Genomic DNA, 144,179 nt, shown 5'->3' on the forward strand with positions numbered 1-144,179 from the left:
GATATTAGACTGAAGAAGCATGAGAAAGTTAGTAGCTTCAATTCCAAAAAAATACCACATATTGGTACTTACCTGCTGAAGATCATTTACAGTTTTTATGTCATTCCTAGCCATGATTTTACCAACCAAAAGTCCAAATTTATAAAGAACAAATATGGGTATTAATATTACTTCAGCAGATGGTGTGAAGTTAGCATTTATTTTAATTGAATCTAAATATTTCTCAATGTAGTTGGTGAAGACATGTTTGTGTCCATAAATAAACCTGGCCGAGAAAACAGGTTACATGGTTATTTCATGAACCTTCAAAAGACCATAAAACAAATGCTTGTATTTAGATTAAAAACTAACTTTGATGAATAATTTGTCTGCATTCTGTGTTCCATGTCTCATGTGATCGTGCCTCAATTAGTTATTCACAAAAAGTTCCCTAAATCCATAGAATCTGTGTATTTCACCTCTTAACCAAAGACCCAACCTTTTTCCTTCTGCAGCACACTTTACAAATGTACAGATAGTCACAGCACTCTCAAAAGCGAGCAATGTACTGATGTTGATGTGAGATGTCAACACTGGGGCCTAAATGCTCCTTCAGGGTGTTAATTCAGTGATATGCATTTTAATGACATTTATTTTGTTCTTTGGTTGCTGACGTAGGCAATTCTACCCTGCATATAGTTCACTTTCTTTAGCCTCTTCAGGAGTTTAGTCTATGTAACCTGCTAACAGCATAGCAATCCAGGTTTGTGCCTGGCACACAAAGCTTAGCCAAACCAGCTTAGTTCAGTATACTATGTCCCCCATCTCCACATCTACTGCTATATAGAAACAGCTAGCACAACAAAGTATTTGTGTCATAGGATTGTGAAGGGATTTAAAAAAAAAATTCATGTTATGAAAGAAGGGCTCCAGTTTAAGTTACTTATTAAAATAAAGATGATGAAAATTGAGTTAAATGACTGGTTTCCCATTAATTTCAGATTTTCAACATACTGTAAGAGGTGGTCTTATGGTTTTATTATTGCACATATTGTTAAGAAATCATTGAAATAAATTGAGGATCAAACTGACTGGGGGTAATCTCTTACACTGATTTAACGAACCATTTGGCAGCATAACAGATCTCTCATGTAATCTACTGTATATTTGAATGTCAATCAGAGCATGAAATAATGAAAAATGCATGTTCCATTCAAAATATACATTGTCAGTGCTGGTTGGAATAATATTTGAGAATGATAGTTTTTATAAAAGGGCAAAAATACAAGAAAGCATGTCTAGATATTGGGGGGCTTTAATCAAATAGAGATTGCGCTTGCATTTCAGTATTTCTCAATATTTTAGTCATCCTTTTTCTCTGTAAGCAATTTATTCACATTACATTAGTGTTCAGTAAGCCCCTGGGCTCTTGTGTACTGTATTGTCGTATCATATGACTGTACTGTTCTTTCTTGTGCTATGAGCAGGCCGCTTGTTCTGGACCCAAACAACCCCACTCAATCTGCACATACACAAGAACTGCACTGCTTGGGATGAAGAGCCAGGAAGTGTTCTCTCAGGCCACTGCTGAACGTGGTTCAGGGTTATGGTACCATTTTCCAGTACTTCATAATAATTACAGACCAAATTGCAATACCTTATCTGTGGGTATATTTATTTTATGACAATGACATACTGTATTCAAAAAGACACACACTATAAAGCTTTATTTACAAATATAGACAAAAATGTTAACACTCCATTTACACCTTCCCTTTGAGATTCAGTAAAAAAAAAAGAAAAAAAAAAGTGTTCAGAGGAACAGCAGTGTAGATTCTTTGCAGCCCATTGATTGTTCTAACAAAATATTGTCTTTCAAAAATGTTTATATTACAGATGACAATATGTAGGTGTGATCAAGATAGACGAAAGGTGGTATGTTTCTGTATATTGTGGAAATACGAATGCCAACATGGCAGGACTTGGACAGTTTATTTGGGAAATACCAGTGTGGGCAGTGCCTAATGCAGGATCTCTTTGGAGTAGGATTAGAAACTATTTAGCAGTTGGAGAGAAATCCAAAAGTGATTTATGAAGTGTTCTTTGCCCATAATGCTGTAGTACATGCTGTATTTTGACTGAGACACTGCATTCCTCTGCTGAACAGGAGCACATACATATGGCTGGCTAACCCTGGACACTGCTGGATGGGAAAATAGTTATGTATATCCAGCTGTGAAACATCCCTCAGTATTAGTGGCTAAATGAGCCTCTGCCACTTCACTTCAGCTGATAATGAGCATTCTGGTTAAACTGGCTCCATCATGCTGGAGTAGGCTATACATTGACGGTGGTTAAAGCAAGCCACTCCCCCTTCAGAGTAAAGCACTTTAAGAATGTGAGTTGAGAGGGGCGACCTGAATGCAGACAAAACTGTGATCGTGGAAAAGCCAGTCAGTTCAAGGTTTTGTATGGGATGGCCTCATCTATGTTAGTTAGACTTTACGGGAGTATGTCTGTGGTGTGAATAGCAGTACTAACTCTCTCTTGATCTCTGGTTTTTGTCATGGCTGTAAACAAGGCTGGCATCCAGCTCGACCGGTTGGTCCTCACTCAAGTTCTGTCCTTCATCCTGGGCGTGGTCTGTTTCGGCGTAAACATGGGCGTGGTCAGTCTCAGCGTAAATGTCATCGTGGTCAGTCTCATTGTAAACGTGGTCAGTGTCGGTGTCAACGTGGTCAGTCTCATTATAAACATGGTCAGTGTCGGTGTAATCACGGTCTGACTCGGCCCACCGCGCCTCCTGCGCTCCCCCCTCTTGCTCCTGGCTGTAGGCCTGGCAGAGCGCCAGGCTCAGGATCTCCTTCTTCTCCTTGTAGAAGCGCAGCTCCCTCCCGCTCCTCCGTGCCTCCCCCAGCTCCCTCAGGGCCAGCTGCAGCTCCTGGGAGATCGATCCCGGGCCCTGCCGCTCCCGCACCAGCCAGTCCAGCGCCATGTGGCTCCGCGTGTACTCGTCCAGAGCATGCTGGGAGTAGTACGAGATCACTTCCTGTGTGGAGGGAAGCACAGGGGGATTAGCGCCGAGGCTCTGAACTGTGATGTTTGGCAGCCATTTTGTGATGAAAATCAATAATGTTAGAGAGAGATAGTTATCGTGTAGCTTTATGTGCTTTATGTATTTATTGTACGCTTTATGTATCACTGTGTTTCCAGTGGCTGCAAATTTTCTAAAGACAAAAAGAGCTATTGCCTTTACTCTAGGTTGGAAAGATGACCTCATAAGATTTTCATAGTAATTACACAATGAAAAAGAATTCCTCATTCAAAAATATTTTTACCTGGCGAGAACACTTTCTTTCTCGAAAGACCTTCAGCGTTCCATTCCAGTGCAGAAGCTGGAACACGGTCATTATCTCCTAAACATTAGCAGGGAGAGAGAAATACATGATTTTTGAGTGTAACATATAATCAAGTCAGAGAAAATATATTCCAAACAGCCACATTACTGTATCCAGCAAAAATATTCTGTCATCTGGCTCACTTAATATGAAGCTATATTACACAAAAAAATCAAAGTTGTTTATAACTTTATATATTTGTAATGATTCACCTTGATCCCTGTTGAAATGTAATTTTATAAATTCTATCTTAGTGGAATTTAGCCAAACATTTTAGATTGTCAACACAATGAAATGCACATGTGGATGGACTCCAGCATCTCATCACATTCAGGGAACTGTTATTTTTCAAGATAAGTCCAAGAAACTCGAAAATCTTATCCTGGGGTAGTGTTGTTTGAAGGATGATTTACCTACAATCCAAATCTACTCATGATACTAACATAGCTGCGTAGCAGGTGTCATTTTAAATGACCCTAACACTTCATTAGATTTCCCCACTACAGACTTGGGGGTGTATATTTTGGATGTATTCCATGAACACTGGTTTAGTTTAGACTGAATGTAAATGGTGGGGTATCGGCTGCTCCCTTCCAACTAATTACATATAACTTATTTAAACACAAGTTTAAACCAGAGGGCATTTCACAGCCTGATCCTTACTGTATTACTGTACTGTATTACTGTCTGCTCATGTTCTTCTCAAGCAACAGAGTATGAATGGAGCTGGCCATTACTTTTATGGCAGGAAATGTTGACTATTTGTACAGTGAAATACACTTTTTCCTTTCTTGAATGCACTTTACCCCAAATTGAATAAATTTGGACCTGAACATGAATTTCACATAAGAATATCTTATTATTTAAAAGTGACAAGTTGGTCAAATAATTTTAAATAAGTTATATTCTGAAAGGTAGTTACAGTACAGTTTGTTTCAGATATCAATAACTTATTAATAGCCTACAGTGGATCCATTACATTACAGTCTTATCCAAGGCAAATTACAAGAGCGGAGAGTATCAGTGTTACTGTCAGAAATGCAAAATGCATTGCAGGTGGTGCTATCTTATTCCAGTCAAACAATATTTTTCCCCACAACATGATGATTCTGGAACTCTTATATCTTAATCTTTTGTTAAATTCACGAATAATACAATTGACAATCACAGCTGTAATTAGCTCCTCCTGGTCATTTTCATGGGAATGAAATGTTGGTTAAACTAAAATTCTGACTGTACTGAAGACTAAACTAACACGTGATCATTAACCAGCTGTAGAAACTTCTAGGCTGTATGTATGACGTTGGCAGTAATGTTCCCTTACCTGAAACTCCAGCATGGTTTTTCCTAGGTTGGATTCCAACATAAGGCAGTAGGCACCTATGCTTGTGCTTGGATCCGAGGCGTCGCTTATGCAGCCCTAATACGTGTGAACAAAAAAGAAAAAAACAAATAAACATAAAACATAAATAACTATTAACTTGGCTGACAACCTATAGGCCTAGTTATAGGTCTTGTATTATTCTGTGTACCTTATGTGCCATATAAAGTAATAGGTGGAAAAATGCAAGTCTCAAAAATTGGCAACACATTTTATTATTTGGAGCTGAAGAGTTTATGCCTTATTTTAACCTATTATGGGTGGGTCTGTCATTCTGCACCTCTAACCAGGCTGTGATATTTTAAAGTTCTTGATGAAGTAATGTTTCATAAGAGAGCACTGCACATCGGGCAAATGTTAACATTTCACGGAGACTGAGCAGCACGTAGCTTAACTCCAGCAGAACAATGCAGAATTACTCCCAGTGCCCGGAGGGACATCGCTGTATTTCAAACGAGGCCGAAGTCCCTATTTAAGCTTTCAGAAAAGTTCACCTTCACAAGATAAAGGCTTCTGTCTCCTCGTATGAGTTCGATGTTGTTAAACACTTTGTCAGTGGCCTATACATGTGTATCAGGCGGAACAGAGGGAACAAAGAAATAAAATATGGGGCTTAGACCACACACACGCGCGCACACACAACCCTGTCATCCCAATTACCCCCGGTGACACCTAATAGATAACTGGCATATAAAACTGACAGGGGGAGCTGAACCTTCTCTGTGTGCATCGGCCCTGCTAATTACTGCTGTACACCGCCGTGTGGTGCGGCTCTGGCACAGCTGGGCTCTGAGCGATCGTGCGTCCGCTCTTTGTGCTCCCAGGACCACACTGCTGGATGGGTGGCCTCTGCCCCTCCCTCAGAGGCACTAAATCGCTCTGTACTCTCTGGCCCGCCACCATGTTAACTATTGCGCTCCCAGAACATAAATATGTCTAACCCCGCTGGATGTGAAAAAAATGGAGAAATGTGCTGGACTGTTTCACATGACTGGAATCATATTTTCATATTGTACCCTTATCACTCAAACAAGTGGTTTGTATGAAGTAAAATGCCCAATGTTTGTTATTATAAATTGCAGTTCACCATTTCATTGATGAGAACTGAATTTTTAGTTGTCCAAATTCACCTGGTCTACACCCCCTTCAGTTGTAGTGTAGAAAGCAGATTTGTGAGCAATCACATTAAAAACAACTTGCTGCCTTTCTAGAGATGAACAAACCCAGGAAAGGTGTATGGTTGGTTTTTATGAACCTGTGTTGCTGGTTTGGCCATTTTGGCCTGAAGGATACATTGTATAGTAAGTAGCTTATGAATATTTTACCCAAAAAACAGTTCCTATTTGATATACACTCAGTGAGCACTTTAGTAGGTATTTATTAGACTCCTGCTGCTGTAACCTATCCCCTTACAGCCGGGGTGTCGAACTCCAGTCCTGGAAGGCCGCAGTGTATGCTGGTATTTGTGGTTTCCTTTCAATCAGCAGCCAATTAAGGTCATGAGAACAAGGTGTGTGGACTCTTTATCCAATGAAAGACTCAAGAAATTCTTGCTAAAACATCAAAAACCAGCAGACACTGCAGTCCTCCAGGACTGGAGTTTGACACCCCTGCCTTAGATGTTTGACGCATTGTGTGTTCAGAGATGTTCTTATGCATACCACTGTTGTAATGTGTGGTTATTTGCATTACTGTCACCTTCCGGTCAGCTTGACCCTTCTCTACTGACCTCTCTCATTAACAAGGCATTTTTGTGTTCACAGGTAACAAACAGGTAACCATGTTTACTGGGGCACACACACGCACACAGGTAATTTCGGAGCTCACATACATCACACACACACACACACACACACACACACACACACACAGGTGTGTGAGCTCCAAGTAATTTAGGTAATTTAGGTAATTTAGGTAATTTAGGTAATTTACACACACACAGGTTATTTTGGAGCTCATACACACACACCCACCCACACACACACACACACCCACACACACACACACACACACACACACACACAGGTTATTTTGGAGCACACACACACACACATACACACACACACACACACACACAGGTTATTTTGGAGCACACACACACACACACAGGTTATTCTGGAGCACACACACACACACACACACAGGCACATCAGCAGCTCACACTCGCCGTGGCCGCTGCCTCCTCCAGGCTGTGTGAGATGAACTCAGGGGTGATCTGTCGGGTCGGGAGCTCGTTGAAGAGCGAGTTCATCAGCGCGATCCGGGCCGCGTCCCGCCTGGCCTCCGCCTTGGTGAAACAGCACTGAGGGACAGGTCAAAGGTCAGCAGGACCAGGAGCAGTCATGCATCACATACTTCAGTGTGATTGGTACTTTGTTCTCTGTTGGTTGTGTGAAATTCTCAGGAGCAAATCGAGTTGAATGCAACATAACTGCAATGTTACTGGATTTTTACACTGATATTTCTCCTTTATCCTAAACTGCAACATTTACCACCAATCAAACACAGATTATAGGCGTTGACTTGTCCAAATTAGCATGCATACAATGTAATTAAAAATACTTGCATGCATTCTCAAATACAATATTGCAATGCTGCAGAGAGATGATTACCTTGATATTGGCTATGGAAAAAAATATTAATGAATTAGGTTAAAATGAATTAATCCCTCTAAATTTGAGATGATGTTCTCCTAAATTCTCCCAGATTGTTGTGAGGTCACACTTACTGAACGTCAGTCACACTGCTAGTGGAATGAGTTTATGGAGAGTATAGGTGGCATAAACCACCACGCATAAGCATGTGATTGATGAGCTGCAGGGCTCACATGACGTGTTTTGTTTACCAGCTGGCTGCAGGCTTACAGCTCTGTAACCGTCCCCACGCACGCTCTATTAGGCCAGCTCCAGTTCTGAAGTTAACATCAGCTTTTGGCTTTGTGCTGCTGGTGAAAAGCCAATTGTACAGGTCACAATGGCGCCATTGAAAGCGACTGGCGATCCCAGCGGAACAATACGAGCAGAAAGAAACGGCCGCGGTGGACACGTGGGGAGAATACGGAGGAGGCAGAAAGCAGAAAGCGCTTTGATCGCTGAGGTAAAAACACAAGACATCGCCTTGGCCAAATCATTCTGCCACTGCTGGCGGAAGAAATGAGCCTCACAACGCTAGCCGAGGAACTGAACGTAAGCTTTTTCTGTTCCACCGAGGACAAGGGCCACAGATCAAAGACGGCAGCAACCTTCTGTTCAAACGGCCACTGCTTCTCACAGGCAAACACGCTTGTGCGTGAAAACCTTTGAAGAGGCAGCTGCCACCCCGGAAAATACTTGGAGTTGGTTCTCCTTGTAAACATGCACACTAAACACGAATGTGGAGTAATTGAATTGTGGGACTCCTGTGTTTATGCCCTCATCTCTCGCTCTGTTGAAGTTACAGTACACAGGCCTGGCCCTTGCATTCCCAACGATAAGAAACTCGACAAGAAGTTTGAGGCTTAGACTTGGGCGTAATAATCACATTACAAAACAAGAGCTGCTTTGTGAGTGTGGCATACTTTTGAAACTGGGCTAAATCAAATGAGGCGAAGGTTTGTCTCATGTCAATGGTTAGACACACTGCCCTCTGTAAACGATTAATTTAAGTAGTAAGGGCCACTAACATAAAAGATAAGAATTGCATGTGTGTTATCTGTGTGTCTGTTCAGTTTATATCAAGGGGGCCTGGGGCCTGGCAATAATATTCAATGCATTCAATGTGGCACATTTTACACCCTCCCACCTATGGCTTGTGTCAAACTTGGAAAAAGAAGTGATGAGCTTACTACTGTACTGTGACATCATTTAATAAAGCCTCTTATAGCATATGATTGTCCCAAGTAACTAGCTAGACACAACTAAACCATGGAACCGTAAAACTAATAGCTGATGACAAAAAGAGAATCTTAGGACTGCATGCATCATGTATGCACACACACACACACACACACACACACACACACACACTAACCACACACAGACACACACACTCACTATAACACACACACACTGACACACTCACACACACTCTGTCTAACAAACACACAAAGAAGAAGAAAAAATCTATTCAGGGCTCATCCTGGCCATGTTCAGGATCATTCTGTCTGTACTGAGAGAAGGAGCTGATTTGTGGAGAGTCCTCCTAATTTGACTAATCAGAAGCACATGTAGCCAGTGCTGCTCTCACACACAGCGCTGATCTCTCACACAGTGCTGCTCACACACACAGTGCTGCTCTCACACACAGCACTGTTCTCATACACAGCGCTGCTCTCACACACAGCACTGTTCTCACACACAGTGCTGCTCTCACACACAGTGCTGCTCTCTCACACAGTGCTGCTCTCACACACAGCACTGTTCTCACACAGTGCTGCTCTCACACATAGTGCTGATCTCACACAGTGCTGCTCTCACACACAGTGCTGATCTCACACACAGTGCTGCTCTCTCACACAGTGCTGCTCTCGCACACAGTGCTGCTCTCTCACACAGTGCTGCTCTCACACACAGCACTGTTCTCACACAGTGCTGCTCTCACACAGTGCTGCTCTCACACATAGTGCTGATCTCACACAGTGCTGCTCTCACACATAGTGCTGATCTCACACAGTGCTGCTCTCACACACAGTGCTGCTCTCGCACACAGCGCTGATCTCACACAGCGCTGCTCTCTTTAATTTGTTTCAAAGTTCCCCAGGTTTGTGCTCTTGGTCCATACTTCTAGGTGCCATGACCTCAAATAGCAAAGCAGGGACTAAATTGTGTTTTCATTTAAGGCTCATATATAGGCCTGGGAGCTGATGCCAAGAACTACTGTAAGTGCCAACAGATTAAGCACTTACTCACGCAACGCTGAGTGCCTCCAGCACACGGTCTCCTACGGCCATTAAACCTGACTCATTAAAATGAATCAGTTTTGTACATCTGTGTTTGGATGGAGCAAACCCCAGGAGCATCTCTGCTACTGGGGGACCAGGGTTGCCCACCCCTGGCCTAACGGATGCAGAATAATTACCTGGAAGGTGAATAATTACCTGGAAGTTTCCAAAGCAGCTGCCTCCAGGCAGGGTGACGTAGCAGATGTAGGGGGGGCTGGGGGAGGGGGCGGACTCATACACCACCAAGCTGTCTGATTGGACAATGCCTCTGTGTGCTTGTTTCTGCTCCCAGAAGTAATGCAGCATTGCTACGACGTTGACTGAAAACACACACAGAGAGCACGTCAGGAACAGCACACTGCATTACATCACATTAGATGGATTCCACAGATACTTTTATCCAAAGCGACGGTAAGTGTTTACTGAAGGTCATTCGAACAACTACAGAACCGGTTGGATAAGGTACAAGTCACATAAAGTATCAGTTGTTTACAGCCAGTAAACAAGTCAGTAAGTATGGCATGTGAAACCAGAAGCAGATAGTACTTCCAGTACACAGTGCACAAGCCTCACTTTTTATTCATTTCCCTTCAGCATTTGGAAAAAGTAATTTTTAAAACTGCTGCCCTAAAAAGAGTTCCAGAACATGGGACATGACATTTAACTTTAACCCATGGAAGAATTGTAAAAATCAGTTAAGCAGAGTTTTAAGGGTTAACAGTTCTATAGTCTGGTTTATTGCATTCTGTATTGTCCCTATTACCAGAATGACTTCATATGTAAATCCTCAATCTACACCAAGCGGTCAGAGAAGGACTGCCCATTGAGGAAGACAGAGTGTTCTGGTGCTGAGGGACACTGCACATCTGGAGGATAGCTCCACGGCTCAGGGAAGCTTATGATAATGGTCCAGCCGGGGCGGTCCCTGAGGACAGGAGAGTCTCATAATCAACCTCAGGTGCCCGTTCTACTTATACCCTTCTGACCTAAAATCATGTCTGTGATTTCTTAGGTGGGCGAGACAAACTTCACAATCATTGTGTTTTGCTTTCTGTATTTCAGACAGCTGTGCTTTTGGAAAAATCAGGGATGAAACATATGAAACATTTTAATGATGTAAAAAAAAAGAAAGAAATTGGCAAGCAAATTGATTGTGGGGCTCATTGTCAAGCGGTCATTGATTTTTAATTCAAAGGTATTATAGAACAAAGATAATTCAAGTTAAAATGTAACTGCAATTTAAAAAACGAAAAAACTTCTCTGAACTTTTCAGTTTCAGTTCACACGCATTAAATGGCCGCTTTTCTCTGGATTGACTTCAAATAAGAGACTGAAATTCCACAAGGATATAAAGGTCTTTTTAATCTTTGGATAACCAAACTACACATGCAATTATTCAAACCGAAGTTTCAAAGTGCAAAACATAACAAACCTTCAAGCTCAGCATGACCCACTGCATGATTAAAATAATTAGCAAAATTACCGTATTCATGCAGCAAGGGCTCTTCTTTAATTAGGCCTACCCAGGGACAGCCCGTGAAGGAAGGCTGTTATTATAACTGTCTGAATTTCAAAAGTTACAGTAGCTTCATTTAGTGCACAGAATTAGGCCAAACTGCATGTTGGTTCATAAGCAATTTATGGAGTTAAAATTTTATTTTTTATAACTAGACCTATGAAGTCAGATATGATGTGCGAATATGCTATTTCACCATGACTAGTAATCCAAAGACAATTTTCTTATGATACTTGGCAGAAAATTTTACTTGAGTCATAGTCTGATACATGTCTTTGACAACACGAACTTGCACCTTTTTATTTAATCTTGTTTGACATACACTTGAGATTATTAATACAGCGCAGAAGTGTCCTGATGAAAGAAGATGCCATATAAGGCCACAGAAGCCCCCGTCACAGATGAGCACATGGAGAACACAGGGCCAGTTTGCTCTGCTGTTTATTGAACTGGTCCAGCGCCAAGGCATTTCCCAGAGTTTCTACGCAGTCCATCAACGTTACCCCAGAGAGGAAGTGCCAGGCAGCTAAAATGGCCTGCAATTTGTCTTTGGGGTGTAAGCCCAATTTAGATTTTTGCTGAAACGCTGGTTTCCCCGAGGACCATTATCTTAAAAGAAACAATGTGTTGGTGTAGGAGAGGAGAGGAGGTACACTGTTGGATGGAGTTTGACTGTCTGAAAGTGTGTTCCTTCTGAGCCTGCGGACTGTTTGAAGCGATCTGTCAGCAGTCTCTTCAGGGAACGGCTGCTGTCTGCACTTGTGTCATGCAGAACATTCCAGAAAGACTAGTCAGTTTTCTATGTAATACACTGCATAACATAGACAGACATTGTTATCCTTCGTTTAAAGTATTTGACTTATTTTGTTTATCCAACGTAAAACAATGTAACACTTGTACAATTAGCTGCAAACAGGTCCTTTTCACCTGTTTAATATTCAAGAAAACAACAGCATGCTGAAGAATAGTTTTGCATAAATTTAGTAGTGGCGAACAGTACCAGTTTAATTGAATTGATTTATTGTCTAATGTATTTATATTTTATTTCTTTTTCATGACCACGCTGTTCGTACTGTAAACAGTGTCTTCCATTAACTTCTGTGGAACAAACTGTTCAGCTGCTTTGACTGTAGAATGTATGACAACATAAATGGCTGTGATGTGCTCTGGGATGACTGAATCCTGGCTATGTTAGCAGCTGCTGTGGCTGGTCTGGTGCGGTTATGTGATGATGAATAATTAGCCATAGCGCTGCTCAGAAAGGGAAGGGTTTCAGTCGGTAAGCTTTTCCTCATCTCAATGCGCAGTATAGACCCTAGTTGGCCACTTTGCTTGCATCTCCAAAGCTAGATGGACAGTACCCCAGTGTATTGCCTGGGCAGCTCAACAGGTGGACAATAAAAGCATATGGCTATAATCATTGCACAAAATGTGCTTTCTCGCTATACTTGTTATATGTTCCCATTACAGAGAATGTTGATGCTGAGATGTATTAGGCTTAGATTGCAATTGGGGAATTGGGAAATGAAATAAAGATTGGAACTTTTAGCAGGATTGAAGGAAGGAGTTCACTCTTGGTTAAGTTTAGAAGCTGGGTAGGTGAAGTGCATTCCAATCATATGATTTCAATGTGTCTAATTATTTTCACAGACTGGTTATATTGAATATAATGCATGTCTGGATAAACACACTTCAACATAACTAAACACAAGCACTATGAGATGGAATCCATTTTATATTATTTTAAGGTGACAGGTTCAATAAGTATCTCAGGGTGGTAACAAAGGCTTGTTTTAATATACAGAAGATTCCTTTCTTAATTGTAATGGAAATAAGATTATAACTGGGCACTACCATGTAAATATAGTTTTAAATCAGAGAGAGATTATATTACCTTATTTTAAATAAAAACTGCTATGTTCACGGATCCTATTACCTTGAATTGCACAAATTCAAACATCACAGTGTTTGGAATGGCAGTTATACATCTGACAGCTGCTCCTCTACAGTGCAATACTGGTATCATAAACAGTAAAAGAATCCCATAATTCATTGCACTTGTTCTCTGTTTGCAGTAAAAGTTGGGCATTCCTTTTGCTGCTATATTTTCATGGGTTTTTGTGTAAATATAAAATTAAGACAGTAAACATCAAAGACGTTTGTTTAAAGATTGGAGAACTTTCAATAATTTCCCAGCAGAAACTGGCACAAAAGTGAAGACATGCTCCACAGACACAATGGAGGCTGCCAGTCTGTCAAACAGATCTAAACAAACCCCAAATTATTTTCTGAAGTGTCTGTTCTCTGAATATACTGGACCGGCACATAGATTCGGATTGCTTTGAACACAGTCCTTTACAAATTACCATAATCCAAACAAATACGAATATTCACAGTTGAATATACTGAATTAAGCCTAATTATGAAAAGGTCCATCTCCTTATTTACATAGCACTTGTACAAAACCACACATTTACAGCACACACATAGTGCAAATTAGGCGTGTAAATTAGTGTGTCATTTTTTATCTACTGTGGATGGAAATATTACCGAGAACCAAAATGACTAATTTATGAGAATTGGCAGAGTTGAATTGAAAGTGAAGACAACTACTACTGGCTTGGAGACATGCATATGCAGCAAACAAAATATTTTGGAAGCAATATTGCATAAAATATTTCACCCAAAACAACAATAGAAAGAACTACTTTTGGAAAAACTTCTGCTACTATTTCTAAACCACAGGCACTCCTGTCATTCTACCTTGGTGTGATCTCTGAGTCGTATCATAACTGCTGTGTTTCTGAGTGTAAGTGCAGAGTTTGGGTGAAAGCATGTGCAGCCCATGGAGAGCTCCTGTCTCTGTGTAAGAGGGGTCCCAGGTCGGTGCAGGAGAGGGGGGGGGGGGGGGGTCAGCGCTACTCACCGTCCTTTAGGGCACTGCTGCTGTGGCCATGCTGCAGCAGCTGGGACAGCATCTCCCCCTGAGACCCCCGAGCCCCATCCATCCCAGCAGCCACTGCTCCGGACTCACACGGGCGCTGTCCGCATTCTCAGAGAGACGCTCAGCACTTCACTCCAGCTCCTGCCCAGACCGATCCGGCGTGTGTGAGGCGCTAAGAGCTCTCTCTCTCTCTCTTCTCCACTGCTCTCTTTTCCCTTTTTTCAGCCCCTGTACATCTGCCAATCAGGCGCAGAGGGGCTGGTAACCCCCCCCCCCCGGGGGTCCTCCTCTGTGGCTGCTCCACCTTTGTGTAGCGGCGCGCTAATTAGCCTCGAGGCGGGCTGACATACCCCTCTCCCTCTCCTCCATCTTATTGAGCACACCCACTGATTGCCTAAATCAGCCGCCTAATCCCCACTCAGGAATGTGGCCCTTCCTCGGCCACAGCAGCTGCCAAAGCTCCCGCCCCGACACAAAGAGCCGTGTACTCCCAGAAAAGGGTCATTACAAAGCAGATTCAAAGATTCAAAAAAGTTAGTATGCTGTTTCCCACCTGCTGCGAATACATTTTTTGGGTGGTTAAGACAGAACATTTTCAGGGTCTCAATAGGCCTTATAAAGTAGTTAGTAGTTAAATATATACATTATTTTAAAGAAAACAAACAATTTGCAGAAAGGTCCTGTACGCGAAGGTCTGCAATTTCTCAACTTCTGAAAAAAGGGACTCATTTTGTAAATAACGAGTGCAAATAGTGCAATAACTTTAAAGCTTGTAATGCTTTTATATGATGCCAGATTCACAGATAAATATGTAAATACTCCAAAGAATGTGAAAGGCAGAGGAAAATAACTTTGATTACAGTTAAGCTGTGTCCACTCCATTGCAGCTCTCACATAATTTCTGTGATATCAGGGCCAGCGTTTTGATCCGACGCAGACTAAGGGCCGTGCAGGAGTGGAGATTGATGAAAGGATCCTGTACTTTTGCACAACATCCTTTCCAACACTGACAATTATTTCTTATTTCTTGTTGCTTTATTTCATGTCCAAATCTACTATAAGCCAGAATCCATTTTGAGTCTTTCATCAGCACCAAAATCCAATACTAATTTCACCCTCTGTCTCTCTGGCTGTCTGGAGGAAGCCTGCATTGTGCAGCCCTGCGATTCAGAGTGTGGAAGCTCTGAGAACCTCTTCAATAAAGGCTTATAACCATCATTAAACTGGCCGGCCTGAATGGACATTGTTCCCTGATGAATTAATCCACTTCCTGTCTTAAGGAGCCGCTTATAAAAGTATAATTGCGGGCTGATATATTCATTACCCACAAAGCCCGGACAGACTTAGACTTCCCTTTTTGTCCGTTTGAACTTCATTACTGGCACGATCAATTGTTCATTTTTCAACTGTCACATTCATCAATATTCACGTTAATTTTTTCTTCTTCCCCTCGCTGAATTGCGGTGACTTCATTTTATCGCTCTTTTTCAAATCTTCAAAACCAAAATCAGAACCCCACCCCCCGCCCAAAAAAACCCATCCCAAATTCCTGTGGTCTTTATGGGGAGCGTAGTCAGTCCTTTCACTGGCCGTCCTCATTGTTAGAGGCCTCTGGGAATGGAGACAAGTGCTTTGCATAAGTGACAATCCCCACTCCCTCTCCCCCTGACAATAGCCGCATTGAAGGGAATAAGCTTGCATCCCAAATCAAATAGTTCTATAAGCTCTTCAGAAAAGCGCCGTTCTATAGCCAGACCTTGTGTACGCTGGCAGACCTGCTTCCCAGAGTTGGGCCGGACATTTCAGGAGCGAAGGCGTTAAGTTAGCCATGTCCTGTAAAAAAGGCTTGTTTTCCCGTTCCGCTTTATGTCATTCACATGCAAAAGAGGGATGCAAAAAAAGGAATTTGGGTGGAAAAAAACCCCCAATTCCTTCCTAAAAACCTGCTTGTTATGTAAAAACCTTGGAAAAAAACATAGAGAGAGACCATTGCCGTGGCGGGATCAAAACAAGCCTGGCTCTTGTCCTGTCAATCAATTTCAGCCTGGAGGGTGGGGGATGGAAGGGAACAGAAAACAAACTGGGGAGGGAAAGGGGGGGGGGGGGGGGTTGGAGTGTGTGTGTGTGTGTGCGTGTGTGTGTGCGTGCGTGAGTGTTCGTGCGTGCGTGTGCGTGCGGTGGTACGGAGACTTTGAAGGGACATGTGTATGTTTTCACTGGAGCCTGCCGGCCTGCCTCAACATGAGCAGCGGGCCGGAGTGGAATCGGTCTGCTGAGCAGAGGAAACAAAGTCCAACGTTCCTGTAAACACTAGTCATGAGAACTCCATGTGTCCACTACACACGCAGGGAGAGACACGGCACTGCCTCAGACACACAGAGAACTCCTGTTCTACACATGGCCATGCATATGCACGCTGTTTACATTAAGGGTCGGGCAACCCTGGTTCTGGTCGAGATGGTCCTAGTTCTTGTTCCGTCCAAACCTTGAACTACAGAAATTGATTCATTTTAATTAATCAGGTTTAATAAATGCAGGAGATCATGTGCGTTTCACCATTTGGAATATTCAGCCTCAGAATTTTAATAATCTATAAAACTCTTGTGATCAAGCTCAGTGGGAGCACAAAGGGCATTAGTGCTCCAGGACCAGGGCTGTCTAAGATTTGCATGCTACACTTTGCATCACTGAAGTTATAACAGTGATAAGGTCTCTGAAAAACACTCCAGATCTAATTCCAATTGTCTTCAACTTCAATTATTAAAAATTATTATTAAACTATAGGTATATTATATTATTGTTATTCTGATGAAGCTGGACATAGGGGAGAAATAGAAATCTCTGAAATACTGGCTAGTCCTGAGCCCAGCCAGGATCTGGCTAATTCCTAGACTGAGACATCATAATAAGAAACCCATCCATTTGCAGTTGCAGTACGTAGTATTTCTTAACTTATACATGGTGCATATTTTTTATTGCTCCATATTCCTACATAGCATCATGGTTTAGTCACAATCTTGCAATAGTTACTATGAAGTGTTATTATAAATAAACTTATCTGTAGGTCATCCGGGATTTAGTGGTGTGGCAAATAATCAGCATATTAAATAAATACGAAAACATGGGCCAAGCTTTTGGATAGCTGAAATTCCAATTTGTTCAATCACACAGAATACAGGTCTGTACGTTCAAACTTGTCCATAATCCAACTTGTCACGCTTAACAGTCGCTACAACTCCTGACTTTCTGTAGTGAAGTTGGATTTAACTGCCATTTCCACACCAGGAGGTACCATGCGCCACTCATCTCTGACATTAAACGTGTTTATTTTGGGCTATCGGGACAGATCTGGGATGGGACGGGGGAAGTGTTGATACAAGCTGCCATCTTCCTGTGTAGAGTGCCTTTTGTTTGAGCCAGGAGGCGTTCTAATGTAAACGGAGCATACCAGGTCTGCACAATGCCCTCTTCTGACCCAACTCCCTGCTGGAGGAGGAAGGGGGAACACGGAGAGAAGGAGCCAGGGATGGAGGGAGAAAGGGAGAGAGGAAGGGAGGTGGAGAGGCCATCCTGCTAGAAAAAAGCAGCTCAAGCCAGCTGCTTGATCAGCCATCAGCTCAGACAAACTACCAGCACTAGCTGGTTGACCAGCTCATACCCAGCTAGACCAGCTTATGACCAGCTTGACCAGCTCAATTCTCAAGCTAGCATAGATTTTACAGCAGAGCAGGAGTCCCAAAGTGCAGCAGATTGGAACCTACTCATTCACTTTCTCACTCACTCACTTTCTCCAGTCACATAGCAACATAAACCAGCTCAAAACCAAAAGCTTCCCTATAAGCGGCCATATTGTGTAAACAAGCATAAAGACAGAGACAGACAGGTTCTAGCAGCAAAGGAGTCAGGTGGGCGGGTTCCTGGCCTTAGTGCAGGACCCAGGAGAGATTTGCGTTTTGTTTCCCCTGATGCGAGATGGGGCCAAGCCTATCCCGCTCAATAGACATACAGATTTATACCGCCTGTAGGATCCTGGTATAAAGCTTTAAATACCTGCTACCAGCGGTTTCAAAACAAAGCTTGTGCTGGCCAAACCGTGTTGAGTTGGTCTAACTGGTTGACCAGCTACCAGCTGTTTCTGAACCTAGCTTTAGAGGTTTATTTCAGCAGGGGACAACTTTGACCCCAAACGCTTACACCTTAGTCTTCAGGCCCTCATATTTCAGTTAAAGTGCTGGAGTCGCTCAGGATTTAATGTGAAATCGCACAGCTACATTGTAGCTCACACTACTGTAAAAGAGAACAGAGCAATCCATCTTCAAAGACAGGTTTTTATTTTCTGTTTAGATCTGTGGGGAGAAAAAGAACATGAAGACAAACATAATAGCTATGATCATGTATGTAATAGCAGTTTGTCTTCCTGTTCTGTAGGCATTTTCTGCCAATAAAAAACTTGGCGAATGCGAAATTGCGCTTTCCCGATCTTTTCCAGCTGAACCACCAAGACAGAAAGTCGTGTCTGTCTAACCAGAATAGTTATGAGTAATTACACACACGGTATAACTGCCTGTGAGGCGGTGTTGTGTCTGGAGGTTCACATCATGTACGGCGTGTTTATCACACCATCTGGAGTGAAGAAACAAGCGACAGGAGGATGGAGATGCTCCCCCGTCCATTTCGCCTGAATGAAGGCAAGGGTGTCCCTGAAGATTTTTTATACCGATTTCCTCGAAACTGACTTCCGACTAACTGATGCTGTGGCAATTAAGAATCCTTGACATAACCTCAAGTAGTTTCACAGACAAATACTGCACACCGGACATGTCACTTCACAAAAGCCTGCTCTTGAAACCGAACAGGTTGATTTCATAGGCCTGTATTAATGCAAAGAGTGGTAAACTGCTATAAACTGTATTAATGAAAACTTCACAACACATTGCTTTCAAATGAGCAAAAAAAAAATCTAACCAACGAAAGGAGCCCTCTTCTAAAATTGATGAGTTTATTGATCTTATTGACTTCCACAGAGTGAGATAATGCAGAAAAGCACCATCCTGAAAGTGGCGTGTGAAATGGCTAGCCTGTGCCCATAACAGGCTCCAGAGTGGTGTGTGAAACAGTGTGGGGCTCATTACAATCACTTATTTTTCACCCTCTTCTTTTCCTTGAGTCTAGCTCCACCCATCTGGGGAGGCAGAAAAGATAGCAAGACCAAAAAAATCTAGAAAATGTGAATTATTTGGAATATTGGAATGTCCTTGCTCCTTCAAACATCAGTTTGAAGCAACAATCAATTACAGATGTGGTAGATGCGTGGCAGATGGGGAGAGGTGGACCTACAGGTTGATCATTTATACAACACGCAATCGGGGAAAAATACTTGTTTCCATGAAACTCATGTATCCATGCTGAAGAAAACTTCAGGAACCTCCTAGCTCCTTGAAGGAACAGTTAAGAGAATTTCCATAAAAACAGCAGACGTTGATCGATTTCTTGGTCAAGGAACAAGGAGACAGGAGGTGAAAAATAAGCAATCGGAAAGAGCCCACAGTCTGTGTAGCGGGCTCCGCCTCCTCAGCCCTTGAGTGGCGTGTGAAGCTGCCAATCCCTGCGTCCGTAGCTCAGCCCCAGAAGGAGGCGGCCTCCAGGCTGCTCTTGATGTTGTGGAGGTTGTCCCGCCTGGCCTTCGTCACCAGGTTGGCCTCGCCCTTCTGCAGACGCCGTCTCTGTGCTGACTTCTGCTGCTTACTGAGCTGCCTCTTCACCTTCTGCTTCACCAGCTCCTGAACAAGGACAGACAAACCAGCCAATCGTCAGTCTCCAGATCACCTGACCTGATGAAGGTTTCCTATAATACCTCAATAGCTGTAGCTCGTAAACACAGTGATTCACCCAGTTTTGACCTCAGACACTATCACACAGTGCCTGGAAAGTGAAGCAATAGCTTGTGAGCTTAGTGCCCTGCAATCTGGTGGGTTCTCGTGAGTTTTAGCAGCATTACATCATAGGTTAAAGGTGGAGTTCATTTGAATCCCTGCGGGCAACTGGAGCCATATTTACACAAGATCAGAGTCAGAAGTAGCTGATCATGCATGGACAAGGTACATCCGTCAACTCTCTCACATCAGTGTCAACCTGATCCGGCTCATACTACAGAAAGGTTGTGAACGTGGCAAATACTGATGTGCTTCATCAAAAAACTATTCATTTTAAAATGTACACTGAATTGGAACTTTATATAAACACATTTTTTGGAGAATTGTAAATAAATGGAGAAAATGTCGATGGGTAGGTACAGTCGGGTAGTTAGGTTAGGTTAGAGTAGGAAAAATACTGATGCAAGACAGATTTGAACATATAAATGTTCTGATCAAGTGATCAAAAGGTTTTGCGCTGATTAACTCTTTAAATAAAATTTTTCTGGAAATAGTAAGCATATGGGAAAGTATATCTGGATATGTATTAACTTGCCCTTGAAAAGGCACATTTAGAAATGCAATCCAAAAACTGGTCCCAGAGTTTAATCTTAGTGATTGTGAAACAAATACATGACATAACTGTTATGACAGTGATATCGGTGCCTCCTGGGCATTTTTCCAGAAATAAGGAGAGTAACTCATGAAGGAGAAGCCAAAGCAGGTCATCAGAATGTAGATAAAAAGCTTGAAGCTGGTCCATCAGCAACACTGTACAATCTTTTTATTATTTTTAAAAGAAGAAAATCCCAAGTGCTTTAGGTCTGACGTAGTGTATCCACTCCAAAAGGATATTCATTTCAAATACATTTTTGATTTGGAGCCCACTTAATCATGGGCAAAAAATTATACTGCCAGATATATTGTATTGTAAATGACCTCAGAAAGGGTTAACTTTTGGATCCATTTAGCATAGCTAAGCTGCAGTGGTTTCCTGATCAAACAGTTTGAGCATTTTCAGGATTAACAGTAAACGGTGCGCGATTCACTTCAAAAGATCCTTTGTTGTTTCGCCTCACGAGTCGTAACCTAAAATGCATCATGTGACAGGATGCCTGGCGGTAAAGAGCATACACGATTAGCACAGTTAGCGTTAGCATCCCTCATTCACTTCGGAGCCTCCAGACCACAGCATCTCCCGGCCAGCCGGCAATCAGCGCAACCCAATATCCACTAGGTCAGGGGTCAGAGGTCAGGGGGCAGAGGGCAGGAATAGGGCAGCCCACAAACTGCTTACTTCCTGTCCCCTGAAACGCCTCGACACGTTCCAAACCAATGAGACCACACAGGTCACCCATTTTCCCTCTGTCATGCTTTAATAATGGGACGGGGCAGAGTGCACATTTGGCTATAATCTGTTACCTTATATACTTCCCTCTCCCACACACTACTAGCAACACAAGACTATATGGGTGATGCTATTACAAATGTGCATTAGGCTAAAACACTGTAAAATGCTGTTCCAATGGCTTATAATTTAATGCACAATATTCCTTTTATGAATGACTTCCAGTACAGAAAATGTGATTCTGGTAATTCAAATGTGGAAAACAATTGAGTTGTTCAAAAATTATAAATAAAGTTCTGCAGCAGCACCTTTTCAGACCTTATCAGAGCTAATAGAAAATCATCTTACAGCTTTGTTCAACACTGTTCACAGAAGAACGGTCACCATGACAAAATGAAGTGAGCGGTCTTGTTTGGTCTGTACTGACCGGTGGTATGGTGGAGAAACTGGCCACACTCCCCACAGTTGTTTCACTGGTGGTTCTCCTCCTGTGTTCCTGGATGTGAAGCAGGCTCTCCTGGTCTCTGTGGAGAATCAACATTGTTTTCAAACTGTGGAGCAACATCTACCGGAACCAAGCACTCGCCCAGGCAACAACCGCAACAAACCCGCAACCAACTATAATTAATTATACAACTCCATAATTCCATAAAATTACTCCAAACTCTGGTTACTTGTGGAATCTGAAACAGTCACTGGCCTTGTCACTCCTTAAGACAGTATAAAACTGTCCGTACTACAACAGCAACGGAACATCTGAAACTGACTTTTGGCAGTCTTGAGTTATGTTATGTTACAGCAGTGTCGCTAATGGGGACTCTTGCACAGTACCTGAATGGCTTGAACTCTTTATTGGCAGCGGAGATGTTGAGTAATTCAGGACACCCATCGCCCTCCTCCAGGTCCCTGTCACACACTGGGTAAACACAGGCCTCTGGGCTGAGTGCTTCACTGGCATCGGCCTCTTCCTCTTCATAGACCTCCGATTCTGCCGTTTCCTGGGGTTCCTGGACCTTTGGTTCTTCTGGTTCCTGTGGTTCCTGGGCCTTTTGTTCGTGTGTTTCACAGTCCTCTGATTCTAGTTCTGTTGGATCGGGTTCGAGGTGGCTGTCGGACCGTGCGGTTCCCTGACTGGACCGGTCCCCCTCCCCCACCCTCAGCCCATCCAGCTCTTGCAGAGCGTGCCTGAACTCCTCCATTTCCCCCTCCGACAGGGCGGCCAGCGTGTCTGAGGCCTGGGTGTGGCCTTCATCTTCATCCCCCTCCTCCTCCTCCTCCTCCTCCTCATCCTCAGGGCCAGCTGGGTGTAGGAGCTGGTCGTCCTCCTGCATGACTTTGGTGTAGCCGCTGGCAGAGATCTCTACGTCCAACGAGCACTCTCTCCTACAACACAACGCAACAAGAGCATTCAGAGAACAAACAAACACACCAAATCAACTAAAGAAGTTACAAAAGCACCATCGTCAAAGAGATAATTTGTAATTGCTGCCGTGTGGTACCAGAAGAGGTTTCTTTGTATGAAAACCCATTAAATAATGGGTATTAAAGTCCATTCCTGGACAAAGCCTTGGGAATGAGGTTTGAGGAACATTTAGCCAATCAATGACCAAACAAAAAACAAAACAAAAAAAACACTGGTAGTAAAACAGGGAGACTATGGCCATCCAGGACTGGATTCTGACACCTCAGTCTTAAATGAAATGGGAACAAATTACCTGATGTCTTTAAACGTGGGGTGCAGCTCACTTTCGTAATTGAACCGTCTGCTGAAGAAATCGCGAATGCACTTCACATCTCGGTCAAAATACCTGGAAGAGACCATACCATACACATAGGAACATTTTCAGTCCATGGATCCGCACACCTTTTCAAAGACAGGCTGTTCGATAGACTTGTTACACCTTGCCAGCCAGCGGATGATGGGCTCCTCCGGAGATTTCTTCTCTCCATTGGGGAGTTTTTTATTTTTTATTTACCGCATGTCCTATCTGGAGGCTCAGGGATGGTATTTCCCCTTTTTCTTCCCTTCTGCTACTCTGTAAAGCATCTTTTGTGAAAAGTGCTACTCAAATAAAATGGATTTGAATGGAAGGGCTCTCACCATTCTGCATTCTGATGAGTGGTGGACACCATCTGGGGGAAGTCGATCATGGTGACGTGGTCTTTGTCATCCAGCATGAGGTTGAACTCGTTGAAGTCTCCGTGGATCAGCCCGTGATTGGCCAGTTTCACAATCAGCTCCATGACCTCATTGTACAAAGCAGCAGGATCTTCAATGCTGCGAATCTGACATCTGCAAACACAAAAAGGCCCTTTCAATTAACCATCAGCTTGCCTGTAGCTTAGTGGATAATACATATTATTATTATTATTATTAGGTATTATTTTGTGGCCCAATTGGCACTAAGGCTGCTGGAATTGATTGGAATTATTTAATTGTCTTTGAACATAATGCTGAATCTTGAGTGCATCACCAAGAGTATGGACTGTTAAACCCTATGCAAAAGATGTTTCCGGTCTAAATCTATCAAAACCAAAACCACAAATAATGAAACCTAATCTAGTATGCATATGGTGAGGGCCTTGCTATATTCCATCAAAATGACAGCACCCGCTTTTACAACGCCATGTAATAAAAACACCATCACAAACCGGTAAAAAGACATAATAAAGCAGGTAGGATGCCCCCACTCACAGAGGATATCCATTGATGAGCTCCATGACCACAGCGTGCCTGTTGTAATCCACTGGTTTAGGGACAGGAAACCCTCGGTCATACAGAGCCTGGGATACAGATACAGAAACATGATACTCTCAGCTGCAGCAAATAAAGACCTTCTGCTGAACATAGACACAGAAATCAAGACTTCAGTGCGAATGTGATGCACTGCAATCAAAAATATTACAAAATTGGGAATGAAACCAACGGTACCAAGATCTTAGCTGCGCAAATAAATAGTATTTAAATGCATGAACCCTTAATTGTACCCCCTGCTTAGTCTAATAAACTGCAAGTCAATTATACAAAATTATTTAAATTATTATTTCAAGAACTCCTAATTTTCCAGTGGCCAATCAGGGCACAGCACTCATGCCATTTCCCCAGATTACTATGCCTCACTTCACCATTCCCACACAGCAACAATACCTTCATGTAGGCAAACTCCTTCATTGCAGAGAGGCGTGACAGGTAGAGCCAGGACATCTTGTTTCTGTGCTTGTGGTAATCCCGCTTGTTCTTGAGGTTGCGGAACGACGTCCTTCCCAGTCGGTGAAGCTTCAGAGCAAGCTGCTCTCCTTCTGGATTTGCAACAATGTAGATATCTGACCGGAAGCATAAATCAGTTAGTTACTGCCCAATGCCAAAAATGTCTTTCAACCAAATGATACAACACATTTCTGAGATGTTTGATTTTTTTTTTTTTAATAGTATATAAAGAGTAAACGGCTTAAATTGAATTACAGTACTTACCTGACTCTTTCCCCACACCCATTTGGTTCCCAACAGACGTGAGAACATCTCTTGAAGAAAATGTTTTTAAAGACAGATAATCATAGCCTCCGTAGTTCAGACGATAACCCTGAACGGCTGAAGAAAAAAAAGCAGTCAATTATGTCTTCGACGTAAACAATAAATCATTGTGAAAAGCATCAAATAACTCGAGTGATCCAATCATAATGTTGATCTCTAATTGCATTTCACTTTATACCATCGCATATGCGGAAGCTAACCACCAGCAACAGCTACAACCATACATATGAATGACAGACAATAGAAGCGGTCTAATACATACTTTTTGAGCGTTCATAAACCACCAACTTGTGCTTCACGAGTTCCCTCAGGATCTTATTGCAACCCCCGTGTCTGAGACTCGCAATAGAAGCGATGAGACTCACAGGGACAATTTCATGATTCTTCATGCCCATTTCAACCTGAAAGATATTAAACAGAATATTCCTGATAGGAAAATACCTCATGCTAACAAGAAATTGCCACGAAGTTACAAGCGATTTAGTCAGCAAAACATTGTGCCTCTTGTGAAATATACGCTGCATTAGCTAGCTAGCTAAATATGTCAGACAGCTAGCTAATAGCCTACTTACGGCAGTGAGGACCCGGAAATCATCTCTGTTAAGGTACTTCAAGATTACGACATTTAATTTCCCCATTGTATTAAATAACTTGCAACGTTTTACTTAATATTTTGGTTAATTCAACAGCAAATATAGCCGCAATGGCTACTATACAGCCATTACAAACACACGTGTTAAGCGGAAGAGACATACGTATACGTAATACGCATTACGTTTACGCTATTATGGTGACGTCAGATCCTATTTCAACCATGTGTTATAATTTATCATATCTGACGGTTGAAATTGTTTTGTGGTTTGTGTCACAGTTCTAGAGTCGGTCAGCCATCCACTTTTAAGAAAAACTGTAAATAACAGTTCAATAAAAGTTAATTCCTCAACAATATTATTGAGTTGTCGTGCTTTGTGTGTAATATGCCATTTGATAATTTCAGGAGTTGACACACACAATGTGGCACCCGTTGCATTAGTTAGTTAACTAACGTAAGACAGTATATTACAACTATTATAACATTTTGGCTTTATGGGAGGTGCACTTACAGTATTTGAACAATACTGTATATGTTACAGGTTAACATTTTATGTTTGTTTATTTGCTTTGCTGTAAACTTCGTAACACTCACTCATCAATGTCACATTTAGGAAGAATATATCCCGTAACTATGGCGACAGATATTTTTTAGAAGCTGTGACCTTCAAAGACCGCAGTGAATATTTTTTATTCTCTGCTATGAAACCTTTCTGTACCGGAACTCGTAATTCTCTGAAAAGGTATTCAACAAGCGGAACTTATTACTCAAAGAAAGGGAAATATGCTAGAGAAATCTCCTTGGCTAGCTATATGAAATCAATGTGTATGGCTCATCCGCTCAACTGACAAAAACGTTTGCCACTACATTTGTTTGAAAGAAACGTGTTTGCCTGATAGGGCTGTACATTTTCCAGCTAGTTTGCTAGATGTCATCCAAAAATTCTAACATCAGTTCGTCAAAGGTAAGAAGCAAGGCTGACTACCTTAGTTAGTTAGCTCCGTGAACGCTTTCATTTGTTAAAATGATGTCTTATCGCTGAAGCAGTTCATAGTGATTGTATAACTTGCCGAAGTTAGGCGAACTATGGCTAACCTTACTGCTATTGCAAATCAAGCAATGTCTAGTTTTCTTGCTGGGGCATTCTGTAACTAACGTTACAGTAAATTGCCCATTACTAGCTATAAAGCTACGTAGCTAAGTTACACTGTAACTGCTTAACTAGATTGATAAATAACGTTAACGTTGGACGTCCAATTAACGTCAGTTAGATAACCAGAAAACATCAACCGAGTAGGTATTTAGCACACGTGCACAGTGGTAACTTATCCAGTACATAGCTAATTAACGCTACCTAGTTAGAATTCCAAAATACGTTACACACAATTTGATTGCTAGCTAACCAGAACTGTGTGTTGATGTGGCTAATTAAATAAACAATACGTCTATAAAGTTAGTTAGTTTGCTACCAGTATTGTAGAAAGAGTAACGTTAGAGAGCTAGTGCCACCTACTGTGCCATCCGAGCACAATTTTTAACAAAACACAAATTTTGTGAAAATTTACAAAAACCTGACTGGCAGGTTATTCATAAACAGCCTACAAGTAAAGTTAATTCGTTTGTTAATTAAAGTAAATGCCCTGGAGGTGGGCAATGAGGGCCGTATCTGTTTCTGGTTTTAATGCCAACTTCTGGCCTAATGACTTCATTAGCCACATTTACACCATCTGTAAAGGTGTATGACAGCCGAACAGTTCTTCGTCTCCCACTCGGAAACATTTTACTGTGATCCAATCTATGAGTGAACCAGTATTGCAGCCAATTAGCTCATTTAGCCAGGGTAACGGGTGAAAACAAAAACACACTGGCCTTCCAGTACTAGAATTGCCCACCCCTGCTTGATGGCGACACGGCAGTCCTGCACATTTGAACTTACTTTGCAATGTGTTATAAAAGGTTACACAATTAAGCTGTGTATGCTTTAGTACTTCCCACAAAAGTAAACCATTGCCTAGTACGCAAAAACTACAGTGAGCACAATGGGGTTAAAATGGGATGATGCACTTTGCAATAAAATAGAATAAACAGGCTATACTGTTAAAGACAGTTGACTGAGTAGTAGCTACTGTACAGTAAATGAAGGCATACAACTGCCAAGGTAAAGATGTATTTCATTACCTCCAGAGAGCCAGACAGCACTTTAAGAGTCCACCTAGCAAGACATCCATTCCTATAGCAGGTAGATGGAAAAAATGTGAAAATGTCAGGGGTTGAGGAGGGACGATAAACGAGGGCTCATTTGCTGAACAAAGATGCTGTTGCTCAGGACCGCATACTCTGCATTCCATCTCAGGGGCACATTTATAGCGGCATTAACGCTATGCAAACGCGGTCCGTAACGGTGTTTACCCTCCGCTCTACAGTCACACACAGGCCTCTGTATGGCACCGGAATCTGGCCGTTTGGATTTACTGCGAATCCTGTTCGCTTTCGTGCAGACACGGAAAGAAACCGCTCGTTTTTTATGCGTTCTGAAGAGACGGGCCAGAGACGGCTGTTGATTCTGGTGAAATTCCCCTGCTCATTTATTTTGAGTTATGTGGTCCAGCAATTACCCCTGGGGTGTCCTGATATACCCCAGCCAGGGTGCTTCGCTGAGGAAAGCAAGGCTGTAGCCTACATGCAAGCCACCAACGCAATGGTGCTTATGTTAGCATTTTATCTAGAACAGGGTTGGGCAAGGAGGGCAGTATCTGTTTCTGAATATCAGACCAACTTCTGCTCTTGATTATTTAATTAGCCCAATCAGCCACACGATCTGTCATTTTATCCACGTTTTGTGATATAAATAGCTGCTGATAAATTTCCTTGTCCTGTAGCCTTGTATTGTGGTCTAATTTACGAGTGAATCGGTCATGGTGCATATGGTCAATTAGCTCAATGAGCCAGGATGACTGGTCGCAGCAAAATCCTGCATACTCACCGGCCCTCCAGGACTGGAGTCGCCGAACCCTGATCGAGTCTAACCACAGTCTCAATCTCAGTATGCAATTAAAATGACAATGACTGACATGAAAGGGTGGCTTGAAAGTGTATATTTTTATGCGATGGTGTGGTCAGGTGGAGGCTGCGTATTCGGTGTGATATGTCAGCAGGAATTTGAATGACAGAACGTTTCCTGAGCAACTGGACTGCAGATCTGCCGAAATCTGCGGTTACAGGCGTAATTTAAAATATATTTTCAGGGCTTGAGCAAATACTGGATTATTTTTGCTGGCCTTGTGCTTCCACATGACAGGCTGCCAAAAAGCCCTAATGTGACCCATTACAGTCCTTTTTCACACTGAGAGTAATAGTGGTATCCAGTACAGATCAAACATTTATACACGCTGCACGCTCACATAACAGATGGCCCTGTCTTCCTGCCTTATGCACTTGCTGTTCAGCTGAAAACAGCCTATAGAAATTGTGACGCAGACTTTGTTCGATGTAATGCAGCATGCTTTAGCATTGCCACTTGTGCCACTGTATGTGATATCAGGAATAAAGTGGAATAGAGCTGCCTGATATATTGTATATTTATCATCATCAAGATATGACATTACATTACATTAATGGCATTTGGCAGACGCTCTTATCCACAGTTACGTACAGTTGATTTGACAGGAGACAATCCTCCCCTGGAACACCGCATCACAAAAGACAGAAGTGAGCTGTGCTCACTTCAATATTTATTGATTGAAAATCATATTGTAATTTTAATATTCAACAAATATTGCATGTTTTCCTCATATTGTGCAGCCCTAGAGGAGAGGAGACTAGATCTTGGAGAACAACATTCATTTTATGTATGGCACGGTGGCACAGTGGTTAGCCAGACATACATGATGAAAACAGTCCAGTATTCCTGCCTTGACCACTTCACTGGCCTCAGAGCTCGAGTTGGTCCCCAGGCACTGAATGCTGCTCGTGTGACACACTGGGGTCGAAGAGCAACCCTCTCGGCGCTTAATGATGACCTCACTGCACGGCGTAGGTGGCGTGTGACCAGGGTGCATCGCTCACGAGGAAAGCCTGACTAATCACCCTGGGCAGCAGGGCTAGGCCTCTCACAGCAGCGTGGTGGGGTTTCATCCAGTACTTGCTTGTCATGGTCTTGACTGAAGATTTTGACAATGCTTGTTAATTAGTTGAATCGGGTGTTGTAGTGCTGGGCTAAAAGAAAAAACTGCACCCAAACCAGGCCTTTCTGCCCTAGGTCTTCAGTCTATGGGTGTGGCATGTACAGGACCCATCTTGATGTGCGCACTTCAGATCAGTAGACGCTAAAAGACGGAAGAGGACTTAAAGCTTCAGTAGCACATGTTGCCACAAGGTGGCACTGCAACTCCACCCCAAGGAAAGATCTCAAACTGCCATCATGTGACTGCTAGGTTTGAGCTAAGAAAGACAGTGTTGAAGTGCAGTGTGCGTTTCTGTGGCTCCGTGTGCTTCAGGGGTTTATGTCTGCCGTCTGTGTGGTGTTCACAAACTGCTGTCCTCTTCTACCGGACACATTTTCAAAAAAGAGGACAGGGGTGGACAGGCCTTATGAGCCTAATATTAGCTTATTTGTTTTTTCTTTTTTATATGGAATCAGCAGATCTAACCTAAGTCCTGGACATTTAGTTTGAAATCCCACCTGGACAGATATTTTCCGTCCCAAAGCCCTGCCTGGGGGAAAGAGGATGTCTGCCCGGCCTTGTAGAAGTGTATTATTCCTGCGGAAAGGCCTGAGACCGGCCTGGGATGACTTGTTTGGAAGCACATGACCGGGCGAAGGGATTACAGCTTTCCTGTTACAGACAGCGGAACACAGGGCGTGATTGTGATGAGATGGCTGACCAGGCCACAGCAGTGGCAGTAGCACTGGAGCCTGTGCGGGAATCGTGACTCTGTGTGACTCCGGAAGACTCCGGAAGCACATTCCCCCAGGGAGCGACTGCCAGCCGACACAGAGAGCTTCCCTTCTCCAGCTCTGACATCAGTCGCTGTTGACCAATTATAAAGCAATTAGCTCTTCTTGTAATTTAAAGGGGGTGTGTATTTGTCAGGCCTTCAGACCTGGGTCAAATATGTAATTGTTTGGGATTCAAATACTTTTCTGTGCTCGATTGATGCCTCGATTGATCCATAAACGTAAATAAGTATTGGAATCCGCTGACCTGGCGAAAGTTCCCCTAAAGCACGTGACATCCCCGGAACAGCCAGCACTGAAGCTTAAGAGTAAACAGCGCAGGACCTGGGGTCCCACTAGGCTACGCTCTGGTGCGTTTCGCGGATAGTGTGTGCGCGCTGAATGAGCGTTCTGTTTGTTGTGCTTTCCCCTTTGTGTCGCACATCATTGTGTAACCTACACTGAAACAAAGCTTTCTGTGTGCGCATCGCCGTTCTCCAGCACAAACATTTACCTTTGAAGATTTCAGCTGTGCTCTGGTTTGATGGGCAGTGGATGAACCCTGTCCTTTGCCTCTATCTAATCTCAAACGTAATGCATAAATGGCCATTTCCTGTGGTTTATTTCATTTGAGGATGGCTTGATTGTTGGTGAAAGGTGGAAAACCAAGCATCAGCAGATTAGAGGATGAAACATTGAGTTTCTGTTTAGGTGAGGTATTTTATTTACTTGGCTTTGTGTATAAAAGTGCTTTTCCAGCTGTTTTGCAGCGGAATAACTCTTGAAGTTGGCCTTTAAACACGAGCGAAGGTGTCTGACCTCGCACAACATTCCTGTGCTGAAGTGGACCCCAGCGAACACCGCGGGCTGTTATTTAGACAGCTCCGCCGTTTGTGCTGATGGAGCAGCAGCTTCTGCCTCTCTCTCTCTGTGGGACCCCCTCGCAAACAAAGAGCGCCCCAAAACGAGATGAACCGACCCTCCATCTCATCGAGCTTCACCGCCCGGGAACAAAAGGAGCCAAGCAAACCCCTCTCTCCACCAGCGTGAATATTCCACCCCTCCGCGCCAGAGACCAGGGTTCACTGTCCGGTCACCCGAATCTGTCAGTTTAGCACGTCTAAAGCGGCGGGCAGCACCCCGCTTTCCGCCAGGAGGCCCCAAACATTGCCTGGCTCATTATTCCCGCGGGAAGGTCGCGCCCTGCCCGGCAGACCGGAACTGCGCTCTAATTAAGCGGCGTGTTTTGGCGCTGGAAGTGTCATGTCTGCTAGGCCTCCTGCTGGGAGTGCTGCTGCCCCTGCTCCCCGCTCAGGAGCACACAATGGGAGGACCTGTCCTATCCCAGCGTCCTCCAGGGTCCTCTTGCACCACCACCGCTGCCCCTGCTCCCCACTCAGGAGCACACAATGGGAGGACCTGAACTATCCCAGCGTCCTCCAAGGTAGCCACTGTTGCGGGTTTAAATGAGGGGAACCTTCCTTTATCTGCCGCACCTGGGGGCTGTTTCTTTCAACAGCAAATCTCCACTTTCCTTAATCCCTTTCAGTCTGGATGCTTTGGGTTTAGGCCGGCCCGTTTACGAATTTATTATCCGACAGGCCTTCAGTTCCAGGATGACACGATCAGGAGAAGAAAAGCCTGTCATTTTTCTTTTCTTCACACATCCTCATCTTTCCATTCCTTTGAACTGGTGACTTTGGTGAAGTTCTTAAAATTAGCGAATGATCTGCATACACATGCCCCCTGAAACACGGAAAAAGATATGTCAACTCTGATGAAGTGATGAGGCTCTGATGAAGCTGATGAAATTGCATCACTAAACCTACAGAAGTGGAGGAGTGGGAGTGTGATGGTGCAGAACAAATGTTAATATTGATTTTTTGAATAAAGCCTGTAAGCTTATAGAAAAATTCTTCACACTTGACTTAATCCGAGTCTATTGTTCTGTTCAAATCATTATTACCGTGACTGACAGGTTACTCAGATAGGTTTGAATGCATTTTATATTGTTCCCGAAAACTGTGCCGAGGGAAATGCCAGGTTATTGAAAAAACACAAACGACAGGAGTAGTGAAGTATTGAAACAGCCTCCTGCCATTGCTGTCTGCCAGGGACGGTTGCTTTATGGTCCTTGAGCGGTTGGTCTGCTTGTTTGCAGTCTTAAAAGCACTAGCTTAATGTGGACAGAGTGAGGAGATAGTTTTCAGCTTATCTGGACACCCGCTGATGTCATCCAAACGCATTAAAGATCACTGAGTGGATGTTTGCTCTTGGCAGTTAAGATGGCTGTTCTTAGGACAGGCCCTGAAAGGCTTGTGCGGAATCCACATGGATAGACACTCGTTTCAGACCAGGATACGTAGCTTTGTTGGGGAAAGGGTTTTGTGTGTCACCAGAGTTGTGTGTGTATCAAACCCTTCATATGTGCTGCCTGCCTTGTGCAGCTGTAAGAACTGGGATTAAAAGCGCTGGGTCCTTTTGTACCTTCAGCAGGAGATAGTTAGCAATGAGCTCTCATCTTTCTGCTCTATGTCTTTAAGAGCGTGTTAGGGTATAGTTTCTCATGGTTTTCATAGCACTGGCTACAGTTTGCAAGATCTGCTTTACCCTCCAGGAGAACTAATTTCTCGGTGTACAAGTGAAGATCATCTTAACACCATTTGTATTCCAGCCAAATTACAGGGGATTTATATTGACTCACTACCTGAGGCACTGGGACCGTGTACAATTATGTGCAATTGCATCAATTAGCTTCCATGTTCCTGCCCGAGCTTACTGCTGTGGTTGCTGGGCTACCTTCTGCCCATGTGCGGTAAGCTGGTCCCACGGTCTCACAGGTGTCCCGTTTCCCAGGTTTTGCGAATCCCACGAAATGTCTGTGCCCCCTTCAGAGGGTAGTACTGTGTTACTGTTAATGTTAACTCTGGAGTGAGTGCCTCTGGAGTGCCTCTTACAGCTGTCCTTTCTCTGGGCTCCTAAGTCAGTAGGGGTCGTCTCGTGTCTCGGGTCAGGGGTGAACAGGAGAACAGGGTTTCATGGACGCCATTGACACTGTGGCTGACCCATCTGCAACACGGGCCACCTCCTCTTCCCATTACCGTTCATCTTGACACCTTATGGCAAGGATCGGCAGCTCACAGTCCCCAAGGGCCTTTACCTGGGAGTCAGGTGTGAAGACAGTCTGCCCAATGCATAGCAATAATAGTAAAGAAAAAGGGATGGATTTGGATTTGAGGGCCAGTGTTGATGATCCCTGCCATATGGTGAGCTTACTAATAAGCCCTCACCGGCTCCAGGTTCTCAGGACAAAGCTTAGTGACCTGTTTCTTCCCGTTTTATTATTTGAACCCTGGCAGAATTCCCACCAGATCCACGTTTGGTGGGGGGGGGGGTGTTGAGCGGACCGTAGCGGTGTGACGAAAGCGCTACTTTGGACACATCTGGCCTGAGAACACACGGTGGGAAAAGGCGCTACGCTAATCCGAGAAGAGGTGCACCGATGCCAAGGTCTCTGCTGCTCGCCCGTCTGTGGACCATCGGGTCTTCAGGACCGCTAACTGGTCACCAGCTGCTTCCTGTGGCTGGTTCTACACTCCAAGCCAAGTCTCACACAGCCCAGCTTATTAAGAGAATGACTAGGGTCAATGGCCCTATCAACTGAAACGCTACATGCTATCTCTGTGGGGTGTCTACCAAATACCTCAAATTAAAGGCTGTACGAGACGTCTTTCACACCTTTAGGATTTGAGGAGGAAGCCGTTTGGGCCAATATAAGCCATTCCATGCGAAGTTCTTTCTCATAACCAGTTATAACAAGATTTTTTTAAAGCTTCCATCTGGTGCTCTTGTTGTAGTCTATAAGGCTGTAATGCTGCTGGCAGGTGTGTGATCTTATTTTTGTCCCACAAAGGAGCCGCCCCAAATGTAGCACAGCCTTTCTTCTGGTGGTGGCTAGTAGAGGAGGGGGGTTTGGGTGGTGAGGTGGGGTGGGGGTGGTGATCGTTAGTGTGAGAGATTAATGGATTTGGAAGGAGAGGAACCTCAAGATCAGCAGCACTGCTTAGATTATAGCACATAGCTTAATTTACCATGTTCTGTTAGAGCAGACATGGTGGCCAAGTCATGTACAGCAGTTATAATACCAGGGGCCTCTATTACCTCTATAACTCTAGATTGGACATCCATGCACAGATGCTGTTTTCGATCTGAGCATGCACAGATGCGGTTTTAGAGTTGTGCATGCAGAGATACTGAGCATGCACAATCTCTTGCGCTTGAGTTCCTTCACGTAGCTTTCTGCTCCTGATAAGGCGAGGCAGGTTTTTATTACCAACGTTAAAACCTTTCTCCAACCAGCCTTATCATGTACTTTTACTGTCAGGGCTAATCGTTCCACTGTTCACTGAATACTGTCAGAAACAAGGTTCGATTTACCAGGGGGACGGGATGCCTTTTATGATTTGGCCAAACTTTTGAATACTACTGAAATTACTGTGTGTTCCCTGAACTTCCGTACTGTCGAGTAAAAAAGTAGAATATAGGCTCTAAATAATTTGATTCACTGAGATCTTGACAAAGACGGATAGAAGAACAGTCTAATCTTGTTGAGAAAAATGCTGCTAGACAGCATAATATGAAAACAATTGGCTTTTGAAACAACTTGCTGTGTTCACTGCCTGAATTGAATTTTTGGAGGTGTCTTTGTCTACTCTTCAAAAATGAACTCTTTAAACCTGTCCACCTATTCTGTCCAATATGTCCAATTTATTTTAAAGTTAGATAGCTTGCTGTGTGTGAGCCATGGTAGTTGGCCTGATTTTATAAGTTTGCTGTGCAGTTCATTTAAAATTGTAGAGCAGTGGCCTGTATCACAAAGCAGGATTACGGAGTTAGCTGGATGACTGCACCGAGTGAAACCCGGAACCCTCCCAAATCTGGAACGTGGACTGAAGCAAAAAGAGCCATTTTGGGCTTTACTTGGTGCAGTTATCCAGCTAAATCCGTAATCCTGCTTCGTGAAACAAGGCCCAGTTATAGTAATCTTTAACCATGAAGATGTAGTGTTTCTTTCACAGCCTATAGGTGGCACTCTCACACTCATTAGTCTGATTAATGGAGCCGCATACAGCAGCTGAGCTTTGATGTTCTCAGAGATGATGAGAGTGAAGGAGGGAGCCTGAGGGCAGGTGATACCATGAGATCCTCAGAGAGAGCGCGCACACACACACACACTCACACAAGATCTTTAGAAGAGAGAGCGCGTGTGGATTTGCAGAGGCCTTAAACCTGCCCCAGGCACCGTGTGGTCCTCTGGTACTCACTCCTAAAACTTACTCATTAAGAAAGTTTCATTTCAATGGATTTGCACACACACACACACACAGACACTGTGTACTGTTTGTGGCTTCCTTTCAATCAGCAGCCAATTAAATGGTAGCATATGCCTAGATCTGTTCAATATATCGTAAAAATAATATACATCACACATGACAACGTATATATACTTAAAGTTCTTTAACCACATCAAGCATTGCTTGACCGGAGATTTAAAATGGCGTGGGCATTGTGAAGTCGTTAACAGCTCAAACAGGAAACTGCTAAATCCAATGCAAATAGAGTGGAGTATCATGTGGAGAATTAGCTGGGTTTTTTTATTTTTTATATTATGAGTGCGGATTATTCTGAAATTTTGGTTACTTGTATGAACCACTGAAGAGGGATTATCCCCATTTAGTATGCTCAGGTGGAGAAAGCTACGATTCAGATGATGACATTATGGGACCTGTACAATCGCTAGCTCACAAGGATCGCATAAGACGGGGGTCAATTGAAGTAACTCAATATCATTTTGCACTCAAATGTAAAATAAGCGGCTCGCACTGGCTCCTGGCTTGCACTGGCTCCTGGCTCGCATTGGCTCCTGGCTTGCATTGGCTCCTGGCTTGCACTGGCTCCTGGCTCGCATTGGCTCCTGGCTTGCACTGGCTCCTGGCTAGCCACGACTTGACGTCACAATGACCTCGGCAATATGTCTGCTCACTGAAGTGTTACGGGACCGATGTAGTCTGATAAAATTGATTAAATATGTCTTTATACGTATTTAGCTCACAAGAATGGGAAAAGTTCTTTTTATCATATATTGAACGGATCTAGGCATATGCTCATTTGGGGAGCAGGTACCCTTTAAGGCCTTGAGAACAAGACGTGTAGACTCTTTAGCCAATCAAGGACTCAACCTGGTGCTGAAACACGCTGAAAACCAGCGGAAACTGCAGCCGTTCAGGACTGGGGTTTGACACCCCGTTCTAGGGCATCATGGTTTCTTATGCGAGACCTTTCCTTTCATGATGAAGCGATCAGATTGTGTAACAGTGACGCGCCCTCGCAGTGAGATAGAGATTTTCCTGTGTGTGAAGTCTGAAGTTAGCTCTTTGATGGTTTAGAGCTGATGAGTTTTACAGGGAGGGTGGAAAGAACGAGATCACCGTGAGGGAAAACAAGGCTGGGCTAGTTTATGAGCTACAGGATCGTAAAATTATACTACTGTTGATAGGCTCATGTTGGTTACAAGAAGTTACGTTATGAAGTTGGTCATTTTTGAATTGGCTTGAGTTTAAGGGATTAATAAAAGGATTTCCCAAGTATGTTGCAATATCATTGATGACTTTCTTTCTTCCCACATTAGGCTAACCCTTATTTTGAAAAATAGCATGCTTGGTTGTCCCTGTAGTGAATGAAAATTGAGTTTGGCTTGAGTACTGTCAACTTTTAGTCTACCTCCTAAGCTAAATCACAATAGTGCTTGACATTGACTTTTAAAAAGTCAGTATTAAGTATTAAAGCTGGACAGTTGGTTGGCTTTAGCAGATGTGTAAATTTGGTTTACCTCCCATTGAGTTGGACAGTTCGGAAGCAGCTTGGGAGGTCTAACCAAAAGCATTTTTGAATACATATACTTTCTGGAAATGGCTAATTTTACCCTATAACTACATTTTATTTTCAAGGTTTTTTTAAGAAGTGTGCTGGCCGATTGTTTTCATAATATGGCATTGTCATTTGTTGTTCATTTTCATAAATCCTTTCTTGCCCACCACAGCCTAATAAATACATTAGTTAGACTATTCTGACATCATAATTTAAATTATTTTTTATGCACTTTTCTATTGCACATTTTGTAGGTAATATGGGTGTGATACAGTTTAGTATAATATTTCTGAACTTAAGCTATACAAGTAAAAACTAATTTAAGTTACAGCCTGTGGACTAGATAATGAGATGTTAAGCAGCCTTAATGTTATAGCTTATATTGGCCTTATCTGTTCCATCCTCATATTGGCTTTAAATGAGTCAAATATCCCTTGTACAGTCACACAGTTAGTGGGGGTTATTTGGTGCACTTAATAGTGACAGTACATTCGTAGCATGTAGCATTAGCACATCTCTGTTGAAAGGACAGTCAAGCCTTTGGCCTGAGTCATTCTCTTAATAAGCTGGGCTGTGTGAGTCTTGGCTACAGATGGCGTGTAGAACCACAGGAAGCAGCTGGTGACCAGTCAGCGGTCCTGACGACCCGATGGTCCACAGATGGGCGAGCAGAGGCCTTGGCATCGGTGCACCTCTTCTCAGTTTAGCGTAGCGCCTTTCCCCACCGTGTGTTCTCAGGCCAGGTGTGTTTAAAGGAGCGCTTTCGTCACACCGCCACGGTCCACTCGGCACGTCCCCCCGCCCCCCACCAAACGTGGATCCGGTGGGAATTCTGTTAGGGAAGAAACCGGTCACTCATCTTTGTCCTGGTTTCTACCCCCACCACCCTTTCCTCCCTCCCCCCTTTATACAATTGTGTTGGGCAGAACTGGGTAGGGGGCAGCCGGGGGTCAGGACGGGGGTTGGAGAGTGAGCAGGGTGGAAGACAGAGGGCTGAAGTCACCACAGGAAGTGCAGGCCGTAAATTATCTTTCCTCTCTGTCTGTCCTCCAAGTGCCATGGGCCTGGATAGGAAGTGCCGCAGAAGACTGAAGACACAGACGAAAAACCATTTCAGCTGAACCTCCCGGAAAACGGAACTCTTACCACCACAAATCAAGCCTACTTTTAGTAGAAAATAAAATAATATTCTACACAAAAGTCAGGATGATTAATTGTGGCTTTGGAAGCCCTTTTTAGTATGTGCCGAGGACTTTGAAGTTCTGTTGATATTGAAGATTAAAGAATGATGAAATATTACGGAACATCCATATGTTTCATAGTTATGGGGCACAGTGGTTATGATTCCAATACTTTTAATTGCTGTGAAAATGTTGTAGGGATTGGCTTGTCTGAAATCTCCATTTCCATGTTTCTTTCAACTTGTCAAGCTTATCGGTAACCGCAGGGAATGTAGATAGGGATCAAAATAAAAAGAATATGCAGCACAACTTTCATTATTTTTTTTACAGCCTGTGGACTAGAGAATAAGATATGGAAGCTTTATTGCAGCCTTAATGTTATAGCTTATATTGGCCCTATCTGTTCCCTCCTCATATTGGCTTTAAATGTGTCAAATATCCACAGTTAGTGGACACATTTTTTTTAAAATTCCATTCAGCAGCAAATGCATTTCAGACAGATTTCCTCTGTAGCTGATCAGAGGCTTCCCTGTAGAACAGTGTTCTTCTGCTAATCACTGTGGCAGATCCTAATTTTCTCAAGCGAAATATGTGCTCACGGTAAAGGATAAACCGATTTGATGCGCATTCGCAGGATGTCGAGCATACTAGAATTAAACTTTCCATCTGTTTTGAATATAAAGTGCACTTTTCATTTGGGGGAGACATGTGATCAGCTGTGAAGGTAAAAGTTGTCCAATATATCAGCAAATGCATGCTTGGACCACTCTAGAAGGATTACACATTGTTTCGGTGTCTCTTTTAGAGATGGTTTTATTGTTATTTTCATATTTTATTTAGCCTTTATCAGGAAGTCCTACTTCTCTTTCCCAAAGGACATGTTGCTGTCTGTAACAGTTTTAAAGTTGCCTTAAACTTAGAAAAATAAAACCCTCAAGAAATATAAGTTGAATGTGGAGGCTAACCGGCTATCTTCATGTGTTCCTCCAGGTGGGAAGGTCTCGGGCGAGGTACCCTACAGACGATGGACTGACGCCTAAGATCAGCTCTAAAGGTTCGTTGGTGGACACAGAGAGCGACCTTAAGCCTGTGCTTAATGCCAAAGTAGAGGTGAGTATAGTGACGTTCTGCAGGATATCGACCTTCCACAATACCGCCATATCTTCTGTTTTCTTCTCCCTTCAGTGGCTTCCTAACGATGCACGTTCAAATTCGATGCACGTGGCAGTATTCTCTTCTCTTTATAGATTATTATCTGCGTATTGGTATGATGCATGTACATGTATATTGTGTTGCAAAGTGCTTGAATATCTTTCACTGTGTTGCTTGTTCATCCATAATGCCACAAACTGGATGCTAGCATCTACATCTACCATATACTATATAAATTGAATGTAAATTGATTTAAGTTCTTGCTGCGCCATCAATGGAATACTAATGAATGCTTGAATTCATAGATGATTTTTTTTTTTAACCTCAATTTACGGGAGTACACTTCAGAATGGTTACTGATACTGCCTATTTTGTTCTACTCGGGATTAATTATCAGGGAGTGTATTTAGTTAGAGGCATACTGGACCATTTTGGTCGTACAGAATCAGTAATGAGGAATGGTCCTCTTGAGGAGAAAAATAATAACGTTCAGGTTTCCCCCCCCCCCCTTTTTCATCTCAGAGACTTCAGAGAGAGAATGCCAGGCTGAAGGAGGAGCTGGAGGACTGGCGGTGAGGTGCATTTCATCTGTATTCACACCGCTCGTACAGGATTAGCCACTTTAGCAGTCAAATATACCAGCCAAACCGTGCCACTGTTTTCCTAGCTGAGATATAAGACACAGAACACAAAACATGACCGGAGGGAAGCTTATTTAAATATGTTTTTCATTCTCAATTCGTGATTAAACGTTCATGCATGCTAGCATACAGTCTACAGCCTGCGTGCTACAAGAATACACGTGTGAATTATTTAGACTGTGAGGCTATTTGTGTTTTGGAGGCTGTCGACCACTTTTGGAGATTTAAGCATTTTGTTTAGTTTTGTTTCTGCAACCAAATTGCAGGTATGTGACATACATGGGCCATTTTCACAATAACCCCTTTTTAGAGGTTAGCATTAAAAATGTGTGGAGTGTGAGGACTGTAGCAAAGCGGAAAACGCTAGAAGCTTGGGTTTTTATGCACAGAGTCACTTTTGTACTGTACGCGTAGCTTCCACCTGCTCTTCCAAAAGAAATACATACCTGCTCTTCCAAAAGAAATACACACCTGGCACAAACTCTGTTTGCTTCTCGCATCTCTCAGTACTGTACGGCAGAACCATTTAGAAATGACAAGCGTAACATTGACATAACTGCTCTGAAAAGCTTTAAAAATAAAAGTTTTTTCCAGTTTTCTCCTTGCTTTTTGGTCAGAGAGTTGAGTACACTTATGGGCATTTCAAAGATTGGAAGCAGCCCGGTTTTTCGCAAACATCCCTCTTTCTCTCTCTCTCTCCCCTGCTCTCTGTCTCTCAGTAACAGGCTTCAAGAGTTGTTCCAAGCCACCGGCAGGTGGAAAAACAAAATCTATCACTCTCCTGCCTCGCAAAACACGCACGGTCTGCACCGTGTTTGTGTAGAGACCGTCTACATCCCGGCTTAATCGTTTTAGGAAGTATATATCAGACCCGGAGCATTTTGCTTTTCCAGATCAATTTTACTTTGCGTGTTCTGGACCGACATCTCAAACCGGTTTACAGCAGGAATACCCTTCTGCGCTCATGTCGAAAAATGTTGTTTTGGTTTTCCGATTCATGGCCTGCCTCCAAACCCCTGTTGAAGTGTGTTTTGACAGTAATTTGTTTAACTTCAGCTGGTGAATCATAATTGTAGGAGCCAGGTAGCTAAACTGCCTGCACGGTTTGAGGAGAATATTTCTGGCCTCTTCTCCTCCTGAGGGTCCAGTATCACCAGCTCCTGGAAGAGGAGAAGGAGGAGGTGTTTGAGAAGAGAAGAGTCAATCTACTGAAGGCCCAAGTGATGCAACTGGAGAGACAGGTACAGTATTCAAATAACCCCCCCCGGCCCCTCGCTGCCCAAAACCAAAAATCTCTTCAGTCAACGAGGGAATGGACCAACCCCAGGAATTATTGTACTTGTACATTTTGACTGTTTTGATGGTCTACAGAAAATATTTTCGAGTTTGAAGCAAAAAGTGCCGGAGTTTGCCGAATTGCACTGGTGGATTTTACAGCGAGGACATCCTCATCAATATTTATTTCCAAACGATTGAGCATCTGTGCTGCAGAGCTTTATGGTCAGAATAACAGAAGGGTTATTCTGTTTCATCGCTATGGCAATCAAAAGGAAGCAGTTCCAGTCTGTTTTTGACTGCTGGCAAATTCAGAAAGGCCCATTAAAACAGAAATGCTCATCATGTGGCCATCGGAGGTCAAAGGTGACCATATTTGTACATTTCTTCACAAGTTTTAGCAAAAACAACAAGGAAAGCATTATGCTGTAGAAGCCGTTACCATGGCAGCAGTCATGACGTAAATGTCCCATTCCAGCAGATAAATGTTATTACGTAGACATAAATTATGAAAAATTGAAGTGCTTGTGTTACTGTTTGACTGAGCATCAAAGGGCTCAGTGAGTGTTTATTAGATTACATTAAACCATATGACTTCAGTTTTAGTTAATAGCCCTTTCAGTGCTAGTTTTTAACCAATGAACTGCTGGATGTAATACTAAACTTGCACACATCTGAGCCTGAGACTTTAGTGGAGGCAGCTATTGAAAATGGCTGAGGGCAGAATATACTCAGGTGGTGGTTAACAGAGCGGATTGTAATCGGAATTCCATTGAAGTTGACTGGAACTCGCCATAGCTCCAACTGCCAAATTCAGCAGGCCGTCACAGCCTGATGTTTGTACAGTGGGCATTGTGCTCCTGCAGTGTTCATAAGCAGCCATATTGTAGTCTTATGGCAGGAATTTTCCAGATGTTTAAACCCTGTTTGCCTTTCCTCAGATACCTCTACCTCTATATTTGTAAAGGGAGTTTCATGGGACCTTTGCGAGCATTGGTCAGAATATTCTGGAAAAAATCTATCAGTCAATTCACATGTGACACAAGCACAGAGATTGTAAAACAACCATAGCAGTAGTGTCATATTTACATCCAAGTTTACGATGCAAGACTGTGAAGACATAGCTGTTCATTTCTATCAGTTTGATGTAGAAAGTTGTTAAAGTTTATTTCAATACCTTTTTTTCCCCTCATAAATCTCTTTCAGGTTGTTCTGTTGTCTGAAGGGTTGAGTTCCCAGATGAGTCGCTGTGTCGAGGTGGAGAAGGCTCTCGAACCCCTAACAGAAAGACTCAGGTACTTCACACAAGCTTCAAATCAATACTGCGTTTGGGCAAAGATTTCTTCCGGAAAAGCAATCATGTGCTGGAATCTGTCTTTTACCACAAATCAGCTATTTGCTAGGCATTGTTACATAAGCAACTGAAGCCTGTGCCAATAACTTAAGCATATTATTGCTGTCATTAGTATATCTGCATATACATATCTGCATAAATGCACATATGTTTTTGTTGTTGTAATTAATAGAATGTGTGATATTTCTCAGACATGTGCATAGTTTTCTTCTTTTTTTTGTGTGTCGTCATTTTTCTTATAATAATCATAACTTTTGAAAATGCAAATGATTCCGAAAAACTGCAGTCATCCATGCCCAAAAAAGCCACAAGCCATCAGTGTTCTTGGCTCACAAATGCACTGCTGTGATTTAAATGATGTTAAATACATGACTGAAGAGCTATGACTGTGGTATGCTGTGCTGTATTCAGATACAGACATTTTACTGACTAATCGGATGCTGCCAATAAATCCACAACCACTAAAATAAAAAGGCTCCTCATTTAATTAGTGTGGAGGCCTCTGTTATTGCCAGACCATTTTACTTCATAGAAGCTTTGTCAAAATGTCACTTCATACTTGTTCAGACAGTAGAATCTGCTGTAAATTCCAGCTATGCCAGCTTGACCAGCTTGAACATTGAGCTGGTCTAGCTGGGTATGAGCTGGTCTACTAGCATGACCAAGCTAGTCATTAAGCTGGTCTAGCTGGGCATGAGCTGGTCAACCTGCTAGTGCTGGTAGCTTGTCTGAACATAGCTTGAGCTGGTCACACCATGTCAAGCTGGGAGCTGATCGGAACTGGTAAACCAGCTACCTGCTGTTCAAAACCAAGCTTGAGCTTTTTTTTTTAAGCATAGAGTACCTTTAGAGCAAACTGCCATGGAGGCTGTGATTACTGTCAATTTTAGACATTCCACCCGCTTAGCAGACTTCCTGAACTAGTGCAGGGAGAAGGTCATTCCCGTCGGCCATTTTGAGAACCGTGCACCGTGTCACAGAGAGCCTGAAGGTGAGTGGAGATGCAGGTATTACAGGTGCAGGACAGGTGCAGCTGTACAGACCTGGACCTGTCTTTATCGGCCTGGATCAATGACATCATTGCAAGTCCCCCCCCCTGCATTCGCCCAAGCTCAAATTGATTCTGATGTTCTTCTTGTCCCTTGTGGCCAAAGCACAATTAAATGTCAAACCGTACATGATTATGCATATTTATCATTTACCGGATAACATTATCAGGCAGATCAGTGCGCTGCAGTGCTCATTTGCGAGTAATGTCACGGCACACTGATAACAAGGAGCACCGGAACATTCCACTTTATAAATCATGTTGTGTTCCTTGTATAACCTGTAATGAACAGACTACCAGTTTAGAGCATGTTATTTATGAGGTAAATCAGCCAGAGTCTTCCAGTTCCAAGGCAAATGTTTCTGTGGGGAACAGCATTTTTTTCTTGGCTGTTTGTAGGGCACCTTGAGGTTTTTAAAACCGATTAAGTTACAGCAAGTGCTAGAATTCAGCTTTAGGTGTTATATATTCTATGAAGGGTTCAAGTTATGTTGGGGAATGCCTTTTGCTGCTTAAAAGGCAAAAATAATGCAAAAATGGCAATAATATTTGTTCAGTATTCTCTGGAAAGAACTCAATAATAATAATAGTAACATTTTGTTCAACCAAACACATCTTTAAAATGTTTTTTCCAGTTCAAAACCAGAGGTACACACTAGTTGGCCACACACTATTGAAGTTAAACCAATTTGGTGGCCGTATAATGGCATCTGAGCCAATGTTTACTTCTCCCAGAATAGCTGAAAGGAGCCTTGTGGCGGTATCCCCGCGCTTAGCACCCCCCCTCCCCCCCATGGACATAACGGCCTCATTGAGAGACGGCTTGTTTCCCCAGACACCTCAGGGCGATCGCACCTGTCACCTGTCAGCAGAGGGAGAGCGTTTCCTGTGCCATGGTAACACCTGGGCCATGTCCATATCAGCACACCTACCTACTATTGTGTATATCTGCCGAGTACACTGGATGAGAAAGTTGCTAATTGTGCAATTCTCTCTAAATGTGCTGTACATTAAAATCCCTGGATGACTTATTTCCACGGTTTTGCTGAGTACAGTTGGGAGCACACTTTTAAGGAAGTAAACAACCCTTTTGGTCCTATGACGCACAAGTACAGTGCATATTTGCAGACATTTTCCTTCAAAACGACACGTGAGCATGGCTGTGCAATAATGGAACATAGTATGGAGGATTTTTTTGCATACTGTGTAAAATAGTGCATTGCTTATTATACAATACATATGTTGTACACAGTTAGGCTGATTTGGACACAGCCCTGCCCTCCCCCTCCCTTGCTCTCGTGGAGTAGGTGAGGGTCCAGGCCCCCCCAGCAGTGATGAGAGTGCGATACGGCAGGGTAATCCTCTGCCCGTAAGAGCTAAGTGCCTGTTCTCCCGCCTCGGATCCACTTATCGCCGCGGATTACGGCACTTCGGCCGGCGTAATTTAATTTCGCTTCACCGTACGGACCCAAAGTACTACCCGGCTCTCACCCACCCCCCCGAAGACGGAGCTACAGAGCTGCCGTGACTCAAACCGGCACGGCGGACATTTCGGCTCTGACCCTGTCCGGTAGCACAATCACAAGACAATTCGTTTAATTAAAGTACATCAGGTACGAATCGGCTTTCAAAAAAGGTTAAACAGTGAGACGTTCCAGGCTTCTGCTGACCTGTCTGAAATACATTTTCCAGGCAGGCCAATACTCTCCTCCATTGTGCACCATTTTATCATGTTGCTTAGCTACTGCAAGTCCCTGCTTTCACAAGCTTTCAACCAAAAGTCAAAATGAGGTCAGTTTTGGTGGAGTAGTTGGCTTTGATACTCATGCACCCCCACCGTACTATAATAGCATATGAAAAATAATGAAAAGGCTAGAATGATTGTTTATATAAAGCCTCAGCTCATAAAAGCTTTACATTTTATAAAATAGGATGCCAAACAAAGCAAGCAGAAACTAACCATACAGTGTTCTGCACAGTGAACAGAATGTGAACGTTTTTAGGTTAGGTTTTAGTCAAAGTGCCTAAAATTGCCTAAAACTGTAGCGTAGCCTCATACTAAAGGCTTCTTCCTGATGAGCTTGAGTGAAAACAAACCAGATGTTCAACAGTGGGCCAATGTAAGATTTGTGTTTGCTGACATGCAACATAGTGTATGTGGATATGGAAATTAAATTGGCTTTCACCAAGGATCATCAAATCACAAGACCTCCTGGTTTTCCACCCTTCCTTTACCTGGGGGTCAGGTGTTAAGACAGGAACACTGTTCAGTTGTTCTTTTCAATTGCCTAGAAAAGAAAACCAGGGCTGGATTTGGATTCAGGGGCCATATTTGATGATCCTTGACCTACTCCATGTATAGATCTACAAAAAACTAGTTGAACAGCAGGAAGACACTGACAACTTTTATGACATTTTGTAAGAGAACTTATGACTCTACATTTTAAAGAAAAGCAGATAATAAAATGTGTCAGTGTCCAGCTCACAGCTTAGGAGGTGGTTCTCCAGATGTCGATGGTCCACCCTGCCCTGTCTGTCCCCCTGGGTGATGTAGCCGCCCTTTCCCAGAATTCACAGCATCTGCTCACTGGACAGAACATTGCAAAAAATAAAAATAAAGTATTTTAACCTTATATTGAGACTTAAAATCTCATTTATTTACAAAAATATTGTTATTGCGGTAAGACTGTTTGACTAATTTCAAGATTTTCCAATGGAATAAGAAAATTTCACATTTAAGGAAACTGCTATTTTCTGCTTGAGAAAAAAAGTTCTTATTACAAGACTTATTACAAAACTCTTTTTAAGATGATCAGTTATTGCAGTGCACAGGCGACCACCAGTTCGGTTGTTATGAACACAAACAGCCAACGGGTGAATCGGTAAAAAACCTTCATGTGACTTTTGTGATCACGAGTCAAGCATGACTGGAGTAGAAACACGCAACTGACAGAAATATGACTGAAAACCAGAAGGCATTGGGCTGTTGAAGCCATCAACAGACACTATACCAGCAATATACAGTAAAGGTCAGAACCATCATGTCAAAAATGATTCATTTATTGGGTGCTCCAATAACAGTGCAGTTTTCCCCCTTAGTTACCCTCATATACCTGTGTGTTTCCTAGGTCTCTGAGTGTCAGTGGTGCTCATATTCCTGTGTGTTTCCCTGGTCTGAGTGTCAGTGGTCCTCATATTCCTGTGTGTTTCCCTGGTCTGAGTGTCAGTGGTCCTCATATTCCTGTGTGTTTCCTAGGTCTCTGAGTGTCAGTGGTGCTCATATTCCTGTGTGTTTCCCTGGTCTGAGTGTCAGTGGTCCTCATATTCCTGTGTGTTTCCCTGGTCTGAGTGTCAGTGGTCCTCATATTCCTGTGTGTTTCCCTGGTCTGAGTGTCAGTGGTCCTCATATTCCTGTGTGTTTCCCTGGTCTGAGTGTCAGTGGTCCTCATATTCCTGTGTGTTTCCCTGGTCTGAGTGTCAGTGGTCCTCATATTCCTGTGTGTTTCCCTGGTCTCAGTGTCAGTGGTCCTCGTATTCCTGTGTGTTTCCCTGGTCTGAGTGTCAGTGGTCCTCATATTCCTGTGTGTTTCCCAGGTCTCTGCTGAGTGTGGACAGCCCCTCTGCAGAAGTCTCCATAGCTCGAGCCAAACTCACCCAGCTCATTGAGATGTGTGCAGACGTCAGGCAGAAACTGCACAGGAATAATACGGTAATCACTGCTAATGCTAATTGGCTCATTTTCTTCTTTACATTACATTACCTTTTTTAAGCAGATTTTTATCCAAAGTTACATAAAAACGTGCATATCAATGTCATTAAAACAAACTACAGAACAGGACAGATAAGCTACAATTCACAAATAATTGTTTCTTCTCTCCATGACTGTGGCAGGCCCCTAATGTGAGTACCACTTTCTGAGCTTCAGATGTTGAGAAGCGACCTTTTTAATTGAACGTATTCACCCGATTAACATTTTCACACCTGAAACATTGAGTGACTGACATCCAATCCATACATAGACTAATGAAATTAAGCACAGAGACACAGAATTTCCCATGAGAACTGACTTAATTTACTTTAACTGTCGGTGCATTTGCTTCACTAGGCAACTGCAGGTCGGTATTGACACCTGTGTGCTGGATTTATCTAACAAGGAGAGAATGAAAGTCACACTTAGACTTTTCATCGTAAGATTTATCTAGAAACACGTGCACAGCACACTAGATTATGACCCTTTGACGATAACAGGCCCCTACAGCAGGCTATTCAAAAACGGCCATCCGTTATTCTCAATTTTTCCATGCTACCGATTATAGTGTAATAGATAACTTGTGAATTGTGCACTGAAGATGGTACACCATGTGTGTCTAATAGAGGGGGAAAACGCTATGGTGTCCTGGTTATGAGTGAATGTGTAAGCCAGCAATCCTTCAAGTCTCGTATGTTTATAATTTTAGGGTCTGGGAACAAAGGCGAACACCACCATTAAATACCACGTATGGATTTCCTGCGAGAGGTAATAGGGTAGCCTTAGCTTGGACATTTCTTGTCTCTTGAATCATAGTCTTCCCATGGTCGGTTATCACACTGAATCTTGCTGTAATAGTTCCCCTTCTTGCTCCGCTGTTAAAACAAGGGCCAGAGATGATGCAACACTTGCGTCCGCTAGATAATAACATGCCACGATGATAGAAGGTCCCGTTAAGTAATAGTCACGGCGTGATTACATGCTTTGTCATTTACTTTCTCAGAAAAAACAATTTTGTATCCCTGTCAGGACAAAGTAATAGGATCATTCCCAGACGTTGCTGTTCGGTCGCCGGATCCCAGTCGCACTGAGGGGAAGCGCTTCAGACACGGGGACAGATCGCACTTCATTTCTCTTTTCCGTTTTACTCCGTTTTACACGCGCACACACACACACACATACACACAGACTTCAGAGAGTAGGACGGATCGGTGTGAATCTCCTGGGAAAATCTGCATGAGATTCCACAGAGGAAATCGGCAGGGCTGGATGGAAATGTGATTCTGCGTTGGGAACCATGAACCATTTTCTGAAGCAGAACTGATTTTATTTGACCTCCTCTTTTGCTTCACTCAGGCTAGCATTTAGCATTAGCAGCCCTAGCTCCTGTTCTTTCTGCCACAGTGCAAGAGAGGGTACATGAAACGCCTTCCTTATGATCATTTTAATTTCCTGCCGTCTAATATGGAGATAAACCTCTGATGACCCCTGAGTGTAGATTAGATTCTCTGAAGGGGGGTGGGGACTGACACTAATTTAATAAGGTTATTAATTAACAGCCAGACACAGCTAGCTTCCTTATGGGGAAACTCGGATCACAGATGCCGTTCGGTCAAACAAACACCATTCCGAGTACATAAAAGATGATGATTAGTCGTAAAAGGGCTATTACATGGTTTTAAAATTGCTGTAAAACAAAATGGCCGCCGAGGGTACATGAGGTTGGCTAAAAATAGTATCAATGAAGAATATATTGAAGGATATATTACCAATAGTCATGTCAATTTCTTTGTTGTTTTATGCATTGAACAACATTACCCATAACAAAAATGCTGCAAATTGCACAGCCCTTCCCCCCATTTTAATAGCTGTGCTTGTGGTGCCCATCTTTATTCAAGTACCAGAGCCCATCAGACATGGGGGGCACTTCAGCCCCCCCCCAGCAGTGTCTGTGTGTTACCCCTCCCTCAGTTCCCCTCCGCATTACCTGGCGCATTTGTAGTGTTTATTCCGTGATGCCCCGTCCACCCTTCCTGATTTCATAATCATTTGCGCCGGTTTATGCGGGACAGGTTGAGACCGGTGCTCAGAGAGGGGGCACGTAATGTCTGTAATTGATGTAATTACATAAACCATCTGCGGCGCTTCAGAAGGGCCGGCCGTAACCATGGCTCCCAGGCGAACGGCGCGAGACGCAGACAGGTTCAAGTGACGGCGGAGAGGGCTCGCCAAACGCAAGTGCGTCTCAAGCGTCCGAAAACAGCGCTTTATTCCCCTCACCCGTGGGCCCTCGTTCAGCCACGGGAGCGACCTCCACTCATTGTTTCACCACTGACACTAATTACAAAATCACCCCCTCTTAACTGAACCGCCGCCTCTCTCCGAACAACACAGTGCGATATGGTTTCGGCTTACCCGATTATAAAACTGACATCCTCGCAATGAAATTACAGAGATTGTGTTCTCATCTCTTACATGTTTTATTATTTGGTGAATGTAATTAAATTGGAATCAAAGCTTGCCACTTCAGTATGTGATGTTATCCATTACAGTAAGTCTTATTACTGTTATTTACTGTTATATATACTGTGTTCTTATACATTACAATTAGGGATACAGTTTAAGATTTTTGTAAATGCCATGGAGAGGTGGTACATCGAAGAAATGTACTCGATGCAGTAAGTTGCTGAAATGCTTTCGTGCATGACGTAGTTTGGAAGTTTCTAGAATTGTATTTGGGAAATTAACTGAATGCAACCATTTGAACAGTTGAACCCTGTCTAGTTTTACTCAGTAGAGTGCTGTGTGTGTGTGTGTGTATAAAAATAAGTCTTTCTTGTGAGTAGCAATCCACACATTTTGACCAGAGATAATGTTGTGCAGTTGGGCCAAGTGTCATGTGGCTAGCTACATTTTTCCAAATTGTTTTCATCTGGACCGTCAGGATCAGAAATGGGAATGAACTGCGTGATGTTGCTTTGTGTCCTCTCCACACACACATCCTGTCTGGTGCCTGGGTCACTCCCATGATCCTTTGCAGCTTTGCCCCCTGAGTGCAGCAGATGTACTGTGTTTGAACACATGACTAAGTAACATGGAATCAGAGTCAAAGCATTAAAAAACAACTTATGATCGATGCTTTAATACATTTAAGCAGTTTTTAGTGCTTGCAAACATGTTGTTTACCAAGGTCTGAACCATTTTCTGGCCATTTATAGTGAGTTCCATTTCATTATTGTCCTGCTTGGAATTGTCTGCTCATATTCTGAATTTCTGAGATTTCACGGCCTTCTTGGGATCACAGGATCCCTGGCCTCTGTGAGAAAAACAGACACAGCTCCGCTTGTGATTATCGTACGCTGCGTGCACTACCAAATCCATCTGTAAAGTGCTATAGTGGAGGAAAATTAGTTTTTATTCATGTGAATCAATGTTTCCATACATCAGTAGACATACTCTACTGCGTACACACACTTCACACACTTTCTCTCATGCACAATTTAAAGGAAAAATTGTAAACGCAAGCACAACAAATATGAAAACATTACATAATTTTTTCTATTTTTTAATAATACAGGACATTATTTTCTTCTGACAAGAAATCTCACAGGACTGAGATTTGACATTAAGCTGACATACGTTCAGTTTAATCAATTCCTGTGCAAATTCGATGATTCAATGTTCAGGCAAATCTGTTTAAATTATGTTCTCTAGTCGTCCACTAGGGGCGCGCTGCGATTGGGACAGTTTACACCCTCTGTAGGTTCACTGTAACTGTTTGTACTATGTACTGAGCCTCTTTCCACAACATGTGGTCTTTGTTTTCATGGCGTATTAAAGATGGTCTGTCTCTATTTATTGCACTTCAGAATCTCAAAACAGTAATCCATCATTGCCTAAAACTGTCTGTGAAACACATGCAGGCCTGGGTTTCTCAAAGTGTGCTTCTCCAGTAAAGCCTGTGTTTGTGTGTATGAGTGTGTATGCGTGTGCATACGTGCGTGTGTGCGCGGTATGAAACGTATCTCTCCTTCATGGAACCAATCTGGTTTTGATCAGTGTGGCTGTGATCTAATTCTACCATCTGTGAATACAGAATCCAACTACTGCGAGTAATACGGATAATCCAGCCACGGCAAGAACAAAATAAGATTATCTGGACATTTTCATACAGATACCCTGTTCGTCTGTGACACTAAGCTAGTTTGATGTAAAACAGGTGTCACGTAAGTATGAGCCAACAGGCTGATTACTGGGTGCTCTGATGACATAATATTCACCCTGATTTACGTAGAACAAGCTACATATTAGGGTCGTACACCACAGCCTGTTTCCAGTGGATTACTGTGAGTTTCAGGACAAGCCTAGCCGTTTGTTCAGAGGTAGCACCAGGGTAGACGCCGCTCTGCGATTCTCTGGGCTCCCAGGCTGCAGTGGTTTGGTATGGCCTGGTCACAGCCCTTATTTGGGCTTATGAGGCCAGCTCCAGGGCTGTGGCTGAGACTCCCCATCTCTGCCCGTCTGGTTTCCATCAGATTAATGTTATGGCTTGTTAAAGTCACACACTGCGTCAAAAAGACCGCAGATTCGTATCGGGACCCGAAAGGAGGGTAGTTTTTCAAGTGATAAAAGAGGGCTGTGATCCATTAATAAGGACGCGTGTGTGACATTACTAATGCCCTTCGTCAGAGCTGAGCCACACACTCAGTGGGGTTATTACATGGGGAAGCTGTAAGGGTGTAATATGACAGGGTATATAATATGATGGGGGTGTAATATGACAGAGGCTGTATATCTATCACATGTCATTAATAAGGACATGTGTGTGACATTACTAATGTCCTCCATCAGAGCTGGGCCTCACACTCAGTGTTATTACATGGGGAAGATGGAAGGGTGTAATATAACGGGGTGTAATATGACAGGGTTTAATATGGCGGGGGGTATATGCCACGTGTTCAGGTGTTGTACATGTTATGCCTGTTTTACGCTGTTCAGAGCTACATTTATTTGGAATAATGGCCTTTTTTCAGTCCACCCACCAGTACACCATTTTGTTTATGTCGAGTAATATCTTTAAGAAGGCTTTTATTGTTAATTATGCATGGGCCCTCAAAGAACATTAGCGCATTGGATTTTCTGGGGTGGTGGGGACCAATGTAAGATATTTTCATGGGGCCCAATATACCTTGTGGCGCCCCTGCTTATGCAACTCATGAAGTTGTTCATTTTTTTATAGCTCACTGGGAAATGGTCAGACAGTTTGTGCTGGCAGTCACAAACAAGAAAAAATTTGTTTTAGGTCTGAAAACCCAAACCCTTACATTATGTTTGTAACAAATTTAATGTTCTCTGCTTTAGGTACAGCTCTAAGTGCTCACTATTTTTAAAAGCCCAACCAAAGTAAAAAAATGTCAAATGGAAGTGTAGGAAATGGAAGCTTGTGAAAACAGTGCCCCTGGAGTTAATGGCTGTGCGTTTAAAAGCCGTCCGTAAGGAGGAGAGACGTGTGAAGGAAGCTTTTAGACGCTCGGCGCTTTCCCCACATGGAGTCAGGACCGCTCTCATCTGATGTGGTCGCCGGCCTCAGAAACTGCACCTCCGCGCAGCGCTAATGGCGGTACCGCGAAGCCTGACGTGGCCCGCGCGGAATCCGCTCCTCGTTCGGGGCCAGATATTCGCCCTTTGTTACGGCGATAAACCCACAGAGCAGCCTGTGGGGATCCGTCTGCAGCTGTCTCCTAATAACTCTGTGTGCCGGGAATAAAGGGAGCTCATTCTTACGAATACAGAAATCATTCAGCTCAAGACAAAAGAAAAACGGAGAAGGGTTTCATGGCCCCGTTTGCCTGTAGGGTCTGAAAGTTAGGAATCTGGGATGTTCCCGTCCTACGTAAATGCCCCCCCCCCCCCCCCGTCCGGCCCAATTAGACCTCCCCCCCTTCCTAATTGTGCGGGCGGTTGGTGTTTACATACGGGAGAGAGGAGAGCGCTTCAAAGCCCGGGATGTGTGAGTGGCCCATGCGCTCCAGCGAGTCCGTTTACCCAGGGCTAATTTCTGCCACTGCCCTCGTACGGCTCCGCCGGGGGGGTGAGAGGTCAGGGGTTAACGGAGGGGTCGGGGGAATGTGTGCGCCTGAGGACAGCAGATAGCGCGGGAGGGGGGAGGGGGGAGGGGGGGAGATGTCTCGTGATAAGACTAGGGGAGGGGTGGGTTTTGAGGGCTGTGGGATGTAATTGGCGTGAGTAACCGCCGGTGCGTCAGGAAGCGTTGGGTCGGAGATGCTGCTCTTGAACCTGAGCAGACCCCGGCCCAGAATGCCCTGCTGCTCAGCCTGCGCTCCTGCACTCGCGGATCAGCGTAATTACCGCTCTCAGCCCAGCGGCTTATTGGTTTAGGGAATGTCAGACGCGTTTATCAAACCCAATTTGTTCCTCCCTGGCCTGAGGTCACCCCCCCCCCCCCACCCCCCCATCACACTCCTCCTCGCCTGCTCTTACAGGAACATCAGTATAGCTGGACAGCCATCTCTCTCGCTCTCTCTCTCTCTCTCTCTCTGCTGTCTGTTTTCCTCATCTCTCATTCCTGTTTGCTCAGAAAACAGTAGTACATTTCAGGAGGTTGTTAAGAAACAGCATACACTATGTCGGTAACTTAGTCAAAACTGAGTGGTATATGTCGGTAGGTCAGTTAATAAGTCCGGTATGCTATGTTGTTGGATTTAATTATTTTCTATTAACATACAAAGCTAATTGTGACCCTTATGATGGTTTGTCTCAGTGTGTTTAAAGTTAATTCAATTGACACTTGCTTGTAATATCTGATCTGTCAGCCAGTATTTTATGAATCCAGTGTATTTATGCTTTTTTTGCACAGTGAAATAGGTTTACCACATGCTGCACAGCTGTGTGTGCATTCTCTGTGTGGTGTCAGGCTCTTGCATCATCTCTCATCATGTCTCAGGTGTGTGAGGGTCTTTTGGGGCAACCATTTTGCCACCTGGTGCTAGTCACTTTAATGGCACAGTGCGCGTGGCTGAACCTCATTTGCTTGAAGCCCCTTACATGTGACTAATGCAGAAAGAACATTTTCTGCACAGATCCTATTTGTGTGTTCCCCAGAGACTGCCTCCTCTGATTTGTGTTGGAGCAGTAATGGTGTTTAGGCCAGCAGAGCGCTGTTGTAACCTATGATGTGCAGTGGATGTCACTGGCCGCAGCGATATTTAGTTTACACTCTGGAGACTGGGGTGCGTTTATACTTTTTGCTAAGGACAACGTCCACGGTCTACATCGACAACAATAGAATGTTCATGAACGTTGCGATGTCTGTCGAGTGACACTCTATCATATCATCTAGAGTCAGAGTATTATACTATTATCAGAGTATTACAGTATTTTCAGACTATTACAGTATTACCAGAGTAATACAGTATTAGCAGAGTGTTATTGTCAGTGGGAGATGCTGCTCTCACTCTCTTATAGAGCTGTGTGGCCTGGGGACATGAGCACTGGCCCATTGGTGAGGAGAGGCTACAGCAGAGGCAGAGACATACACACACACACATACACAGACACGCACACGCACACGCACACAGACACGCACACACACACATACACACACAGACATGCACAGACACACACACACGCACACAGACACACACAGACAGACACACCACACACACACACACACAGACATGCACAGACACACACACACAGACACACAGACATACACACACACACACATACACACACAGACATGCACAGACACACACACACACACAGACACGCACACACACACAGACACGCACACAGACACACACAGACAGACACACCACACACACACACACACACACATGCGCAGACACACACACACAGACACACAGACATACACGGACACACACACACACACACACACACAGACATGCACAGACACACACACACACACACACACACACAGACACACACAGACACACACACACACACACACACACCCAGATACAGATACACAAACACGCAGACACCCGCAGACACACGCAGACACACACACAGACACACACACACACTCACACAGATACACACACTCAGTTTCAGCCTCAGTGCTACTGGCATCCCCGTGACGGGGGAGGGATGGCTGGCAGCTCCATACTGGGGAGAGAGAAAGAGGTGAAAAATCTGCCAATAATAATAATTAAAATGAGGAAAGGTCCAAATGTCTGCTTTTCATTCATGTATATGAATGTGTCCTGTTCTTCATCTTGCCCAATGTGAAATGGATGCGATCTCAGATCTGTTTTGGGTTTTGCTAATGAAATGTTTTGCTGAAAAGTGAACCGTGCTTTTGGGTTCTCCCAAGGACCCATCAGCAGACCGGTAGCTTTGAAGTGGGGACCACACCACAGCGAGTTTGACTCTGGCACAGAGACGGGCTGCTCAGTTTTACAGCCGTGTTTGACTCTGGCAGAAAGGTGGACACAGTCAGTTGTATAGTTTCTGCATTAACTCTATTCTGCAGGACACTTTTTAGGCTTTGGGTTCTGATCTAAGTTTCCAGCTGGATTCTGCGCATTGACAGGCAGGGATGGTAAATAAACGGGTGATCTCTCCTCTCTCATGTCTCGATGGAAAGTAGTAGAACTAGGCACAGTTGTAGTCCCTGATCTTGAGCCAAATCTATGTTTATCATGTTCTGAAACTTTAGGAATTGAGACAACAACTGCACATGAAGGAAATCTCTGTCTGAAGTGAATGCAGTTGGAGGCAGGGATAAAGAGCTTTCATTGTATGATGATGTTATGAGTCTGGTGCAATTTCGCCCTTATTGTGTCAAGTTAACATGGGCACAGTCGGCTTTGACCTAGTGAGACTTTAAGAGAAATTATATATGCAGGTTTGATATAGTTTCCGGTTGGATTCTGCAGATTGACAGATTAGTGATGTTAAATGAATGAGGTGAATTCTCCTGTGTCTGGTTGGAAAGAAAAGAAGAAGAACATTATTGCCCACTATCCCAGTAAGTCAAATACATGTATGCTAAGATAATAGGATTTGTCCATCCATTCATCAGGAATGAAATAGCCTACCCATTAAACTGGCTTTACCAATGTATGGAAAAGCCATTCATTACCATGTAAGCTACTTATTGCTAGCTAGCTTAACATAACTTCAGTGTTAACCTCTGTAAATGGTTTCCACTGCTTGCAAACCTTTGTGCAAAATTTTGGAATTGCATATTATTTGTACATTGGCATTTACAATTGTTTTTTTATGCAACATTGGAAGGTAAGAGTAAATGAAAATATTCAGTGATATTTCAAGCTACAAATCTACCACAAATGACTAATGAGAACGAACACTAAAAGAAAATTCAGTGTTCTTCAGTTTAACATTGATAAAAGACTTTCAGATTTACGCAATACCGGGAAATCAAAGAAAGAATAAGGACTGTTAGAGAAGGTGGTTTCCCCCCCGCTCTTAAAGCTTCATTATTTCTGGATTCCTGTGTCATTTTGAAAGGCTGTGTTCTAAAGCTTCCTCTGCTTGGCCCGGTGCCTGCAGTGCTGTGTGAGGGCTTATGGAGGCAGGCTGCTGGATTTCTGCGCTGTGTTCTCATCGCGTTGCTCTATGAAGAGTAAATCTTCACTGCTCAGGAGCTTTTTTTCCCTGGCCAGGAAAAGGGCGAGATATGAACACAGCAGATGTCCTCAACCTTTCCGCCTTATGAAGCTCACTGTTCACTTGTCAAAACAAGAACCGGGTCTCCTAAATAAACTTCAAGGAATGGTTCTCTTTTTAGGCGTCCTACATTTTTATCATAAATCCTCATCCCTTCAATATCACAAACTCTTTCAGGTTTCTCCTGTAGCTGATGTTATTTGTAGGCCAATACAATTCTGCATTATATCATTAGGCATTATCTCTCCCCTCATATTGTGCTCGCATCAAAATGTCAGCTGCTTGCATGATTTCCTCTGCAGGGAAAACGGTTTCAACAGTTTAAAGTGTGTTTTCTTTTATAGCCTTCTCACTGTAAGAGCAGGAGATGAGATTATAAGTGGGCGCAGACATTACTGAAACTGTTTTCAGCGCTCAGAGGATTTCCTACCAGAACACACCTGGATCTGACTGTCAAATCAGAGGCGTTTTCAGAGCAGCCCTTGATGCAGATGAATACGATTGTGCCGCGCGTTCTGCTGTTTTTTCTGCTTCTCGGGCCGGCGCTGCCAGGTGGCATCACAACAGCAGCGTTCCCTGCCATGACTGAAGGCTCCTCGCCTGTCCCAGGGCCTGCTGGGAAGCGGGCGTCGGAAAGGCAGGTCTCTGGAGCAGCGAGCGCTCCCAGCACAGATCAGAGGGACGCGGCAGATGGCGGGATTTGGCGCCGGCAGAGGGAGCGTATAAAGAGGGGCTTCCGCAGCAGTCAATCCCTCATCTGCCACCCGATCCGCCAGGGTACAGACACACGACCCAACTGGAGCGATGCTCTTTCACTTCTCTCTCACAAGCGGCTGCCAAGCTGAGACACACCAGTACCAGAGTCACACACACCTGTGCAGGAGTCACACACACCCGTACCAGAGTCAAACGCAACGTGTGTACAAAGATTGCCGCATCTCACACACGCCCACTGCTGTTCCCTGGGATTACCTCGTGTTTTCACCTCTTAATCGTATTACAAGCACGCTAAGAAGTTTAATTACCGGCTGAAACGCCTTTGCCTTAGAGGCTAGCATGTTAATGCCATCTTCTGTTCATCCTTATCCTGGTAAACATGCTTTAAAGTAAATATAGCGCAAAATAAACCCACAGGCTGTTTACTAAACTGTGGAGCCAACATAAGTTTTATCCCTCTTTGCCATATGGCCAATATAAAAATATTTTTTTACATCCAACGTGATGTTGGATCCTACCACTGAGCCCATAATTCCAAATGCGATAGATCTGTAACATCAAAAAATAAATAACACTTATTGCTGGAGTGTGGAGCACCTGATTGGTTGTAAACATCCATCTGTCATGTATAAAATGAGCTACTTTTACACGACACATAAAAACAACAATCAATGAGCATGTAATTGATATAGACCCTGTAGAGCAAGCAGCATTAAAAAGCAAACGGGCGAACCTTTGCTTTGTGCTGAGACGTGAAATTGAAGGAAAACAAACGGAATTGCATGTTTACAGCGTGGCTGAAGCGGTGTGTGACAGATTCTGTGTAAATATTGTGGGCGAGCGTTACTGGCTGTGAGGCAGGCTGGCTAGGAGGGGGCACAGTTGTAGCCGTTTGCTGTGAATCCCTGACCGTGAGCGAGATTTGTGTTTATCACGGAATGAAACTTAAAGCGACAAAGGTGTACGTGAGGGGGAAATTCTGGCCTGGTTTTGCGTCTGCAGTGAATAAAATTGAAAGCACTGACTGAGTTATAAAATAAAAATAATTTGCTATTTATCCAAAGTGACTTACAGTTGATTAGACTAAGCAGGGGACAATGCCCCCTGAGTAATGCAGGGTTAAGAGGCCTTGCTCACAGGCCCAACAGCTGCACTGATGTTATTGTGGCTATACCGGGGCTTGAACCACAAGGCTACAGGCTGCCCCTGCTGCCAGTGCACGTGGAGCCTTGTGCAATTTCTCCCTTATTGTGTCAAATGAACATCTGCACAGTATATCTACTGTGAGCCTTTGGGGGAATGATATGTGTAATGTTTTTGATATTATCCGAGGACATATCAAATCTCTACATCTCAGCGTTTCCACAGTCGAGGTGAATAATCCCTTTCAGCTCTGTGCTTTGGGGTACAGAAGGCGCATCCATTGAAATCAGAGCCAAAGATAGTTGGATGAGAGACAGAGACCTGGGGAGACCTCATACAGTAACTCCGATATGTGGCCATTCACCGGTAATGAGCCAAATCCCAATCGTGGCACTGGCCACAATCTCAGTCTTCTTAGTTCCAGGACTGGTGCCATGCCGGAATGTGCCAGAAGTGTGTTGGGTCTGAACTCGGCACTGTTAGTGTGTTGGGTTTAATCTCGACACTGTGAGTGTGTTGGGTCTAATGTTCGCGTTGTGAGTGTGTTGGGTCTAATGTTGGCGCTTTGAGTGTGTTGGGTTTAATCTCGGTGCTGTGAGTGTGTTGGGTTTAATCTTGACACTGAGTGTGTTGGGTTTAATCTTGACACTGAGTGTGTTGGGTTTAATCTTGACACTGAGTGTGTTGGGTTTAATGTTGGCACTGTGAATATGTTGGGTTTAATCTCGACACTGAGTGTGTTGGGTTTAATGTTGGCACTGTGAATATGTTGGGTTTAATCTCGACACTGAGTGTGTTGGGTTTAATGTCGGCACTGTGAGTGTGTTGGGTTTAATCTCGACACTGAGTGTGTTGGGTTTAATGTCGGCACTGTGAGTGTGTTGGGTTTAATCTCGGTGCTGTGAGTGTGTTGGGTTTAATCTTGACACTGAGTGTGTTGGGTTTAATCTCGACACTGAGTGTGTTGGGTTTAATGTCGGCACTGTGAGTGTGTTGGGTTTAATCTCGACACTGAGTGTGTTGGGTTTAATGTTGGCACTGTGAGTGTGTTGGGTTTAATCTCGACACTGAGTGTGTTGGGTTTAATGTCGGCACTGTGAGTGTGTTGGGTTTAATCTCGACACTGAGTGTGTTGGGTTTAATGTCGGCACTGTGAGTGTGTTGGGTTTAATCTCGACACTGTGAATTTACGCTGTCTGGCTGTGTAGAATAAACCTGCCTGAGGCATCTGTAGTGCACATTGTGCTGCACTGAATATTTCCTCTTCACAAAGCCCTCTCAGACAGAAGAGCGCATTCCTCTCAGAAATAACAAGCCTACCTGATATTGTAAAAGACGAGAAGGAAGGAAGAACCTGGGAGGGATTTGCATCTCTGCGAGTACATTATTTTACACTTTATTCCTTGCCACATAAAAGGGACAATCTTGACAAACAGACTGTTGTTTCCAGGCTTGGCTACATAGAAGGAAAAAGCCTTTTTCTGCATCCAGGCACAGTACAGGGCTATAAAACTGCAGTTTAAAAGCAGAAATGTGTCTTCCCTTATCAAACCTGTTTGCAAATGTGTCTGCAAGTTGTACCTGAGAATATTGCATTGACACACGACAGTAATGTTTTCATAGCTGATTCCACCATCTGGAAAATAATTTACGTGATTATGTATATGCAGTTTAATACAAAACCAAAATTCAAAAACACAACAAAAACAAAAACACATTCCACACGAGGATTTAAAACAAGCTTTAACCGTATATTCATTCCATTAAGCCTAAATCTATGAACGTCAATGGACCCAAAAATGTTATAATCAGTCATTTGCAGTGATTATTTAGATTGATTCTCTGTAACAAGTGTTTGTGACACCCAAATCTTGAACATTTGGAGTAGAATGTAATTTCAATGAGCTAATCAATTAGCTATATTTGCTATTGGTTGTATTGGGCATCATTGTTTGAAGTACAGTGCACCCAGGGGAGTGTGTGTGTGTGTGTGTGTGTGTGTTTGTTTGTATGTGTGTGTATGTGTGTGTGTGTGTTTGTGTGTGTGTGTGTCTATGTCAGGATGAGTAACATTCCCAGAACTGGAAGGGGTGAAAATTGGGCAGCCGCGTTAAAGAAGCAAACATTTATTTCATCAAAGAAATATGAGCTTAGGAGAAGGTTATCAAAGTTGCGAAGCCTTCAAAGGAAACGATGTGGAGAGTGTCAGCTCTTGTGTTGGGTTTGCTTTCCTGACGTGAGGTACCGTGATGAGGGCAGCAGTGAGCGGAACCGGGGCAGATTTTAAAATAAAATTTTGACGGCCAATCCTCCTCAGGGAATACAAATAGTTGTGTTGTTGTCGAGCTGCTCAGAACCTGCTGAGAGTCTGAGGTTTGAGGCGTTGGAACTGAAAAATGATCTTCTCTTGCTTAATGCCATGTTTATAATCTTGTGAAGAAACCATCTTGTCCTACCCCTGACTGTGTGCTTAATATCGCGTGCATTTCTGAAATGGAAATGATATTTGTGGCCTCGGAATTCATTTGTACAGACGCGTTAAAGCGGCAACATCTCGTTATTCTTCAATTAAGTTATTCTCCGGCAGTACAGACGCCCCAGCTAAAATAAGACTAAACGAGGGCCTTGTTCCTTGTTTATAATGCCCTTTGGGCTAAAATGTACCCAATGACACTATGAAAGACTTAAAAATGAACTCGGGGCTTTACAGTTGTCTAAATATTTTTGTCACAGCTGCGTATTATGCAACTAAAAATGACCATTTGCTTCCGATTAAAGCCTGTTAAACAATGGATTCAGGACATTCCAATCAGTCAGATACAGCTATGCCTTTGATTCGCTGTAATAATTACACCATTGCCATTTATTTGTATTCATTTATTTCTATTTTTCTGTTTTGGGTGATGTTTTGACTTCTTAGGGTAGGACATGTAAGTAAAAATACACTTTGAGGAGATGGAACAGGTATAAAATGTATATATCAGTTAAATGTGAGACTCTGTAATCTTCTCCCTGGTTTGTGCGTATAGGTGAAGACAGTGGAGAACCTGTCCATGCCTTGGATCCTGCCCAAGAGGAACCTGGTCAGAGAGCCCATCACCCTGCTGGATCTGTGCTATGGGAAGACTGATAACTTAAACCTTCAGCATGTGGTGAGCCCAGTTAATCAGCACTCCCTGGGTCATATCTCTGTTCTCTCAGCATCTGTCTGCACCTCAACCCTCTCACTCATCACTCACTCACGTCAACCTATTTTTAGGGGAGAGATAGGTTTTGAAAAATGTGTTTCCATTTTCTATTATTCTCTTTCGAGTAGAATATCAAGCGATTGCTTCACTGCGAGAGCTCACTGTAAATACGATGTCTTTTCTTTTTAAAGAAGGTTTTAAATCTCACTTCCACATCTGAGAAATGATCAGCTACTTGTTTTTACCAAGTAGAGGGAAACATTTATTTTCTTGTATCTTTTTTCCTTTAAAAAAAGAGAGAAAAAATGATCCAGCTTTTAGGAGCAGGCGGTCCTTCAGGCTCTATATAGAAGTCTCCGGTGTGTCATCACGTGTGGAAATGTTTGTTAAAATAAAAGTTTATGCGCTGCCATTTCTACTCTCTCCACACAGAAAGATGATAAAGATGTTTACTGACGTCCGTACGCCTGATAGGGGCTTTTGAATAATGCATCGATTCAGAACATCATATCCGGAGGATAATCATGTGTTATGGCCAACATCTCTCCACTATAATAACCCTGGGGCTGCAGCATACAATGATGCCTTTTAAACCGAGAAACACAGAAAACCGAGGACTTTCATTGTCGCAAAGTATGTATAAGTATTCTATAAGTGGACACTGGACAGAAAAGAAGTAAAAACTAGGGGATATTCAGGCCTCCTCACAACAGGAAGACGGACCCAACACCCCCAAACCTGCCTGTACACTAAAACACAATAAACTAAAATGAGATGCCATGAGAGAGAGAGAGAATAGCCATGAGATAGGAGAACAGCCATGAGAGAGAGAGAGAGAGAGAGAGAGCAGCCATGAGAAAAAGAGCAGCCATGAGAGAGAGAGAGAAGCCATGAGAGAGAGAAGCCATGAGAAAGAGAATAGCCATGAGAGAGGAGAACAGCCATGAGAGAGAGAGCTGCCATGACAGAGAGAGAGCAGCCATGAGAGAAAGAGCAGCCATGAGAGAGAGAGCAGCCATGAGAGAGAGAAGCCATGAGAGAGAGAGCAGCCATGAGAGAGAGAGCAGGCTGGAGTTTCTGCTCTCTGAAGGAGTGGGTGTGAATGAATGTCAGGTCCAGGTGAAGGTGGTTCCCAATCTAGCAGAGAACATCCACTCTGCAGTGGGGGACACCATGTCATAAACTGCCTGGGTCCAGTTTTTCACAAAACCGGTGTGTTTGAGGAACATTGGCGGGGCCATTTGACATATCCCCTGGTCTTTCTTGATGGAAAACGGTAATTAAAAAGCATTTGCCCGCTGTCATCTGGCAGTTGGGTAATTAAGGGGGAGATCAGGCCCCCTGGATTTGGGAGCCCTGTCGCCCTCGGCGATGGTGATCATCAGTCTTCTGAGCTCCTGCATCTGCTGCCACTAGAGCTCTGACCAATCAGTGCCCTCCCCAGTGGACTGAAGCCACACCCACAGTTCCCCAGGGGACTGAAGCCACGGCCACTGTTTTCTCCAAGATGACCTGCCCAGCGGCTGGTCACTGTCTGGAGGGCCAATGAGCACCGTTTCCCCCGCCTGATTGACAGGGACCACTTACATGAGGGTAAAACCCAGAACAACTCTTTTTACTTCAGTCCATGTTTCAGATTTGGAAGGGTTGTGGGTTTTGCTCAGTGCAGTTATCCAGCTAACTATAATCCTGCTTCAGGATACAGGCCCCAAAATCAATGAATGTCCCAAATAATTTTTACCCAAATGTGTTTTCTCCTTCAATTTACTACGATAACTGAAAGTTCACTAGTTTTATAAAACATATTTCGCCCCTGCCATAACTACAGTTGTGTTTACATTCTGAACACACACATATTGGTGTTCATATTGCAGTATATATTAAATCAGAATAACAGCAATTGGTATTCCATAGTAGTATTCCGTAATATTCATGAAACCAAAAATATACCATTAGGTAAGGCCTGCACATTGAGAAGCTGCATACCACCTTCAGTGTGAAAATGTGGTGCGTGTACAGCGAAGAGGAGAATAATGCCATCCCATACTTATTCATGAATATGCCAGTAGGAAGGGAATCCGAGTCCCTTTCAATAGTCGGCCACTGTCGTCTGCACATCCTAAGGAATGTTTTCCGTATACATCTCCCTGAAATCTGACTGTATTTCCACTGGAATATATTCCTGAGGAATCTCCTGGGGGCTTGCTCAAAGCTCTTGTCTTGCTTAAAAGCCCGGAGGCATTCGGGAACTTGAATCATCTCGAGGAGGTGTAAACAGCTGCCAGATTTTCAAGAGACTCACTCCTTTGAGGAGAGAATCCTTTTTTTTTTAGGTTTGAAAGGCGCTGAATTATTGAATTATTTTGTTTCTTGTTTGCATTTATAATCTTCTTCTCTCCGCTGAATATGAAATTAGGCTTCATTCAGACAGCTTTGTGGAAAAAGTGCAAATACTGAGATGTGTGTCAATGAATATTGCATTCATGGATTCTGAAAGATGCAGATGGTGTTTGATACATAACCTTAGAGCTCAAATAGCAGGATATATCAAAAAAATATTCCTTTTGGTGTGTGCCAAACATTGTTACATTGTGAAGAATGCTTCGCACTTGGAGTAATAGTATCTTTTTTACTAAGGATAATTTAAGATATATAACAGATTAGTTTTATATTGTCATCTAATATGTTAAATCGAACACAAATATTTGAAACAATTACAAAACATTATCATTTGGAATACCAACAGTAGAAAGAATAATTGTTTGTAGAGAAAACAACATGGTACTTGTTTCTCAAACTTATTTATAAATATATTTGACACGAAGATGATTATTGCGGCATGAATATAATGCGTTTCATCTCCTTTATCCTGCTGTGTGGTTTTCTGGAAATATCGCCAAGCGGTTCCCTGTTCTTCCTCGGTATTCCCGGTATTCCCTGGGAGGAGGCTGACCCTCCCTCAGTGTGGGATCTGTTTTCCGTAGCCTCTCTGACAACGCCTCATTCCGGACGGGGAATCCCGGGGATCCATTTAAATTTAAAGTGGATATCCCCCCCGCCCCCCCTCCCCCCGTGAGATGTCATCTGCAGTCCGTCAGATCGCGGAATAAAAGGAAACAGTCCAGCATGATCTACGACTGCATATCACCGTCCTCTAACCTCCACAGTGTAGACCAGCGTCTGCTTGTTTTCAAAGCTTGAATGGAACTCATTTCATGTTGCACACATAGGCCGAACCCTAAATATTTTCACAACTTCCATCAAATGTAAATTGAGTGGATGGATTTATTGGTTGGGTGGTTGTTTATATGTGTGCGTCATTATGTCAATCACTTTTCACTGGTAGTGTTTGGCCTTTCCTGGTGTTATAGCACAGTTCCCTAAATGTGCACTGTACACTATCATATATAATGTTTAATTTTCATAGCTGTTGCAGTTAACTCAATTTGCATGCATGCTGTTTTGGTCTGTTTAAATTTGGATTAATTCAGAATATTTATCCAGAATATTTTACATGTTTGAAATGGATGGTCTATGTGAGAAAATGTGTTTTAATGTGAAAGAAGCCGTGTCTGCTCACGGCCGTTGTATTGCACCTGATCTGTGGATGGGAGATGCATCACACGTAGTGTAGTCGTGGCCTTTTCTGTGTGATTACAGGCTGCTACTTTAACAGAATTTGATTAGCAGGGAGCAGTAGCCGCTTCATGGCTAGCGCTCTGATGTGTGTGATATTTGGCCTTATGAAATTAAATATCACCTCACACGAAATGGAGTTCAGTCAGGCCAATCTTTCTCCTCTCTCCCCCGACACAGACGGGGGGGGGGGGGGGCGTAACAATGTGCTTCAGATGAAACAGGTTTGGTAACCCGTGTAGGGGAGCGCTGTGTAATATACAGCACTGGCAGATACAATCTCAATGGCAGGTTTTCCTGAAGGAAATTCTGTGCAATTTGACAACCGGGGAACAGACAGCCTTGGGAGGCAGCATCCCTTTGTATGGATTCATGTAGAATATAGCATTTTTTTTTTTTTGTTCCGAGATAAAGAGATAAATCTTTCAATTACTCCCAAAGGTCAAGGTTGGTTTGCTGCAGTGTCTGTTCGTTGTTACAAGGTTGAACTCATTTAGTGGTTACCAGGCAACACTGGTTTGACATCGCCTCCTACCTCTGCCCAGAAATGTTATTCCCTTTTCTCTGTCGGGATTTTTTTTTTTGGTAAATATATGAAAGTCGTTTGCCGGCTGTCTTCCCCCCTCCAGGATAAAGAGCGCTTTGACTGAACGTCTGCCCCGTCTCCATCTCAGCCGCTCATTTGTGCAGCCAGGCCCGGCCTTTCCACCGAGGAAGAGCGAGAGGGCGCGGGGAGACGGGATGAATTTTTGGACACCGCGCTTATGGGAAACACATGTCGATTCCCAGGCTCGCCCCGTGAATTCCGTCTCTCCCGCCTCGTCGAGGCTCCGTCCCACCCAGTGCGCCCCCCCCCCCCCCCCCCCCCCTTCTCGCCCAGATGGCTGAAACAGACGCTGGCGTTCCTCCCGCCCGGTTTTGTTTAGTCTTTTGTCCGCGGCGCTCCGGTGTGCGTCTCCGACGGGGAGGAAATGTCCCGGGATTGATGTCGCTAAAGCGCCTCTCCATCATCACCCCCCTCAAATCAGACTGAGCTGTGTGGGACAGAGGTGGCCATTACAGCACCTTTCTTATTATTATCTATTAAACCACCAATATCCACAGCGACCTTTAATGTGTGAGAGTGTAATCATAGCAGGCCTGTATTAATGCTAAATCCGACATACCATTTCGCTTCGGCAAACGGACCCAATCAAAGCAGGTGCAGTACAATAAGAACAGCGGACAATATCTTGCATATCATTAAAAATAAATGTCATTGAAAAAATGTTGCAATTGAAAACTGATTGTGTGCATAATAACGAGCTTGTGTCAAGGCTTTGATGGAAAATTGAGAACTGTAGTACAGGGCTGAAGGTTTTTAAGAGGGTTGCATTGTAAGAAAAAGGGATGTCAACCAGGTTTAGCTTGAGCTTTAAAAAGACATCTTGAATATATCATGGTCTCCTTATTTCCATATAAATCCATATAAAATTGATCAAATGGCTCATCTTTACTCTTAACCTTGGTGAGACAAAGCAGTCGGTTCTAACCATTCCTGTCACTAAAACAGCTGAGCATTACAGCCTGTTATACAGGTCAGCGTATGAAGAAATGCAGCTCTATTGAATTGCTCAACATACACGTTGGTGGGTCATTTCACAAGCTGTGATGAATGTAGAAACGGGGACTCCCGCTCTTGTGCAGTTTAGGGTTGAAAGTGCAGCTTGGGTACAGCTCTACTCTGTAGAGGTTAAACGAGCGGCCTGATCCTGCCAGCCTGACTGCCTCCCGCTCCTGATTCCCAGCCCTGAAAGCTGTTAGCACTTACAGGGCTGTTAGATATGGTGCGCACTGAGGTGAACGGTGTCATCTGGAATAATTTCACACTTCAGCGTCTTCCAGCCGCGGTAAAGCGCTCTAAATCAAGGCCTTGGCTGTCCAGCCTACAAATTGGTCATAAGTCCATGGAAATTGGAGCATGAGAAGCCCTTTGTCCCTGGGCTGTACGGATGCCGTTCTCTGGGAGCCATTTTACGGCATCTTCAGACCGAAGGCTGGAAGGATGCAGAACGAATCAACAGCAGAATCATTCACAGAAGGATGAAAGCAGAACTTTTTCATTTGTTTGGTGGTATAAAGCGTGAAGTGGATTAATTCAGCCAAAATGCACCTTGACATTGTTTTTCAGAGAAATGTTAGCAGTCAGTCCCATGTTTTTCAGCAACAAGTGCTAGAAGTGAAAGAAGCTAAGTTTCACTTAAAGCAGAAAATTTTAAATATGGTCAGAAAAGAGTTGATATGATTCATGGCTGTGAACTTGAACAGTATTATATACTTTAAGAATATCATATTGAGTAGACATTATAAGCTCTTTTTAAAAGGAAAACTTTATTCATGCCCTGAAGTTACATTCCCTGTCCCTAAGTATGAGCACTGATGATGGTGAAGTATTGATGTCTCACTTTCAAAGTTACAGGTAATCATGATTTTATTATTATGGTAACTATATTGTATCAAGTAATTCATAAGTCGCATTCGATTGACATGGGAAATTGAGCTTATTTAAAAATGTGTTACACATAATCGCACGAAACGTGTTGATGCGTTTTGGCAGGGATGTTCAACCAAAGCAGTACTGAATGAAAAAGGGAATGTAAATAGGATGCGTTGGTGTGGAAATCTGTGAAAGTGGCAGCTAGCTGTCACTCTTGAGGAGCAGTCCGTCACAGAGGAACACAGACAGCTGTGGAAGCCCTCATTTCAAACAGATTATCTCTCAGGGCTCAGACTGATCTGCCCCTTTGTTCCTTGTTTTCATACTTGGAGACTATAGTGAGACGGGGCCTGCTCTCTGCTCTCTGCTTGTTGGTCTTGGTCGGACGGTCCTCTCACACAGACGGTGTTTATTTTTCACACCTCAAGCTGCTCGTGGGCTTTAGTAAACACACAGACCCTTCTCTGGAGATGTGTCTGACAGCGACCTGCAGGCCCAAACCGGCCCTCCCCCGCTGGGTCACTGGCTACCCCTGACCTCTGACCCCGGGGAGCCGGGCCTGTGTGATGATGACGCTGACGGTCGATGTCTTCCTCTTGCTGCCTGTCTGCAGAGCACCCTGGAGTCACAGCTCAGCCAGCTGTTCAAACACCTGCAGGGGATGAGGCAGAGCCTGGGGCTCCTGCTGGCCCCGGGCCCCCCACCGCCCGACCCCGCCGGCCCCGCCCGCCCGACCCCCCAGGCCCAGCGGCTGCTCCCCCACGCAGTCTACGCCCGGCTGCTGAACCAGGCCACACACTGCAGCCGCACCCTGGACCACTGCTGCCCCGACCTCCTGACCCTGTCTCTGATCCTGCCCTCCACACCCTGGGTGAGCTGAGCTTTGTTGTGTTATTTAATAATATAATTTTATATACATATGTGCAGGTTCCGTTTACTGCCAGAGCATTACTGTTTCTTTTGTGTGAAGATTTTTATTGAGGATGAACTGAAATACCCAGCGTGGAATTATGTGACTATGTCATGTTCTTTGGCAGAAGATAAGTTAAGAGCTATGTGATTAGAAAAAAAAAAAGTTTAAAGCATTTGGCTGTTGGCTAAAATGTGTAGAGATTTAGTTTGTTGTGTTGTTGGACACTGCAACAAGGAAGTAAACAAAGCAGCAAACCTGCACAGCCATTGCACAGACAACGACAAAATATTTTGGTACACAAGTGTGTATGTTCTATGTATGTTCTAAGTTCTTGGCTCTATGAACATGATTTATGATCCTTCTCATGTAATGGTGGGTTCATAGGTGAGTTCTGTATGTGACTGACGTACCCTCAATGAGCGCTTTATTAGGTAGACCTGTACAGCAGCCTGTTAATGCAAATATTTAATCAGCCAATCGTGTGGCAGCAATTAAATGCATAAAAGCATGCTGACGTGGTCAAGAGGCTAAGCTGTCTTCCAGACCAAATGTCAGAATGGGGAAGAAAAGTGACTTTGACCATGGAATGATTGTTGGTGCCAGACACGGTGGTTGGGCTTTTCATGCACAACAGTCTCTAACGTTTGCAGAGAATGGTCCCAAAAAACAAAAAACATCCAATGAACAGCAGTTCTGCGGGCAAAAACGCTATGTTAATGAGAGAGGTCAGTGGAGAAGGGCCAGCCTGGTCAAAGCTGACAGAAAGGTGACCGTAACACCTTCCTTCTGCATAACCAAAGTGGTATGCAGAAGAGCATCTCTGAAGACACAACACATCAAACCTCGAAGTGGATAGGCTACAGCAGCAGAAGACTGAATAAGTCTAGTAAATATCTAGTGCTCACTGAGTGTACATAGGTATTGGCTTCTTTTGTAAACTAGTCTAAGGCACGCTCCTGAGATGACCGTAACATGTCCATAGATCCCTGGCTGTCCACACAATTTGAACAATTTGTTCCCCATCACTTCAATCAGCATACCGCACCCATGAGGTCAGCAGTATTGGAGATTAGTCACGCGCGATCAGACACTGGGCCCCACTTGAGGCCGACACCTCAAAACCCCCTCTTCCTCTCCACCGAGGAATGCGGTCAAAGGTCAACGCGGTCAGAGTTTGAGGGATAGCATAGCCGACATGTCGCACCACACTGGGGGCGACCTCCTCGTGCTGCACCGCCAACAGAACCTACCCCCCTTCCCAGCATGCAAAGCTTTCATAGGCAGCGTCTTCAAAGCCTGAAGCTGGTTCCGCATCAGCATTTTCAGGCTCAAACAGGATCATTTCCCATTTTCTTGCGGCTAAAATTTCAGGGCTAGCGGCCCTTTTGGATGATGGATCCACCAGCGTGACTCACAGTGTGTCAGCCCTGAGCTGCAGGCCCTAAGGCAGGGATCATCAGCAACTCTGGCCCTCAAATCCAGCCCTGGTTTTATTTTCTCCTGGGTAATTAGTGCTACTGATTGGCCAGACTGTTTCACAGCTGACTCCCAGGTAAAGGGTGGATGGAAAACCAACAGTTCTGGAGTCCACAAGTTGCTGATCCCTGCTCTACGGGGAGCTAAAGCGGACCTCTTCCAGATCCACCTTCCAAGCCCGCTGTGCCCCACGGAGGGTCACCCCTATCGATGGGGCTCACACGATCATATCTTATGATCTGCGCGAACAGATTGGATGGGAGGATGCAGAAGAAACCCATGCTAAATGCCACTTATGTGCCAAGGCATCCATCTTGTGGTGACCATTAGACCATGTAGCGACTTCCATGGTTTTTGTGATCTCCTGTAAAAAATATGTCCTTGCGATGTAGAGGGTTTGTCACGTCAGGTCACAAATATCCTTCAGCAGCTCCGGGTGAACACCTATCCCCTGAGATCTGTATTGGAGGACACTTCAATGATGAAAAGTGTGAGCCTTTTGTTACAAGTAGAGTCCTGACTTGGGCCTTCAAGGAGAGTGACATTACTGACTGGTGGATGACTGATCCACCGAACCAGTAAGGTGTGCTGCACGACTCAAATAACTGCTCCTAGCACAGGGATCGGAAACCCTGGTCCTGGACAGCAGCAGGGCTTTTGTTTTCACCTTAAAATTAGCAACTGATTCAGACCCAAGAAACAAGGTGTTATCTAAAGTTAGTTATCTGTCTAATCAACTTCTTTCATTGATCAATTAAGTGCTGAGCAACAGTGAAAACCAGCACACCCTGCGCCTCTCCAGGACCAGGTTTGCCGACCCCTGCCCTCGCCCTAAACAAAGTTCATTTGACAGTTTTCTCCAGATAAGGCCTCAGCTCCCTATCCGGTTTCATCAGCGAATTGTCCACAGATCTGATCGATCTCAAGAACATGGGTCCCACAAGGGACTTCTTCTCAAAGTCTGTTCAGAGATAATGCTCAGCTATTGTCTGGTGACCTTGTTTGTAAATGAATAGAGGCCTTTCTTCGCTCCGCTGGGGTTGACCTTCTGCACTGAGAGACGGTGTTGTTGTGTAGGACACACATGTACCTGACCCAGGGGAACCATGTGACCAGCTACCACCGGCAGGCTCCGTACGCAAGGCAAGGCCCCACGGCCATTACCATGGATACACGGGTTAGATAACCGATGGATGAATGGATGGTTTGCCTCATGTATGACGGGCCTTTTGTTGGCTTTACACAGAAGGACTAAGCATGAACCCCATCAAGATGGAGGCAAAGAAGTCAAACAATTTTCAACCTAATTATTATTATTATTATTATAGAAGAAAACAATGTGAGCACCTAATACAAACATTACCTGTAGGAGGCAAGAGCTGATCACTGCAGAGCTGCAGTTGATGACATCACTTTCAGCTCTTGGGGGGTTCAATTAATCTGAATTTCTTTCCAAGGCAGTCATCTCCAGATAGGCTGCTGATCTCATGTTGAAGGGAAACTGGCCAGGAGTTTCTTCATTGTTACATTTGTATTGTGCAATTGCACTCAGAAAAAATTGATTTTAAAAGGACCCATGTGATTCCATAGAAGAACCATACAGTAATTACTGTCGTTCAAGACTTCTTTGTTTAGCAAAATGCTTCTTTGTCTGGAATCTTTCACACCTCACACCTCGCACCTATGATAGAATGTCCCATAAAGATCTGAAAAGGGTTCCTCTATGGAGACAAGCCAAAGAACCATTTTTTCTGAGAGTGTATAAAGCGTTGTGGTCCTTCCTAATGTTTCTAACTGCCAATGGCATAAGACTCCTTCTCACTGCAGACACTGCAGTCATTTCAGTAGAGCACTTTTCATTTTCCCCGGTAAAGTAAAAGCAGACTGCCTCCGTTTTGAAAAGCCCATTTAAATATTTGAATAAGAAGTGTCACGATTTAAAAGTTTTGAAGAATAACGGAGTGCTATGATGTGTAGCTCTGCAAGAGTTCTTCAAGAGTTTTATTTCACAATACAGGTAATGATATGAATTAAGTCAAAATTATGTTCTGTTCATTCATATTAATACAGAGAAACATTTTGTTGAAGAATATTTTTCCTGAAAAATAAACATTATTCACACTTAAATACAGTCATTATAATTACAATCCAACAAAAATAAAGCTGTCTTAGCATGCTAATTTTCTAGTTTATATTTATCTTAGGGAAGTGCATTGTTTTTGCTTTGCTTCCTGTTTGTGGGGTGTAAGGTTAGGTTAGGAGAAGGATGCTATTGTTGAAATGCATGTCATATCTAAAGCAAAATATGGTGGTGAATATTTCATGTTGTGGGGTTGTTTTGCATCCTCGTGCCCTGCAGCTGTTGTTATAGTCAATGGAATCACAAACTCCAGCAAGTAGTTCTGGCCACAAATGTGCTTCCCCTAGCCAGGAGGATCAAACTTGCAAATGCACTGCAAAGAAATGATACCCAGCATACCTCAAAATCAACCAAGGAATGGTTGTAACTGTTTTGTAATGGCCGTCTCTTGATCCTGTCAGATATTTGTGGCTTGAACCTTCACAAGCATGGACCAGGGGAGCAGAATGTTCTTGAAAGATTCTGTATGGAGGGATGTATGGAGTCAGAGGTAATGACCAGCCAAAATGTGTTGTTTATTCCACAGAAAGCTGTCGCCTGTGTTCATACAGTGAAGATCAGGTGATTAAGGAAGAGGCATAGGCTAAACTCAGAACAACACCAGCCATGTGTCTTTAGTGCGACTGTTTGCTTTCCAGTCGAAGTACAGATTGTATATGGAGAAAATATCCAGTCTTGTGTTTTTTGCATCTGTTGGAACGAGTGAGAGAGCTGATTTAACTATGTCATTTCTTTTCCGGGCATGATTCAGAAAATAGGTAATGACAGTAATCCACATAATCATATTCAGAAAAAAGCAGAGAACTTCTGTTGAGTGTGCCAGAGCTTGCGGTGTTCCTGTCATATGCTGTGGAAACAATCCAAAAGAACAACCCAGGGGTTACAGCAATTATTCTGCACACATTAACCTTGTACACTCTCCCTGCTCTGTACATAGGACCACAAAATGAATCACAACAAAACAAATATGTAATGATGTAAACTGCAGAATAATTTTCCTGAAAAAAAGTACAGAACTTGTGATGGCCAGACTGCCGGAGCTGTGAGCAGCATCTGCGTAGAATCAGAACAGCAACAATATGAGAGAAAAACAGGCGATGGCACGTTTCTTAGCAGCCCTCCTGGTCCTGGTGACAGCATGTCAGCTGTAGCAGTAAAACGGCGGGATGTCAGTCATTAACCCCGCCCCCTGTGCCCTGTGTGCTGCGAGGCTCCGCCCACAACGCGCATCACTCAGCGGAATCGCTCTCTGTCTGCCTTTACACACCAGAACAGACTGACTGAGACTTTCCGCTACTTTACTGAAGTCTGTCGTGCTCCCGTCTGTGCCTGAATTATTATCCAAAATAACCCGATTCCTGAGGGATTTGTGGTTTTATGTCTCAGTGCCACAGTGGCAGTATCGCCAAATCACGCTTCGCAATAACTCGGAGCACCACTTCATTTCTGTTCCATTCAACCTGCTGTAGCCCGTGTTTACGGGAGCCTCCAAATAATACATCATTAAAAAAAGTGGGAATTGAAATCGTGACAAGTTGTTACAAGCCCGATTTGCTGAAAAATCTAGTAGTAATCGGCATCTCCCTTTTGTGTGGCTGTGGGTATTATTTTAAGATGAAACACGGAAGAGGAACGTGTAGGGGGGGGAAGGCAAGCATATATCACTGTGTCTGTGGCCTGTAGGCCAGGAGACGGCCCTCTGAGGGCTGGGGAGTAGGACCCATCTGTTCGGTGCGTTTCTGGGAGCGGGGCTGAATGAGCGCACGCAGGCCGGGCCGCTGCTGTCCCTGGTAAACCAAGCATGCGTCCGTCCCTCTTTCTGCCTGAGCGGAGATGCACACACCGCAAACTTCATCAGGAGAGCGGGGGCATTTATCACTCTCCGCGGCCCCCGTGGCAGACAAAGCCGGGGAGGGACCACCCCCCCCCCACCCCACCCCACCCCCTCTGTCCCCCTCCCCCGAACAGCAGCCCTGGCCTCCGCTGCCACAAGATGGATGTTCCGACAGCTTGGAGCGGGCATCACCAGCCCTGAACAAAGCGGCCCATCTGGTTGGATATTAAAAGGCATCGGATGATTTATTTTAATATTTAGATCTGTGTACACAGAATGTTATTAGCCCATTTGCGAGGCGTTGCCCTCCTGGCGCAGAGTAATTGGAACTAAACGGGCAAAAAACTTGATGATGCGTGTCACAGCGCTATACGCCCGTATATGGGCGTCCTCGGAGGACAGCTCTGTGTGTTAAATGATTGGACGGATAAAAAGATGGGTGGGCATAAGAGTGTAACATGCGCGTTCCGTTCAGGGTGTTTGCGTGTAATAGTGTGTGTTGTATGTGGTATGTTTTATATGGGAATAACATGTTTGGACTTTGATTCAGGGGTGAGTAAGTGCCAATCGAAGGACATTTCCTCTTGGAGCAGGAAATGGCATGTACAGTTGCCTTGATGTTGAGGCTTACTGCAGGTCCAACATGAATAACATCACAGGGCTCCTGTATAATAGGAGTGAGAGACAGAACCCCTTAAACGCTGAAACGATGTCAAGTGAGGCCAACCGCTTTCGAGACACCGGACCCAAAATGGAGGAAAACTGCTTTTTTCCTATTTAGGTTACAGAGTCACAGTGATTTGCATACAGCTCCCCGGGATAGGTTTCAGCGAAGATCAAAAAGCGGCTTTGGGCTGTGGAGGTGTCACAGCTTCATAGCCGGGCCTTTGATGTCCCTCCCCTGCCTGCCATCCCCTCGCTGTGGAGAGCGGAAGGCCTACGGTCAGGCACGGCGCTGCTCACCGCCATTAAAATCCATCCAGGGGCTGAGCAGCTGTGTCCCACACAGCCAGAGCCCGTCCGTTGATCGAATCGTCCTTCATCCCCCTCTCCTCTCCTCCTCTCCCCTCCCCCTCTCCTCTCCTCTCCTCTGAAAATGTCCAGGGGTGGCGGTTGGCCTCTTCAGAAGCCGCTCTCGAGGTCCTGAGACGCGGGTGCTCCTGTTTGGCAGGTTGCGGTACGTTCATGCCCATTTTTTAACCCCCGCCGGCCGCGGCTCTGTGATTGGTCGGGCTAAGCCGCTAATCGTTAGCCCTTACCGCCATCCTCGCCCCCGTGGTTTAGGATCCTTCCAAACGCCTTTTTTAGTCGCAGCGGCGTGCCTAAAACCTTCTTCCTTTGTATCCGCGGAACAGCGGGTTATTTTAGCGAGCTGAGATTATTTTATCTGGTTTGCGAAGCTTTGTTGCCGTTCCCTTTGGTAACATTTCCTACCTCGAGATTAGAAAATGTCAGACGCGAGATTGTGTCGATGTGAATGATTTCCCCTTATTGACAAAGAAATTTGCTTGTGCGATCAATCAGTGTCAGTGATGATATCAGTACGCCTTTTGTCTGTTGGCTAGATCATAGATATACGGATGCAGAAAATGCTGTATTACATGCAAGATATATACCCCATAGGTATGTGAGAAAACGTGGACATGTATGTAATGATTATCCACCTCATCAACCCCTACACTGCAAAAAAAAGACCTCAAGATCTTAATTTCGAGTTTAAGTCTTGTAATAAGTCTTAAGATTTTATTTTTTTCTCTGAAGTAGATCATATTCTCTTGTTTTAAGTTACTGTTTGCTTGACGAATATTATTTTCATATCCCATCAGTCTTGAAATACTGTTACCTCATTTAGTCTCAACATAAGACACAAATACTGATCAGGGTCGCAGGGGGGCTGGAGCCTATCCCAGCATACATTGGGCGAAAGGCAGGAATACACCCTGGACAGGTCGCCAGTCTATCACAGGGCACACACACCATTCACTCACACACTCACACACTCATACCTATGGGCAATTTGCAGTGTACACTTAATTATTTGAAAAATAATTCAATAACAGTTTGTATCGATTTTAAGTGCTGTAGTTCATTATAGCAAAGACCAACAGATTTCATGAACAGTGGAAACATACAGAAAAGTAGCCTATTTCATCAGTCTGCCCCCCACCCATCAAAAAAAGAAAAAAGAAAGAGAAATCCTTTCCGGTTTTCTTTCAGCAGTAATCTCCTGGGGGGGCGTATATGTTATTTTATTTGTCTGGACGCTGAGCGTGCTGTTGTGAAAACATGTCAGCCTGGCTTTAGGCCTGGCGATGACATAACAGGCTCTGACACGAACACTTCACACCTGGGGGGGCGCTGGTCCATGGCGAGGGGGGGGGTTCATGGGCGCTGTTTTGAATTCAGAGGAGCGTAGCCGAGGTTGTGCGAGGTGATGCGGTCGTGTTGGGGTGGGGGGGGGGCTGACCCCGTGTTAAAGCTGACCCCCCCTGCACCCTAAGACCCGCTCAATCACACAGACAGGTCACCCTGCCCCCAGCAGAGCTGATTGATCGCAGTCAGGGCCGTGAGCTGCAGTGTGTTCGGCTCGTTTAGAAAGCCGCCCCAGATTAAGGGACTCGCTTTCAAACATGTGGGGGGGGGGGGGGGGGGGGGGGCAGTGTTTGTTCATGTTTGTCCAACACCAATGTCAGATTTCACCACCTCTCACTGCCCCAAAATCAACAACCAAAAGCTACAGAAAAGCAATGAGAACAGGTCCAGTCCAGACCACCAATGTAGCGTAACACAATAACACGACCATGCCATAATCTTCCACCGTGCAGTTTGGTTTAGTTGTGGTATGGACTCCACCATTCACTTCAGTTTTAAAATGATGAATGTATAGTTATCGTTTCTGGTGTGGACAGGCCTCTACTCTTAAATAGTGGGAGCAGCCCCAGTGTAGCCACAATAAGATCCACACAGCTGTTAGTCCCTTGACCAAGGCCCTTAACCCCGCATTGGCCCCTGCTTAGTCTAATCAACTGTCAGTGGCTTTGGATAGAAGCGTAATCTGAAATAACTAATGTAAATATGCAGCACATAAACCCAATCATTTATAGTACTTCCTGTGCAGCTCTAGGTAGATGGACTTGGCTGTGTCTGGTTGTTTATGTGGTTCATAGAGGGAGCAGTGATGAGGACATGCTGTATACTGCTGTGTGAGATTTATTTATCATATAAATGCTTATTTTTGAATGTTTTTATATCCTGGGCATGTATACGTTCCTCTGATGTCTGCTGGACACTAGCATCTCGGTGCATGTGTGTGTCTCTGATGGTGCAACAGTGTGCTTATCCATTGCTGATGCTGTTTTCTTTTCTTCTTTTGAGGAAGGTTGAGAGCTGAAATGTTAAAGTGCTTTAAAAAGGCACTAAATCTGAATGGTAATCACTGTTTATGCAGGATTCAGCACCCCTGAATACGACATGATGGGATTTGAGCGTGTGTTTATATTTCCTGCTGTGATTGGTTGAAGCTGCCTTGTTTGGGAGCCAGAGTGTACAGTACTGAATGTGTTCATGTTAGCTGGGTATTTCATAACCCGTCTCGTGTTTGCTCTTCTAATATTAGAATTAGTGAGAAAACAGGTCCTGTTCTACCATGACCACATCCTACTTTATATTTTTCAACATGTACTAAAAAACAAATCCAGGCAAAAATAATCTGGAATGCGTTGGGATGTGTTCCACAGTGCCTGGGGCCCAACAGGATTTAAGCAAATGTTTCTTACTTGGTACTTGTGGAAAAACATTGCGATTGAAGTGTGGTATTTTGTTTGTTGTATCAATTTGTGCGCATGGTGTTGGTCTGAAAATGGCTGCCCACATGCACTCACACACTGCTGCAACACCGACACCACAATCTCTAAACAGCACCATTACATTACATTACATTTTAGAAAGACACTTTTTATCAGACTGCATGTTCTCATCACTGTTCCCTCCATGAACATTCATCCAAAGTGCATACCAAGGTCATAGAACAAAATACAGAACAGTTTGGGTAAGGTAGAATTCACATAGGATCGGTAGTAAAGCCATGAACACCAGTCTCGTACACAAGGTAGATAGGCCAGAGGTACTACAGGTGGTTAACGGCAGGAGATCTGTACACACACAGCTCTGTGTGTACGGCAGATCCGCTGCTCCCATTTCCAATCAAAACGTGTTCCATCGGTCCATTTATTATAGACTGGGGCAGCTCACAGAGCACCTTGTAGAACGCCTCTCAAAACAGCTCACAGAACGACTCGTAAAACACCTGGCAGAACGCCTGTATCTGTGGCTGCTGGTCTCGCTGCCGATTACAAGAAGCTCTACTGAAGCTTTCTCTGATTTTCAGCTCTTACTAGTGTGTGCAGCTGCAATGTAACAAATCATTTTTGCTGTGATCTAGCTGTGCCAGCTTGACCAGCTTGACCAGCTTGAAAATTGAGCAGGTGAAGCTGGTCATAAACTTGTCTGGCTGGGTATGAGCTGGTCTACCGGCAAGTGCTGAGCTGGTACCAGCAGTTTCAACAGGGAAATACTTTATGTATTTTAATTTTGTATTCTGGATACAGAATGTACTCAGAGCCCTGCATTATGGTTCTGTTTAATTTTGCATTTGGGACACATTGGTGGTGCTTTAACTAGCGGGACTTGTGCATTGTGAGATGTTCGTCATAAGTCTTTACACTACATGGTAAGCAAAATGCGAAATAGTTTTATTTTTTCTCAGAAAGCAGTCTTCAGTGACGGCCTGTAGAGGCCTGCAGAGTTGTTGTTTCCGTTGGTGATGGTGATAAAGATAAAGTGTGTCAGACTGTGTGAGAGGTGCTGGTGTGGGTGGAAGGGTCCACCTTCTGATCCGGAACCTTCCACACGGGAGCTTGTGACTGGTGGCTGTATCATTGCAGACTGAAGAGTTCGTCTGTGATAAGATCGGGTCTGAGCTGTCCTTCAGGTAAGCGGAGAACTCAGGTGAGCCCAACGCTCCCTTGGTCTTATCGCTCTCTCCTTCACAGCAAGAAGATCTTTGTCATCGTGTTTAATTAGCGCTGAAAAGGTTCGCCTTTCACAAAGAGCAGAAAGGCTGGGTTTTAATGGAAATCCACAGGTCCCCTTCCTGTGGGAGCACACTGCATTGTGGGTGAAGAATAGAGTCTCAGGTATTGGTCTAAATTCCCAGAGTACCAAGCCAGTGCTTATCTAACTGCAGTGGAGACTGGGAAAATGGGATGTATTCTGTAAAACATGTGATTGTTGGTTAGGTGAGGGTTTTTTTCCGCAGTGAGATTGTGAATTCTAAACAGATTATTTGATTATGTTTGTTGACCATGGGGAATTTGTTTTGAACACAGGGCAACAAAATACAATGAGGCAACCCTCTTTTCTGTATTTATTGCTTATGAGAGTATGGAGGCATGTGTGTGTGTGTGTGTGTGTGTGTGTGTGTGTGTGTATGCGTTAGGTGTTTTGTTTTGAGGCGTTTTTGGTTATTGTGTTTGCTTTTTCTAAAGAAGCCTATTCTAACTGAAGATGGCAGATGAACTGCTTTGACTCCTTTGGCACGCTGTGTGTGTTGGGTTTGAGTACTTTAGGTCATTAATTTCTGTTTGGTCTTGTGTGATATCAGATAGCAGGGGCATACCTTCTCTCACACCAGGACATTTCTATCTAAGCACCATGAATCTGATCTGAATTCCCTCCGAAATCCCACTTCATTCGATCGCGTTTGAACTTCAAAAGGACCATGAACACCCCAAAGCGCTTGCTAACCTACATTCTAATGTGAGGGATTCCGCCGCTCTTATCTTGCTTCCCCCTGCCGGTCTTGTGCGCTTTGTGCAGCAGTAATATTGGATTCCACATTCAGCGACATTGTGCTGTAAACAATCATAATAATAATGGCAAAAATGAAACATTTATTACTAGATGTACAATATTTCCTTAGCTCTTGGTTCACATTCAGGTTATAAGTATTTATATAGTATGTTATTTTTATTTATTGATTTATCAGTTGTGTTGCATTCTTTTTTTTCGCGCGCGCGTGTGTGTGTGTGTGTGTAGGTCTGAGTGTGTGTGTGTGTGTGTGTGTGTGTGTGTCTGTGTGTGTGTGTATTTGACTGCACACGTGTGTGTGTGTGTGTGTGTGTGATTAAGATTTTTTATCGTTGTGATATTTGTCTGCTCTCTCTGAACCCCGGTGGGCTCAGTAAATGGCACGCTGTGGCTGGTTTCTTCTGAAAAGATGTGAATTCTTACAAATGTCTGCAGGAAATGAGAAATAAAGCAATTAAGGGATCAACACTATCTGAGCTGGTGATAGCCTTTTTTTCCCCATGGTGCTGTATGGTTGTATAAACAACAAAATCATCTATGTTCTCAAATGACATGTAAATGATGTAAAAACCAGGCCTCGATACCAGGTATGCTTCTGGTGAGAATGATGGTCTCCAGCAGATACTGTGCGTTGCTAGGCCACTTACAGTAATATGGCACCACAGAAAAATTTCCATGGGTATAATTGTTTAAATTTACAGAATCCCCAAAGCCTTTTCTGAACTCAAATTTAAATATGCCTAAGAAACTGTAATATGAAGGCTAAAATGGATATACAGACTGTTCTGCTTTGGGTTTAAAAAACAAAAATTTAACGATTGTGAATCTTATTATACTTCATGGCAAAATATGTATTTTCAGGTCTAACGTTACCTCAGATCAAGAATTGCACAAATGGAGCGTTTAAATCAATTGTAAAACATCAGGGCAGAGAAGAAACCTTGGTATCTCAGGGAAATTATAAATATAGTTTAATTATACAGGCTGAGGGTTGGTGATAGGCCACATTGAAAAAAAGACAAAGGGAAGAAAGAAATAAGTAGGAGAAAGGGAAAGGAAATAATTTAGTCAGAACGAATTAATTGCATTGAAAAAGCACTGAAACTGTAAATATTATTAGAATTCATAAAGTTAGGCTAAAACTGTTCGTATTTTTAGGATATTATTACTGTTATTTTGTTATATCATTTTTCCTTTTTTGTCATTATTATCTGTAAATTCGTATTCACATTGCATGTACGGCACTGACTTTCCTTTCCAACCAAATATTGTTTAATGTATGTCAAATGTTTTGCTATGTTTGTAAAATTCAAAAGTTGTTCCCTGAAGTGGGGGTGGTGGTGGAGAAAAAAAAAAAAAAAACCCAACATTTTTTTTTGTTTTTTTTTTTGCTAGAAATTTCTGGCTGTATATAATTTCAGGTCGCCTACGTTGTGCCATTAATTTAAATTATTTCTCTCTCTCTACACATCCAGATTCCCCTCGTATTTGCACTCTGTCGCCCTCTCAAATTGGCTTTTTTTGTCTTCCTCTAAAGGTGTGAGGTGTCATCACCACCTCTCCCCCCAAACCGTGATTCACACACCTGCCCCATTATGGAGGAGACAAAGGGGGGCCCAGGGTCTGTGTGTGTGTGTGTGTGTGTGTGTGTGTGTGTGGTGGGGGTGAGCTTTTATCCACCACCAGCGTTACAGTTTTAATAAAGAGAGATCCATCCGTCACACCCGAGGCGGACAGCAGACGCTGTAGAGATGATGACAGCACACCCTGGGCGTATCACTCCGGTGCTTTTAGCTTTGCTGTTTAGGAAAGCAGATCTTCCTCATTCACTCTTCTGGAACCCGTTCCCACCATGCTATCCGCTCAAGGCAAATGGCATTTATTCAGTAATACGATGATATGAAAATGCAGATCCATTAGGCTAATATTACTGATCCGGTTCAGCGTTACTGAATCACTTTCTGTCCGCTGCGGTTTTATTTGTGCGGCTGCTGTTGGGTATAATATAGTTACACGGCTAATAGGTGTGAGTTCCTTCCACCGCCGGCTGTGAACCATTAAAGTGGAAGCCTGTGCCATCGCATGTGGGGTGAACACAGGTTCAATTACTCAGAGTTGGCCGCCTAATTTGGGTGTTTTATCGCGGAGATTGGCTTTGTGTGTCGGGGCTGTGTGGCAGGGAGAGGGGTGCTGTAACATGAGGGGTAATGGTGTTTTGGCTGGGGGGACCTGCAGAGAGTCAGCCCTCTATGCACTGGGTTAAACTGCAGCCGGAGCTCCCTGTAACACCTCTTACTGTAGGACTGAACACTTGATGGAAAATATACTTGTTTTTGTTATTATTATATTCTTTTACATTTTATTTGATTTTTTTATTGTTTTTTAATGGGGAATTGTGAAGCCTGTTAAGGTCTGGGTCCGGAATAAACTGGTTCTGCTCTGTTCTCTTAGCGTGTAGCCTAGCCTTGTTGTTTTGAAAATGGCTCTGCAAGATAGCTTTTTTTTCTTTCCATCTCTGTTGGAAGATGGAATACTGCTGAGATGAAAAAAGCATTCTCTTTTTATTTTTTTATTTTTTTGATAGAGCCAGAAGAGCGTCTCGCCTGTAGGAGAGAATAAAAGTGTGCCGGTAAATTTCCTGCCGGGATAAGCTTCTCACCACGTCTTTCTGAGAGATTCAGGCTCCATCATCATTTTCTCTTTGACTCAGACACACAGAAGGACTCTACTCAAACAAAGACTTGTTTTAAATCACCCCTTTCTTGGCTCGGAAAGAAGTATATGTGTATCCTATCCTATTTTATCATCTTCTGAAGTGTCTCCTCAAAGAGAATGATTAAGTTAGAAAATGGGGAGAAGGTTTGAGTGTGTCCACCCTCGGTTAGCTCTACCCACTGATTTTCATGCGTTTTATTCCGTTTGCAATTTCAGCTTATTTCTGTCGGCTGTCTTTTAGCCAGGAGCTATCAAGCATAAAACATTTTCAACTTATACAGATACATTATACAGCTGATTCAACCGAATGTGGATCATTAAATTTGTTAAAGCCTTACAGTTACAAAGAGACTCCTTTATTTCAAACCCTCCCCACCAAAAAAAAATACAAAAAAACTGAGCCATCAGCCAATCATATTCAATAAACTGGTGTGATTTTTTCCTCTTTTGAAGGGCTGTTCGACAGCTGGGTGCATGTGTTCTGCAGTGCGCTCGGTCGCCCTAAACCCTAAACGTTCTGTACAATAAATCTGACCCGCTTTTCCCCCCAAGCGCAAAACCCAATTTTGTAATTAATTGGATGAGCTTCAGCAGCGACTCGGACACCTGATCTGTCCGGAAAGATCACAGCCCTGCCGCGGAACCTCGAGCCGCCGCCGATGAATTAGCGCCTAATTGGCAGACGGCTAAACGGACTCAGTGAGCATGTGCAAAGGGACAGGTGGCAGGGGGGCAGTCCCACAGGAGAGACTGGATACACAAGTTTCCTCTCTGGAGCCAAGAGCAGGCTCTTCTCTGGATAATAAAAGAATTATAATAACACTGCTTTGGTGTAGAAGTACAGAGAAATTAATTGAGGTTTATTTTGTTTGAGCCCTGAATTCTGTTGAGAAACGAGCAGCTGCTCTGGACTTGGGGCATTCTGCCTGTCACAAAGGAAGCTGGGCTCCTACAGCTGAGATCAGGGCTCATCAAATATGTCCCTTGAATCCAATTCCAGCCCTGGTTTTCTTTTCTCCTGGGTAATTAGTGCTACTGAATGGCCAGTGCTGTTAGGGCTACCGAAGGCTAGCTCTCCTGCTGTACTGTGTGGCCTACAGTGTCGGAAACTGGCTAGCGTGCTATTGGGCGAGTGCATCAGAGCTGGGCACAAGTCTGCTGTAGCGCCCCCTACAGAACTGCAGCTGCCATAACATTTCATTACAAATTAGAATCATAATAATGTGTTATTTAGCTAACGCTTTTATCTTGCTCATGTGGCTTATTGTAGCTACACCAGGGCTTGAACCACTAACTTTCCGGATCCCAGTCATGTACCTCAGCCACTAGGCAGCAGGCTTCCCAATTTGGGGGATTACCGAGGAAAACCAGGAGAGATGGAGGGTTATTAATAATGCCTGGGTGAAATAAGCACCTTTAACTGGTGTACCGTACTTGTGTGGGAAGTCTCGTTTAGCGCTCTCTAGGAGAGGGTTTAACACCCGTTCAGCAGTGTTTGCAGAAACTGCTCACTCGTGTCCTCCTGGTCCTCGGCACTGTAAACAGTCGTGTTGAGGCGCTCCTGGGCTCTCCCTTCAAAGCCGGTGACACAGGAAGAGATGAAACAGACTCCTGAAAACATCTCGCCCTCTCTGCTGCCTCGCTGCGCCACAATCTGCTGCCTCGGTCTATCCCAGCATGCAAGAGTCACTTTTTCCAAAGCTTCTGTGGTGGTTACTCCACAGACTGCCTCATTAATATTCCACAGCTTCATCATTAAAACCCTGTGTGCATATGGCTCATATTTTTAATTTAATATTTTCTCAATTAGCTATAAATGTTAAAAAAAGAAATATATTTTTTAAATGACCTATTTTCCAAACATATCTAAGTGGGAACTAATTGGGACGCGAGTGGAGCTGGAGGTTTTTATGAGCTCTGGAAAGACGATGGCAGACGAGTTCCAGCAGGCATAATTAAACATGGACGCCCTGAGAAATGATCTGGTGTAATCCAAATAAAATGTTCATGTGTCTCCTTTCCCTGAGTAATATTCTGGCTCTCTCCTCGTCTCTACTGGAAGTTATAATCCCCCCCCTTGCTTCAAAGGGGGCTTAGTCCATCTCTCTCTCAGCTCTTTCATGGGGAGGGGGGGGCAACCTCCCGTCTTGTCATCACAAGGGAAGGTGTTTATCCACACCGGCTAAATCTATCACCAGCCTGTATTATACTTTTAATAGTAAACAGTGATGTAGGAGGCTTTTAGCCTGTGACCTTTTCTAGATTACTCTGGAGTAATGATCAGACTGTTTAATCTCCTCTGGCCTGTTTCGCCTCACTGTTTCCCCTCTTCCCAAACTTCTCGAAGGAGAGAGCGTTTGGGAACACTTAACCCTTTCCCTGGGAGAGAAAGTGCTGGCAAAGAGCTCCACTTTATCTGAAGGGGAAATACTTAAAGCTCAGCAGGACGGGGCTTTTCTGAGCATCTTGCTCTGAGTTTGCTCTGACTACATGACAGCACACTGCATGCTAAGCTAATGATGCTCATTGCTAATGATACTGCTACTACCGTAGTGGACATTCCAACCCGTCCTTCTAGGAGCTAGAAGTAGAAGTGAGGGAATCCCAGTCTTGCCTTTCAGCAGGGAAACATGAGCGCATCCTTTGCAAAGTATTTTTTCCGAAAGCCTGACGTGTAAATGATCAACCTTTGGATCCACTCCCCATCTCCCCATCTCCCACTTCCGTAACTGACGCTTGAAGGAGTAAGGACATTTCATTTGCCCAATTCATGTTCTCTCAATTTTTTCCCTGTCTTCATTTCTTTTTCTCCTGATCGGTTGAGCAAGTAAAAGATGAAAGAGGAGAAAAAAAAAGCAGAATGAGCCCCAATTTTTAAGAGCAGGGGACTTAGCCCAGCTAAATGCTTTCCCTCAGCTAAATGCTTTCCCTCTTTCCCAAATACTTTCTTCCAGCAGAAAATTGGCGTAAAGGCCCAGATATGAAAATAATAAGAATAACTTAGTGATAGTAGTTTCATTTAGAGAAGAGAAGCTTTCATATTGTGGTTCTTTAACAGGACATACGCAAGAGAGTATCAAAGAAAGGCTAACAGTATTTAGCATCCCCTGAGGAGCATAGCATCCCCTCACAAGGGATGTGTGCATGCACAGAAAGATATTCAGAATACAGAGACTGTCATTTTGTTTTTAAAAAGTCCCTGTTTTTTCAAAGACTACATTTATCGGCTACATTTATCTCCTCTTCCTATCTCTGAGATGGGGCCACTTTAAAGGGCCATTTCACCAGTTTTAGCACCAGTTTAACCGATCTAGCAAAACCTTCACAATGGCCCGATTCAAAATAACAGCCTCCCGTGTAATAATGTTACACAGCAGTATTTCTGCCATTTTGTAGACGGGAAAGAGAAAAGTCTGGAAACAGTTGACATACACATGAAGGAAGAAACTTTATCTGAAATTGAAACTGCAGTGTTGTTGGGGTTTGAGATTGAATCATGAAGAGAAGCAGTCTCTGAGATAGACTGGCTCTCTCGTTAACCTCTCGTTAGTTTTGCTCTAACCCTGTTCAGCAGGTCTACTCTCTGCTGGGAGTCAAATGTTTTGGCCTTAGCGTGTCAGTAGAGTGCCTTTGCCAGTTTTCCAGGCTCGATCCCTGGTGTTTTGGTGTTGGGGGGGTTTTTGGAGCTTCTCACCGCTTGTTTTTCTCCTGCTTGGGAGGCGCTCCGGCCGTCCTTCAGCGGAGCGCTTGGCCGGGTTGGCTGTTTTTCCGTGGAGTGCTGGTTTTCCTGGCTGGAGTGGGGTCTGTCTCTGCCATTACGGCTCTGCTGGATCAGAAGATTGCCGCGCCTCACTACAAGCTTCCAACTGTTTGGCAGAAAATTGCTTGTCTTTTCTTGTGTTCGTTCTTTCCTACCATTTTCCCCCCTACTTCCCTTTTAAGGAATGAGCTATAGATGCAGCGGCCGATGTCACCCAGCCGTCAACATGGGCTGCTATCGGGCAAAGCACTTTTGGTGGAAGAGAAAGAAAGAGCCTTTTTTAAAGCGCTGATGCAGGATACAGTGAGGTGACATTGTGCATTATTTTAAGCTTTGAGTTAACCGGCTAATTTATGATGAGTCTACTTTGCTCTGATGCTTATTGGTGGTTTTGAGCCTTATGCAGAGCATTGAGGTTGTGCTTGTTCAGCCTTGCCTCACAGTGAGAGCCATACCAGAGGTCCTGGGCCCATTTGGGCAGGGGGAATGGGGTTGTATCCGAGGGGTTCTGATTTATGTACGTGAAACTTGCAGCGCAAAATGCGGCCTGACGAGGGTGTGTTGGTGTGGCCACAGTCTGCCTGAAATTATTCTTATTTTTGTAAGTCTTATTTACGAAGGCTACAGCGAAAGAGGCAGATCTTAAACAGCACAGTTAAAACAGGTTCCATTGAATATCTTCACTGCGCGTGGTGATATTTATGTATCGGCTGCCACATAAAAGCATATCCAGTGCCAGACAAAATGTGTAGATAATCCAGCTATGGCGACTATTGTTGTTTGAATTAAATGTGAGATGTGACGTTGCAATGAGCTTGCTACTGCCGAGATAGAATGTCTGAATGTAGAATGTTGTGGGCTACCAGTACACATTTTATTTCTCCCAGAAACACAATTATTTGTTTGGCTGGTTGTTTGTCACAGAAGTCTTTCCCTGATTATTTCTATGATTATTTTGGAGGATAACGCGACCCTGTTTTTATTATTTTAGCAATGCCATTTGAGCATGCTCTGTTTCTAAAAATGTTCTGTTGAAGGCAAAATGTATGTGTGTGTGTGTGTGTGTGTGTGTGTGTGTGTGTGTGTGTGTATATGTATGTATGTATGTATGTATGTCTGTATGTATGCATGTATGCATGTATGTATGTATGCATGCACGTCTGTATGTATGTATGTATGTATGTATGCTGGTATTTCTGCAAAATACAAAAGTGACACGTGATTAAAAGCAGCAATGCATTCAGCCCACTCATATTTTGTACTGTATTGCTCCTCTCTCTCTCTCTCTCTCTCTCTCTCTCTCTGTCTCTCTCTCTCTCTCTCTCTCTCTCTCTCTCTCTCTCTCTCTCTCTCTCTCTCTCCCCCAGCCCAGCGAACAGCAGCAGCAGGTGACCCAGGCTCTGAGTGCTCAAGCCGTGCTCTCCGTCCTGCCCTCGTTCCCCCGCGGGGCCCCCCAGCAGAGGGCCAGGAGGGCGGCCCAGGCCATCGCCCGAGCTGCTAATTACCAAGCCCTCATCGCCCGGCAACAGGTGCGCTGATGACATCATCCTCCCGTCAGTTACATACAGACCACCAGCCTGCTCTGGCTGTGCACCATTGCTTTACACTCAGGATATCTTGTTGAAAAATATGTGGGACTTTAGATTGCTTTATTCTTAGTGAGGACATTAAAGGGTTAATGTGCCTGTTACCCTCCCTTTCTTTCAAACATCCATTTATTTATATTTACAAGATGCCTTCAAATATCCAATATTGCACTCTATAGTCCATAGTTACAGTAAAATATCATGTAAGTTGATTAAAGTATACACACCACGTTCTGATGAAGCCAATATTCACATGTAATAATAACAATAAATTAGAATATGTATGCATGAATGTACGGTTTATGAGACTAATACAGTGCAGTGAATAACTATAAAAGGAGGAATGAACATATGGTACAAATGATGTATGACATTCTTGCACCGATATTCTGCACTGCAAGATGAAGTTGCAGGAGGTGAAATGATTGTTAATACAATATGTGTAGCTACATGTACCCTGATAAATACTTGTGCACTCGCTTGTGTGACTCCATCGGGGCTGAGTGTTCTACGCTAACCCCCCGTCGCCCCTCCCTCAGAGATTCAGAGCTGTTGTTTCAGGTTAGAGCGCTAACACACGTGCCCACAGAGAAGCGAGCGAGATGTATCAATTATTAATGATGATAGAGGTCTGCTCTGAGTTATGCGCACTGAGCCACCTCTCTCTCACACACACACACACACACACACACACACACACAGGCGTTTGTGAGGCTTTACTGCGTGTTTACAGATCACAGTGTCCAGTCTCAGGCCTTATCGACGGCACACTAAAGCTCACCGTTTCACTCCAGCAGTCACCCAGGCAGTAAACACCTCGCTGCCCTTTCTCTCCTTTTCATCCGTTAGTGATTATTTATCGGCATTCTCCGCCCAGCGCGCTGCTTTGTGTGCGGTGTGTAGATTCTGATGTGTTGTCTGGAGCGCACCCCAGCCCCTTGTGTTAGAGTCCTGCGTGAGTGTGAGATTAAACCATGTCGGGAAGATACACACTCTGACACACCTGTGTGTTTGTGCCCCGGGCCTTTCTGATGTGTGAATCTGGCATACACGATCGATACCTGACCGTTAAACGCAGGAGTGGAGCACTAAACAGATTTTACACTGAATCGATGTGCAACGCTGTAGAGATACCTGTGATTGAATCGGGTTTGGATCGGATGACTGAATCAGGCCTTTGAATCGGGTGTTTGAATCAGGCGAATGAATCGGGGTATTAGATAAGCTTTGTGTCTGACAGGAGAGGGAAGGCTAGGCCGGTGGATTGGAGCTGAGTAAACGCTGTTTGCTGGGTTGTGGTTGGAAACACAGGTGGAGGCGTTGGAGGCGGAGCTGGATTTCCACCGCTCGCTGTACAGCCTGCAGGTTCAGCACGCCGAGGGGCTCCTCACCGCCATACGCCAGGCCTACCGGGCCTTCCAGGACAACGTGTCGCAGACCCTCTGCTCCCCGCTGCAAGGTAACTGACAAAGCGCTCGTTTCCACGGAGACGGCCATTCCGTGCTCTGCGTGGGGGTATGTGGTGTGTGACATCACGAGAGCGACCCAATGTGGGTGGTTTCCCCCTCATCACTGTAAAGTGCTTTGAGTCACCAGCTGGTGGGAAATTAAATGAAGTAACCTCTCCCAGGTCGGGCGAGCGATGGAGAGAAGGAGAAAGAGAGAGGAGCGTTGCACAGGGCCGATCCCATGTTGATGTATCAGAGCGCACAGCTCAGTGCTGATCTCAGGGCCTAATGACGGCTCAGCAGCCATTTTGAGCCACGGGGGTTGGCTCTGAAGTGGGTCAGACAGGGTGTGCGTGCTGTGTCTCAGTGGGGGGGTGAATTATGGTGATGGTTCCTCTGCCTTTCTCTGCTGGGGGGAGATGAGTGACAGGTCTGGGGGGGGGGGCGGGGGTGTTAGGAGGTGGGGTGGTGTTGTGTTTCTGTCAAGCAGACTGCACAAACAAAAAAGCAGCAATGTGAAAAGGTGAAAAGGTGAGTTCCGTAAAACCTGAACCTGTACCCTGAGCTTGGATGTGACAAAATGGCCGCCGTTAGGAGTATTATTAGGGAGGCTGTTCTTTATTTCTGAGGGGGCTGATGCTGTTCGAGCGTCTCACCCAGCGGCACAGATTAGCAGCACCTGGCGGATACGCACTGGACATGATGTCATCCCCATTCTTCACAGTGTCAGGAGGCATCTGCTCACATCTGTCCACAGCTGGCCTGGATTGCACCACAAGCCCACCAGTACAGTACGGTCCCACATTCAGACCCCCTAGAGGGCCCCTGGCACCTCCACCCATGTGTGACTACCATCTTTCTGATGAGATATTAACTGAGGCCCAGACTCACTGTGGTCGTTAAGGGATCACATGAAACTTCTTCACAAAGAGTAGGGGGTTCCCCAGTGTCCTGGCTAAATTCCCAACCTGGCTTTTTCAATCTGTCTCCTAATCATCCCCTGATTCAATTGGCAAAAGCTGTTCTCTCCCTTCCCTTCCACCTCTGGTGTGTGGTGAGCGTTCAGGCACAAAATGGCGCCCGCGTGGCACAGTGGTGCCCAGTTTACACGCTTCATGGGTGCCAACCCAATACCATCCGAGTACCACCAGGGCTCGCCTGCCAAGGCTATAGCCATGAGTGATGTGGGAAAAGACCTGGCCTGGATTATTCTGGACCGGGGGTCTGTGGAGAAGCATTAAGGTCCATGGCTTCTCCTTCCATTTGTCAGGTTCTTTTTGTATCACCTTTGTTTAAAATTGATAGCGTTTAATATTTGATTCATGCTTAAACATGCCCTGGGTAATGAGCCTGTTATACACACACACGTTACTGAATGGACCTGCAGTATTTATTGGCTTTAATCCGTGATGCAGCTGGGTGTTCACCGCGGCTGTTCGGGTCGCGCTTCGCTCTGGGAGACCAGTGCCCACCCCGGCCTGTAGCTGACTGAGCCCAGCTCACCTTGCGTCCTCTCTCTCCCAGACGTGCTGTCCTGTTACGAGGGTCTGAAGAGCTGTGCGTCTGAGCCTGCGCTCCGGGCGTTCCTGACGGCCTTTAAGGCCAGCGCCCCTCAGATCCAGGAGGCAGTGGAGGCTCTTGACCCGGCGAAGAACCAAGGTACAGTCATCCCCAACCGGGCATTTACATTTTACTCTACATTTTACTCATTCAGGACTTATGTATTTGTTTTTGTATTTGTCTTGGTACTGTGGTTCCTGTGCTTATTACTTACAGACCTGGCCTATCTACGTTGGGACTAGACTGGTGTTCACAGCTTTACAACCGATCCTATGTGAAGTGTAAAACACCGTCATGTAGTTCTCTGTGCGGCTAATGCTAATGGCTTGACCTCAACGTCGATGGTCAGGACTCTTTAATCCCGCCATCGGCCCGTTTAGTTACGCCCGTGACACACAGCAGAGCTCGCAAATCCTCCCATACGTTAAAACATGCCAACGCAGCCTAAATCACATCGCTGTGGAAACATTTTATTGCCCGGTAATTAATTTTGAAATACAGTGGCTCCATGCTTTGCAGGGGCATTGCCATGGCCATGGTCACACTCGTTGGTATGGGCGGTCACCATGGAGACGCTGCTTACCCCACTGGTCTGGTATGCTGCGTGAACACACACCCTATTTAAACGGTTTGATTTAAGCCTAATGAGTTGTGTGTGACGTGTTTACACACACGGCCCAGACGGGCTGTAAGAGCAGTGTACAGACCCGAGGTTAGGGTTACAGGGGTTAGGGGGGTTAGGGTTAGGCTTAGGGCGATTCTAAGCTCCTCAGTGTGCAGTGTGCAGTGGGCCCAGGGTTAGCAGGGTTAGTGTTGGGGTAGTTAGGGTTAGGGTTAGGGGGGTTGGGTTAAGGTTAGTGTTAGGGGGGTTAGGGTATAGGTAAGGGTTCAGTGATTCTGGGCTCTTCAGACCTCTGGCCCTCTGACATCACCCACTCAGAGGGTCTCTCTCTCTTTCCCACCCCGGTTAGGCGAGGGAGGCGGGTCCATTATGTCATCCGCCCCGGGACTCGTAAACGGGCACTCATAAACGAGAGGCAGGCTGAACAGACACCTGTCACAAACACAGCGCTCACAGGAGCCAGACTGTCCCAGCGAAGGGAGCAGCGGAGCCGCTTACACACTGAGGAGACTCTGACAAACTGGAGCTCTGTGCAATCGGTGGCGACTGGAGCCGCTCCATAGGACAGGAATGTGACACATAGAGCCATAATGGCTGTCAGCTGCATTCTTTCCCAGCTAAATCATGTCTCTTTTCACCTCTTAAATCGACGCTAACCCAGAATGCGGGTGTTTTTATTGACAGCGCAGCTAGTTAGCGAAGCAAATGAACACACTTAAGACAAAAAATAAACAATAAAATAAAGCAAGCCTTTAATTTTCCAGCCAATTTGCACGTTTTGCACATTAGTCGATTTCTGCGCACTAAGCTGTTTCGCACAGGTGCTGAAATGCACACGTTGCTTTTTGTGTTTTTAACATTGAAATGTTTGCCTTTATTCAGCTGTCATTTAACACCTGTGACAAGAAATAATATCATCATCACATGGAAAAGCTGGATGGAGGTTCTGCAGTTCCAACACATGCTTTTCCAGGACAAAATATCCTCGTCCAAAAAAGGGGAAATTGATGCTAATTAATGGCGGTCTGGGTTAGTCCAACACAAACAGCCTGCTGGACTGGGGTTAGAGTGAGATGTTTGGGGCTTACCCTAGGTGGCCTGACTGTTGCGTGTGGTCCTACCCAGAGTGCACCACTGTGTGGAGGGGGGGGTCGGGTGTTAAATATTTACACAAGGGGGAGAGGAATGGCTCTTTTATAGCAGCCCTCAGATAAAATCGTGTTGTTTTACTGGCTGGAGGTGTTTTGCCAAATCTCAGCATTTGGCCCTGTTCCTTTGATGTGCCCTCCTCTGGAGCCTCGTAACTCTGAACCGGCCTTGTGATGTGCCACTCGGGGAGAAGCGCTTTGTTTGTCACTCCGCCCTTATCTCGTCGCTGTCCCCTCGTTCGTACTCAGCTCCCCGATCTGCCAATTACACAGTTCGTTTAAAACGCGCCATTTAAAGATGCGCCCGGTGGCATTTCCAGAGAAAATAAACATCAAATGTAACCAATTATTTCTGTTTTTGTGGAGATGTTTGTCTGTCTGTGCCACGTCAGCATTGTGGGTTTATAAGCGCTCCGTAGCTGTGCTGTTGCCCTTGTTCCTGACGGAAGCAGTAACACAGGCTGTGCTGTGGAGGCAGTGAGTCAGGGCGAGTCAGGGCCACTTATAGCACACTCACTCTCTCTCGCTCTGGCAGTTTGGTCCATTTTGTTCAGGCAGTGTCATTTTATTGTCAGTGTCAGGATTTCTCCGTTTGGAGTGTTATCCACTTTGTACCCTGAGATACTGGGCCGAACGCGATGGGTTTCATAACCAGATACGGAGCTCAATTCCAGCCCTCAGCTCACAGATAGTATAATCCTTATCTCTGTGGCTTTGTGTCTGTGCTGGCCGTTCCTCTGTCTTCACCTGCTATCTGCACGTCTATCCGTGTCAGCGTCTCCGTGTCAGGGGTCTGCCGCGGGGGGGCTGTGGCCCTGAACCTGTCTATCTCCCGGCCGGAATCCCGCCCCGCTCCATAGGGACCTCAGACGGGAATATGCTAATTCCTGACACCCGGTCGAGTCACCTCCCCCACGACCCCACCCCTGAAGGTCAGCCTGGCCCCAGGGCATGCTGGGACAAGAGAGCCAGGAGGGGGGGTGGGGTTAGAGGGGGATGTTTCGCGGAGCTGGGAGCCAGGTGAGCCCTCGGAGCGCCGGGATTTATGGCATTCCTGACACATTCCGAGACACATCAGAAAAGCGGCCGGATTTATCTGCATTTCATTTTACACTCCCGTACCCCCCTCCTCCCTGTTCAACCCAGCCCCCCCATCCCCCCTCCCACCGCAGAACCGCGCAGTAAATCTTCCCCACGACGCCGTCCACAATGCAAACCGTCTGCTGCAGTTATCAGGCCCTCTTATGTAAACAGGCGTGAGGATCTTGCAACCATGTGTGTCTCTCCCCCCCCACCCCCCCCCAAATAAAACTCCCATAAACCCTCTGGACTGAGAAAGTGAAATGCTACCTTGCTCAGTCTTATGTTCTCACTGTCATTTTGCTTCATGCGTTCTGTTTTTCTTTGCTGGTCCAAACCGCTAATATCCGCTAACAGGCTTTAAAGTACGGTATGTCTCGTGTTTTATTTCTGAAGTTCTTCCATTCTGACATAAAGGTAGCATGTCACAGCTGTGTGCTGATTGTCTCTTCTCTCCTGTGTCTGATTGGCTGAGTGTCTCCTTTCCTGTGTCTGATTGGCTGAGTGTCTTTCTCTCTTGTGTATGATTGGCTGTGTGTCTCTCCTCTACTGTGGGTGATTGGCTAAGTGTGTCTCTGTGTAGTTGGAGACAAGGCTCTGTGTGATTGGCTGTCTCTGTGTGTCGTAGGAGAGGAGGCTCTGTGTGTCGTAGGAGAGAAGGTTCTGTGTGATTGGCTGTCTCTGTGTGTCACAGGAGAGGAGGCTCTGTGATTGGCTGTCTCTGTGTGTCGTAGGAGAGGAGGCTCTGTGTGATTGGCTGTCTCTGTCATAGGAGAGGAGGTTCTGTGTGATTGGCTATCTGTGTGTCGTAAGAGAGGAGGCTCTGTGTGATTGGCTGTCTCTGTGTGTCGTAGGAGAGGAGGCTCTGTGTGATTGGCTGTCTGTGTGTCGTAGGCGAGAAGGCTCTGTGTGATTGGCTGTCTCTGTGTGTCGTAGGAGAGGAGGCTCTGTGTGATTGGCTGTCTCTGTCTGTCGTAGGAGAGGAGGCTCTGTGTGATTGGCTGTCTCTGTGTGTCGTAGGAGAGGAGGCGCTGTCTCAGTACGGGAGGGAGTTCTTCCTCTCGCTGGAGGAGCTGCAGAGGAGGTGTGAGGAGCAGAGGGAGCGATCGGCCGCAGAGCTGCAGCTCCACAGACAGGAGGAGGAGGAGGTGCAGGAGAGCCTGCGGGCGTTGAGGAGGAGGAAGAGTCAGGAGGAGGCGGCCAACTTGAGTGAGAGAGGGAGGGGCCAGGCCTCTGAAACATCCGCGGTACCGCCAAAGCTGAGCTCGCCCGAGACACCCCCCCTGGCCAACCCCCCCTCCCCCGCTAACTCCAGGACGGGTCTATCCAAGCAGCCCCGGGTCACACAGAGGCCAACCAATCACAGGCTGGGAAAGAGCCCCCCAGGGAGAAAAAGCATGAATCCCAGGCCGGAGTGGCAGAGCTAGCAGCCGACATCATTGGGAAGGGGGTTTGAGTGGTGGGGAGGGGGTCTCACACAGAGACAGAGCCCTGTCATGTCCTCAGAGAAGTGGGACACAGAGCCCAGCTCACAGACAGGAGAGAGACACTGGAGTTAATAGCACAGAGCTCTCTCTCCTTTCTTATCTCTCCCTCCCTCCCTCCCTCTCTCCCTGTCCTGGCGTGGGGTAGCCCAGCTCGCTGCTGTGCGGAAATGAGCAGCATTAGCGGCCTTGTTTCCTGGTGTCAGGCAGAGTCCAGGTCTATTTATACCGGCCCTGCCCCGCCGCGCTGGGGGCTGTTACAGCCCCTCAGCTGAATTAAACATGCAGGTGTGCTGCTTTTACAGTCGGGCAGAGCCACTCTGTTCTGCTGCAGGACCCCAAGGCCACATTAATGATTTAAACTCTCCGTCCCTGTGTGTGAGCTAATTACCCCCCAGCAGCACTGACGGACCAGTCACTTACCGCACGCCTGTCTTTCCCGGGGGCACATACTCGCGTGCACACTCCTCACACACGGACAGACATACGCACACACACGTATCTAAACAAGCCGGGTTTCTTTTTACAATGTGCGAATATGGAAAATATTTCCTTTGTGTATTTTTTGTGAGAGAAAATGATTAGATGTGACACACCTGGATAACCCAACCCGGCACACACACCTCAGCCACGTTCTGCGTGATATCAACTGAATGTTCTTATGACAGCCTCCATCATATGTATCTAAAGACGCAGCTGTTTATGGACTTGCACAATGCCACATTTATGTTATTTTGTACTTGAGTTTTTCTCCCTGTACTCAGTTGACCTCTTTCATTTGTTTTAAGTGAGCACTGCCCTTTTCCTATTAAAATTCAAATGTTAATTCTGCCCTTTCAGCTGTAAAATCACTGATACACACCATTAATTGTACAGTAGGTATTTTATATTGCATAAATATGTAATGTAAAATAATAATGAATACAAATACAAACTGTAAAAAGGTATATATAGTTCTGCAGACTTGTTGGGATATAAAACGAGGTGCAAACATTTTTTTCCAAAGAAGGAACACAAAACATACAGACAGTGCGATATGTAACACATCCTCAAGTATAGGTATTAAAGGATAATCAGCATTTACACAAACAATCTAAAAGATTAACAAACGGCAAACAAAAAAAACCAAGATTAAACACGTACAGAGTATACAGACAACACGAAAAACAGACTTCAGATTCCACAGAACAGTAGAGTTAGTGGCAGAAGAGCCAGAAGAACCGATAGTAATGTTACAGCCTAACGGTCCAGAAAATGATTTATGTAAGAAGTTAATTGTGAGAAATGGCAAAGTCTGACATTTGAAATGTAGCTGTATTACATTCAGGTTTATTTTTGGGTAGTGTGCGTACTTTGTTCCGTAATGTTTAAGGTCACGCTGACTGAATTCTGTGGTAATCAGGCCGATGTCTTAGGGGTTCACACCTGCTACTCTACTGGGAGTAAAATGATGGCGTATTCCTGTGCTCAGTAACTTCGGTAATAAAGGTGTCACAATCAGGAGACCTGGTTCTCAAGTTTTAATAAAATTCATGTGGGCAGACTACGAATCTTATCTATTTTCATAATGTCAGAAATACTATCAAGAAAAAGGCCCATTTCCATTTCCGTTCATGTGTGAAAATGTCTAAGTCAGGGATAATCAGATCAAGATCCAAGAACTGCTGGTTTTCCACCCTCCCTTGACCTGGGAGTCAGGTGTGTAGACAGTCACTCAGCCAATCAGCAGCACTAATGGTTCAGCTAATTACCTGGGTGGAAAGAAAACCAGGGCTGGATTTGGATTGGAGGTTCAGATTTGATGATTGTTGGTCAAAGTAATGGCCTGCTCAGTACAACAGATTTACGACCAGCCTACTGGCTGATTTTTGTGTCTGTGTATTACTGAGATACCCATATCTAGCACACACAGCTCTTGGACACCTCCCATCTGGAAAGATTCTGCCTACTTTTGGGTTATGATTGTTCTGCAGGTTCCCTAGAAGGCTGGGGATGGGTGAAGTAAGATGTTTGAATGTTAAGGAAGGGAGGTTAACATTGACCATTAACACACAAAAAACACAAACACAGGTAACTATGAACAATATTTTAACAGTAGGGCTAATATACAGTACATCAGCATGTTTTATGTTAATGTCGACAGTAATGTTCATTCCACCAGTAGTGCTCCTACATCCATTAGCCTGCCGCTAAGTGCGCTGTGCGGTTGCATCATGGGTGGTGATATCTGCTCTCTGAATGAACTGGTGAAGCAAAGCATTATGGGACACGACAGAGGTGATCAGTGAATGGAAATCCCCTCTCCACTGTGTGCCCCCCACCCACTATCCCCCTGGTAACCCGTCAGCATCACTGGCAGCTGATCCCCCTCATGTTCCCCTCCCTCCAGACTAAAGTACATGCAGGGCGCATCAGTCACCTCTCTGTATTTGTGCATCTCTGACAGGTCTGATGCCAAAAAGAGACGGGCAGACAAACAGCAAATGGGGATAGATGGGAGAGGCCATTTTAGAAATTCTCTGCGGTTTTCTGAAATTAAATTTTTAAAAAGAGAGCCTTTGTTCCCTAAATTCTGTGCTCGCTGGTGAATAATGCATGAAGGGCCCCTCGTTGTATCCGCGCTGGCCTTTAGCTGGGGCTGTAGCTGCGGCGGCAGTTTCCTCTATACGCGGAGATAACCTGATTAGCCTGTTGTTGTGCTAGTCGCCTGACAAATCTGTTTATGGCTGCCAAAGAAAGGGGGAAATATAATGGCCTAAAAAGCAGCAGCCTGCACTCCTTCAATAGAGCACTGAAATACGCGGCCCTTAAGACCAGGCTTTCTGTAATCACATCCTTCATGCGGGGAGTCGTGTGCATTATCTGCGCTCCAGTTATAAATCTGTTTCATTAAAAATCCCGCAAACAACGCGAAACGCCCATTATTTAACTAATGGTGTGTTACCCTGTTCAGCATGTTCTGAATATTGCATTCAGATGGAAGTATAACTTACATAAATAGAGTGCTTATCTTTTAGGTTTATGTGCTCATATCCTATTACATTGATAGGCTATTATATTTCTCACCAACTTTTAATGCGCTTGTAATGTGGTCATTTTTCGAGTCACACAACAAAGCTCATATTTAGTTCTTTGTACATCAGAGGAACATTATTCTCAAATCGGCTGTAATAACCTATTGGCTTTGGTCATAGTGTTACAATGACTTTCCTGCATTGTACATCTAATATAGGCGACTATATGTCCATATGTGTACTGTATATGCTGTATGCTTTCATTTGGTTTTGAGGAGAGATGCTAACATTTTTATACATTTGATTGAAAAGCTCTTTATTTCTCCTAATTGAGACTTTTTTGAGCTTTAATTCAGTCATTATTTGTTTAAAGTCCTTCCTTGATGTACAGCCATTGATCTTGATGAAAATCAACTCTTAAGCAAAATGGTGATATTGGAAGAAGAGGAGGTGGAATTGAGTCGACAGACACTGTTGAGTGGACCCTGGTCTGTAGTGTCTGAAGTATGGTTTTGGGGCGAAGCTCTGGATTAACGGCCTGAGGAACTAAATCCTGCAGGTGACATCATTTGTGTTAACTCGGAGCCACAGCTGCTAATACAGTTTATACTGCACACCTGGGGTGTGTGTGTGTGTGTGTGTGTGTGTGTGTGTGTGGGCGTGTGTGTGTGTGTGTGTGTGGGCGTGCGGGTGCGAGTGTGTGTGTGTGTGCATGTGCGAGTGTGAGTGAGTGTGAGTGAGAGTGAGAGTGTGAGTGAGTGAGAGTGTGAGTGAGTGAGAGTGTGTGTGAGAGAGTGAGTGTGAGTGAGTGAGAGAGTGAGTGAGAGAGTGAGTGTGAGAGAGAGTGAGAGAGAGAGTGAGTGAGTGAGTGAGTGTGAGAGACAGAGAGCGAGCCCGCCCGATCTCCTCTGCAGACCACCCTCCCTCCGCCTGGCATAGCAAAGGGGGAAAATCCTGTCAAGCTGCAAATTTTGGCCAAGAGGATTTATTCTATTTTATTATTATTATTATACTTTGTACTTGTTACTAGAAAATTGTCAAATTGGCTTAGCAGATGTTATTATGATACAGGAAGACTTTCTGTTGGATGGAATATTTAAGCCCTACAAATGATGCACAAGAGAGCAGTCCAAGTCAAAGTATACTTAGAAACAGTAGAAATTACTTGTGAAGACTGACTGACGATTTTGCTGAAACAAGATGCTTTGTGTCTGAGAATAGGTACCGTCTCATTGTATTTGATGCATGTAAGAGCGTGATAAAGTTATCTATCAATCATTACAACTATTTTAAATACAAATAACTAGATACAAATTGTATTTTAATAATTGTTTTAACAGAATCATAACTCAAATGGGATATGGGATTCAATGGAAAAGAATCAAAAATTGATTGCCTCAACTTGAATTTTTCATTTTGTCTTTACCTGGTATAAACTGGCAACTGATTACCCCCAATGAGAACATGACTGGAGATCTAAATGAAGATGATCTCATCTGTCTCTCTCTTTCACAGGTACACACATTCAGAGAGAGAGAGAGAGAGAGAGAGAGAGAGTGCACATAATGAGTGTTTCTCCTGTGGATGTGTGGAGATATCATCAGGCCTGTGTCGTTGAGCTCTGGTCAGACAGAGCCAGCATGAGTATCAGCGCTCTGAGGTCTTCTCCACTTCTGCACCACAACAGCTGTTGGAAAGTAATGTGGTCTTGGATTCAGAGCCCAAAACCAGCTGTTTCATTACCTGTAATTAGAGCCTGGATAAATGAATCATTTCCTTGGGATTCTTGCTGCTGGGGGTTGATTATGTCCTCGCAGTCATTAGCAGGGCTGGACAGGCTCCAAGACCAGCTGCCTGCAAAATGCACTCACACTGAGCTGAGAAACACGGGGAGCTTTAAAGGAGTTTAAAACACTGTGTGTGTGCGATTGCTCTCTATGAGCTGAGGAACACAGAGAGCTTTAAAGGAGTTTAAAACGCTGTATGTGTGCCATTGCTCGCTATGAGCTGAGGAACACAGGGAGCTTTAAAGGAGTTTAAAACGCTGTGTGTGTGCCATTGCTCTCGCTCTGAGTTGAGAAACAGGGAGATTTAAAGGAGTTTAAAACACTGTATGTGTGCCATTGCTCTCTCTCTGAGCTGAGGAACACAGGGAGCTTTAAAGGAGTTTAAAACACTGTATGTGTGCCATTGCTCTCTCTCTGAGCTGAGGAACACAGGGAGCTTTAAAGGAGTTTAAAACGCTGTGTGTGTGCCATTGCTCTCGCTCTGAGCTGAGAAACACAGGGAGCTTTAAAGGAGTTTAAAACACTGCTATTGCAGGCATTTTACTATGGGTTTCAGGTTTCACTAACTTTTTCCGTTTTGTCTTCTCTCCACTATGACACATCTTTATAGACCATCATTGAAGAGATCAGTGTTTTATTAATCAGAGAACCACCAATGAATATTGGGATTAGTGCCTTCAAAAAAGATTTATTTTCAGTCAGGATTCTGAGCAGCACGATGAATTTCATTTTATTCTAGTTCTGCAAATTCAATTTCATATCACTTATGTAGAAACAGAATCTGTGAACAATATGAAATATGTATTGTGCTTTACCCTCCAGGTATTAAAATGAGGAGTTAAATAGGACATACCCAAAAAAAGAAAGATTTACAACCGTGTTTTCAGACAGAAAGAAATGGCAGGATGTGTCGTAATTTTCTTTTGTGGCAGAAAATGTTTGGGAGAACTATGGAAAGCAAAATATGTCTCGTTTGCGTTCCTGAAGTGGCCTAAGGGCTGAATGGAAAGATCCTGCTTCCATCAGCTTACAGCAACATCATGAACTCTTCTAGATGACTTAGCTTAGATAATGTGGGCTGATAAGTCAGCTACAGAAGTGTGCAGTTGCATTCTGTGCAGTAGATAATGTATGTTGTTGCAAGGACCGTCTGACAACACAAGTGTTTTACAGCTTACACATTTACACCAGGGGCCTGTTCCACAAACCAGGATTACTGAGTTAGCCAGATAATTCCAGTAAAAGTAAAACCTGGACCCCGCCCAAAACTGGAATATGGACTTACTGTAAGTAAAACGAACTGTTCTGGGTTTTTCTTTGTGCTGTTGTCTAGCTAACTCAGTCATTCTTCCTCAAAAGAGCTACACTAAGCCTGCATCCACTATAAACCTGCTGCATAAAGTGCCTGGTGCCCAATTCATGGGCAGATCCGCAGTGTAGATCCTCATAGCAGACACGTGTATCCCAGCCTGCTTACAGCAGCACATTATGCAGAGAATCGGCAGGAAAATAAAAGATGAAAATAGCCATATTTTCCTGATTGTCTTTGTTCCTGCAAGCTCATTGATATGTATGAATTGCAAATGATCCCAGCATGGCTTGGCCCTGTCAAGCATTTTGACAAGTTGAGCATTGAGCAGCGCACACGCAGTACTGCAAGTCTATTTAAACCTAACCAGCACAAGAAGAGCATTTCACGAACCAGTGAACTGAACTGGACCCTGTCGAGATTACAGATGGTGTACAAGATTAGTGGAGTGGCAACTCCACAAAATGGCTGTTATGTTTTTCTGGCTCTCCTCTTGACTGGATGAGGAGACTCGTGGAGCGTTTTTGCGTGGTGCTCATTGGTTTATGCGGTTGCCATGGTGAAGCATGCATTGTAAATGTTCTTATTAAAAAAACATTCAATTATTCTCACTAATAAAACAGGACTTTCGACACCTCTCTGCCATATGAAATCCTAGTGCCCATGAGGGAGACAATAATGTTTAATAGTTTAATTTGGAGTTTCTTAACTTTTCTCCACCACAACTGGCAGATATTCAAGTCCAGATTCTTGAGTGTGTAAGAATGTGTTCGAGCCCCCAATATTTTATTGATTGCAGGGTACTTAAATGAGACCAATGATTTCACACATTTAAATTAAGCACCTCAAATATTTTTCTTTTCCTTTCTGAACCCAGAGGCCGAGAAACAAGTGCACAGTTGTTCTTTTTTTTCTCCTGGTTTTTTGTCCAGGGAGGGACCAGGGAAGGGCGATGACGGTGGAGTTGTGTGTGTGGAGTCTGCCAGTGGTTCCAATGTTATTCCAGCCAATATGTGATTTATGGGACTTTTGGGGGAGGGGGGGGGCTGATCTCCAATCCCCTTTAGCAGATCCTGTCTCTGCGTTCAGATTTAACGTTTCTCAGAAGAGAGCGACACTGTAAGTAGGACACTGACCTGATCTGCTCGCTTATTTTATTTAGTTATTTACAGATTTAGGCAAACAGGCTTGCCCTGTGGGAATTTGCAGTGAGGAGTTAGGCCCTACCCTTCCACTGTGTCAAAAACAGAAGTAGTCCAGAGAGCGGCCATATTCCATAAAATTAAAAAATGGGATTTGACGTCTGCTTCAATCGTGCCAACGAAATTCAGACCGTCTTAAATCAAACCATTACCGTTAGTCAGTGAGCCAATGACGATACAGCGGGTCAGCCGTTACAGATGGGCGTGAAAATCAGTGGGCTGTTGTTGTGTCGGGTCTGGTTCCATCGCGCCTCTGCTTTGTCTGGTACAGCTGTGCCTGTGCTGGCTGTTTTCAGAAGCGGACAGAATGGACCCCACCCCACTTCACCCCCTCCCCTCTCCTCTCTCCTCTCTCCTCTCCCCCCCACCGCTGACACATGTCAGTTTTTCTCCCGGCATATGCCCGCTTCGTTCGCACACCCGCGCATTAAATTACCATCTGATCAGGGAGGGCAGCACATGTTTTTCCGGTGTCCATTAATTTGTTTCTGGTCAGAACAATGTCCCACAGTTATTGCCCTGCTCTGCCTGTGTCCGCAGCCCCTCTGCATGCTGGGAAATGGGTCCTCCTCTCCACAGCTGCTCCACCGTGTGTGGGGTTGAGCCAGCTCGCAGATGTGAATGCTGGCTCCGTTTTTAGGGGATTTCCCAGAATATTTCTGAAAAAACCCTCTGCATAGGCTTGTATTGCAAAAGCAGAAAGCAGTTAACTTTTCACAGTTCACTGTCTCTGCTCAGAGGTTATTGTCCTCTTATTTTTCCATTATTCATTAATATAAGTTAAGTCAAATGTAGCTAACAGCTAATGACCCATGGTCTGTTTGCACTCATAAAAAAAATCTCACTTTGAGTGATACTGTTATTGGTAACCTGTTGTCACTTCAATAAAGGTTAAAACTATTCCGTGGCCTATCTGTAGGGTTGTATGTTTCAAGCCTGGGTGGTAAGTCTGGATCAGTACAGAAAAAGCACAGCTGCCGTGTATGGGTAATATTCTCTGAAATGTGCATTAAATGGGATAAAAGTGGTTATATCATGCACCGGTGAGCTTACTGTGGTGTAAACCGGCAAAACCATCAGGTGTCTGTTAGCACTAGGTTTGTGGAAGGAAACTGGTCAACATTTTTGTTTCATTGTAGCTACAAACATATTCATAAACACAATCTGTGGAAAACAGAGATGATTTATGTGCATAGCATATGAGGTTGACTCACAGCTCTCTCTCAGACTTAGGTGTTACAGATTTATGCATACTGCTATGAAATGCAGAGATCTGCTGTCTGAGTACTGATGTCCTAGCTGAAGCGCCATCCTTATGAACACACTTTCTAAAAAGATATTCCAGTGAGCAAATCCTGTGAATCCTGCGTCTCATCTCATTTTGTGGTGGAGTGATTAAAAAAATGACAAAACAACACCAGTAAAATCAGTGTCAAAAAATGTACTTTTCTCAGAAAAGGGGGAACACATACATAAATATTAGATAGATGAGGAATGGATAATTGGGATGGCACGCTCTCTTGGTTTTACTGCATGTTATTGCGTATTTCTGACTGGTTTTATTGCACATTTTGATGAGTGTTTCTGTCCTGGAAATGTGTGGTACTGCATAAAATACAGTACAAATGCATATTATGGTACGAACATAAAAAGGAATCCTAAAATATGTCTGTGCAGGGTATTATTTATCGCATATAATGAGGAGCTACATTTTTTCCAACCAGAGGTACATAGTGTGACTGGAGCAGGGGTGCCCGATCACGTGAGGACCGAGATTTCCATTCCAACCAGTCACGACACCAGCTGATTTCACTCATTAGTTCCCTCCTCTCTGGTTGAAGGTGTGTTAATTAAATCAGCTGGTACAGTGATTGGTTGGAATGAATGAATCTGCATGGCACATGATTGGGCACCCCAGTGTTAGAGAGTAAGTGCCCTTGAATGAGTAAAGAGAGGGGTATTCAGACCTAACAAGACCGGAGCTCTCCTATCATCTGATGAGTGATGGCTGAGCATCCTGGGGCTCATTCCAATCGCTTCTTTTTCTCCTCTTTTTTCTTTTACTTGCTCCTGATCTGTAAATCGATCGGGTTCGCCATCTTTAATGATATTCCAACTCATTAAATGTTTCTTCTCGGAGCTAGAAGTAGAAATTAGGAACTCCCAATCTTTCCTTTGTGCAAGTGCTTTTTTTTCCCCGGAAGTAGTTTTCCGGAAAGCCTGATGTATAAATGATCAGCCTGTGGATCCATTTGTCCCCATCTGCCACGTCTGTAACTGACGTGGCTTCGAACTGACGCTTCGAGGAATTTGCCTAATTCATGTTCTCCATTTCCTTGTCTTCATTTATTTTTCTTGCCGCTTCTAGCTTCTCCTGATGGGTGGAGCTAGGAGTAGGAAAAATAGCGAGAGAAAAAAAAGAGTTAGAGAAAAATAAGGGATTGGAATGAGCCCCTGGAGTGTGCGGGTGGGGTGGGGTGTAGGATGCGGGGGGTGGGGGGGAGGATATGGGGGGGTGTGTTGATGAGGCGGTTTGGGGGGTAAAGGAGGCGACTCAGACAGAAGCGGGGGGGCGGATCACTGTCTCTGATCAGACGCCGTTAGTGACACGGGCGCGCTCTGTCAGAACGCCGGAGAGAGACGAAGACTGCGGAGAGAGCGATACCATCACATCTCCACCCCCATCCCCCACCCCCACACACCCCGCACAACAGAAGCCATCAGACCCATCCCCCTTCACCTTTACCTGCATATAACGCCACTTCAGACTGTTATTGCTTCTATATGAAACTATAAGGCTGGGCGTCTGGAAGCAGAACAGAAAATCAATACCAGAAAGAAATCCTAATAACAAAAACAACATTAACGCTAATAACGCCTGACATTTATATAGCAACTTTAACACATGGATCCTCGTGCAGTTTGGGTGGAATTCACTTCATCCATCATCAGTGTGTGGCTTGCACTGCTGCTGTGGCCTACAGTCCAAATGAATCAAAGCCTGCACACACTCACCATCTTCTCTACAGTAGTGACTGGAGTAACTATACACATTACATTTATTTAGCAGATGCTTTTATCCACAGCAACATGCAATAAGCGCATACCAAAGGTCATTAGAACAACTACAGAACAGGTCGGATAAGGTACAATTCATAAAGTTGTCAAGTCTTGTACATGTGGTAAATAGGCCAAGTCAGTAAGTAATAAAGCAACTACAGCACCAAGATAAATATAAATGCAAATGTGACAGTGCTAGATTACAATACAAAATGCAACAAGAGGGCTGGAAGATAGAGACTGGTGATACAAAAGTGATAATAGATTACGGCTGTCCCGCAGAGGAGTAAAGTTATAGAAAGTCAAGGTACAGTGTGAAGAGTTGAGTGCTTTAATACTGTACGTTTCACACAGAAACAGACTCTGCTTGCAGTTAGACACTCAAGGCTGGCTCCGTCCCAGAATGCCCTGATTACTCCAGTGATGTGTCACTGTTGTGCAGTTGCACAACACAGTCCTTCGAAATCTAATTTCTCTGGATTCATCTCATTTGTTTCTCTCAATGTCGTTTCTGAGAGAGAGAGTTAAGAAACTCACACTGCACAGCAGTTAGGTAATCTGTGTGCTGAGAAACACAGAGATGGTGTGGAAGATGCCCTGTAAATTGTACATAGAAATGAAAGAGGCCACATTAACAGTTTTACTGGCAGAGCTGTGGCACAAAATAAATGTCTCTAATAGAAACAGCACCATACACTAGACATGATATTTCTATTAGCCTTCAGTTTAAAAAGGAAAGTGCAGGTTTTCAGTGTTAGTTGTGAGGCAGAATATTATGCCTGGATTACCTGCAGAGAGAACAGGACCAGACAGCCATCTCACCTGTAACTGCTTTCTCTGAGAGCCCAGTATACAGTATGCGCCTCAGTTCTGCAGTTTTATAGAACAAAGGAGAACTGAAGGAATAGGAGCACAGCTACATATGAATGTGGAACGGTGAGCAGAGCACCGAGCACAAAGCTAATCATTTCCCTCAGCGACTGTCTCTCTCACTGCTACTGTACAACAAGCCGTTATTGTTAACTATGTGCTCAAAATGGTGAACCTACAGATTCTCTGAGCAGCCTTGCGTCTATTCATGCCATTCAGTAACGGAAACCAATCAAATGTAGAGTGCCCCTGCTAAAACAGAATCTTTTATACTGATGAAATAAGTTCTCTAGAAAACTAACCAAGGCTGCTGACTGCAGTGCCATGACTCCATTTTGAGGAGATTTATGGAAGGAAATGGAACCCCACTGTAGCCTTTGTGCAGAGCCGTTCCCCTGGTTAGAAAAGGACATTTAACACAATCTTCCCTCTTTGCTCTAATAATCGACTGTCCTGCTCTGTCCACGGATCTTTCATTTGTCGCTACGGAGGATGGCGGTTAGCTGGCTAATGACACGGTTAGCATTCAGGAGCAGAGTCCAGCTTCCACTGCTGGAGATTGAGGTTCTCTGTGAGGGAGGGGCCCTCTGAGCCTGGGGAGCAGGAAGGGGGTTGGTGACCACTCCTCATGGTCCCACCTAATTCAGCCCAAATGAAAGTCAGAGAAATCAATACCCAGCAGCCTTTCCTCACAGATACTATTGATCACTGCCCCTCACCATATCCAGCAATTACACACAAAATGACTTCTTAAAACCCCACCATTTATGACCTGCATGCCAGCAATTTACGAACTTAACTTCTTTAAATGACGAGGCTTTCCTCAAACCTCCTACTGTCTGTGAATTGGGCCAGCCCCAGCCCTACTCATTCTGGCACAAAATGGCTGCCATTGCTTCACCTAGGAAGTTACAACAGTGGGGGTTGAGGCAAATTGAGGCGAGTTTCCCTCTCATTGCTGTAAAGCATTTTGAGTGTCTAGAAAAGTGCTACATACAGAAATGCAATGAAATGCAATGAAAATAAGGGAGACACCTCCTAAATTCAGAAGAGGAGTCTTTAACACTGACACTGAGCCCATTCTTCCTGCGCCCTGCATGCAGTGAAATGTAAATGAGACAATGAGGGGAAAAGATGGGGGGGCGGGGGTGTGTGTGTGTGTGTGTGTGGAGGGGAGTCAGGGGTATGAGATATCTGCTTAATGAGAGCGGGGGGTGGGGGTATTTAAATGAGGGCAAAGTCGCTGCTGATAGATGGAAAATGATTGGCTGGCCATGACCCAATCACTGTCTTCCTCTGCCAGCTCCCCCCAACCCCACCCCACACTCAGATGTTACAAATCGCGCCCCCCCCCCCCCAACCTGTCACACTGCCAGCCAGGGGCATCAAACGCACTCTGGATCTGTCATCCTGTCAAAGGAGGGGCTCAATTAAAAAGTGCACTCAGGATCCAGGGCTTCATTTTCTATTTTCACTTTCTTTATCATTTCTTTTTTCATTGCCTGACCTTGATGCTGCGCCCTTTTATAGAAAAGGAGGGGAATTTTTCACCGTCTGACTTTGCCCTTTTTTCGATTGCCACCCCCCCCCCACCCCCCCGCCCTTTTCCTCTGGGGGATATAACCTTGTATCGTCTGCGTGGGTTTTATTAAGTCACGTTCATTATGTCTAGACTTTTACAGAGGCTTGCAGAACGCTCCCCGAATCGCTCGCACAGGTAGCGGCTCCTGTGTTGTTCGCGGCGCTGAAGAGGCATAAGCTCTCCAATATGAGTTATTGAGAAACAGCATACGCTGCAAATCCCTGGCTGGAAGGACTAATAAAAGTTGATTTTCCAGAGAATGAGAAGAGTCCCTCCCCCCCCCCCCTCCCCCCCTTTACATTTTTCATATCATATGAGGCTGATTTTTATCTGCTCTGTGTGAACAGTCAGGAGGCCGTTTTTGTTATTTTCATGTGTGCTTCCCAGGTTGTTGTAAATGTGTTTCATAACTTGTTAATATCACGTTGGTGATATCTAGGTTGTAGGAGAGGTTGTTGGCGGTATATTGCCTGAGAGAACATCATATCACATGCTTATGAAAGCTACAGTATGTTATTCAGGCTCGGAACATGCCTAAAATGCATGACCTATAAAACTTTACAGGCCAAAAACAAAGCCATGTGATCCAGCTTTTTACAGCCCAATTTCAGTCCAATCCCACAATGCACTGGAGGCGATGAACACAAAGACACTCCAGTTTATTGAAATACAAAGACATATTTTTGTGATTAAGCTTATTTTAATCATTCTGCGATATATTTCCATATCATCCAATATCATGTGTGTGTGATGTAAAACATGAATGTAGGACATTATATATTGAACTTCAAGCAATGTGGAACAAGAGATTGATATTTCTTAATATTTCAGCAAAACTTGGTTCTATCTATTATTGGGGCAGATGTTTGTATATTACTGGCAGAAGTACAAAGGAAGATGTGTATGTTTTTTATGTTGTTTATGTTGTGTGTTCACTAGAATAGGGCAAAGGCCTCAAGACTCTAAGTCAACAGTGGCCTGGAGAAAGCATTCATTTTCCTTTCTTTGTTTGCACCAGAAATCAACGCCCCCCTCAGATGTTCAATCAATAAGTCTGTGAAACGTCTTGGAGCTGTGAACTAGAACCAGTTTCAGGATTTTTCTAAGGAAGGAAGAAGAAGTGGGTAGAAAAATAAATAAATAAATCTCATGGCGTAATCATAAAGTTAGAACCAGAAAAACAGGGATGGAAAAGATCTTCTTGTCTTGTCTCAGTGGTATTTGGGTATGTACTGTATAGTGGTTCATGTGAAATATAGTGATCCATGTTGGTAAAATATAAATAAATAAATACACCGTTTCTGCTGACAGATACCAATTTTCTGATATGATGCATAAGTATAGCATCATTTTCTTATCTTATTTAAGTAAGTCTTATCTTCTTAATTAAGTTACCACAAAGAAAGTCAATTATGGACCCCACACATCCTACAGGAATTCAAGATTATCTGGTCAATACCTGAAAATGTTTTACTTGCAAGATTGTGAAAGTTAATTGGCAGAAATGGGTATCAGAAAAAGGGCTCATTGTAAACAGCTAAACAGCGGTGAATTGGAATGTTAACTGGATCAGGTCCCCGTGGAATGAGAATAGAAACAAGCAGAGGAAAAGTTGAGTCTAATTAAAGAAAAATAAAAAGACCTTGGAGCTCAGGGACGTATCCCACGATTAAAGCATGAAGAACAATGGATACATGTTCCTCTCTGAGGCCATGGTGCATCCTGTTTTAATTCAGATAGATTCTAATCCTCATAATTATATGCATATTATGTACAAATTTGATATAAATGCGGGGGAGAGGCACGGTATTCACTGTTTGTGGAGATACGTACATATAAGGAAGCAAAGAGTTTGTTTCATTAATACTGAAATAACACGAAGATGTAGATTTCAACTGTCAAGAATGAGAACCATCTTCACCCCACTCAGTTCACCAAGGTTGTTCTTGCATCTGGATCGCCTGTAGTTTGTATGTTCAGACAGTTGATAAAGTCTTTGTTTTGGGGTTTTGGTGTATTACATTGGAGGATTTCAAGAGTGGACCCTTTTCCAGGAACTGAAGCATTTTTACGGCTGTTGAACTGTATTGATCTAATGCGAACATGATGAAACGGTCGGCAGGCGATACACGAATGCGAGGAGCCGGGAGTGGGTAGATAACCCTGGGGCAATTTATTCCACTCCGGTCAGAGGTCGCGCGCGGAGACGTTTCTATTGTTTGTGAGGCTTTCAAGTTAAAGCCAGAGTCAATCAAAGTTTCCCTGCACCCACGACCCATGAATATTGACAGCACCCTGACATCTCAGGACCCAGGGCAAATTAAACTGCACATTTCTGAGGACCTGGCTTAATTAAATGTGTGAAAAAAATAATTATCTTTCTCTTTCATGTAGTGCTGAATTAATATTCTCCTCTTGGCCAACGTACACAATATTAAAAATATTGCAGCTTGTCTAGTTAAAGCCAGGTTTTAACATTTAAATGAATATTTCAGACTTATGTTGTCTTAAATCATTTATATTGAATCAGAATACACTTTCTTTGGTATGCAAAATCATTGACTGTGTGATGTTATCACAAAAAAAAAAAAGCTTAGGTTGGTTCAGCATTAACACCATAATATGGTTATGTTACTGGCATTTACCAGACACTCTTATCCAGACGTGAGTATTAGTATTTGTATTAGTATTTGCGTGAGTATCTATTTATACAGCAGGATATATACTGAAGCAAGTACCTTACTCAAGGGTAGAACAGCAGTGTCGAACCCGGGAATGGGGAGGTAAAGCGGATGTCCCACTGAATTGCATTTCTGGTATACTGCTAAATGATATGTAAGCGCATTTCATCACAGACGGCAGCAGTAACAATTTCATACAAGCAAATTAAGCATTCAATTATTCTGCAACTACAAAATTACAATTGTATTGCAATTTTAATGCAGCATTTCATTACTTTTTAAAATATGCTAGTTACGCGTGAACCGTCAGATTTGTGCACCAAATGTAACAACAAAATCGATGTTCTCTATCCTCGGCTGGCCAGTCTCATTGGACGTACCAAAACATTTGCGTACATGGGTTTAAATCGGATTTTAAAATCGTCAGGACAATAAATGAATACAGACACCACTGTCTGTGGCATTACGGTGGTCCAATTGTGGAAATACCGTCCCTATGAAAGGCCTATTTTAGCCTATCACTGCGATCAAAAAATGCAAAATCCCTACATATTTTGCATATAGCTATTAAACCATGAACTTTGAACCCAGACTTCAACATTACATAGTTTGCTTATATTTAGCTTTTGCCACTGTTTAATAAAGTAGTAGTAATAAAGAAGTATTGTTCCCTACACATCCCTGTAAAAAGCCTGTAACCTTTAGGTTGCGAGTGCAGATCCCTTCCCATCATGCTACAGGGTCGCTCTGTTGTACACTCGTGGCTGGGCTGGAAGGCGTACGAGGCGTACCGAGGTGTGAAGGTGATGGAAGCGATGCTGTACCCATCACAGGTAAAGAATGAGCAGGAGAGAGGCCATTACAGGTACATTATGTCAGTAGATATGGCTCAGTGAGCTTGCTCTGACTGATGGGGCTGAAAATGAGCCATCTTCTGACATCCTCCTGCCGCTCCGACCTCTCTGCGAGACTGAGCGGTCTCCCAGAATGCAGCTCTCCAGTTAGGTGGATTAATGCCTGTATATGGCATTTCATTAGATGTCCGCTGCTTCTTCTGAATGTATCGATGGCTGAATGTATGATGTGTAAATGATTTTAAGGTCATTGAGACATCCAGGACCCCAGCTGTTTAATGTCACACCCTTCAAATCAAGCAAAGGAAAATCAGTTCCTCTCAAGACTGCGGTATTTTAATTGGAAGGAAGGTCACTAACGATGTAGCGACTGCTTCCTGGTTAGCCCCTGAAACGTCCCGTAAGCCATTTAAATAATGAGGTCGGCTCCCACAGTGATTCTCACCTGTCATAAAACTAACATCTCAAATAGAGGGCAAACGTGTTTTTTGGGCTGGAGAAGAGGCCTCATGACAAGGTAAAATGGCTGCCCTCCGTACAGACATGGCATCGTTCCGGGGAGTTTTTCATTCCGTCAATGACCCTGAGACGGCACCGTTATTACCGCGGAAAGAAATGTTTTGCTCTGCTTCTTTTGTCATTGGAAAGATCTTCTTTACAGATCAGATTTATTTATTTCTTTACCTCTGACACTCAAGAATTGTTCTGGATGGTTCAGATTCTGAGGAAATGACTTTGAGTTGACAAGTGAGTCAGGCCAGAGCTGATGCTTGTGTCAAGCTTGTCTCCTTGGGGAAAGGAAAAAGAAAAATCTTGCATCGTTCTTATCTACCGCAGACCTCGTGGGTGTACAGTCCTGAAAAACGGTCGCTCTCTTCTCCCTTTGGGTCAATGACTATACAAGGACATTTCTACCAGCCGAGTCATTACACTCTGCTATGAAGTGACTTTATCAGGTTGTGACACTGGAGAGAGATTAAGGCAGCAGCCCCCTGGGTAAAAATATACTGGCGAAAAGATAAAAGGTGCTCTTGTGCTTACAAAATGCATTTGATGGTGGAACCTTATTTCAAATAAAAAAGGACATAATAATGGTTTATCTCCAAATAAATATATGTAAACTATATACTAAACTATGTATAATCTACTTTATGCCTCATTAACATAAGACAGTCTGGCCAATCAGTGGCAGTAATTACCTGGGAATTCAGCCAGTGCTGAATTTTGATTTGAGGATCAGACTTGGTTATCCCTGCTCAACAGAGACACACAGAAGAGGCTTGCGACCCTGCTGAGAGTGTGGGATGTTGATGTTTTTGTGAGACGCCATGGTCATACAGGAAGTCATCACCGCTGATGAGCTGGCAGCCCTGCTCGGAGACGTGGGACCTCGTTAGTCCACAGGGGTGAAAACGTTGTCATGTCACATGGCAGAATTGCCATGGTGATGACTGCGGGGGCTTTTATCTGAAGAGCAGCCCAGGATTAGACTGTCATCACAGTCTGAAATATTCTGTCAGCCCAGGAGCCAAGCTGTCCTGATGAATGTTCTCATTCCAGGCCAAGGAAGGCCAAAAGTTTCATACTGTCTGACTCCTCGATCTAATTGAAGGTTTTTTCTTTATTCATACGATAATGTGTGAACAGATGTGTTTTCTTCAGAATTAAATGAATGGTGGTTATATTGATATTGGCGGCACGGATGGTGCAGTGGGTAGCACTGCCGCCTCACAGCAGGGTGAGAATTCCGGTCAGCCGGGGCCTCTCTGTGTGGAGTTTGCATGTTCTCCCCGTGTTCGTGTGGGTTTCCTCCGGGTACTCTGGTTTCCTCCCACAAAGACATGCAGGTTAGGCTGATTGGAGAGTCTAAATTGCCCGTGGGTATGAGTGTGTGAGTGAATGGTGTGTGTGCACTGCGATGGACTGGCGACCTGTCCAGGGTGTATTCCTGCCTTTCGCCCAATGTATGCTGGGATAGGCTCCAGCCCCCCTGTGACCCTGTTCAGGATAAGCGGGTTATGATAATGGATGGATGGATATTGATATTGCTTTGAGTTTTAAGTATGCTTACTGAAGGCACAGCACTTACAGATGTACTAACCTTTGTCCGGTTTAGCCAGAGATTCCGTGGTGGAACAGGCGTGATTCCATGGTGGAACAGATATGATTCCATGGTGGAACAGATGAGATTCCATGGTGGAACAGACTAGATTCCATGTTAGGACAGATAAGATTCCATGGTGGAACAGATGAGATTCCATGGTGGAACAGATAAGATTCCATGTTAGGACAGATGAGATTCCATGTTAGGACAGATGAGATTCCATGTTAGGACAGATGAGATTCCATGTTAGGACAGATGAGATTCCATGGTAGAACAGATGAGATTCCATGTTAGGACAGAGCTGCAGTTTTGCTCACAGGAAGCATAATGGGGGTAACTTTCCATGACAAAGCATGTGATTTCTGCACATGTGGTTCTCTGTAAGAAAAGTGCTGAAACTAAAAACAGGCTTTGCCCTGAAAGCACACTTTTACCCCAGCAACCAGAGGGTGATCCAATCCTCTGTGCATCACAGTATCACAGAAACTCACCCAGCATCTGAGTCTTTCATTCAGAGTGATCTAAACTATTAAAGCATAGTAAACTATTAATATACTAGTAAAAATCATAGCATGCCTTCATGTCTGTTTGGAAATATATTTACAATAAGAATACGTATATGCATTGTAAGATTGCAAATTTCTCTATTTCTGATTGGCCCATTTCTGTCCCCTGTAGGGACCCGTGTTTTAAATTCAAGAACCTGGATAACAACTTTTAGTAAAAATAAAATAATATTTTCACTGCAACATGTTTCTCTCCCAAGGCACTTGTATTCTGCCAAAAAATTAAAACCCTTATTTTCCACTGTGTCTCAGGAGGATGATGTGTTAAAGCATTTTCACATGCAATCCCATCAAGGATTATTTCCGGCCCTGGATTACTCGTTTTTAAATAAACAAAAGTAGAAACACATGCAACCTTTCAATGTGACATCTGTGATGCAAAGCTTACCATTTGCTGTTTATATTCAGAAGAAGCAGACAGCAATGAAACTCCACACCTGAAGTCGTTCCGTCATCAGAGATTGACGTTACAGACGGTGTATGACGGGCTTTTAGCTGACTGACATTTAAAGACATCGCCAAGGTTACGAGCTGTTTTTATTTGCATGAGCAAACTCTGTTTCTAGTGGTTTGCAAAAAAAACAACAACCCCAAGGTGTACAGCTAAGGCAAGTTAAAATAGTTTACATATTTCAGCATATTGCATCATATTTTATTCAGGACTTGGTAATTTTTGCAACCTATATGCACACTGTCTCTCTCTCTCACACACACACACACACACACACACACACACACACACACCACCACACACACACACACACACATACGTATATGCCTGTCAAAACATTTATAGAGACCCATAAACAAGACCTAGCGCTGAGCATGTGCCAGAGATGAGACCAGCACAAAGAGCTGGTTTCAGGGCTCTCACAGGGAGGAGGTCCCCTGCAGATCTCCAAATGGCAGTGAGCGTTTGAAATCGCGCAGCAGCAGTCTGGCAGAACGGGGATCTTCCTGGGGTTAATTTGGGCCCCTTCTGCTTGCAGATGTGCCTCCGCTGAGGTCTCTGTGCTGAGCAATTACACGCAATTACCTCCCCCCACCTGGCCTGCCCCGAATCCCAAACGGGGGTCCGGCCCTGAGTCCCAAAAGGGGGCTCCTTTATTAGCATCAATAACCCCCGGTCTGTGGAGTGGCCGAGGCAGCCCGCTCCGGTGTGGGTTTAATGACGCGCTGTCCCCGGTCTTTGTGTGCAACGAGGCACAGGCGCGAGTGGTCTCTCGCTCCAGGCCAGCGCTGAAATGGGATGCCCTTGTGCTGCCGTGTTGTCGAGAGGTGGAGAGTTGTCTGCTAGTAGCACTTCTGTGATAGAGCAGCATAACGGATTTTACTTTGTTTCAGAGTTAACCTGTATTTTTATTAAAGAAAACCAGGCATGAGTTTGCATTATCAGGGACTATGATAATACACTTTACTATTGGGCAGTGTGCTATGGTATCTCCTGTAGCATCATTCATATTTAAGTTTCCTCCTTGTTTGTATTCCTGCTTGGGATGATATCATGCAGGTGTTTGCTCCCAGATAAATATGAATAGAATAAATGTGGAAAGGTTTGCTGTGCAATAACAGGATACATCAATAAACTGATGCACACCTTCACCTGGGCATTCTCCCCCGCTCAATCAACTGGATCTGTTTGCTCACAGACGGGCCTACTGGTGTGAAGAGCTTCCTTGTTTTGCCGTGCGAGAGGGTAAACAAGTCAGTCAGCCTCCTGTCGAGCTCCCGTCTACGCTGTCGAACACGGAGGGAGAGGAACGCCTGTGTTTTCTTATTGTTCTTTTTTTATTGTTTTGAATCATGTTCATGAATAATGTGAGACCCCGGCAGGTGGATGAAAATGCTTTGTTTGATATGCTAAAGCGCGATACCTAAGGAGCCCTCTCAAACCGCAATCCTAATCAAACTCAAAGAGGCATCAATTCATTACAAGTGCTGCCACCAGGGTATGCAGATTTTCCACATGTGATGCTCAAAAAGCATCCAGACAAAGCAAGGTGAGCTTATTGTTTTTTTTTCCAGAGGTGGAACGGTGGATTTTCTGCTATTTTTTCCCCTCCATTTGTCAGGACTAGCTATTCAGCGTGGAAATAAATGCTCTTGTCTTTACTTATGCGAGTCTGACATTTTTTATTCACACAAACGCAGCTGCCCCTGCCAACAGCCTGTCTGATTTCTTAATGTATTTTTTTGAGAGTAATTTAAATGCAGAATGGAGGCAGGGAGGGTCAGACAAAGGCTGGCTCATGTGCAGGTTCGGCGCAAGTTCATTAGCAATTAGCAGCACAGTGACAGTCCCCGGCAGAGGAGGGCAAGAGAGAACAATGAGGGGACATGACAGACAACTTATCCCCAAAGCAAGAAGCCAATCAGGCTCTGCTCACAAAAGCCCACTGGATGAATAGTGCATGATTTCTGATAGCGCGCTCTATGCATTCATCAGTTAAATTATCACTCCATTCCTTTATAAAGAAAGGGGAGGGAGGGGCAGTAATTGGTTTTGCATCTGACATAAAATAATAGCCACCATTAAAGACTGCTTAATATTAATTTCCGATATTCATTTAAACATTTTCCTCATTTGCATAATTTTTGAGGGCTGAGACGGGGCCTTTTTTACTTGAGCGTTGATATAATATTGAATTCACTGCAGAATTAAAAAATCAATCATGTGGAGATTTCAATTCCAAGATGATTCTGACTGATATTGTTCTTCTGACACATGGATCCTTTAAATATGAAAAAACTTTATCAGACCTTTGGTCATGCTCTACATGAGTATATCTTTTATTTTTGTGGATTCTATGTGGATGGCACATGGTCCCATCTTTGGCGCAGTAGAGAATTCATTAGTGTGTGCTGAGAGCTTTGGAGCTTTGAAAACTCAAACTTTCCTTGTACTTCCTACTTTTACTTGAAAATGGAAGCCTTAATGATTTAACTTGAGAAAAAAGAATACATGGTCTAGCATGAGGTCCCCAACCCTGTTCCCTTTCTACCTTTATGTAGGTTTTTACTCCAACCCTTAAAAAGCGCACCTCATTCAACAGCTAGAGCAGGCCAGCCCAACCCTGTTCCTGGAGATCTACCCTCCTGTAGACTTTCACTCCAACCATAATGAAGTGCATCTCATTCAACAGCTAGACATCTCTTTGAGCTGCAAATCAGGCATGCCAAATTAGGGTTAAAATTAAAACCTACAAGATGTTAGATCACCAGGAAAACAGTGGGAATCCACTGTTCTAGCTTGTCTTTCAGGAGCAGAGCCTGGATGGAAATAATAAAATCCAGCAGGTGGGACGCGTGGCTGTAAAATAAATTTAGTGCAGAAAGGACGTACTGTACCCTAAGTAGGACTGAAGTGCTAAAAGTGGTGTCTGCTAGCATAGGCTTCAGAAAAAATGTGTCTGTGTTCTCTCTCCTTCAAATCATACAACATATTTGTCTAATACTGCATTCCTAAAATATTAATTCACATTGGAATTAAACATTATATCAAAAGATTTGTAGACTACTCACATTGTTACTTAATACTTTTTAAAACATACTCAAAGCCTAATTAGCCTAAGAAGGCATTTATTATTCATTTTTAAAACAGGCCCTTCAAAATAAAGTGTAATTGAAATAATTAATTAATTAATAAAATAGTCTATCTTTAGGAATCAGTATATCATTAAACATGGTTTCTGGGTCTTCTCTTCAGAGCTTTAGCAAAACAAACCATTGATATCAGTTTTGTTTATTATAACAGATATAAAACTATTCAAATAAAAGACAATAACAGGACCTGTGGATGTTGTGGGAAGAAGCCCACCTGAGCAACTCCAAGCCCAATGTCCAAAGCTCTCTCTCACAGTTTAAACAAACCATTGTGCTACTAGATCAGCCAGACAGCAGCCATGTCCTTTATAATGGCACTGTTTGTGCAGTCTGGGTGGTGTGACGGCTATTGTGATACTCTCCCATGCCTTGGCTCCGGTGGGATCTCTGTGGAAGTGACACACAGGAGAGGAAAGGGGATTTAAAACAGGGGGTTGATATGAGGAGGACACGCTCAGCGTGAGGTTTGTTTGATTTTGATTAATCCTGATGAGATAAGCAGAGAGAAATAGCACTCTGGGCAGCAGCTGCTCCAATCAGGAGCCGTATGTGTGAACAAGCTGAGGTAGTCCCAGAGAACTAGAGCCCAAAGCCAGAGTGCCTACCTCACTGAGAATCCATCCTCTGCCAGGGCCATTTTGTGAAGAATCTGTTTTTGTTTGGATATGCATGGTGGGGTATTAGGGTGTTGGCACTGCGCTCCTATAGTTGGAATCTAAAGAATGGCACATCAGTACAACATCTGTTGTATTAAAGTTTTTATTTAGCACTTGGCTTCTCTGAAATAAATTATTTATTTTATTAAATATTTTTATTTTATTTATTTTATTTTGAGGAATAGCCTTCTTTATCTGAATGTTCTACCCCAGAATGACTGGCTTTAAGAGGTCACTTCTTCCAGATGGTAGCAAACATCAAAACAATCAAAAAGATCTTTTTATCAAAGGCGCTGTTGATTAAAAATTGCATTTGAAGACTAGATCTAACAGCATTTCAACATTTCACAGCCATTCATAGAGCTGCGTATTAATTATTTGGATACTTTTTTACTTCTCTTACCTTGAACTCAAAAACTGTGGATCTTTTTGTCTTTGAAAGCACCTCCCTAATGAAAACTATGGAGGCATAAAGTCAAATCTAAAGAACCGTTTCCTATATAAAAGACACCGTCTTTTTTGATGAGATCAAGACTTTTTTCATAATCTCGCAAGTCTATTCTATTTCATATGAATCAAAACCACGTGTGTTCATACCTTAAGTTTGGGGTTTATGGATTAATGTAGAGGAAGAACGGATGAGGACTGAAAAAGTAATATTTTTCATCACATTTGACATCCATGTGAAAACTGAAATTTTTTACAACAATATATGATTTCTATAAGAGTGAAGGCTACAGCCTACAGTATCATTGTATCATACAGTAGCATAGACAGCTAAAGCCCTTATCCATAAATATTTAAAGTCCTTTTTTATTTGACTGCTACTTTCCAATAGTTCTGTTTCTCTTGTTATTTAGGAGCTTGATTTCAGCCAGTGTAAAACTTGAACTCCTGCGTGTTACTCAAAGTTAAATCAAAAGCACCATATTGATCAACTTAGAGTTAACCGTGTAAAATAAAGCACTTATAGAACACCTGCTTCTGAGCAAGTCCACCGACTCTTGGTCCAGGTCTAGCCTCTCGTGGCAGTTGGGATGCTGAACTCCCTTAGACACTCTGTTGGACTCATTTCTAAGTGTAAAGATGGAGGAATAATGGGGATATGTTCTGGTTTAATTGCAGTGTTATTTCCGTGGCTCTGATTTCGGAATAGGGTATCTGGGGCCCCATATGGGTCTTCCTCCTGCCAACTCTAAAGCCTCTGTATTCACAGGCAAGACTCTGCACCAACCGGCCAAAATGTGCTGATTTGACTTTCTACATGAGCAGCTTCAGCAAATATTTAGCCTGAGCGCCTCTTCAGGAGCCATTTGGACAGGGTGTGGGAAAGGATTTAAGAGATTTACTGGCTTTGTCCAATAAACAAATGGTGGCAACGTATGAAAAATAATTTTCTATAGCCATGCCAGAATCCATTATTCATGCTTTTGTACACCTTGTTGAGACAATCCATTATATATTAATTCAACCAGATGACCAATAATTCAGATTTAAGGAACCGTTTGATTTTAGTGTTTTACTAATCAGAATGCAAAATATTACATCCAAAATATCGAAAAAAATTTCTGAAATAATCTGTAATTGTAAAGCTTCTGCACAGTTTATAAAACATATATTTTGTTTGATTACACCGTCTCTAATTGAATCATGTAGTTAAATGAAATGTATCATTATTATCTCTATTATTTTATTTTACTCACTGTAATTTATTGCTTCACTACACTGGTTACTTATGACACCAATTTACATCAGCAGTGCTTAGCCATTCTTAGCAATATAATACTGGCCATTAAATATGGTCATTCATTTGCTAAATTACAGAAACCGTATTCTCTCTTTCACAAAGACATTATAAAGTCATTATTCCATTTTCAAAAACGGTGAGATAAGAACGGTTTCCTCAAATAGTCAGGATCGCTCAATTCACTGGCTCGTGTGTTTCCGAAAACGATGCTACACAGGGACATGACTAGTGTTAAATAAACGGAGAACATTTTACTCTAAAGCAGTGCATTTCTGCCTCTTTGTGGACTAAAACAGTATTAGAGTTGAATTAACACTGAACAGAGTTGAACTTAACATACTGAACTGCTGTGCATGTAGGTATGTATGAAAGAGGGATATGTTCATCGATGCCTTATGTTTATTGGTGTATACAATATTTCCTGTTAGGACTTCCTTGATGAAAAAAACAACAACAACCGTTACTCACATCTTTCACCCCCTGTCCTTTCCCATGATTCTCTGTGGCCATCAGTGTTGGGATTATGACCAGTGCAAGAATATCAGGTTTGGGAAGTTGATTGATGGATCCATAGTATAAATCAATCATATGTTCCCACTAAAATTGATCTGCCAATTGATTTGGCAATTTTTGTTAATATATGTGTATTCTTATCTTGCTACTAAATAGTCAAATCTGTGCACACTTTTTGTAAAAGCCGAGCCTACGCTTTCTCCCAGAAGCCTAAATGTGAATGTAATAGGATCCATTGCTGCAGTAATTGGTGTCAATGGTGTAGCAAGGGAAAGATAAAATGATGTCTGCACCTCAGCGCATTGCCTGGAGGATGAGCTCTCTGATTGGTTGAATCTTCTCAGATGGGTTAGGGAGAGCGTATCTTATACTCAGTGGACCAATTAGCTTGGAGGAGAAGGTCCTTTCAGGTGCTGGCTGTGCTTAAAGGTAATTTGTGGTGGTTTTTCATCAATGAAACATCACTAATTCAGTGCAAACGAGGGGGGCAGAACTTCACTTCAAAGCTGAAATGAGAAGATGTGGAATTAGGTTTTTTTCCCTCCCCACCAGAATTCTCCCCGCTTGTGAACCCAGCTAGGGGTCGTGGAAAAAGAGTGCAGACAAATTCATGCACATCTCTGTTTAGATATGCATTTACTGAGAGCTTCCAAAGAGCACATTTTATTACAAATAGAGCGGGTACCAGAAAAAGCCATTTTCTCTAAATTGATCCTTTTTCATTCATGTACTCTGAAGGCTACCATTAAGATGGGAATAATATGTAGGTTTGTGTGAGTATCATGAATGTGATTTTACAGTAATGTTAGCAGGAGAAGCCATTTCACCGGTTAGTGTGTAGAAATGGAAGAGGGTACAATAATGGCCACTCTGAGCAGAATGCACTTCACTCAATATGCCCCTGCCGTTGGTCTGCCACTGCAATAGGACATTATAAAGATTAAAGTGCAATTTCAAAAAAACTAACATCTCAGTACTCAAGGTTGAGTTCTCACTGGTAATGGTCCAGAGAGGGTGTTTCGATTTGTAGAATTACTGACTGTTGCCTAAAACATGTCATCTGGCTATGACTGAGGAATTATAATCAGGGTCTGAGAGCAACTCTGGTACAAGACATTCATCACTTTAAAATAAGTGCTTTTCCATTCACTTAAATCACAGCAGAATACCACATGAATTAAACATTCCTTCGCTGTGTATATTAATGCATACAAATTAGCTCCATTCACCTGGTAATTATTTCTGATTCCTGTGATCTTTGTGGACCAAAAGCTTGATAAGCCTGTATAGTTCTGTACCCTGTATGGTATTCTTTTTTACTCATTATTATTCATGTATATTCTTGAGAGTCCACCATCATGGAGATTGTGTGAATTACATACAGTCAGTGAACACTTGGTATACCATTTATTTGACATCTTTTTTTATACTTATTGGTACTTATTGCAATATAACTTTCTGCAGTTTGCTTATTAACCCAAGAGAGTGCCGATAAGTACATCAAATGTAATGTGGTATTTGAAAACAGTTAATTTCAAAAGAATTATCCACTGTATTCTATTGAAATGTCCAAACCCCTAAAGTACAACTCATACACAAATAATATCTGGTGCCTTTTGTGAATAAGAAAAAATAAACTGATTGGTTGTTATCAGTTGTGAAAAAATATCAATTTGCTAAGAATGTAGACTTAAATATTTTAAATATATTTTTATCCTTTTCAAATATAATAATAATACCAAGCAGCTGTCAGAAAAAACTTGACCTATGTTTGCTTTGGCAGTAAATATAATATATACATTTAACATACTGTACAGTATGTGACTATTGCAGAATATGTCTGCACTTATTTCTATCTTGTTAAATGGATTTTCTTCATTCTGGTATTCCTAAGGGAAAGTCTACTGTGTTTTTAGAAGCAGTTATTTTAGTAGTTATTTTTATTATTAAAATAAGCATGGCTGTACAATTTATTCTTGCTCATATGTGCTTCCTGCTTTGCTTGCACTCTTTGCTTGCTAGTGCTTGTCTCTGAGTGGTGTGGTTGTGCTAGTGGTTGCCCCTGATTGGTGTAGTTGTGCTAGTGGTTGTCTCTGATTGGTGTGGTTGTGCTAGTGGTTGTCTCTGATTGGTGTGGTTGTGCTAGTGGTTGTCTCTGAAGGTGTGGTTGTGCTAGTGGTTGTCTCTGATTGGTGTGGTTGTGCTAGTGGTTGTCTCTGATTGGTGTGGTTGTGTTAGTGGTTGTCTCTGATGGTGTGATTGTGTTAGTGGTTGTCTCTGATTGGTGTGGTTGTGCTAGTGTTAGTCTCTGATTGGTGTGGTTGTGCTAGTGGTTGTCTCTGATTGGTGTGGTTGTGCTAGTGGTTGTCTCTGATTGATGTGGTTGTGCTAGTGGTTGTCTCTGATTGGTCAGGTTGTTCTAGGGGTTGTCTCTAATTGGTGTTGTTGTGCTAGTGGTAGTCTCTGATTGGTGTGGTTGTGCTAGTGGTAGTCTCTGATTGGTGTGGTTGTGCTAGTGGTTGTCTCTGATTGGTGTGGTTGTGCTCGTGGTTGTCTCTGATTGATGTGGTTGTGCTAGTGGTTGTCTCTGATTGGTCAGGTTGTTCTAGGGGTTGTCTCTAATTGGTGTGGTTGTGCTAGTGGTTGTCTCTGATTGGTCAGGTTGTGCTAGGGGTTGTCTCTGATTGGTGTTGTTGTGCTAGTGGTTGTCTCTGATTGGTGTGGTTGTGTTAGTGGTTGTCTCTGATTGGTCTGGTTGTGCTAGTGGTTGTCCCTGACAGTTAGTCATGGCCGCCTTATGAAATAGCACAGTTCTTAATTCATAAATGATCAATCTGCATGGAGTGTGTATGCGTGCATGCGCGTGTGGCATTTGCATGCCTGCAGCTGTTTGTTCATGGGTGTGTGCACATGTGCATGCATACACACGTGTGCTTCTGATTATCCACAGCAATTCATTTCACATTAGATTTTTCTCTTGAATGGCAGCAAATTTAATTGGTCTCAGTAATCCCATACAGTGTGCCATAACCAGAATTTAATGAAAACTATTTTCTCATTAATTCTAGCCCCAGGAGAGACATAATGAGCTTTGTATTACGTATGAAACTACCAATTGTCCCATACCCTGGATCCTGTGTCAAATCAGGACATTGCACTCTACCACATACTGTACAAGGCAATGATATTACTATTCATGGGGAGCAGAGAGAAAATAATTATTTCTGATGCCATCCATCTTCTAAACAAGTAAGACTAGAGGCCTTTGCAGATAGACTCCATTATGTTACTGTCATCCGTCAACTGAAAAATGTGTCCGTCAAGCCTGCGAGACAGCTATCTTAAAAACACGGTAACCCATTTGAAAACAGAGCGTTGTTTTGTCGATGGTGACTCGAATAATGACAGCGATTTGGCTAATTCTACCCCTAGAACTTGTGTGAGCGAATAAACCCCAGCAGAATTCTGCCTTTCCTGTTCAAGTAACCGAACTCCAAAGGCACTGCCTCACGTGTCTCTTGTTCTTTGGTGTTGCTTAAAACTCCAGGTGCGCTAGTACAATAGAAGACGGGAAAAACAAACAAAGAAAAGAAAAAAAAGATGTTGAATAAGCTGTAACCTTATTCCACTTGTTCTACTTTATGGGCCAAGAACTGCTTATTGGACCGATAACCTGACTACTTTACTTTACTGCCATTTAGCAGACATTTAGCGATGACAGTTAACTACTCAATTATACAACTGAGATCATGGGTCAAAAAAGTGCATCTTGGAAATATTTAAACATTGAGTATAATTTATTAGTGACACTGAGGACAATAATCTAACTTGTTAAATCAGAATACAACTGCATTCTTATGTTGTGATTTTTGACTCTTCAAGTTTTTAGTTGGGCAGACAACAGTTCCAAACCAAACATGTGTTTTATGTTTTTTAGCATGGATAAAACATAAATATAATCTTGGATTGCTACACACTTCTATTGTGATTTATAGCAGGGAACACCATTAGATTCATTCAGTTCTAAACTTCTGATAAGTGAGCAATGATAATCTTTCTTCCGTTGTGATCCCAATGCGGTTTTTAAATAGTATTATTAAATAATAGCACTAACCAAGGCTTGAAAATCAGTTACAGTACCACCCTCCTTTCCACAGTTTAGCCTTGTACAGTGGTAGTCTATAGTGTTGAGTGCAAGTGAAAAACTGCATGTCAAGAAGTACTTTGCTGAGTGCATTTAACAAGTCTGATTGCCCACAATCAGTCAGTGTACAGACATTGAGAGGCTGTAATGGGGAAGGAATGATTGATATGGCCTCGGTTTGCCATTACCCTTACTGTGGAGAATGGATGTTCCCTGGGAGAGTTCAGTGAAAACACCTTCCTCTCTTAAGCTGTTTCACTGCACTTTGTGTTTCTCAGGATCTGTACCTTATATTCAGCTAAATCTATGTTCAGCGCTGTTAGTGCAGATTAGATGTTAATACATAAGGTGGCCTGAGATGATCTGATTGGAAATGATGGATGAAAGAAGGCAATGGTCTGGGTAATGGAGTCAAACAGCGGGCTCACACCATGTTGGTTTTGTGGCGGTGTTCCTCTTGTCAAAAGACATGTGATACGGAGTTGGTTTTATGTGCTTCCACTCCGATGCTGGTGTGCCAGAAGATCTACTACTAACCATCACCACCCACTCCCACCCTCCTCAAACTGCCCTACCCTCTCTCACTTACCCCCACGTGCCCACACCACCCCTCACAGCTCACCTGATGTGGAAGGTAACAGGTTGCAGCTACCATGACAAAAAAATAAAAATAAAACTAAAAACTGGGAAGCAGTATGAGTTCAGTGCCATCGAGAAGACATTCCCACACATTGTCTGTCTCCTGCAACGTCATCAGAAAACTCTCTACACCATTACGCCAACGCACAATCCACAGTGGTTAAGCGGAAAGCCGATGATGCCGTGAGGGATCGCCGATGAAACACGCTGTGGCTATTCTGGTTCCGCCGGACTTGAACCGGATCCAGAGAACTCGGTCTGGTTTTCTCCCTGTAGACTGCAGACGGCTCTAATGCGCCCCCGGGCATTAAACGTTAATGCGCTGAAGGAGGAGGTTAATGCGCGCGCCATAATTTCAAGTTTTCCGAAGCGCAACTCCGAGCGCTTCTGCTGACCTTGTAAACACTACGCAGTGTTATGAATTCACAGTCAATCTGTGAAAAAAATAAATAAATAAAAATACTAATCACCCATTTTCATTTATATGGAAAAAAGAAATGAATTGCAACAAGGTATGCTCTGTATCCCTGTAAGCATTTGAATAAAAGTGAAGCAGGGCTCTTATTTAGAACCAGCGGCCCATGAAGTATCGCTGACATCACTTTAATTTTGCTTTCATGACTTATTCACATGGATTTTCATTCGCCGCTCATGAATTAGCATTTTTATTATTAAAAGCGCTTGAATGTATGAGTGTGTACCTCGCAGATTGAAGAATTCAGTGCCATTGCGTCTCCTATGTATTCATACATATTTGAGTTATGAGGCTAGTGCTGGTGGCTGAACTCCATTCTACTGTATAGTGGGCCTAGCGTATCCACTGACAAGCATATACACCAAGGGGGCTATCAGCTATAATGATTCCTAAATCAGAAAGGAAAATAGGTACTCTAGGACACTTGTCGGCTCTAAGGTTGACTGCCGTAGCGAATGGACCATTTCATCAGATTTGTCATTTGATTATGCAGCTGAAATGTGTAATCTTAGGTTGGCGGAATCATAAAATGGCTATAAGGTATCACCATAGCGATCGTAGCAGTAGATTGAATTGGCTCCTACAAATGCAAAGCCCCTGTGTTGGTATGCGGATTCAGTGCACCATATTCCATGAATAATAGAACGTAGAATTGTACCAAGGACTCGTACAAATTCAATTTAAGGGAATAACCATTAGTTCCATATCATACAGCAATGAACGAACATCAGTGAAAATGCTGTGAGTATTATATTTGTTTCTGTTACTAAATTGTGAGAATAATTATCAATAGCAAAGTAATTATACTTCCATGAACTTAGAAACTTATATTATGGATTCTTTTCTCCTCAATCTTGAATCACCAGTTGTCTTGCATGCCAGAAGCTTTGTAGCTGAAGTATACATATCTGATGCACTCATTCACAAGCCAGAGGTGAACTTCCAAACTGGAGGTATTGATTGAGGAGGTCTGCAGGTATATACATAATTTAATGAGTATGAAAACAGTGAAAATATAAGCAAATTCGGTTTTTTTTTTTAATCACTATGTATAACCATACCTGTACTTATATTTAAAATGTATAATTGTTGATGATTGCAATCTGATTATATTTTCAATTTTTACATGAGAATGTTTATGTTGACCACCATTTTCCCCTGTAGATTTCAGCAGTTCAGATTTAATGGGCTGACTACCAAAATGGCTGAAACTTAAGACCCAAACTGACCTGCAAATACGGAGCTGACCCAGTTTATACAAAAACACACCCTGTGTGAGACTTCAGTACCACTGAGCTGCAATCGTAAATGCCGCATAAATTGTCTTCAGAAACTGTGCAACTGAATATAATTCAGACATTATATAAGCAACTTATTACATTTGCACGAGAACATTTCAATAAAAACAGAAAAGCAACAAAGAGAAAGAAAGAGGAATGATAGTGATAGCGGAAGAGAGGGAAACAGAGAGAAAGAAGGCGGTACAGAGAGAGAGAGGAAACAGGGAATGATAGAGGGAGAGAGAGAAACAGAGAGATACAGGGGCCAGGCAGCCCCACTCCTGGGGAGGTCTAAACGCTCCTCGTCAGTAAGCGGTGAATAATTCATCCTGTTGCCGCAGCGCACTCTGAGCGGTGGAAGGTCCTGCAGAGTTCATGGGCTGGTGAATAATGAAGATGTGCTCACAGCCACCATGTCACACCCCCGCCTTTAAAAATGCAATGTTTGTGACATCCATCTAATTCCCCCGCCATTTTGTCTGGGTGAGTTTCAGGCAAAGCTGAGAAGTGCAGGGAATGTGGCTCTCCCCGCCTATTAAGGGGCTTTATGAATGGCTTTCTCACCGATAACAATGACCGTCCTTCTCAGAGTAGCTCTGCTTTAGGGTAGATGATCGCTCTACCAGAAGTACATCCAAGACGATGTGGGCCGTCTCGTGCAACACGGCCTGCTTGAGAAGTTTTGACCCAGATACAGTCTGTGTTCACAAGGGGGCCATCATTTAAGGCATGTCCAAACTCAGACGGTCCCATTTTTTGAGAAATGATGCAGCAAGCCAACATTGCTTTTTCAAAACGGAACAACAGTACAAATAATTCTTAGATACCTCATTTGATGTGCTCTTTTCTGTTTTAGATTTCTTACGAGACTTTATAATCTGACAGTGCATTCACAGGGACTACATCACAGCTTAACTCATAGAGGAACAGCGCTGAATCACTTGTGGCAGAGGGGAGAGATGAACACAGAGTACATGCAGAGGGAGAGGAGCAAGGAAGAATCAGGCAGAGTCACAAATTGATCCCTGCTCTGGTGACGTCAGAGACATAGCAGCCCTGAAATATGAAACAGGAATTAAATCGTCTGTCAGCACTTCTGCCATAAAGCTCAAGCATGAGTTACAGAACTGTGAGTATACCATGCTTATTGGATGCCACCATAAATCCCCAAAAATGTTGATGCCTGTCCCACAACATTACTGACATCCCAACAGTCATTTTAAGCAAAATACGGAATCAAATATTTACACAAACAGAGCTGAAATGGAGAAGTTTTGAAAAACAGTCTTTTTGAGACTATTCAATTGTTTCCGTCTAATATATTTTCATGCAATTTTACAAGCAAGAACTATATATTAAGGCAAGTCATCGGGAGCATTGCTGGTAGATTTACAGTATGTCCCTGGATTAGTGGGCTAGTATGTATATGGATGAAATGGCATGGAAAAATTAATGAAACCATGCTCACAAAATTAGTTTTAATAGATTCCTTCTCAAATATCAGCTCACATATCAATTAGAAAATGAACTGTTGTGCAAAACATTGAAAGTACTGTATATAGCAATTCAAATAACACAAACCCACTTTGAAATAAGCTTAATACTTGATTGCCCCCATTGATGCAGGTGGGATCACATGCATACTTTAATGAGTTATAGTTATTAGAACACGAGGAGAAACTGGCAGGGTTTCTATAAAGCAGCTGGAAAATAAGATTTGTCCAGAAGAAAAAAGGCGCTAGAGAAACAGAAATGTCAGAGCCTCTCTCTCACTGCACATCTTCAGAAGAAACGGGCCGAGCTCTGACCTTGAACCCGTACCTCTCCCGTGGAGCAGACAGAGCCGCATCCCTCCCAACACCACAATCCAAATTTATCGCCCTGCTTTGATTTATCGGGCCCCAGCGAGATCCCGTGCTTGGTGCAGCCTGACCCCTGACCTCACCCTATAAACTTCAATCAACAAGACATGGACTCATTTTGGAAAAAATGAAAAAGAAAATGATTTTTTTCTTTCCAGAAGTGGGCGAGCTTGAAGGGTTACTGTCTCCGTGGCCTTGGACGTCTCCTGACATCAAACGTAGGAGACCCGTGTCTGTAAAAATGCTCTCTCCCGTTTGGAGATATTCTAGCCTGATCTCTTCACCATATTTGCTTTACATAGCAACCTACTGCCTTCCATTGGATGACATTTGTAGATTTTTTAAAATAGTTTCAGATTCACCATGGAGATATATCTTCGAGGATAAATTTGGCTATCATAATATTTTGATTAGTATCTTGCATTAACCAAGCATTTTCTTCAGAAGAAATGTTACCAGTTTGTTGAAAAACAAATTCTATATGGATTATATTCCAACTATCTGTATATGGAAAAGATACTGCATTGAAGTATAATACCAAATGTTTGGTTTTATTAGTTCACCAGAGGGAAGCTGCTCCTGACTGTAAATTTAAGTCAATGAATGAGGCTTCATACAACAGAATGGGGATTTTCTTCACAACCAATATATTGCAGCCCTATTGCTCTTGAGCTAATATTATTGCATGTAGTCTTTCAAAGCTTTATTAAAGAAGTTCAGTCTCATAATAGTGCACATAATGCAGTCTAGTTGGCAAGCACTAGTTACTTGCTTAGATGTGCAGAGTAAAACATGAATATACTGTATGCTTTTGAAAAATATATATCAGCAGTCATGATTCAAAACTGGATCGGTTTGTGAAAACATGAATGAACTGCCTTGTCATTAAGAGACTTTTCTTCATGAACAGATGAAGATTAAGGTTTCTCTGATCGCAGCGACCCGAATGGAAAATACAGTAACAACCAAGGGAGTCATCTGCCTCTTGTTGCCATGACAGCCTAATGAGAGACGCAGAAGATTATTTACTCAGGGGGACGGACGCCATTTTGCAGATGCATTACATCTCGGCCTTTGAAAAGGGAGGACCTCTATTTGATTTGTTTGTTTTCATTTCTCTTTTTTTGCTGAATGTACCTCAATCCACACAACATGCACTCTGGCCCTGCTTTCTGTTCCACCAATAAAGGAACTCAGTTCTGTGTGAGCTACAGAAGCCTGATGTCACCAAATGTAGCACAAACAAATGAAATTGCACAGAAAATCCCCAGGTGTGCGGGAAATTTCTTGATTACAGGTCTCTCTCTAATGACCTTACAGGTGGTTGAGCATTATGGCTTATTTATATTAATTCTAATTGGAGAAATAATACAAGAACATAATGATTATATTTTAGAATTATATCTAGTTAAATATGGTGAACCTCATTGTTACTTATATTGAGCATAGCTACTCAGTCCAATGTTCAAACATATGTATTCTTAGAGCCTTCTCGATCATCAGGTCTAGGAGCTAGGCCTTAAAAAGGTTATTTTTAAGGCATACAAAGGTTCCAGTGGCCTGTTTGTGATAGTACTAGCAATCCTTTCTCACTAATCACATCTACTTGTGAATATGTACAATGTCTACTGAACTTTAGCAATCGAATAAGTATTTTAGGTGTCAGTGGTATGCGCAGAGATGAAATATCGATGATGAAACTCAAGTACGCTTCATGTTTGGAGAGCAACAGGGCAGAGGAGCGCTTAGCGCCTCAGGCTAGCTCCACACTGAGCCCCAGATCTTGAAGTAAACACAGTGATAACAGGAATGGCCTCTGACAAGCCTGCTCTATGCTCCAGGCTGTTCTGTAGATCCATGGCAAAAGGTCATTTTGTGAGAGAAATACAAATTCCACCTGACTTACAAGAATCATTTCACTTTTACTTAATGTTTTATTTTTTCATTTTCTGTGGAGGAAAAAGCTAATAATTCCTCTTTGGGAGTACCCCGCCTGATCACCAGTCAGCCCAGGTCGGCTCATGTCACCCCGCTTCTCATTGGCCTCCACTGGCTTCCTATTGCCGCACGCATCCGTTTCAAGGCCCTAGTGTTGGCATTTCAGGCTGCTAAGGGGACTGCCCCACCTTACATACAATCCCTGATCACTCCCTACTCCCCAGCTAGACCACTCCGGTCTGCCAGCTCTGGTCGCCTTACGGTTCCCTCTCTACGTGCACCTGGCGGTCGAGCTGCACGTTCACGCCTGTTTTCCGTTCTGGTTCCTCAGTGGTGGAATGACTTGCCTACCACTGTCAGAACAGCAGAATCCCTCCCCCTATTTCGACGCAGACTCAAAACCCGCCTTTTCAAACTCTACCTTAGTCCTCCCTCCTGATTTCCCCTGCCCCTCCTTTCTGATATCCCTATCCTTGTCTAGAAAAAAAAAAAAAAGATTTGCACTTCTGATGACAACTATGTTTAGAACAGCATTTCCTGTGTATTTTGCTAGTTTCTGGATGTGATGCTCTGACTTATGGTAGAACCTATGCACTTGTAAGTCGCTTTGGATTAAAAGCGTCTGCCAAATGACTAAAATGTAAATGTAAATGTAAAATGTACCCATAGGAAACCAACAAACTCCACACAAAAGGCCCCAGTCAGGATTTGGCTCTGCGCTCTGAGCTGTGCCCTGTGAGCAAAATGGCGTCCAGCTGTGAGCAGCTGAACCCACACACTACAGGAAAAGCCAAGGAGTTGTCACAACACAGCCGTGAGCTTTACCAGGCCGGAAATTCAAAATTGGAGCATAACGGACAGCGCTCACCTGCTCCACCTCAGCTGTGGACCGGCGTCTCCTCTGGGCCAGTCGGCTCGTATTCACCCCGGTTCTGTTCTGGGGGGAAAGGTCCAACTGATGAATGACTCTGTAGCCTTTCAGCTAAGGCGGTGCTGACTCGTCACTCTAAATATCCATCCCTTTGGCTGGACAGTCAGTCCAGGGTTTTCCAAGGTGTGTTTCAGTACTGCTGCCGGAGGAACTTGGATACGAGGGCTTGGAATAACACCTGTCCGGAGGAAGGGTTGGGATTAGCAGTGGTTTGGCTGAGATTCAGTACAAACTACTGATGACACATTTTTCTGAGCCCTTTTCTTCCCGATGGATCTGCATGGATTCAAGCACAGATCAAAAATAATACGGGGCATGAAAATAAGCAGCCTACTGTTTTTCTGCAATTAATCTGATCCATGGATCCATCATCTTATGCAAGGCATTATGCTGGCAAACAATGTTCCTGAATGGAGAAGTATGTTTGCTTTTCCATTTGGAAAACAAACATACATTCTGTATTCAGAATATCCAGAAATGTCACAAACACATTAGTGTCAGGTTAGTGAGGTAGATATTAAATACTTTCCAAAGCAAGTGATAAACAGTTGGATATGAGCTATAATGAAATAAGAACACCCCCCCCCCCCCCAACTGGCAAACAAAAACCTGCAAATATTATTCTTAATAGACAAGCCGAGAAGGTAAATGTGATTGATGCCTTCTTCCTCTTAATCCACTTTTATTTTGAGAATATAATCAGATCCATCTTTTTAATCAAAGAACTAAGAAAGTGTAAGCATAATGTTATTACAGTTATGTGCTCAGTTACATAAATTAGGCTGGTAATTCGTAAATGAATTAGTTCTTACAGCACGACAGGTGCCACATTATGAAGATAATCCAGGAAATGAAATAAGAGAATATGAATTAACATTCATATGCAAACATGTCCTGTAATGAATAACACAGCCCTTGGTAATTAGTTTTTGGGTCGTCATGGAAGTATATGAAGATGAATCGAGGAAAAACAATGAGATCATTGCCTCATGAATATTATCATTTAATACACGCCATTTATTTATTTATTTATTGTCGGTTATACAATGCCATTTTCTTATAGAGGGATTTCAAATGGAATGTCTCCCTTGATTTGATGCCCTTGAATCTAATTATTGTATTGCTTATCAGCTTGCACTTGAAAAAACTGTTATTTTACTTTAATGCAGGGCAGTGTCTTCTTTAGAGTGGGCTATTTTAAGGTTCAGTTCTAGCAACAGACAGGCTTGTCCAAATGTAATTTAAATGTGCATTTTATGTGAATAGCACACTTGATGTACTTTGTTGGAAATAACATTTACAGACAGTTCCATTTGTAACCGTCATTGCAAATGTTCAAGATTAAGGCCTGGAGTCAATCAGCATTTGTCCTTAACTTGACTTGAGTGGAGTGTCTCTGTCAGTGTCACTAGTGTGTACCTGCATCTGTATATAACCAGTAGTGAGGCCTTGTTCACTTTCCCAGCAAACACAATCATTTAAAGCCAAGGAAATAATAAAAAAACATGAATATGCAAATTAAGACATTGTAGTCAAACCTTTTAAAAAAAGAAAATGAATATGCATGTTGTGCATATAGAGTTGTTTAAGCCTGGAGAAATCTTATCCAGCCGGTGGCAAAGGTATGACTGATTTAGTGTGCAACGCACCTGACAAATTAATTAGTCTCAGATCACTCCCCTGCATAATGAGAGAAGAAGACAAAGCTGAAATAACATACAAGAGGAAAAAAGATACATTGACAAATGAGGACAATTGCAAGGTTTTAAAACTGAATTCATTACATTAAACCTCCATTTATCTTCCATCTGGGTTGTCTATGTTTCAGCTCAGAAATATTCAGACGGTGTCTGCTTTAAACCTGATTAAGTGTCGCAGCGTTTCCATATAGGGCTAAACTAAATTAAGTATCGATTACAAAATGAACATCCTTAACCATTGGAAAAATTACATCGAGCTCTGAAATAATTGCCACTTTTAAAATTAAACCTTTTTTATTAGTCTCTATTCATCATTAATAAAATCTTTAGACATCATGGAACCATAATTTTTTATAGTCTTCCCTGAAATGAAATCATTTATATGTAATTAGATCATTTGTATTTATTTTTATAATGGGACATGCTTTATAACCTTGGAAATGCTGTTATAGAGACTGAAATAGCTTTAAATCAAAAGCTATATAAACAAGTTCAATATATACACTGAAGCAGGGCTTAATCAATGTGCCTACCATTATACTGAATCCATTTGTAGTTAAGGCTTTTTGGCCCATTTGGCAAAAGTCTGGATATGAAATACATGGTAGACGTGATTTACTGGCCCAGTAAACAGTCATATACAACATTTGTATCTACAGTACATATAACATGCTGCAATGGTAATGCACAAAATAAATATACACTCAGCACTTTATTAGGTATATATTAGACTTATTTTTACCCTTATTGTACTGACCTCTCTCATTAACAAGGTGTTTCCGCCCGCATAACTGCTGCTTACTGGATGCAAACTCTAGAGACTGTTTTGTGTGAAAATCCAAGGAGATCAGCAGTTTGAAATAGTCAAACCACCCAATATGGCACTAATAATCATTCCACAGTCAGTCACTTAGATTACATTTTTTCTCCCATCTTGATGGTTGATGTGAACAACCTTCCTGACCCGGATCTACATAATTTTATGCATTGCACTGCTGCCACACGATTAGCTGGTTAAATATCGCATGAAAACGTAGGTGTTCCTAATAAAGTCCTCCGTGAGAGTATATCTTTAAAAAAAACCCCAAAAAAACAGACAGACAAAATGGGAAAGCCACACAGACACATTTTTAGAATTTGTACTTCTTGTCCAAAGCAAGTCTGTACAAAGTGTTCCATAGTTTCAACAGGCTGTCATACAGAAGTAGAATTCACTCTCTGTGATTGACTTATCCATCTTTTTAATTAGGACAGGTGTCAGTGGGGGAAATTAGAGTGATTTTTGCAGCAGATGATTTAAGTCTCCCACACATCAGAAAGGTCATTGTGCCATAAAGCAACATTATCTTCCGACTGTGACAGCAGCGCACTTTCCCCTCAATTCTATGAGAATGTAATATTCCCATTATACCCTAATCTACTCCACAACCGCCATTTTCCCCAAGAAAAGTGTGTGTGGGAGCAATGGAATCAAATGTGACAGGGACTGACGCCCAGTATGTAGCCATTTGGACTGAGGCCACAGGTTTATGAACTTTCACCTTGGAGAGAGCCTTCAAAATGGTCTCCTAGTGCAAGTGTACTGGTTCCATCACACGACAGACTCACAGTACTGGGCTGGGTTTGGTTTAAATCAATTAATTTCATGACAAATATGAAAATTTCAAAGCAAAAATAGTTGAGCTCTGTGTTCTTCCTGGCTTGGATGTACTCGACACAGAAGTGCAAAAAGGAAACAAAAAGCCCGGGGAACACTCCCTCAAAGCTGTTATGTCTACGGCCTCCAGGAACCATCCGGAATATCGCAGGGATTCTAATCCACACAGTTTTTTCTGTTTGTTTTAAGAGCATTGGCTGAAAACACACCGGAGATCAGCCTGTGAGTGTGGTTTAGACAGCGCTCTGAAAGAACGGTGGTAAGTGAACACGCATGAAGAAAGAAGAAACAAACGCGCCCTGCCAGGGCAAAGTGCTCGTCACATACCAAACTATGAGAGAAACACTCCACAATTTGTTTTGCATAACATAGCTTTTTGTATATATTAACATTCAAATCAGAAAATTCTGGCAGACCATTACTGTGGACCTGTTGTGATATAATTTACGGTTTATGTGGAATTGTAGTTCACCTTGACACCGATGAGAGTCATTGTTGTTATCTTTACAATCCGTGGGTTTTTTTTAGGAACATAATTAGCCTGTTTGCAATTCTGTACATGAACAAACAAAAAAGAGGTAGTTTCAGAACTTCTCTGACCAATACCCAGGGGTCTGAGCGGAACAAACCCGTGTTCATCTGCAAACAAGTTCCGCTTCTGGCCTCGGGAGTGCAGGTGGAAGACTAGTCTGGAATTTCTCACATTTTCTTGGCTGTGATGCTCCTTATAATTTCATACCTGCTCTGTTTACCATTATAACCACAGGCATTTCCCTGAATTATTCATGCATTCTCTTCCCAAATGAATGTGTTCAATGTTATTGGTTTGTGTGACGAATCAGAATTGCAATACAATTCAATTAGGCTGACAAGTTGGAAATAGTGAACTTTGTAGGTCATTTATTGTATTTCATTTTCACTCGTGGGCATTTTTATGTTCCCTCAATAAATCTCCTGACAGCTGTGTTTGAATCTGCATGGAGATAAATAACAGTGGCTGGGTCTCGCTGTCCAACCTGCACAACAAACAATGCGATAATGCAGGAACACAAAGACCAGGGCAGGGATGGATGGCTTCCATAAATCACACCTTCAGGTAGATGAGAGAAAACGGGTATCAGGGCGTTTCACCATGACGACGGCGGCGAAAGTCCAGCCAGGCTATCGGGCTAGCTCTGCTGTGAGCTTTCTCAGTTTTGGTGGCTGGATCTAGCCTTCTGCTGCACACTAGGGTTATCACTTGCCAGATTTAGAATTATGTAAAAGCGGGCCCTTCTGTCTGACCGGGGAATCATTGACACGCTAATTCTTTTCAAACTACCTGTCAGTGTCTTCCATCATTTACTGAGACCGGACATCACATTGCCAGTCGGGACTGCACCTGCTCAACTAATTTGATAACTGGGGGGACATTTATCAACCCTGGCGCACATAACACTATATTTGCTGTTTTTGGCTCCTGCGATCACAAAAGACCATGCGATGACAAGTGAACGCATGGAAGTCAGTGCTGTTGAGACGCGGGCCATTGGGGGAGTAAGCAGCCGTTCTGGACCCCCCACATACCTCCGCTGTTGTTTTTCAGGAGAGTGAGGGGGGGCTCTCACCGGACTCCAGTGCATGGCATGGCCCTCGGTGTGTGATTTCCTGCCACAGGCCATTTCCCGCCCAATGAGGCGAAGGGACAGTCGGAAACGGGCCAATAGACCGCCTGCCAGCTACGTAATGAAGACGGGGAGGTAACCAGCAGAACGTGAAAGACATCTCTCAGGCGTCTGTGATGGACGCCTAAAGTGACCGTAAATCGTGTGGGGGCCTGTCAGGCGCCTGCTTCACATGGCCCAGGTGCACTGCCCGAGGACGGCGGATCTAATGTGAGACACAGGAATCTCAGGCCAGATTTCAAACTTAGCCGGAATGAAACCACCCGTCAGCACCCTGTCCAAAACGCCGAAATCGCTCTCCGGTCAGCGGGAGAGAATGCTGACAGCTTCTGCAAACAACACGGGCAGGTTCAGAAAACACCCATTGTGCTGGGTTTTGAGACTCTTTTCTTTGCTATTTTCAAAACATCTGATTTTAGCCTGTAGCAACCTGGGCGCTTTTTGAACTTGAGCGTGTTGTGTTTCAAAGTGTGGCTACTGTGTAGTATAGCTGAGAGGGGACATCATTGGCATTGTAACGGCGTAGCAAGGCTCCTATATCAGGTACTGCATTATATATCTGCCAATTCCACAGTCACAGGATATCAGCCTCAGGATATTTTGTAAAATTAAACCCAATAACACCCGAGAACTTTGTGACTTCAGACATATGGTAATTAATAATAGAACAAGAAAAACATATCCATCATTTTGTACTGGGTGACTTTTTGGCATTTTTCCTACCCTCAAGAATTCCTCATGGAAGTAATTAATGTGTGTTTGCATTCAAAAAATTACCCAACATGCTATTTTTCAGTCTATGCAGTCTGCCAACGCATCAATAATTGTTTTGCTAGTAAGTAGTCCAACCGAACCCTAAGAGAATATACTTTTTGTTATTACTTTTGTAAAATCCCAATATGCTTCGGTAAGAAAATGACAAAGTGTACATTTTTTTAATTCATGAATTAAATTTCATTTTTCATTTTTTTGGTCAAAACATATTTGATTACCTTAATTACAACTTTCTTCCAAGCCTTATTATTTATTTAAGTTCAATTTCAGACAATAAGACCTTTTCCCCCATATTATAAAAAACAAAAACTAAAAAACCCTTCTATTTTCATTTAAAACTCAATCACTGAAAGATTTAAAACCCTAATGTTATCCAGAGCACTCATTGCTCATTCTTCATTGCCTCCATTTAAATGCCTCTGGATTATACATGTAAACTGAATTAAAAGGCCTGGAATGTAAACAGAAGGGGGGCTACAAAATGGAGTCTCAATAAGATGAACGGTTCAGTAAATATTTAGCCAACAGAAACACTTCTAGGACCTGCTTTTATAAAGCTGGAGCCAAAGACCAGCAATTTGTTCTCTGACAAGTCTATCCCTGCAAATAAACGTAGACTAAAGAAGCAGTTAATGAGCCAAGAACCGGTCTGAGATCGACATGACGAATCTCTCTGCTGCCGATGGCGAGTACACACACCTGACAGCCTGCAGCCCCCGCCTCCACACTGGGGGGGCTTCCGCTGTGGCGCTGCAGGGGCAGGGGGGGGGTTAGGTTATGGCAGGTCCAGGCCAAGCTTGAGGAGAGGGTCTCAGGCAGGGGGGGGGGGGGGTGAGAGTCCTTCTCTGGGGCCCTGCTCTCCGCCACAGGACTAAGAGTGTTCCAGGAGGTGTTGAGGCCTTCTTGGAAATACGTTGCCCCCCTGGAGGCCGATAGCACCTCACGGCTCATCAGCTAATGTTACCACTCTCATGGTATGCTGGGTGTATCAATTGCAAATAATAATTTGTTTGCCGTATGTTAAACATAAATTGTGAAAAGATGTCAATTCAGTCCATACAAAGATGTGCAGGATAACCTGGTGACCTTTGTCCTTAACCGCAATAACATCTTTGTCATTCTGAAAACTGTCAAAAGTTTCTTTTCATTTTTCAAGACTTTTTTCTTTCTTACTATACCACAGATAGTATAAAGAATGAAGTATAAAGAAACTGAAATACATCAAACTCACCTTGTTTTCATTCTGTGCCCCTCATACATCTTACCTGTATACCACAGATGGTGATTAAAAAGGCCAGTAGCCTGGTCTAAACCAGCACTCATCCATCTACAGAAGTCGTTCAGAATGGTTATAGCCAAAGATTAGGAAAATGTAAACTTCAGTAACACATTCTATAACTAGTCCTTCATAAGAGCCATATAAAGTCTTTATAATCACCACATATCATCTTTAGAAGCACTCTATAGATATTCTTAAATTATAATGTCAGTAGCCTCAAATATGCTTAAGGTAGTACTTAAGGTTTAGAAACGGTAATGTCACTTTGCTATTTTTGAGTAGTGACATAATACATCATATGCCTTTTTTCATTTGCACATTTTATGCTTATAGAGGTACTTCCAGTATGAAGGTGTTACATAGATCTTATGAAAAGTATTTTATTGCAGAGATGTGCAAATCCCAGCTGCATTTTTTAAAGAGATGTGATTGAGCAATATTTTGTCGAATCCTTCAGTATTGAGGACCCTGGTGAAGATGCCAGCATGATGCCACTCTCTTACAGAATAAAAAAAGTCACAGACTTTGCTGAAAGATGGAGCCCTACTTATCCTCCAGCTTGCTTCCGGCTGCGTTTAGTCGGGTCTGTCGATGTGCACGGCATGATTCACACAGGAAGTGCTTCATGAAGAGAAGGATTCCAGGGCCCCCAGTAGCAGACATATTAAGGAAAGAATCTAAATGTTAAAACAATCAGCTGATCTGGAGTGCCTGACGCTTTTAAATCAGGTCAAGCAGAACTGCTGGGAAAAGAGAGATGGTGTAGTTCTGAAAGATGCTGAACTCAGGCTCCACAGTGTAAGGGGGTGATGGGTTTGAGTAAACTACAGATCCTGCTATTAGAGAGTGAGATAGAACCAACTGATAGGAGAGCAGACCAGGCTTCATGTGACCTCCTGTCATATAGTGTGAGCACAAGCTGCAAGCCTCTGCCTGTCATTCACTGCCTTTTTGTTATGAGATGTAATCTTTTTATTCTTTGTTATTACAGCATTTCATATAATTATAGTGGGGTGAGGGGACAGTGATGATAAAAAAAAAAAAACTGAATCCAGACTGAAATTCAGAAGATGTTAGTAAAACCCTTTTTATCATGTGCAATAAGACCCATAAACAGAGGAAGTGTGTGTAGACTCAACACCAGAGCTCCATTAGCAGAACAGAGGCAAGGCTGGAGTCAGAGGGGCTGATGCCCAGTCGCCACTTACACGCCATTACACGATACCATGTAGCAGCCAGGATGTTCACCCATGTCCTGTGAGTTTATATCCCTCAGTACATAAAACTACTCTTCCTGCTACGCTACATTCATCTGTGACAGATAACTGGCTGCTAAGTAGACTGCAGTTATGGTTTATAATAAATGCTGTGATATGTTGTCCGCATTTCATTTGGACATAAACATGTCATGTTACCTCTCCATAACCCCTTTTCAAAGGTCAAATGTTTAATGGGTAAAAACAACAGATTCTCACCTGCAGGAACCAGCATGTAACCATTACATTAACAAGCAAAAGGACATAACAGGATAAAAAAAAAAAGATATCCCAAGTTCTTAAGGGCAATTTGTTTATTTGCATATTTAGTTATATATGCTTGACTAATATCAGCGTATCTATCCAAATACAGACATTCTCCATTAACCAGTATGCTGTGAAATCCTTCCACTGAGGCCTGGTCCCTGAGTTTTCCCAGTGGATCTGTGCAAATGGAGGCAGCTTGGTCAGGAAGCACTTTGTCAGACGCCCGACCACGAGCATCTAAATTAGAGCTGTCACACATATCACCGCTAAATGAGAATATTATCAATTCCGGGCAGCCGGAGGGGGAAGGGTCACGTACCCTTGACGAGCGAGAAGGAACCTTAGCTTGCGTGTTGCGCGGCTACTCCAAGCATTAGCTACTCTGAGCGCTACACGCTGAGATGATGAGAGTAATTTATACAGCTCAGACAGGGCTGGTGTGTGCTCATCTCTTTTATTGATGTGGGATATACAAAGACAAGGGGCTGGACTGCATTAGCAGGCCTGATGCCTTTAAAGATACCTGATTGCTTCTGGACGTTGTTTACAAATGCGGACGGTTTCGAAAATGGCTTGCTCCTGTTGTCGGCGGATCCAATTAGACGATGGTTTAATGAGTTGTCACAAGCAGGGGAATGCCAAAGAGGAATGTGGGTGTATCCCATAATCCTGAGGTGCAGAGGAAGTGATTGTACGGTGACTGTCCTTGTATACTTTTAAGATCTGACTTTCAATTTGTCAGATTGTCATCACCTAAGATTAATAAAACCTGCCAAAACAAAACATGCCTATTTGACAAAAGGAAATGCGCCTTTGTGACTAAATGCCTATTTGACAAATTAATATATGCCTATGTGACAATAGAGCAGTTTGAACAATTTTATTGAAATATTGTTTGAGAATGGTTCTGTGCATGACAGGAATTTGACAATATCTCAACATCTCAACAAAGATCTCAGCATGCCAAAGCTTTAATTTGTTTGCTTTCACAGAAGGTAACATGTCTGCTGTTAGTTTACAGTTTTCGGTTCTCACACTAGTGTTTGAAGCATCTCGGACGTCTGCTGTGAAAACGAGAAGTGAGGGCGGATGACATTTTGATTTGCACAGCATCTTGGCAGGCAGATTTTTCCAATTTAGTGAAATTGCTCAAATCCATGGTGTCATTTTGTGAATCAAACTGTGAATGTATTTTCTAATGGACGATAATTCAATTTGCCTGTGTTTTTAGACAGCACGGGCTGATGATTAATCACAGAAATTCCCTGTTTTTTAAGCCATTTCCCTTTAAAATTGACATTCTCATTCTTATCACGCAGATTCCAACATGGCTGAACCTAAGCCACGCATAGAATAAAAACTAATTGAAAATCCTGAATGCTGTTTTTATTCAGGGGGCATCTGAATGGAAGAAGAAAATGAAGTATATGCATTTCCTTCTCTGAATTTTGCCTCTAAATCTCCATGTTTCATTAAATCATCTTGTTGCTTTTCCTGAATAATTTTAATTCATTATTTAATCACACATGTTTGCTAGTCTAATCTTCTTGATTGATATTAGTAATAGCGCAAGACAAGGCTAATAATATTCTCAGAACAGCAAGTAAAGATGTGACTTTTTAACATCTAATTAAAACAGTACTTCAACAAGACTGATTTTGATTTAATTGCCACGTCTGTTGGGTGAGTTCCTTGGAATTGGATACCATGGGTTAAAACAGATCAAGATAATACTTACCCTGAACTTGAGACTAAATAATAATTCAGTCTCTTGCCTTAATGCTCAGAAATGTGAACATTTAAGGTGGTGCAGGAGTATATTTAATGGGGAAAGAGAGTATAAGGGGGTAAGGGAGTGCATTTAAGGGGGTATGGGAGTACATTTAACGGGGTAAGGCAACATATTTAAGTGGTTTCATCTGCAAATAAACATCAGGCGACTGCAGACCAAGCAACAAGCATACATAAGATCAGTATTCAAAACTGTCTCAGAAGCCAGCTAAGTGGGCAGAAATATTTGGACCGCACAACATTTTTTCCCCATTTTTTTCACCCACTGGTTTTAGAAGAGCTCTGTTTATGTGTGGTCTGACACCAACGTCAGCGTGTTTCGAAACATCCAGTGTATGCACTGGCACAGATATGGTTCTGCAGACATGCCAGCCAGCCCCCGCAGATAGAGTGACAGGGCTATAAATATCTGGACCACACGCTAATGTACTCGCTGTGTACTTTCTCCAGAACCCGTTCCTACCTTCCCCTATCCAGACTCATTAGTTTGGCAACGTCACATAGCAGCCATCTTATTCTGGCACTAATTGCAAATCCTAAGTCCCCCAATGGGTCTTCAGCATAATGGACTTCATTATTAATGTGTCAAGCGCACCACCCACCTCAACGTTCCTCTGAAAAAGACGGATGTTAGGGCGGGTATGAGGGGACGAGCGGGGGGGGGGTCTTCCAAAACGCTTCGGAGGTGGGCGTGGCAAGGTGGAGCCAATAGCAGAAGACTGA

The 144,179-nt window shown here is 43.5% G+C and overlaps 3 protein-coding genes across 6 annotated transcripts; 1 reads left to right on the plus strand and 2 right to left on the minus strand.

The window, feature by feature from the left end:
- Positions 1–1,637: 1,637 nt before the first annotated feature.
- Positions 1,638–14,347, minus strand: lix1 (limb and CNS expressed 1). 2 transcript variants are annotated; one of them, XM_061261394.1, is made up of 6 exons: positions 14,119–14,347; positions 9,833–9,996; positions 6,926–7,060; positions 4,702–4,797; positions 3,318–3,395; positions 1,638–3,028 (listed from the first exon to the last, which is right to left on the minus strand). In XM_061261394.1, the coding sequence occupies exons 1-6, from the start codon at positions 14,198–14,200 to the stop codon at positions 2,516–2,518; spliced, it is 1,068 nt and encodes a 355-aa protein (XP_061117378.1). In that variant the 5' UTR covers positions 14,201–14,347; the 3' UTR covers positions 1,638–2,515. The 2 variants fall into 2 exon arrangements, with proteins under 2 accessions (XP_061117378.1, XP_061117377.1); XM_061261393.1 differs by having other exon boundaries at positions 6,920–7,060.
- A 4,103-nt stretch (positions 14,348–18,450) lies between these two features.
- riok2 (RIO kinase 2 (yeast)) lies at positions 18,451–26,667 on the minus strand. Of its 2 annotated transcripts, none has more exons than XM_061260923.1 (10): positions 26,506–26,667; positions 25,191–25,329; positions 24,869–24,985; positions 24,545–24,720; positions 24,092–24,180; positions 23,498–23,689; positions 23,112–23,204; positions 22,228–22,779; positions 21,824–21,920; positions 18,451–19,916 (listed from the first exon to the last, which is right to left on the minus strand). In XM_061260923.1, the coding sequence occupies exons 2-10, from the start codon at positions 25,321–25,323 to the stop codon at positions 19,755–19,757; spliced, it is 1,611 nt and encodes a 536-aa protein (XP_061116907.1). In that variant the 5' UTR covers positions 25,324–25,329; positions 26,506–26,667; the 3' UTR covers positions 18,451–19,754. The 2 variants fall into 2 exon arrangements, with proteins under 2 accessions (XP_061116907.1, XP_061116906.1); XM_061260922.1 differs by lacking the exon at positions 26,506–26,667 and adding an exon at positions 25,501–25,692.
- LOC133140749 (mediator of RNA polymerase II transcription subunit 15-like) lies at positions 26,326–97,077 on the plus strand. Of its 2 annotated transcripts, XM_061260919.1 has the most exons (12): positions 26,326–26,484; positions 39,555–39,674; positions 40,239–40,288; positions 41,499–41,598; positions 42,839–42,927; positions 47,629–47,743; positions 62,347–62,469; positions 69,231–69,488; positions 88,691–88,852; positions 90,221–90,368; positions 91,882–92,016; positions 95,788–97,077. In XM_061260919.1, exons 1-12 carry the CDS (start codon positions 26,449–26,451, stop codon positions 96,192–96,194), a joined length of 1,743 nt encoding a protein of 580 aa, XP_061116903.1. In that variant the 5' UTR covers positions 26,326–26,448; the 3' UTR covers positions 96,195–97,077. The 2 variants fall into 2 exon arrangements, with proteins under 2 accessions (XP_061116903.1, XP_061116905.1); XM_061260921.1 differs by lacking the exon at positions 26,326–26,484 and having other exon boundaries at positions 39,601–39,674; positions 41,434–41,598.
- The last annotated feature ends 47,102 nt before the right edge of the window (positions 97,078–144,179 follow it).

Source organism: Conger conger, chromosome 11 (assembly GCF_963514075.1).
Source record: "Conger conger chromosome 11, fConCon1.1, whole genome shotgun sequence".
Taxonomy (NCBI): Eukaryota; Metazoa; Chordata; class Actinopteri; order Anguilliformes; family Congridae; genus Conger; species Conger conger.

Coding starts and splice junctions, on each gene's coding strand:
- LOC133140749 (XM_061260919.1), top strand. CDS start 26,449: ATGTCATCCAAAAATTCTAACATCAGTTCGTCAAAG. Junction 26,485..39,554: donor CTAACATCAGTTCGTCAAAG/GTAAGAAGCAAG, acceptor GTGTTCCTCCAG/GTGGGAAGGTCTCGGGCGAG. Junction 88,853..90,220: donor CCCTCATCGCCCGGCAACAG/GTGCGCTGATGA, acceptor TTGGAAACACAG/GTGGAGGCGTTGGAGGCGGA.
- riok2 (XM_061260922.1), bottom strand. CDS start 25,566: ATGGGGAAATTAAATGTCGTAATCTTGAAGTACCTTAACAGAGATGAT. Junction 24,721..24,868: donor GGGTGTGGGGAAAGAGTCAG/GTAAGTACTGTA, acceptor GCTTCCGGTCAG/ATATCTACATTGTTGCAAAT. Junction 23,205..23,497: donor ACTCATCAGAATGCAGAATG/GTGAGAGCCCTT, acceptor GGTCTCTTCCAG/GTATTTTGACCGAGATGTGA.
- lix1 (XM_061261393.1), bottom strand. CDS start 14,200: ATGGATGGGGCTCGGGGGTCTCAGGGGGAGATGCTGTCCCAGCTGCTG. Junction 7,061..9,832: donor GCTGCTTTGGAAACTTCCAG/GTAATTATTCAC, acceptor CCTGTCCCTCAG/TGCTGTTTCACCAAGGCGGA. Junction 3,029..3,317: donor AAAGAAAGTGTTCTCGCCAG/GTAAAAATATTT, acceptor CCCTCCACACAG/GAAGTGATCTCGTACTACTC.